Source organism: Pantherophis guttatus, chromosome 5 (genome assembly GCF_059756535.1).
Source record: "Pantherophis guttatus breed Tessera chromosome 5, ASM5975653v1, whole genome shotgun sequence".
Classification (NCBI taxonomy): Eukaryota; Metazoa; Chordata; class Lepidosauria; order Squamata; family Colubridae; genus Pantherophis; species Pantherophis guttatus.
In genome coordinates, this window is record NC_142067.1 from 4,602,411 (window position 1) to 4,708,013 (window position 105,603).

At 43.8% G+C, this 105,603-nt stretch overlaps 1 protein-coding gene across 2 annotated transcripts; it reads right to left on the reverse strand.

Annotated features, from left to right (window-relative positions):
• Positions 1-2,886: 2,886 nt before the first annotated feature.
• On the reverse strand, positions 2,887-98,135 carry UVRAG (UV radiation resistance associated). 2 transcript variants are annotated; one of them, XM_034442098.3, is made up of 15 exons: positions 97,652-98,135; positions 86,366-86,483; positions 82,162-82,196; positions 78,358-78,519; positions 76,460-76,534; positions 75,599-75,678; positions 57,626-57,731; positions 47,991-48,117; positions 44,241-44,325; positions 42,407-42,494; positions 39,809-39,869; positions 37,538-37,703; positions 26,045-26,123; positions 12,660-12,751; positions 2,887-5,597 (listed from the first exon to the last, which is right to left on the reverse strand). In XM_034442098.3, the coding sequence occupies exons 1-15, from the start codon at positions 97,727-97,729 to the stop codon at positions 4,904-4,906; spliced, it is 2,046 nt and encodes a 681-aa protein (XP_034297989.2). In that variant the 5' UTR covers positions 97,730-98,135; the 3' UTR covers positions 2,887-4,903. The 2 variants fall into 2 exon arrangements, with proteins under 2 accessions (XP_034297989.2, XP_087751882.1); XM_087895756.1 differs by lacking the exon at positions 82,162-82,196 and having other exon boundaries at positions 97,652-98,025.
• Between the last annotated feature and the right edge of the window lie 7,468 nt (positions 98,136-105,603).

The following is a 105,603-nucleotide window of genomic DNA, read 5'->3' on the forward strand; positions in this document are numbered from 1 at the left end:
ACTGTTGCCCCAGTTCAGCTCTGCCATGCATGCACATGCGCCTCCTGCCAGTCACCTGGTCTTCGGGTCTCTGCCGTGCATGCGTAGGGGGTGTGGGGCACATGTGGGAGGGCCGTGTGTGCATGCGTGGGGGCAGGGTGTGTGCAGGGGTGGGGCACATGCAGGGGCATGCATGCATGCACAGGGCAGGGCACATGCGCGGTGACCACACGCGCATTGTATTTTGGGGGTTCGGGTGTGCATGCACGCTTTGGGCACTCGGTCCGGAAAAGGTTAGCCATCACTGCCCTATACCAATTCAGACAAGCGACTGTCCAATCTCTTCTTAAAAACTTCCAGTGTTGGAGCATTCACAACTTCTGGTGGCAAGCAGTTCCACTGATTAATTGTTCTCACTGTCAGGAAGTTTCTCCTTAATTCCAGGTGGCTTCTCTCCTTGGTTAGTTTCCATCCATTGTTTCTTGTCCTGCCTTCTGGGGCTTTGGAGAAGAGCTTGACTCCCTCTCCTTTGGGGCAGCCCCTCAAATACTGGAATACCGCTATCATATCCCCCCTACTCATTTTTCTCTACACTAGCCAAACCCATATCCTTCAACTGTTCTTCATATGTTCTAGTCTCCAGGCCTTTAATCATCTTCGTTGCTCTTCTTTGCGCTTTTTCGAAAACGTCTTTTTTGTAACGTGGTGACCAAAATTCGATGCCGTATTCCAGATGTGGCCTTATTAAGGCTTTATAAAGCGGTACGAAGACTTCACGTGATTTTGATTCTATGCCTGTTTCAGTGGTGGGTTATTCCCGGTTCAGTCCGGTTCTCACGAATCAGTAGTAACGGCAGTGGGAAGCTTTGCCCACCTGCCCGGACATTATCTTTAAAGATCTGCGCATGCGGCTAAGGATCGTATTAGCTATTTTGGCTGCTGCTGCACACGGCTGGCTGATGTTTAAATCATCGTCCACTAGGACTCCAAGGTCCCTCTCACAGTTAGTTTTTGGCCCAGATTTTGCCTAATCTGCACCTTGGTATTTGATGACTTTGAAACTTGTCGAACCTGGTATTTGACACGAAAAATTGTATCCCGGTACTTGCCATTTGTTTGGTGTTCCAAACAACGCAAGCTACAACTTGTTGGTTGCCTTGTGACTTGCTACATTTTCCAGCCAAAAACAACAAAAACAAAGGCTTGCCCTTATGGGAAAAATCTGTTTGGTACTCGTTGTTTTTGATCCTTGTCGCACCTCTCGGAACCAATGAACAAGTACTGAGATCAGCAAATTAAAAATTGAGTGAGTAAGGCAGAGAAGAAAGAAAGAAAGAAAGAAAGAAAGAAAGAAAGAAAGAAAGAAAGAAAGAAAGAAAGAAAGAAAGAAAGAAAGAAAGAAAGAAAGAAAGAAAGAAAGAAAGAAAGAAAGAAAGAAAGAAAGAAAGAAAGAAAGAAAGAAAGAAAGAAAGAAAGAAAGAAAGAAAGAGGAAGGAAGGGAGATAAAAAAAGAAAGCAAGGAAGGAGAAGGGGAAAGGAAGGAAGGAGAAAAAGAAAGGAAAGAGAAGGGAGGGAGAAAGAAAGGGAAAGGAAGGAAGAGAAAGAAAGAAAGAAAGAAAGAAAGAAAGAAAGAAAGAAAGAAAGAAAGAAAGAAAGAAAGGAGGAAGGAAGGAAGGAAGGGAGATAAAAAAAGAAAGCAAGGAAGGAGAAGGGGAAGGAAAGGAAGGAGAAAAAGAAAGGAAGGAGAATTGAGGGAGAAAGAAAGGGAAAGGAAGGAAGAGAAAGAAAGAAAGAAAGAGAAAGGAAAGACCACAGCAAACACCCTACTGCTAATCCTCCCCCTGCCCCAATTCCCACAAAAGAAAAATTATACAAGTTGTTTTTGGCAAGAAGTACAAAACTGAACGCATATGAACATGAAAATATGATTCTTCTTTCCAGCCTCCAGCTCCGTCTCATTCATCTGAGATAATAATCAGAGGAATATATAGATAATGATGTTGAAAAAAAAAAGAAAAGAAAAGCGGGAAGTTGATGGAAGGGGAATGAGGGCATTCCTCAGCCAAGGCCCCCATCAATCTCAGGGCCCGCCTGGGCTGAGGGTAAAATAACAAAGCCCGTATTTATCTCAAAAAGAAGACAACTCTGAACTTCAGACAACCCCAAAGACCAGCCAGGCCCAGCCAGCTTCCTCCTCCTGTCAACTTAAGTTGTCTGAAAGCAATTTTGGGGACTGTTCTCTTCCTCCTCAAATGCGGACAAGTGTCACCCATGTGCAACATTTACAAAATGGTGGTTGTCCTCGATTCGCGACTACCCCATAGCCCCAAATTGAAGGTTCCTCTTCAGGGGTGGGCTGCTGGGGGTCCATCGCAGGGTTTCGGGAGAACCCCCAAATCCCACTCCTGGCTGGCCCCGCCCACGCAGCCCCTCCCCTCCCAGGAGTCCCCACGCGGCCTGTTTTGGATGCAGGTAAGTGCAGGGCACACACGGAGGCTCGGGGAAGGCGAAAAATGGGCCTACCGGAAGTTCGGGAAGAGGGCCTCCGGAGCCTGGGGAGACTGTTTTCGCCCTCCCGGAGGCTCAAAGAAAGACTCCAGAGCCCAGGGAGGGCAAAAATGCCCCCCGCCGTGCAGGAGGCAGACCAGGCCACGCCCACAATGGCCACGCCCACCCAGCAACTGGGCAGAGTATCCCTTGCTAAAATTTTTGAAGCCCACCCCGGCCCTCTCAGAATGGGGTGGGATACGACATCGTCTACCTCCAGTCTACCACACGGTCCTCAGCCATCTGCACCACTGAGGTGACCCTGAGGAGTAAATTTAGTAAATTTCCGTTTTATCGCTCGATGTTGTAGGGAACTGAGGTAAAACTGGCGGGGGAAAGAAGCACCCGTTCAGCCACGAAGTAAATTAAACTTTTATTCTGCCGTACATATTTATATTGATGGGCTCTCGGCCGAGCCCAGACTTTGATATACAATGTAGAAAGCAAAAGCTAGGCTTATTGGACACCCCCCCACCCCCCTAAAAGGCAGATCTTCAGGCCAGGAAAATCCACTTATGTGTGCAGTCGGGTACTACCTCACCTGAAGTTACATTTGCCCTGTTGGTCAACCGTTGAAGACAATTCCAATTTAAAAAATAGGGGGTTGGTTTCCTGTGTTTTATTTATTTATTTATTTTAAAAAAAGGATTGAAATGATTCGAAAAAGTCTTCCCGGAAGGACAATTCCATTCAATTCAGGTAACCCCGAATCTATCGCACTGGGGGTATTTTGTCTACGTGCACACAGGGTATATGTGTACGTGTGCGGAGCCTGGCCTGCGCGCTTGTAAACTGCTTCACTGCTGGGCTGAGGTTGAAATAATGGATAATAATCTTCATGGTAATAACAATAAGAATAAGAACAATCATGCGCCCACAGGCTCTTTCGTTAACGGTTTATGGTCCCGTGAGGCACTCCTGTAGCAGAGACAGACCCGTCCTCCGAGAAGGCCGGGGTTCCTCAGAAGGGGGCATCTTCGGTAGACAAGCCGGGTTTGGGGGGCGGGGCGGGGGAGGTCTGTGCATAGTCGCCTATTTCTTCAAAGCGAGACATGATTTTATTCCTGAAACGGAGGAGGCTCCTTAATCGCAGGGGAGTTGAACTGGGGAAAGCATAGTTAAGTTTATTCCTGGCAACAAAAGGAACCATCCACTCATTGACCTATCTCTCTGGCGTATGACCCTCGGAAGCACGTGGGACGTCCACAGGGGTATCGTGACAAGTCCCGTTCTTTACCCTGGGGCAGGTGTGGGATTGTTAGACTGGAGGGAGGGAGGGAGAAGGGGAAGGAACGAAGGAAGGTGGAAAAGGGGGGACGGGGAAGGGAGGAATGAGGAAAAGAACAAAGATGAAGGAAGGGAGGGAGGGAGGGAGGAAGAAAAGGGGGATGGGGAAGGGAGGAGAAGGGAAGGAGGAAAAGGGAAAGGAATGAGGAGAAGGACAAAGGAGAAGGGAGGGAGGGGAGGAGGAAAAGAGGAAGGAAGGAAGGAAGGAAAGGGGGATGGAGAAGGGAAGGAGAAAAAGGGAGAAGGAAGGAATGAGGAGGACAAAGGAGAAGAAATGGAAGGAAGGAGGGAGGAAAAGGGAGAGGGAGAAGGAAGGAAACAAGAGAAGGGAGGAGGAAAAGAGGAAGGAAGGAAGGAAGGAAGGAAGGAAGGAAGGAAGGAAGGAAGGAAGGAAGGAAGGAAGGAAGGAAGGAAGGAAAGAAAAAAAATAAGAAGGAAAGAGGCCCAGGACTGGGGTTTTACCCAGGCTTCCTGAGTGACAGGTCTTCCTACCGTTGAAATCAGCTGCTTCCCAAGAAAAACGACGACACGAACACTCTTGTATGCCTGTCAACCAGAAAGCTACGAGGAATCTGGCTGAAAGCAACAAGCTGTGGAGAACACAAAAGAAAAAACACGCAAAGCCTTGCTGGTAAGCCAGCAAAAGTTTGACCTAATTTCTCCTGAAAGGATGGAAATAATAAAACTTGGGGGGGGGGGGGGACAGGGAGAGGACAAAACCCAGTAACGCAAAAGACCAAGAATTGCCAAAGAAATTTGTGAGGATTAAAAATTCGGGGGAAGAAGGGGTGATCATGGGGGGGGGGGGGAGAAGCAGATTCTGACCCACGTGGTCATCGAGGGAGATCTTCTGTACTTCCTTCCAAAACCGTAGCAACTTTCTTCCCTACCGTCCTCCTACCCTGTAACTCAGGGCTCTCCAAACTTAGCAACTTGGAAGACTTGCGGACTTCAACTCCCAGAATTCCCCAAGTCTTCCAAGTTGCTAAGTTTGGAGACCCTCCCTCCCACAACAGATCAGGACGACGCGTGCAAGATTTATCTCCACTCCAGATACACAACTTTCTCTTGGTGACATGAGGCTCTCCCGCTACTTATCGGAGCCTTTCCGCGGCCGGCGGAACGTGGGGGTGTCCTTGTTCAGGGCGTAGATCCTTCGGGAGAACTCCTCGAATTCACCCAGGACTTGATCGTCGCATTCCACGGCTACCGCGTGATCCACCGGGATGTAGTTGAAGGCCGCCAGTTGGTCTCCCGAACCAAACCCCATGGCCTCCAGACCCATGATCTCTTCTGCCTGCTCCACAGTACAAAGGAGGTTGGTGCCCAGCGCGCCGCAGAAGATGCTGGGCCGCTCGCGAGTGGCCGTCCCGGGCTGCTCGCTGGAGAACGGGGTGCCGTTAATGGCACGCGAAGGTCCCCGGAGTGATTCTGGAGGATTCCGGGAGCTGCTCGAGCCCCTGTTCTCGCCGTTGACGCCAAGCTGCGAATCCTCGCCCGTTTTGCTCCTGTCTTTCGAGAAGTCAATGGAGGTATCTAAAGAGGAGGATAAGGAGACCACCGTTTTCTCCGCCTCTCCCGCGATGGCGATGGGTTGGGTGAAAGCCGAGTTTTGACTCGGAAGTTGGGACTTGTGCAGCAGTCTCTCGTTCTCCGAGTTAGCCCGTTTGCGAAGCCCTTTGTCTGGAGACGGGTGGTTGCCGGAAAAGCAGACATCCAAACCCCCAAACGCAGAACCTTGTCTCTTTGGAACGGGGATGGCGCTGGAAACGTGATGGCGATCGCTGTTGAGGAACGGGAGAAAGAGGGTTAAAATCAGCGGGCCTTTGAAGAAATGTTCTGCAACTTTACAGGGGCTACTGAGAACCCCGGAGAAACACAAGACCTTCCCCTCCCAGATCCGCTATTCGTATTTATTCTCTGTAAATCAGGGGTGTCAAACACGATTTCATTGAGGCCAAATCAGGGCTGTATTTGACCTTGGGAGGGGCTGGTGTGTCTGGCCAGCTTGTCACTCACGTCGGAGGTGCCTGAGCTCTCTGCCAGTGAAAATAGTACTCCGTTTTTGCTGCGACGACCTCCTGCAACCCTCTGCCAGCGAAACGGAGCTCGGTGTTGTGGTCCACCAGCAGCCCACGGAGCTGGCAGCAGAATTGGAAAGTGAGGAAGACCATGGGCCAGTTCTGGAGTCAGGGGAAGGCCCGGACGAGGGCTCTGCGTTGGAGGCAGAGGTGGGGCCAGGGCCATCTGGGAGTGATGTGCGGACTTCGGAGCCCCCAGAGTCGGACAGCAGAAAGGCAGAGGAACTGGAGGACCCTGTTCCTAGTGCACGCAGGCACAGAGCTGCCAGAAGGCAAGAGCAGCTAAAGCAAAAAGGAAGACTCGGGAGTAAGGCCTGGAGATGACTGGCCCCTCCCATAAGGCTTAAAAGAGCAGCAAAGGCTCTTGGGCTCTTTGTAGGAAAGCAGCGTTGCTAAATGTGTTTCCAGTTGGCGTCTCGTTTCTGAACTTCATGGGGCTTTGCCAAGAAAGACCTTTGGCAGTGTGTCAAAGAAGATAAAGGTTTATGATAAACCCGAATTACTTTTTCTGAAAGATTTGTTTTGCAATTAATTTGGGCTAAGCTGGGAATGAAGTAATTCTCAGCTGTTATAATAAAACAGTTTTGTTGGGGACTAATTGTGTCCTATAATGACTAAGTGAGCCTAGGTCACAACACTCGGGAGGGCCAGGCACAGCCCTCCCGATATCCATTTTCTCTGGCAGGGGCATTGCAGGCCAGTCCTTCGCTGTTTCCAGGGTGGCCCCGCCGGCCAGATCTAAGCACCCCAAGGGCTGGATCCAGCCCACGGCCTTGAGTTTGACACCCCTGCTGTAAATAGTTTGGGAGGTTTGCAGATAATCCTACGGCTGAGGATTATCTGCATGGGGTGTAGAGAGCTGATTTGAGGCCATGCTGACACTCAGATATTCTCCAAAGCACCCGAAGGCAGGACAAGAAACAACAAATGGAAACTAATCAAGGAGAGAAGCAACCTAGAACTAAGGAGAAAATTTCCTGACAGTTGGAACAATTAGTCAGTGGAACAACTTGCCTGCAGAAGTTGTGGATGCTCCAACACTGGAAGTTTTTAAGAAGAGATTGGATAACCATTTGCCTGAAGTGGTGTAGGGTTTCCTGCCTAAGCAGGGGGTTGGACTAGAAGACCTCCAAGGTCCCTTCTAACTCTTTGTTATTCTGTTACACAACCAATTGTTTAGTGACCGTTCGAAGTTAGAATGAAACAAGTGACTTACGACCAAAACAGACATGAGGATGTTTCCTCCTTGTATGTTCCTCAACATACTTCTTTACTGGAGCTCCAGATAATTTTAAAGTTTTCAAATCCCTGGGGCATCATATATACTGCAAGTCTACACTTCAGCTATTATACTTGACGTCAGAGGCCTCTGCCTTTCCCATTTCTGACCAGAGTCAGAACTAAAATTCTAATAGAAGAGAATATTTGTAGCTCAGAGTTGACCCAAAGCTGACATTGGTGGTCTCTGACCTTGATTGTTTTCTTGTAGACCCAACTAGGTAACATCATCAGTACTAGAAAGGGTTTGAGGAGAAGAAGAAAGAGGGGAGGAGGAGGAGGAGGAGGAGGAGAGTCCCTTGGGAGTTGGGTGGCATAGAAATTTGATAAATTAAATTAAATTAAATGACGACTGTGGGGTTCTTGGTGCTCTCTGATCTTGGTTGTTTTCTTGTAGACATTTTATTACCCAACTAGGTAACATCATCAGTGCTAGAAGGGAGTAGGGTTTGCTCTCTGTTTACATACAACGGCTTGCACCGTCACGTGTTGGTGGGAGTGTTTTTGATGGTTCCTTGATTAGGCTGTTGTTAGGCTCCCTTCTAACACTGATGACGTTACCTAGCTGGGTAATAAAACGTCTGCAAGAAAAGCACCAAGCTCAGGGAACACCAAGGACCCCACAACTCAAGTTCTGTTTAGATATAATTTATCCCCTTCCATCACAAAGCAGGTGTCTTGATTTGCTTTGACTTAAATCCCAAAGCTCGAACATTTGGCTCTTTTCTAACCCCAGAAAATGAAAATCCTCTTGAAGGTAGGGTTTCGCCGTCCAACAAAAACGGGATTTTCCTGCTCATTCTCCCACGCTTCAAGTCTTCAGGAAGACAGTTCTTGAGAATCCCGGGACTGCAAGAGACGACCTAGGAATACGGGAGCTGCTGAGTTTGCATAAGGGCTCTTAGCTCCCTTTAATCCTAATAAGGATTAAACTGCTAATTGGAACACCCACCTCGGAAAAAAACCCCGTATCTGTATGTTTTTAATTTATTGCTCACATATCCTGCCACAACCGTAAAAAGATTCTTGGCAGCGGGACAGAAACTTGATTCATGTTTGAAGTTAAAATGCCACCGAAGCCCAGCCCGACTTTTAAGAATCTACACATAATTAGTCATAGGAGAGTCAAGGCTTGGTTTGTTCGGCAGTAAAATCATGCTCCTTAACTAAAACTGAACCACCTTTGTCTTCGCTTGCGAGCGATCTGTCGGTCGGTGGAGTGAAGAAGGTCAGCTTATTATTTCTGATTTGACACCGGCTAAAGATTTGAGTTGGCCAGATATGGACACGTTCTGCCTTTGAATAAGAGCAGAGGTGTCAAACTCAAGGGCCGGGGGCCGGATCTGGCGCGGAAACAATGAAGGACCGGCCTGCGGTGCCTCTGCCAGAAAAAACGGAGCTCCGTTTTCACTGGCAGAGGGATGCAGGAGGCTGTCGCAGCTGAAAACAGAGCTTGGGAGCTGTTCTGGTCCGCCAGCAGCCTGCAGAGCTAGCAACAGAGTCAGACAGTAAGGAGTCTGGGGAGGAACATGGGCCAGTCCTGGAGTCTGGGGAAGGCTCGGATGAGGGCTCTGCGTCGGAGGCAGAGATGGGGCCAGGGCCATCTGGGAGTGATGCGCAGACTCCGAAGCCTCCAGAGTCCGACATCAGAGAGGCAGAGGAACAGGAGAAGCCTGTTCCTAGTGTTTGTGTGCGCAGAGCTGCCAGAAGGCAAGAACAGTTAAAACAAAAGGGACGACTCGGGAGTAAGGCTTGGAGATGATTGGCCTCTCCCATAAGACATAAAGGAAGAACAAAGTCACGTGGGCCTTTGCAGGAAGCAACGTTGTGGATGGTGTCGGTTTGAAGCTCTGTTTTTGACTCTGTGTTTCCGTGGGGCCTTGCCAATTGGGCCTTTGGCAGCGTATCAAAGAAGATAAAGGTGGGTGTTTACCAGCCTTATCCGAAGGAGTGTGGCAGACTTCTGTTGGACTATTTATAAACTCTTGGTGAATCAGCACGTGCTGCGAATGAAAGGAATTCACAGCCGTTAAAATAAGAAAAAGTGTTTTGGGGACTAATTGTGTGCTTTTTACTATATCAGGAAGCCTAGGTCAGAACAGGAGCTCGTTTTTGCTGGCAGAGCGCTCGGGCCTCCACAGGAGCACCCGACGCCGGTAATAGCAGTTACAGTATAAAGAAGAAAAGTGAAACACGGAGAAAAAACGAGATATACAACAATTATCACCAAAGAAAAAACGAGGTATACAACGTCTTCCCACAGAGTGAATCAAGTCTTTTAGTTCTGCAGATGTTATCATGTGAAACCAAGATTGAATGATGGCTTCTATTAACTGAGTTTTATTGCTGGGTCGCTGCTGACTAAAAAATTTGTTTAGTCGGCTCCATAGATTTTCCATTGAGTTAAGGTCTGGGCTATTCCCAGGCCATTCCAGCAGTGGAATAGGATTATCTTGAAACTCCAAAAATTAGAATAGAATAGAATAGAATAGAATAGAATAGAATAGAATAGAATAGAATAGAATAGAATAGAATAGAATAGAATAGAATAGAATAGAATAGAATAGAATATAGATAGAGAATGGAATGGAATGGAATGGAATGGAATGGAATGGAATGGAATAGAATAGAATAGAATAGAATAGAATAGAATAGAATAGAATAGAATAGAATAGAATAGAATAGAATAGAATAGAATAGAATAGAATAGAATAGAATAGGAATGGAATGGAATGGAATGGAATAGAATAGAATATAGATAGAGAATGGAATGCAATAGAATAAATAGAATAGAATAGAATAGAATAGAATGAAAGAAATAATAGGAATAGAATAGAATAGAATAGAATAGAATAGAATAGAATAGAATAGAATATAGATAGAGAATGGAATAGAATAGAATAGAATATAGATAGAGAATGGAATGCAATAGAATAAATAGAATAGAATAGAATAGAATAGAATGAAAGAAATAATAGGAATAGAATAGAATAGAATAGAATAGAATAGAATAGAATAGAATATAGATAGAAAATGGAATGCAATAGAATAGAATAGAATAGAATAGAATAGAATAGAATAGAATAGAATGAAAGAAATAATAGGAATAGAATAGAATAGAATAGAATAGAATAGAATATAGATAGAGAATGGAATGCAATAGAATAGAATAGAATAGAATAGAATAGAATAGAATAGAATAGAACAGAACAGAACAGAACAGAACAGAACAGAACAGAACAGAACAAACAGAACAGAATAGAATTCTGGTGTTATTAGCCATCAAACCTCAAAAATGCACTTTCCCCAAAAGGTTTCCACAATTTGGGCCACTAGTGTATTTGTACCCAGATGAAACATTTGGTCTGCATAGGGAATAAAACACGGTCCTTTGAAGCAGAGAATAAGAAAAGGCCAAGCATATTGGCAACAGCCATGGGGAGGCTGCGGAATTGAGGGAGGGAGAGACCGAGGGGGGGGGAGAGAGAGATGGGGAGCGGGCAGATCAGTGGGTGCCGAAGGAGAAGCGGAGAGAGGGGAGTAAACACGTCTCAACCTTGTTCTACTTACGGAGTAAAATCACTCCAGGATCCCAATGGGTTTTCTATTGGCCCAAATCCAGAATAGCGAGCATACCTACAGTTTTCCTAATCCGTGGCTGATCTGGAATGTGATTGTTTTGGGGGGTTTCAAAGAAAAACACATTTTCTGTTTTTCGCTGGCCTTCATTAATAATGTAGCCATATATTTGCCTCCAAGTGAAAGTTTCACATATTTTTTTTTTTAAAAAGGGCCTCTTTTTCTCTGGGTTACAGTGAATTTAAAGCTAGTCGGGAGTATTTTTACTTGGTTAAAAAACTGTCTCAACGAAAGCCATTCCTGGACCACAGCAAAATCAGCTTTAATAATCCTAGTGAGCTGGGCAACAAGAGCATCTTCGGTAAGAGAGACAGCAGACGGAATTGCAGGTTTCCCCATATCCTGTGTTTTCTGGGAAAAAAGTTTAATCTTTGGGCTACTTTATCTATTACAGGAAGTCCTCGACTTACGACCACAATGGAGCCCAAGATTTATATTGTAAAAGTGAAACATTTGTTTAACTGAATTTCCCCCGTTTTACGACCTTCCTTGCCACAGTCGTTAAGTGAATCACTGCAATGGATAAGTCAGTAACCCGGTTGTTAAGTGAATCACTGCTATGGATAGGTCAGTAACTCGGTTGTTAAGTGAATCACAGCAATGGATAAGCCAGTAACCCGGTTGTTAAGTGAATCACAGCAATGGATAAGCCAGTAACCCGGTTGTTAAGTGAATCACAGCAATGGATAAGCCAGTAACCTGGTTATTAAGTGAATCACTGCAATGGATAAGTCAGTAACCCGGTTGTTAAGTGAATCACTGCAATGGATAAATCAGTAACCCGGTTGTTAAGTGGATCACAGCAATGGATAAGCCAGTAACCCGGTTGTTAAGTGAATCACTGCAATGGATAAGTCAGTAACCAGGTTGTTAAGTGAATCACTGCAATGGATAAGTCAGTAACCCGGTTGTTAAGTGAATCACTGCAATGGATAAGTCAGTAATCCGGTTGTTAAGTGAATCACAGCAATGGATAAGCCAGTAACCCGGTTGTTAAGTGAATCACTGCAATGGATAAGCCAGTAACCCGGTTGTTAAGTGAATCACAGCAATGGATAAGCCAGTAACCCGGTTGTTAAGTGAATCACTGCAATGGATAAGCCAGTAACCCGGTTGTTAAGTGAATCACTGCAATGGATAAGCCAGTAACCCGGTTGTTAAGTGAATCACTGCAATGGATAAGTCAGTAACCTGGTTGTTAAGTGAATCTGGCTTCCCCATTGACTTCGCTTGTCCGAAGGTTCCAAAGGGGGGGGGGGTCACGTGACCTAGGGACACAGCCAATGGTCCTAAGTATGAACCGATTGCCAAGCGTCTTAATTTTGATCACATGACCATGGGGGGGGGGGTGCTACAAAGATGGTAACTGTGAGAAAAGGTCCTAAGTCACTTTTTTTTCAGTGCCGCGGTAACTTGGAATGGTCACTAAATGAACTGTCGTTAAGTCGAGGACTATCTGTGCAAGTAGTCCTCGACTTACGACCACAAAGCAAGACAGTTGTTAAGTAAGTGGTGCTTCATTTGACAACTTTAAAAGTTAAAGTAAACCCCTGCGGTTGTCAACGCGAGTCATGCGGTCGTTAAACGAATCTGACTTCCTGCCACTGACTTTGCTGGTCAGAAGCTGGCTAGGAAGGTCTCAAATGGTTGATCACATGACCCTCGGATGTCGTGACCATCATAGATACCTGAGGGTCCGAATTTTGATCGTGTAAGTGCCGGGGGGGCTGCTGCTACAACAGGGTTTAAGCCCAAGGGCCAGTTGTAAGTCACTTTTGCTCCAGATGGATGGTCGTAAGTCAAAAGATTGCCCGCGGCGTCGTGCAAAGCGAAGCAAGAACTACTCACCATCTAACCATGAGGCCGTGCTCCAGGAAGTTTTTCAGGTTGGGAAGGGTCTGCCTTAAATCTGGAGTCCCCAGCCCATGCTGGTATCTAAGCTATGGAAAGAGAACAGAGAGGTTTAGAAGGCGGCAGCTAAGAGGGGCTTCCGGAGGAGCTCAGGGGGAAGCGAGTTGCGCTACAAACTGGAGGATTTTTAAGAAGCTCGGAGGAAATTCCAGGAAAGAATTTTTGTGGACATTTTAGAAGGAAGGGAAAGAGTGGTGGGATTCAATTGTTTTTTTTTTTACTACCGGTTCTGTGGGCGTGGCATGGCTTGGTGGGTGTGGCAGGGGAAGGATACTGTGAAGTCTCCATTCCCACTCGACTCCAGGGGGAAGGATACTGCAAAATCCCCATTTCTTCCCGATCAGCTGGGACTCGGGAGGCAGAGAATAGGTGGGGGTGGGGCCAGTCAGAGGTGGTATTTACCGTTTCTCCGGACTACTCAAAATTTCCGCTACCGGTTCTCCAGAACTGGTCAGAACCTGCTGAATAACCACCTCTGAGGGGAAACCCCACTGATTCGCCTATGTGAGCGCACGTGGGGGGGGGACACTCAGTGGAAGAGACTAGACTGCCATCTCTCAGAAATGGTGTAGGGCAGCGGTGTTAAACTCACGGCCCCGGGGGCCAGATCCGGGCCGCGGGATGCTTAGATCTGACCCGCTCCATTTTCGCTGGCAGAGGGTTGCAGGAGGCTGTTGCAGCCGAAAACGGAGCTCGGGAGCCCGTTTTCACTAGCAGAGTGCTCGGGCCGCCATAGGCGCCCCGACACAAGTGACTTCAAGCTGGCCACGCCCACCCTGGCCACGCCCCCCAAGGTCAAACACAACCTTGATGCGGCCCTCAATAAAATCGAGTTTGACACCTCTGGTGTAGGGTCTCCTGCTTGGGGGAGGGGTTGGATTGATGATCTACAACACTGATGGCTAACCTTTTTGCCGTCGTTTTTTTTGCCCCCCGCTTTTGGCAGGCGATGGCACGGTGGGCCCAGTAGGCCTGGTTTTTTTGCCCTCCCCAGGCTCCAGAGGCTTTCTTGGAGCCTGGGAAGGGCACAAAAAACCAGCCTTCCAGTCCCAAAGGAAGTTGGCAAACAGGCCGTTTCTGGCCTCCAGAGGGCCTCCGGAGGGGGGGAAGGCTGTTTTAGCCCTCCCCAGGCTCCTAGAAAGCCTCTGGAGCCTGGGGAGAGCAAAAAATGGCCCTTCACCACCCCCTCAGAATTCAGAAACAGCATGTTTCCTGACTTCCAGTGGGCCCGGAAGGCCCAAAAATGAGTTGGCTGGTGCACGCATGCGCACTGGAGCTGAGGTAGGGCAACACTCGCGTGCCCACCGATATGGCTCCGCGTGCCACCTGTGGCACGCATACCACAGGTTCGCCATCACGAATCTACAAGGTCCCTTCCAATTCTGTAATTCTGTAAGTGGAAACTACTGTAGAAGCAAAATGAAAGCCGTTTAATCTGTTTTGGAGACGTTTTGTAATATCCAGAGATACTCGGGAGGTTCTTAATATAAGAAAGACGTTCAAAAGAGAAACGGATGGAACGAACAGAGGTGGCCAAATTGTTTTAATTGAAGAGAGAAGAATACACATCCAACTTCGTATCCATCTGGAAACTGCTTCTAGATTTTGTGCTTGAGGTAGGGAAAAAAATGACACTCTGATTTTAGGATTTACTAATCAGAGGGATTTTTTTTTTAGAAATGACTACTACCGTGTTTCCCCGAAAATAAGACCCTGTCTTATATTTTTTTGAACCCTGAAATAAGCACTTGGCCTTTATTGCCATGCATTCAAAAGCCCGATTGGGTTTCTTATCAGGGGACAGGGTGGATAAAACTCAATGATTTTTTTAAAAAAATCAAAAAAATCAGATTTTTTTCATTTAAATTGGATTTTTTTTTTATTTTTATCGAATTTATTCTAATAAAAACCTTTGGGGGTAAAAATCTATCGCAAGATAGTTTTCTATTTAAGATACAGAAATAATTGAGTTTATTCAGCATGAAACGGAGCTTAGTTATGTAGCAGGAGGCTGTATATTCTGCAACACTGGGACTATCGGTGAGTCAACAGCGGGTCAAAGGAGGAGCAGAGATGACAGTTGCTCTTTAAAAATTATGATTTAAATCAAGTCTTTTTACTAGTGATTTAAATCGACTCGATTTAAATCAAATCCACCCTGTCAGGGGATGTCTTATTTTGGGGGAAACAGGGTATATACACTGAGGGTGTAGAGTAAAAAGCTGAGGCTGCTAGCTTACTATGTTCGTTCTACTGCACTGAAGAGTTGGAAATTAATGCTATTCCCCCCCCCACCCTTTATCCTACAGTTCTCTCGTTCCCCTTTTCCTGCTATTTTCAGTGTCACTTATATGCTCCGAGAAGTTCGAAACAATTATAGTTAATTCCAAAGTTTGACTCCTGCAGATAAACCAGGCGTACCACATAAAGGAGCAGGAGTGTTCACACTTAGAGCTGAATTCACGCTCAATTTCCCTTCTACATCAACTCTGCCCTTCAGATCTGCAGGCTAAAGGAGCAGTTACACTAGATCAGGGGTGTCAAACTCGATTTGAGGGGCACATGAGGTTGTGTTTAACCTCGGGGTGTGGGGGGACAGCTCTACGTCAGTCGTGTTGGACGTGGCTGGAGGGGGGGGTCCTTCCCTCCTTCCTACCTTCCTTCCCATTTTCCTTCATTCTCCTTTCTTCCTCCTTCCCCTCTTTTCCTTCTTTTTCTTTTTCTTTTTCTTTCCTCTTTCCCTTTCTCCTTTCCTGTCCCTTCTTGGATGCTCAAATGCAAAAGGGGGAAACATTTCTCTTTTTGTTTTGCTTTTAGTTTAGCAAAAATGGAGCCCGGCGTGGCTGCACGTAATCCTCCCGGGCTCCATTTTCACTGGCAGATGCATTGGTGGCTGGTCCTTCGCTGTTTTCAGGGTGGCCCCACGGGCCAGATATGGCCCGCAGGCCTTGAGTTTGACACCCCTGTGCTAGATTGTCAAGAACAGGGGGTTCCCAACCCCTGATCCGGGACCAACACTTCACCACGGCATGCCAGAAACCGGGTAACGCAAACAAGCGAAGCCCCATCCACGGGATGTAGGCAGTACGGGAAACCATGGCCCCCTCTGATCCGTGGAAAAATCTCTCTCCACGGGATTAGACCCTGGTGCCCAAAAGGTTGGGGGCCACTGATCTAGAACCCCCCAGTACACTGTATATTGACGACACACTGATCAAAAATGAAAGATCACCCACCTTCACAAGCAGCGAGCCATAAACTTATGCCTATCCATCTGTACACTATGGCAATTTTACAACCTCTGGCCTTCATGCTGGCTCAGGAATTCTGGGAGTTGAAGTCCACAGGTCCTCAAGTTGCCATGGTTACCCACCCCTGCTATACAGGTAGTCCTCGACTTACAACCACAAATAGGGCCCACAATTTTCCGAGCCGGGGTGGCGCAGTGGTTAGAGTGCAGTAGTGCAGGCTACTTCTGCTGACTGCCTGCAATTTGGCAGTTCGAATCTCACCAGGCTCAAGGTTGACTCGGCCTTCTGTCCTTCCGAGATCGGTAAAATGAGGACCCAGATTGTTGGGGACAAGAGGCTGACTCTGTAAACCTCTTAGGGAGGACTGTAAAGCATTGTGGAGGGATATACTGTGGAGGCTTTATTATTTACTACTAATTAATTATTTGGATTAAATTATGATTTTATTGTACTTGTTTCTTAACTTGTGTTCGCTGCCCTGAGTCCTTCGGGAGAATGGCGGCATATAAATACATGTAATAAATAAATAAATAAATATATGTCTAAGTGCTATTGGGGAGGGAGGGAGGGAGGGAGGGAGGGAGGGAGGGAGGGAGGAAGGAAGGAAGGAAGGAAGGAAGGAAGGACCCGTGGTGGTACAGTGGTTAGAATGCAATACTGCAGGCTAACTCTGCCCACTGCCAGGAGTTCGATCCTGACCGGCTCAATTCAGCCTTCCATCCTTCTGAGGTGGGTAAAATGAGGACCCAGATTTGGGGGGGGGGGCAAGAGGCTGACTCTGTAAACCGCTTAGAGAGGGCTAGAAAGCACTGTGAAGCGGTATATAAGTCTAAATGCTATTGCTATTGCTAAGCAAGACCGTTGTTGTGTGAGTTTTGCTCCATTTTACAACTTTTCTTGCCACCGTTGTTAAGTGAGCCACTGCAGTTGTTAAGTCAGCCCACAGGGTTGTTAAGTGAATCTGGCTTCCCCGTTGACTTTGCTTGCCAGAAGGTTGCAAAACGGATCACGTGACGTGGGGACGCTACAACTGTCATAACCATGAACCCCCGTTGCCCAAGTATCTGAATTTTGATCGCAGGGCTGCTGCAACTGTCCTGTGAAAACGGTCGTAAAACGGTCACTTTTTTTCAGTGCTGCTGTTAAGTTTGGTCACTAAATGAGTGGTTGTTAAGTCGAGGACTAGTACTCTTTCAAAGGCTCAGCAAAATTAGACCGAGAGCAAGGCACAAGAATCCAACAGCGCAATAACTCCATCTCTCCATGCTGTGGGCAAACCACCAAAAAAACTAAATTTATCTCCAGCAGGAAAAATTCTCTCAAATTTCTTAACAGCCGCTCATTCAAACAGCTAAAGGAAATTCTATTTCAAGAACTCATTTGCTAAACATTAAGTAATGATGTCCCTTCAAGCTTGGCTGATCTCAAAACAGCCAAGCAGTATCAGGTCTGTTAAGATTTTAAACTGCAGGCTAGACCAGGAAGTGAAAACCGAAGAAGGGAAAGTAAATCATTTCTGAGAATGTGTCTGTTGAGCAAGCTAAGATAAATCCAAACAAAACACAATTCGCATTATACCTTAATGCCTTTTCAAATTTTACTTTAAAAAAACAACAACACCCATCACATATGGGCATTGCCCATGCAATACATTTCTTCGTGAAAGTTCAGCTTTTCAGATTTTAATTCGGTCAAAAAAATTGAATGAAGAGAGTTCAAGCATCAATTCAAAAGTTAGTAGCATTTTATAAGACCTCGGTAAAACCACACATGGAATATTGTACCCAGTTTTGGTCCATTACATTATATAAAAAACGTTGGGACTCTGGAAAGGGTCCAGAGAAGAGCAACAAAGATGATTAGGGTTGTAAGAATTGAGTCTAGTCTAGTGAAAAGAAGGACTAGGGTTGACATGATAGCACTCTTCCAATATCTGAGGGGCTGCCACGAAGAGGAGGAGGTCAACTTATTCTCCAAAGCACCTGAGGGTAGGACAAGAAGCAGTGTGTGGAAACTCATCAAGAAGAGAAGCAACCTAGAACTAAGGAGAGATTTCCTGACATTGAGGACAATTAATCAGCAATATTCTGAATAATGGGAAGCAAGCTTCCTATAATCTCCACTGTCCTCACCACTCTCTGTAGGGACTTTCTATCTGAGGCACTGCTAGCACCAAACCAAATGGATACAGTTTGTTGAAACGCTCTCTGTAAAAAGTGGCCAGGACAGAAGGAGGAAGACGTGCTCTCCTCATCCGACTAAGAACTTTGAGCTAAGGAGAAATTTCCTGACAATGGGAACAATTAATCAGTGGAACTGCTTGCCTCCAGAAGTTGTGGGTGCTCCATCACTGGAAGTCTTTAGGAAGAGACTGGACAGACATTCGTCCAGAATGATATAGGGCCGTGATGGCGAACCAACGGCATGCATGCCAGAGGTGGCATGCAAAGCCCTCTCTGTGGGCACACCCGTCAGCTGCTCTTCTGGTTTCCGGCACCAGAAAATGGCCTGAAAAGGCCCAAAAAACGGCCAAAATCTAGGCATGTGCATGCAAACCGACCAGCTGATTTTCGTGTTTCCGGCGCTCCAGTGCACACATGCATGTCCATGCACACACATGCCAGTTTGGGCACTCGGTACCGAAAAAGTTCGCCATCACTGATATAGGGTCTCCTCTTGAGCAGGGGGTTGGACTACGTGACCTCCGAGGTCCCTTCCAACTCTGTTATTCTATTCTGTTCTCTCGTATGCAATATTCTGATCTTCTAATAATAGAGAGAAAAATGATGAGGGAACTAAGATAAACTTTTAACTGTAGACTCATTATAGCTCTCTAATTCACAACCAATTATTGGATATGACTTGTGTTAAAAGGGCAACTTAGAAGGCTGTGAGGCCTTTAAATGTTTCAAAACTCAAAACACACTAACCTGTGTTTTAACTCTTTACAGCTAGACCAGTCTTATATTACAACCGGAAACTTCCTCAAACTTTATGCTTTTATATTTACATAAACTTTTCAATACCGTTAAGCAATGTTTATCAGATTTCAGCGCAAGAGCGCGTTGTCTTTATATGATCTCACTTGAAGGGAACTCGCTCATTAATCTAAAAACTACATCAAGGATCCCCCCCACCCCCGAAAACAGTTAAAAGTTCACAAGGCCAAGAAAATCTGGAATTAAAACAAGTTATGTTTCCATGAACGGTAAAAGGTTTAATCTTACACTGAAAACAAAAACGGTTTCCCCTCCGCCCCAAAGATCTTGCAGTCCAAACTTCAGATCTGGTATTAAAATATAGATGTCAACAAATTGCAAACTGGAACGAAGCTGGTTTAAGTACTAATCTGATATACAGTCAATTCCTGAACTGAAATTGAGTGGATGAACAAGTAATCCGATATAAGGCAAGAGAATTCTCCCTTCGATAGAACAAATACCCTCCATGCATTTTACTAGAATTCAACAGAAAGCAAAACTGGGACAAGAGAATAAACCAGGATTAATTTCCCACCCCCCCACCCCTCGATTATAAAATTCCCTATTGCTCTTCGCTGTCCATCTTTTAATCTCATAGGATTATCCAGTGTTTCCTAATTGGCATTTTACAGAGAGTGCTCGACTTACAACATTCATTTAGTGACCGTCCGAAGTTACAGCGGCATTGAAAAAAGTGACTTATGACCGTTTTTTGGACTTATGACTGTTGCAGCATCCCCCATGGTCATGTGATCAAAATTCAGCCACTTGGCAACTGATTCACATTTATGACAGTCGCAGTGTCCCCGGAGTTACGTGGTCTCCTTTTGTAACCTTCTGACAAGTGAAGTCAATAGGGAAGCCGGATTCACTTAACAACTGTGTTAAGTGATTCGCTGAACAACTGTGGCAAGAACTGTGGCTAGTGGACAACCATTTAGATAGGAGCCAGCCGTGTGCAGCAGCTGCAAAAAAGCCAACACAGTTCTAGGCTGCATAAACAGAGGGACAGAATCAAGATCACGTGAAGTGTTTAATACCACTTTATAAGGCCTTGATAAGGCCACACTTGGAATCCTGCATTCAGTTTTGGTCGCTACGATGTCAAAAAGATGTGGAGACTCTGGAAAGAGTGCAGAGAAGAGCAACAAAGAGGATGAGGGATCTGGAGGCTAAAACGTATGAAGAACGGTTGCAGGAACTGGGTATGTCTCGTTTAATGAAAAGAAGGACTAGAGGAGACATGATAGCAGTCTTCCAATATCTCAGGGGTTGCCCCAAAGAAGAGGGAGTCAAGCTCTTCTCCAAAGCACCTGAGGGCAGGACAAGAAGCAACGAGTAGAAACTAATCAAGGAGAGAAGCAACTTAGAACTAAGGAGAAATTTCCTGACAGTTAGAACAATTAATCCGTGGAACAATTTGCCTGCAGAAGTTGTGAATGCTCCAACACTGGAAGTTTTTAAGATATCTGATAACCATTTGTCTGAAGTGGTGTAAGGTTTCCTGCCTCCTAAGCAGGGGGTTGGACTAGAAGACCTCTAAGGTCCCTTCCAAATCTGTTTTTCTATTCTATTCTATTCTATTCTATTCTATTCTATTCTATTCTATTCTATTCGTCGTAAAACTGGGTGCCTTACTGGTGACTTACGGCTTAACAATGTTAAATCGGGGCTCAATTACAGCCGTAAGTCGAGGACTGCCTGCGCTGACAAAATGCCCACGGGATGTGTGTGACTGTCTTGCCTTTCGTAGTTCAATGCCTTCTCCATCTGTCTTTAGTTTCCCTGATTTTTTCCACGAGAAGACATAAGGACAGCTCTTCTTTCCTTGGGTTCCTTGGCAGAGATGCTACTTTTACCGTCAAACCGGGTCTGTTGGAGAATTTTCCCCTATCCTGGAGAAAACTATCCACCCAACTTTCCTGCCCACACACTTAATGGAGATAAACAGCTGTTACTTATTCTTTAAGCGGTGTTGACTGCAGGCACTCCTATTTCCAATGCTGGAAACACAGCTGAGATCTTCCTTGGCTCACCAAATCAAATCGCAGATGGAACGAAAGACAGTGGCCAACTGCTCCATCCGACTGTAACGCTCCTCCCTCCTAATTTCCCACCATTTGACAGTCAGCTTACTTAGACAGTTCTCTTATCCATGTTTAAAGTAGGGAGGGGAAAAAAACCACATTATTGAATTCTTTGTCTTCTACTTCTGGCTTGCTATCTTGCAAACTTTTTTTTTCTTTTTGCTATGATGTCCTGTTTGTTTTGCTTCTTAGTTAATAGTGTTTTTTTTAAAAAATCCAGGCTACGTCCTAACAATATTTCTTATTTCTGGTTTTGCAAGATTTGGGGGACAAAAGAAATGAAACAAAAGGGAAGGTCCTGTCAGTCTAGGCAAGCAACAGGAGACCAGTTCAATATATTTTTTTTTAAAAAAAGATCTGTACTAGGATGAGAAAAAAAATAAAGATACTGTCCTATCAAAATCAACTTTGCTTAGCTATTATGATCGGGCACAAGATGTGATTGCAGAATTAATTGTAATGGGTCCTTAAGAGCACTGAATGCTGCTCTTAAAAACACCCTGGTGAAGATTTCTTCCACTTCAATACATCCAATGAAAGCAGAAGCAGTCCTCAACTTATGTCTGCAAGTCATGAAATGGGCCGGTTTTGCTGAAAACCAAAGCAAATGTCAGTTTTCAGGAAAAGAAACATAATAAAACACGGACACGGGTTTGTGGGATGCTGCAAATGGCTGTAAATGCGTCGATGAGTTAGTAACACGGTTGTTAAGCGAATCTGGCTTATCTGAAGGTCGCAAAACATGATCGCATGAACTCAGGACACTGCGACCGTCATAAATACGAAGCCGCACTTCTGAATTTTGATCGCGTTGACACGGGGATGATGCAAACAGTCATACGTCGCTTTCTTCAGCGCCCGTGTAACTTCAAACAGTCACTAAATGGAACTGTACTATCTGTACTATCAGCCGTGCATTTTTATTTTTATTTTGGTCTTTTGCAAATTCCCATTATAGGCCGTTTGGTTTTATTGCGACCAGTTTCCAGTTTTTAGCAGTTTTTTTTTTTCTTGCACTGTGGTAGAAGTTAGCCTTAAAAAAACGTGTTGCAACTCTTTGTTTCCAAGTAATAACAGGAATTGCTGTATGTGATTAGTTATGACTTCTCGGGGGGGAAAAAAAAAGAGAGAAAGGGGTCCTTTAAAACTAAACAGATGGAAGCCATTATCAACTAGCCGAAACGGAGCACGCTGATAGACCGTTACCCCCGTTCAAAACAACGCCCATCGTGATCTGCAGGGACTGTTATTGACCGGCCTAGAATTCCACCTTACGTTCTCCAAGGAAATCAAGTTGCGGTTTTGTGTCGTTCCTTGGCTGCAAATCTCACAGAGATTCGGTCTCCTCCCCTCCAAGGAAATGTTTGGATTTCCCAACCATTCTGCTCGGTGTATCTCGGTCCACACAGCCTCCCCCCCCCACTCCACCCCCCGAGGAATCTGGGAGTTAAAAAGATGCAGGCCACTGAAAATCCAGCCAGTAAAAAAGGATTGCCAGTAACTTTCATAAGCCTCCAAGGGAAATTATACGTGTCCCGGGATAATGTTGCAGGATCCGATCTTCCCAGCTTTTTGGGCTCGTGCTGGAACCCATCCTCAGGGATCTTCTTCCCTGCCTCCAGAATATGTGCGCTGGGCTGTTCTACGTGTTGGATTTATATGGTTTCTGGCTGTGAATAGCTTTAAGTTGTTAACTAGGGTGTGTTGATGGCTGGATATTAAGTCAATAGTTGTTGGTTTCTTGTGCTGCCAAACTCTCCAGCTCCTGGGTACGGAGCAGCGGTGGGTTTCGCTTATTTTTACCACCGGTTTGCCACGCGTATGCACGCTCGCTTTGTGCGTGCATTTTTTGTGTATGTGCCCGGCCTTCCGCGAATGCGCCTGGCCTCAAAAACGTGGCTAAATAGGATGGCATAGCGCTGGAGTAGGTGGACGGACCCACCCGCGATCTCTGCGTCTGAACCGGCTGAATGCCACCTCTGGTACAAAGCATTCAGAAAGTATTCAGACCCCCACTTCACTTTTTGTCAATTTTGTTATGCTGCAGCCTGATTCTACAATTTCATTTTTCTACACTTTTTAATCTACACTCAGTACCCCCATAATAGGGATGAAATGCTCCCGGTTCAGACCGGATCGCCCGATCCGGTAGCAATGGAGGCGGGTGGTTCGGAGAACCGGTAGCAAAAATCCCTGCCCCCCCACCAATGCCCAGCTGAGCCGTGTGATCATCAGAGGTTTTTTTAAAAAAAATTTAAAAGCATTTTTTCTACAACCTCTTCGGCTGAAAAAATGCTTTTAAAAGTAAAAAATAAAAGCCTCTGATGATCGTGCGGTTCAGCTGGGATCGTCAGAGGCTTTTAAAAGCATTTTTTCTCTTCAGAGGTTGTAGAAAAAAACATGCTTTCAAAAGTTTTTTTTAAAAAAAGTTGGCCATGCCCACCCAGTCGCATTATCCCCCACCAAGCCACGCCCACAGAACGGGTAGTTACAAATTTTACATTTCACCACTGCCCCATAATGACAGTGTGAAAACACGAATGTTAGAAATGTCTGTAAATTTATTAAAAAGAAAACACTTTCTGAATGCCCGGTACCTGGTAGGCCGGCGGTAAATCAGCACTCGTACTGACTGACAAGGGGCCAGCCGGTTTCCCAGGCTTCAATCATTTCTGTAGCTATTTTTGTCCCTGCTCAGCCAACCATCATAGTAGCTGTAAAATTGAACTCGTGTCTTTGTTCATTGCAATATGAAGCCTCCTCACCTTATTCGCTCATGTTCTCGCAATCTGGTGATTTACCTTTCTCCCTGTCTGTCCCACATAGTCGCAGGGGCAATCCGTATAGGGCAGTGATGGCTAACCTTTTTGCCATCGTGTGCCAGGAGGGGGGGCGGGGGAGGGTCGCGCACGCACGTGCCCACGCATATGCGTGCGCAAGCCCCTCCCCCCCCGCTCCTGGCACATGATGGCCTGGTAGGCCCGTTTTTCTTTCTTACCTGGTTCCAGATCCTCTCTGTGTATCTGGGAAGGGAGAAAACAGCCTTTCCCAGTCCCTTGGAGGCCCTACGAGGCTGAAAAGGCCCATTTCCCAACTCTCACTGGGACAGGAAGTGACATTTTTTGCTGTCCCCAGCCTCCAGAACCTCTCTAGGAGTCTGTAGGAGCCTCTCTAGGACTCTCTGGAGGCTGGGGACAGGAAAAAATGTCACTTCCTGTCCCACCGGGAGTGGGGAAATGGGCCCTTTCAGCCTCCGTAGGGCCTCCAAGGGACTGGGAAAGGCTGTTTTCGCCCTTCCCAGATACACAGAGAGGATCTGGAGCCAGGTAAGAAAGAAAAACGGGCCTTCCCCACCACCCCCAGGCCCTCCAGAGGCAGGAAACAGCCTGTTTCCCTACTTCTGGTGGGCCCAGAAGGCCTGAAAATCAGCTGGCCGGCACGCGAATGCGCCCCAGAGCTGAGCTGGCGTGCCCACTAATATGGCTCCACGTGCCACCTGTGGCACGCGTGCCATAGGTTCGCCATCACGGATATAGGGAATCTGCTAAATTACATTTAAAAATAACTCATGGTGCCAGTAGAACTATCTAATGATAGTCCATATTTTTTTACGTTTCTGATCCAGGCAGTGGTGGGTTTCAAATTTTTTTACTACTGGTTCTGTGGGGAGTGGCTTGGTGGGCGTGGCAGGGGAAGGATACTGCAAAATCCTCATTCCCACCCCACTCCAGGGGAAGGTTACTGGAAAATCCCCATTTCTTCCCGAACAGCTGGGACTCAGGAGGCAGAGAATAGATGGGGGCAGGGCCAGTCAGGGGTGGTATTTACCGGTTCACCGAACTACTCAAAATTTCTGCTACCGGTTCCCCAGAACTGGTCAGAACCTGCTCTAACCCACCTCTGGATCCAGGGCAACTTAGCTGAAACCAATAATTGGTTCAAATAAAGATCAAGTTTAAAGTGAGCCTCCAGCTTCTTACTTTTGTACGGCCTTTAGCTGCCCAAGTTGGCACCAAATGTGGCCACAATAGGCAAAGAAATGACCAAACATGTGAATGGAGAACGCTTCTGGTTTGGAAATCCCACAGCTACGTGATGATAGAAAAGTACAGGTGGTCCTCATTTAACAACCACTTGTTTAGTGACCGTTCAAACTTGAGATTCCAAAGTGCCCCTGCAGTCAGATAATTGTGATCTGGCTGCTCGACAACCAAACTGGATTTCTACTCATGATCGCGATTTGCAATCTTTCCTGCTGGCTCCCCACAAAATCACTGGGGAAGCAGGCAGGAAGTCAGTTCTGGTCAGGTGAGATCTTTAATGACCCGTAATGATCACCTTGTTGACAAAATCAGAAAGGAGGAGGTGATAAGCCACCTGGGAAAGCCAAGGGAAATCATCAAAACCATCAAAAAAGCGCAAGTTAGAATATTTCGGACATGTGATGCGACACCCGGAAAAATACGGCATACTTCACTTCATCCTCCTCCAGGGAAAAAAGAGGAGGAGGAGGAGGAGGAAGAGGAGGAGGGGGACTGTAGGGTCCTTAGTGCCCTCTCTGAGCATGGTGCTTTTCTTGCAGGCATTGCATTACCCAACTAGGTAACATTATCAGTGCTAGAAGGGAGTGGGATTTGCAGAGAGGAGGAGGAGGAGGAAGAGGACTGTAGGGTTCTTGGTGCTCTCTCTGAGCATGGTGGTTTTCTTGCAGACGTTTCGTTGCCCATCTAGGTAACATCATCAGTGCTTGGGAGGAGGAGGAGGAGGACAATGACTCATTACCCAACTAGGTAACATCATCAATCCTCTGATAATGATGATGGCTTGGGTAATGAAACGTCTGCTAGAAAACCACCAGGCTCAGAGAGAGCACCAAGGGCCTCTGAATGGAAATTCCAATCTCAATTACCGTCATTAAGCGAGGACTTCTTGTAACAGCCTCTTCCCTCTCTCAACCTCCACTCTTCCAATTCATAAGGGTCACTTGCTTAGAACGAACATACCTGTGCAATATTTTTGTTCAGAAGGAAGACACCATAATCAAACTGTAGTTTCTCTCCTCCTTTTAGATAGAGCGGAAATCTGAAACAGAAAGAAAGGACAGTGTGAATAAATGATAAGATATTTTTGCTGTCACCCCTTCCAATAAAGAAACACGCAGGTGCAGAGTTTCCAGAAACCTGAAAAAATAAATGACTTTATATACGTATGTATTTATGCCTGCTGGTATTTGTAGGCTTCCTCCTGCAGAGTTTCCAGGTAGCAATTAAGAGTAGTCTGGCCAGGTAAACGGTGTCTACTACAACTGGTAGAATCTCTGTGGGATGCAATAGTGTCATTAAACAATGTACAATGGTACTTTGAAACGCCTCAAATTTGGTACCCAACGCATTTTGATGCAAACATTTTGTCCCGGTACTCATTATTTGTTTGGTACCCAACAAACAAGCTAGAACTTGTCAGTGTCGGTTGCTTGTGGCTCACTAAAGGTAAAAGGTTCCCCTCCCACATATATACTAGTCGTTCCTGACTCTAGGGGGTGGTGCTCATCTCAGTTTCAAAGCCGAAGAGCCAGCGCTGTCCGAAGACGTCTCCGTGGTCATGTGGCCGGCATGACTCAACGCCAAAGGCGCACGGAACGCTGTTCCCTTCCCACCAAAGGTGGTCCCTGTTTTTCTACTTGCATTTTTTATGTGCTTTCCAACGGCTAGGTTGGCAGAAGCTGGGACAAGGAACGGGAGCTCACCCCGTTACGTGGCAGTAGGGACTCGAACCGCTGAACTGCCGAGCTTTTGATTGACAAGTTCAGCGTCTTAGCCACTGAGCCATCGCATCCCTCTGTGACTCACTACAGTATTCCTTACGGGAAAAAATTGTTTGGTACTCATTGTTTTTTGGTATTCATCATGCCTCTCGGAACCAATTAGCAATAAGTACCGAGGTACCACTGTATTTATGGCTAAGCCAACACCTATTTCAAATAAAAGCCGTTAACACCATATGCTTTATACATACATAAATTGTAGGCTGTGTTGTTTCTCTGTGTCATACAATATATGTGGGTATATGAATAATTTTGTATTTATTGATTTAGTCGTGTTTATGTAGTGTATATTGGAGGTGGTGGCCCTTTGAGAGCTGTATGCAACAAAATTTCACTTGAATATATACTGATTAGTGAACACAAGAACAGTTTTTTCCTGAATGGCATCACTCTGCTTAACAAATAATTCCCTCAACACTGTCAAACTATTTACTAAATCTGCACTACTATTAATCTTCTCATCATTCCCACCACCCATCTCTTTCTACTTATGACTAACTTTGTTGCTTGTATCCTTATGATTTATATCGATATTCTTTCCTGATTGCTTATTTCTACCTCATGACTATCATTAAGTGTTGTACCTTATGATTCTTGATGAATGTATCTTTTCTTTTATGTACACTGAGAGCGTATGCACCAAAGACAAATTCCTTGTGTGTCCCATAACACTTGGCCAATAAAGAATTCTATTCTATTCTATTCTATTCTATTCTATTCTATTCTATTCTATTCTATTCTATTCTATTCGACAATATTCTAAGTCTAGAATGGATAAACTTATCTAACTGCCCAGAGACTGCCTTGAGGTAAGATGGGTAGCTAATAAATTTTACAAATAAATAAATAAAAGTACAGTAACCAAGTCAGCATTTCAATTCTACAATACTTCAAACTCTTGATGGGTTGCCTCAAACTGAGGAACATAAAGTCATTCGGCTACATATCCAAGCCAGCCTTAACTAGCAAATCTGTAACTACGAGCCGTCCCAGACCAGAAAGGTAAAACACATTTTAAATAGACATAACTGTAGGAAAATTCCATCAATTTAGGGATATAGAACAGTGTCCCCAACCTTTGTGGCTTGGTGACACGGTGAGGGGGGCTGAGAGGGGAGCTGTGTGTGTGTGTGTGTGTGTGTGTGTGTGTGTGTAAGTACGCTGGCCCACCACTCTTGCAAATAGAGCTGCTCTGTCTCATATCATCTTCTTTTAATGACCCCATAATACCTTACGGGGTTGGGAAACTGAATGGAGCTGAGTGTTTCCTGACCGGATGCCCTTGCTGTCGCCAATGCGGAGTTTTGTTCAGCAGATATATTCTCATTGTGCCCAGAGAGAGAAATATCTGCCTCTACCTAGGATCGAACTCACAGCCTCCTGATGGTGAGGCGAGAGCTCCACCTCCAGGCCACTGCGCCACTCTGCCTGCGTGTCATATAACGGAGCAAAATGCACTGAACAACTGTCTCACTTAGCAACAGAAATTTTGGGCTCAATTGTGGTCGTACGCTGAGGACTACCTGAACAATAAAATGCAGCATCAAGTTCTTGGACGATTATCAACATCTCAGCTAAACTATCCAGAAAAGAAGCTGAAATATTGGACCGACTTCCTAACATCTTGTCTCCTCTTAAAAATGATGCATTTTTGTCCAAAGTGGTTCTCAGGCTGAAATATTAGAAACAGAACACGTGAAAGCTTAGATCACTACAGAACTATGTAGTGAAGTCACTAGGACTAAGCTGCCTCAGTTTGATGCATATGAGAATATTCTCATTTTGTGGATAACAACACCCTGTTGGCAAAAGCGATGATTTATTACACCTCAGTAGACCTCAGCTTAAAAATACAAGAAATTCTGCCCAATTTTTTTTTTTTTTTTTGGCTTTTCTATTAAGCAATCAGCTAAGGATTCTTCCACAATCATTCTTGAGAGACCTCCTAGTCATAACTGCGGGGAAAAAATAATAACATTTGGAACCAAACAGTTTCTTTTCACCTATTCATCTTTTGGATTTTGTAACCCCTCTCCTTAAACGAACACTTCCAAAATGCATTCTCCCTTCACTTAACAGCTTACGCTGTTACTCAGCGCATCTCAGTGGCGGCGCAATGGTTAGAATGCAGCCTTGTAGGCAAACTCTGCCCCCTGCCAGGAGTTCGACCCTGACCAGCTCGAGGTTCATTCAGCTTTCTGTCCTTCCAAGGTTAGTAAAATGAGGACCCAGGTTTTTTTTAAATTTTATTTTGATTTATATGCCGCCCTTCTCCGGAGACTCAAGGCGGCTTACAATGCGTTAAGCAATAGCCTTCATACTTTTGTATATTTATACAAAGTCAGCTTATTGCCCCCACAATCTGGGTCCTCATTTTACCTACCTTTGAAAGGATGGAAGGCTGAGTCAACCTTGAGCCTGGTGAGATTCGAACTTGCAGTAATTGCAAGCAGCAGATGTTAATTACAGTGCTTTAGTCCATTGTACTACAGGCTCTTCGGTTGTTGGGGGCAATAGGCTGACTCTGTGAACTGCTTAGAGGGGGGCTGGAAAGCACTGTGAAGCGGTATATAAGTGTGATAGCTATGTCATATATTCTCTCAATACTGTCAAACTAGTTACTAAGTCTGCATTACTATTAATCTTCTCATCGTTCCCACCACCCATCTCCTCCCACTTATGACCATATGACACTAACCTTGTGGCTGGTATCCTTAAGATTTATATTGACTGTTTCCCTATGACTATCATTAAGTGTTGAACCTTATGATTCTTGACGAATGTATCTTTTCTTTTATGTACACTGAGAGCATATGCACCAAAGACAAATTCCTTGTGTCTCCAATCACACTTGGCCAATAAAGAATTCTATTCTATTCTATTCTACTTCTGTAACCTCAGAAGAACACAAAAACAAAAGTAGCAATCCATATAATTTATAAAATCACATATATAGGACTAAGAACACACGACAATCCAACCAACCAGCATGCAACTTTCATAGCTAAGAGAAGCCAGACTATTCCAGCTCCTAAGATCTTTTGGCTCAACCAGCTCTGACTTTCCAAGAGAGACAGGAAGATGTCCAAGAAAATGCTACGTCAAAGGACTGAAGAAGCTACTTGGATAAGGAGCAAAACATTTGAAACCAAAAAAGTCCAGTAGTTATGAGTCAATTTCCAGACTAGGAGGAAGCTGTGATTGAAAAGGCATTGACTGTCAGCAGTTCGATCCTGACCGGCTCAAGGTGGACTCAGCCTTCCATCCTTCCGAGGTCGGTAAAATGAGGACCCATATTGTTGGGGGTAAGAGGCTGACTCTGTAAACCACTTAGAGAGGGCTGTAAAAGCACTGTGAAGCGGTATATAAGTGCTATTGCTATTCCTTCCTTCCTCCTTCCTTCCTTCCCTTCCTTCTTTCCTTGCTTCTTCTCTTATTCCCTTTCTCATTCTCCTTTCTGGTGGCACAGTGGTTAGAATGCAGTATTGCAGGCTGACTCTGCCCGCTGCCAGGAGTTCGATCCTGACCGGCTCAAGGTGGACTCAGCCTTCCATCCTTCCGAGGTCGGTAAAATGAGGACCCAGATTGTTGAGGGCAAGATGATGACTCTGTAAAACGAGGGGGCTGTAGAGGACTGTGAAGCGGTATATAGAAATCTAAGGGCCATAGCTATTGCAATCTTGACTTGTCCGCGGTATACTTTGACTTGCTCGCTGTATAATTTGAAAAAAAACCATAATGTGTATTTTGTCAGGCCAGTTAAAGGTTAACTGTTAAAACAAAGCTAAAACAATCTATTCTTCTTTTTTAAAGAAAATCCTCTTCAGCTTAAAAACAGAAATGCCAACCCAGGTTCTCAAATGTAAACATATTTATAGGTAGCCCTCGACTTACAACAGTTCATTTAGTGACCGTTTGAAGTTACAACAGCACTGAAAAAAGTGACTTATGACCAGTTTTTCACCCTTACGGCTATTGCAGCATTCCCATGGTCAGGGTGATCAAAATTTGGACACTTGGCACACTGACTCATATTTATGACGGCTGCAGTGTCCCTGAGTCATGTGATCGCTTTTTGCAATCTTCAGGCAAGCAAAGTCAATGGGGAGCCAGGCTAATTAACAACTCTGTTACTAACTTAACAACTGCAGAGCTTCACTTAACAAGCGTGGCAAGGAAGGTCGTAAAATGAGGCAAAACTCACTGAACAACCATCTCGCTTAACAGAAATGTTGGGCTCAATTGTGGTCGTAAGTTGAGGACTACCAGTATTGTTAAATTCTGTGGTTTATAAACTTTATATTCTAAGGCATCAATTTCATATGTGCCAAAAGGCCAGTGACTATGTTCATAGCAGCGTTTCTTAACCTTAGCAACTTTAAGTAGTCTTGACTTCAACTCCCAGAATTCCCCAGCTAGCTAGGCTGGTGGGGAATTCTGGGAGTTGAAGTCCAGAAGTCAAGGTTAAGAACCCCTGGTGACATCTGCCTTTAATCCAAACTACTGTACTTTTTAAAGTGTAAAACGCTGAATTGTTTTCTAACACCTCCCACCTGTTTCTAATCTCACATTAAAAAAAACCATGTGGTTTAGACTAGAGAGGCTGATTTTCTTCTAATCAAACGTTTTGCTTGCGTTTCAAATTGAACCTGGAAAGCCCAAAGGAGACACAAGTCCACAAACACAAAAAAGAAAAAGAAAAAGAGGCTTGGACGAAGAAGTCTTGAGTAAAAAAATGTTTCGCCGGCTCATGTTCTCTCAACACAGAATGGGCTTAAACTTTGATTCACGGAGAAATCAAAATGTGAAAACGATCCTTTTTCTGACAGCGTTTCTTCCACCTAAATCGTTTGATTAAGCGTAATGGGTGTGCAATTTTGTGCATTGCACATTAAACAAGGGGAGGGGGGGGAAATGTTGCAGACCTTGGATTCTGGCACTCTTTCCTCAACCCCTTACAACTCTGGTTAAGATCACGGGAAAGGAAAAGGATTGATGATTACAATGGAGCAATCAGCCACATCTCAAGCCGTTGCCCTACTGCCCTTCTTCCCATGAGGATCTAATGGAAGGAAAATGAATCAGGATTCCACACACACATACCCGCTTCTCCTAGCTTGTTTTTTCAACTTGATTCTTTCATCAGCCTCTTCCCTCACACCAGATTTAATCCTATTCTAGTCTTGGAGTCATTGTGCTGGCAGAAAGATGTACGGACAGTGTCCTGTTGCTGTTAGTCGCGAAGTTGTGTCCGACACATCGCAACTCCATGGACAATGTTTCTCCAGGCCTTCCTGTCCTCCACCATCCTCTGGAGTCCATTTAAGCTCACGCCGACTGCTTCAGTGACTCCATCCAGCCACCTCGTTCTCTGCCGTCCCTTCTTCTTCTTTTGCCCTCCATCATTCCCAGCATTAGGCTCTTCTCCAGGGAGTCCTTCCTTCTCCTTAGGTGGCCAAAGTATCTGAGTTTCCTCTTCAGGACCTGGCCTTCTAAAGAGCAGTCAGGGTTGATCTCCTCTAGAACTGACCAGTTGGATCGCCTTGCAGTCCAAGGGACTCGCAGGAGTCTTCTCCAGCACCAGAGGTTCAAAGGCCTCCATTCTTTGCCTTCAGTCTTTCCCAGCATTAGGCTCTTCTCCAGGGAGTCCTTCCTTCTCATTAGGTGGCCAAAGGATTTGAGTTTCCTCTTCAGGATCTGGCCCTCTAAAAAGCAGTCAGGGTTGATCTCCTCCAGGACTGACTGGTTTGATCGCCTGGCAGTCCAAGGGACTCGCAGGAGTCTTCTCCAGCACCAGAGTTCAAAGACCTCCATTCTTTGGCGCTCAGCCTTCCTTATGGTCCAACTTTCACAACCATACATTGCAACTGGGAAAACCATCGCCTTGACTGTAGTGTCCTGAGCCCCTTATATAATTTCTTTTCAAATATCTGGAAAAAATAACAATGGTGCAAGTCCGCAGCAAATTTCCTCTCCCAAGTCCTGAGTTTCATAGCTTCCTTTCTTCTAACATGCGTACGAATGGATTTCCAGAGAAAAATTGCAGACTACAGGAACCAGGAGAATTACACAGGGGGACTTTGAGGACACAGATAAACCTCCAAGTGGCCTCAACAACCCTCTAAAAGGATGCAAGTGTCCAGCTGTCTACAAGGTATAGAAATCCTTCCATTCCCCACCATCCAGTCAGAGCTGAAGAAGCTTCTCGGATGAGAAGCAAAAGGTCTTCAAAAGAAAAAACAAGGAAGTCCAGTTGCCTCCTGAAAAAAAGCACCTTTGGGACAACCATGACCTGGATGACGGAGAATCTCTACAGATTTTTTAACACAAGAGCCTTGGTGGCACAGCAGACTAAAGCACTGTTAAGTAATACCAGCTGCCTGCAATTACTGCAAGTTCAAATTTCACCAGGCTCAAGGTTGACTCAGCCTTCCATCCTTTTGAGGTAGGTGAAATGAGGACCCGGATTGTGGGGGCAATAAGATGACTTTGTATAAAAAAGAACACCGCTTGGGGGGGGGCGAAAGCCCTACTAAGCAGGTATATACAAAAGTATGAAGGCTATTGCTTAACGCATTGTAAGCCGCCCTGACTCTCCGGAAAAGGGCAGCATATAAATCGAACCAATAAATAAATAAAATAAATAAATAAACACTACATCTAGTGAATATTCCTGCTGAAAACATTTTGGGACACTTGTACAAAGCAGCTTATAGATGGGGGCAAATCAGAAGCAGCTGTTTTACCATCCTATATGAGAACGAGACGGTAAACTTCGTTTCACCCAAGGAGGTCTTGGCAATCACTTGCCGAACGTGCTACTTTCAGAAACCTGAAGGGGTTTTAATTCTCCTCTTTAAAAAAAAACCAACAACCAAGAATAAAGCATGTTTTCCTGACTACTGTTTATAGACTTCTGTACCTGCTCCCAAAGGGCTTGTATTTCCTGTGGCTTCGACACTGTTGGAAGTTTCACAAGGCCTCGGAGCTTTGCTTCTGGCCTGTAAGCCAACATGGTTAAGTTGCCGTTGCCTTCAATGGAGGGGGTGGGGTGGGGGGTGGGGAATGCAACTGAGCTGCAAGCGCTTTAGCTCAAGGGGTCTTCTTGGTGAATTAAGTACCACTAACAAAACAAGCTACCAAAACTATCAACAAGCTGTTAAGTGGCCTGGAATCACGTCTGGCCAGATAGGTGGCATAAAAGTTTGATAAATCGATCAAGCGAAAGGGAGAAGGTACTCCTGGATAAGTTAAAATGGTTTTGCCATGGGATTTTCTTAGACCAGGGGGTATAAGGCCCGTGGGAAAGATCCGGCCTGTGGGGTGCTTAAATCTGTCCCGCGGGACCAGCCTGGAAATATCAAAGGCCCCCGTTGCCTCTGGCGGCTAAAACAGGCCGCGTGCAGCCCCCCACGCCTCGGTTTTTTACCCTTTATGGCCTTCTGCAGCACTCTGCTGGCCGAAAACAGACCCCAAAACGGGCCCGAAAATGGACCGCACGCAGCCCGTTTTTGGCTGCCAGAGTGCTGCAGGAAGCCATGGAGGGAGAAAAGGAGGCACGGGGGCAGGGGTGGGCTGTTGGGGATTTGGGAGAACCTCTGGCTAAGATTCTGTGCAGTTCAGAGAACCCCCAAATCCCACTCCTGTCTGGTCCTGCCCACCCCTCCCCTCCCCTCCCCTCCCAGGAGTCCCCACGCGGCCCGTTTTGGATGCAGGTAAGCGCAGGGTGTGCGCAGAGGCTCGGGGAGGGCAAAAAACAGGACTACCGGAAGTTTGGGAAGGCTGGAAACTCCAGAGGTGCTCTGGAGCCTGGGGAGGCCGTTTTTGCCCTCCCAGAGGCTTGAGGAAAGCCTCCAGAGCCCAGGGAGGGCAAAAAAAAAAAATGCAGGAGACCGACTAGGCCACACCCACCATGGCAACACCCACCCAGCAACCAAGCAGAGAACCCCTTGCTAAAATTTTTGAGGCCCTTCCCTGCAAGGGGGGTTGTGCACGGACCCCCTCGCCCTTTTTTTTTTTTTTTTAATTTGATTTATATGCCGCCCTTCTCCGGAGACTCAGGGCGGCTTACAATGCGCTAAGCAATAGCCTTCATCCTTTTTGTATATTTATACAGCTTATTGCCTCCACAAACTGGGTCCTCAATTTACCTACCTTAGAAAGGATGGAAGGCTGAGTCAACCTTGAGCCTGGCGAGATTTGAACCTGCAGTAATTGCAGGCAGCTGGTCTTAATAACAGGGTGCTTTAGACCACTGTACTACCAAGGCTCTTGGTTTTGGCTGGCAGGGTGCTGCAGGAGGCAGCTGTCCCATCTCCCCCCCCCGCCCCCTCCCAGCCCACGGAGAACTACAATGCTGATCCGGCCCTTGAAGAAATCCAGTTTGACACCCCTGTCTTAGACCAACACTAGGTTAAGACCCCTGCCACAAAAATGAAGCCTTTAGCTCTAAAGGAAGGCTAACTACTTACAGACACTCAAATCAGATCAATGACAATTCTTGAATTTGGGTCAACTGGCCTAATTATGAAGACCGAGAAAGAATGGGTTTAATTTCAAGTTTACGAGAGAGTGGAGTTAGCTGACATGCGTCATACTCAGGAGGTCGCTAAGGTTAGAATGACCTAAACACCAAATCTGGATTCGCTTGCAAACCACTCTAATTCCTGATCAGTTACGTGAGTCACTGTTTAGATTAGTGAACGGTTTTACATGCTGGGGTTAAGTGGGCCACGGAGATGTTAGTTTTGCTGTGATATATAATATCTGAGCAGCTCCGTTGCAGCTTACAATTCTCCTCCCAAGAAAAATTCGGAACTACTGTGGGAATGCCGCTACCGCGGCCAAACACACAAGAGATTTCATAGTCCTAATTAAGGGAAGACTTGGATTCCCACTGAATTTTTTTTTTCACTGAACTTAACCCGAAGCAATTTAGACCAAGGAAGAAACTCTGTGCAAAGCACATGAAGGCCCGTTGGAGCTTGTTCCTTGCAATCTGAGTGTCTTTTAGGTGGTGTTATGTGTTTTTGGTTTTTTTTTTGCAAACTCCCAAGTGGGCTTTCGTGTGTCTTGAACCCTGAGGAGAGGCTTCCATTTAGTCATTCAGCTATAAAGCCCAGATTGGTGGAAGGCTGCAGTGATGGTTGTCCTTCTCGAACTCTGTCCCATCTCCAACCATTTTTGTCTGAAATGGTCTAGGGCAGTGATGGCTAAGCTTTTTGCCATCGCGTGCCAAGAGAGGGGGGGCGGGAGAGGGTCGCGCACGCACGTGCCCACGCACATGCGTGCGCAACCTCCTTCCGCCTCCGCTCCTGGCACATGATGGCCTGGTAGGCCCGTTTTTCTTTCTTACCTGGTTCCAGATCCTCTCTGTGTATCTGGGAAGGGCGAAAACAGCCTTTCCCACTCCCTTGGAGGCCCTACGGAGGCTGAAAGGGCCCATTTCCCAACTCTCGGTGGGACAGGAAGTGACATTTTTTGCTGTCCCCAGCCTCCAGAACCTCTCTAGGAGTCTCTAGGAGCCTCTCTAGGAGTCTCTAGGAGCCTCTCTAGGAGTCTCTAGGAGCCTCTCTAGGAGTCTCTGGAGGCTGGGGACAGGAAAAAACGCCTTCCTGTCCCACCGGGAGTCGGGAAATGGGCCTTTTCAGCCTCCGTAGGGCCTCCAAGGGAGTGGGAAAGGCTGTTTTCGCCCTTCCCAGATACACAGAGAGGATCTGGAGCCAGGTAAGAAAAAAAAACGGGCCTTCCCCACCCCGCCCCCAGGCCCTCCAGAGGCAGGAAACAGCCTGTTTCCCTACTTCTGGTGGGCCCAGAAGGCCCGAAAATCAGCTGGCTGGCGCACGCATACACCCCAGAGCTGAGCTGGTGTGCCCACTAATATGGCTCCGCGTGCCACCTGTGGCACACGTGCCATAGGTTCACCATCAGGGGTCTAGGGTTTCATGCCTGAGCAGAGGGTTGGACTAGAAGACCTCAAAGCAGGAATGAAATCCAACTGGTTCGGACCGGTTCGGGCAAACTGCTAGGGATTATTGGCATTGGTTCATCGAACCGGTAGTAATCACCCCTCGTTGGCCCCACCCATGCCCACCCGGTCGCCGCTGACCTCTTCCGGCCGCTCGATATTCCACAGAATTCAATGTTAAATGCAGCAGAGAGAATGCTAACTTTTCTCCCTCCATTCACAAAGGAGCTGCTGCAGCCTGTCCCTTTAAGGTAGTCCCTTTAAGGGGAAGCAGTTGGAATGGAGCCGTTTTCGTGAAAGGCAGGAAAATGGGGAAGGGGATTTTCCTGCCTGTCATCCATTCCTCAATCTCGGCACAGACTGAGGGAAGGATGGTAGGCAGGAATATTCCCCTCCCCATTTTCCTGCCATTTGCGATAAGGAGTGGCTGGGAGGGGAGGGGCCAGTGAGGGGAGGGGCCTCAATGTAAGTGATGACGAGTTGGCCATGCCCACCCAGTCACATGACCTCCCCCCCAACAAGCCACAGAACCAGTAGGGGAAATTTTTTAATTTCACCACTGCCTTCAAGGTCTGTTCTATTCTATATTCTATTCTATATAGGTCAAGGGACTACCTTTATGCAAAAAAAATAAGAATTACCCTTTGATTAAGTATGTACTGTCCCCACCTGACCCTTCAAAAGAGTTTTTAAAAAAATACTTACTCTCTTTCTTTCTCGGTCAGTTTGTCATTAATGTTATCTTTGATTGCCGACCGGGAGCCCTTGTGAATGATTGGATACCTGAGTGGTACTTGCAAGAAGTAGGAAATCATGGAGACCAGGTGAGCCGTATAGCCCAGAGCGACGGCAATGCTCCCATCATCCTTTGCTGCGAAGAAGAGCAAACAAGAGCACGCTGTTGAGTCCAGCTGACCAATTCAAGCTTTAAGAGCAATCCCACCGTTGTGCTGCCCAGATTTTTGGACTCGTTTTTAATTGAGGGATTTAGATTGTATTTGTGGGCCTTCGAGTCCAAGCTGAGTCCAGTCAGACTGCCTGGACAAATCCTTGCAGTTTTCCAGGCAAGATTTTGGAAGCTGTTTGCCATTGCTTGCTTCCTAGGGCTGAGAGGAAGCGACTGGCCCAAAGTCAGCCAACTGTCTTTCATGCCCTGGGCGGGACTAGAACTCACAGTCTCCTAGTGATCAGCTTAAAGTCACCCAGCCAGCTTACATGCCTAAATCAGGACTAGAACTCCCAGTCTCCTGGTTTCTAGTCGGATGCATTCATCACTACACCAAACTGGCTTAACTGAGATACATATACCCAAACAGAGTGCTTCAATAACAAAGAATCTGAGCTGAATAAAAGGATTGCAAATGGCAATTTTCATGCCCTGCACTGCTTTTAATTTCACTCAAAGTAAGCTGTTTTGTATAGCACCTTTCCCAAAATATCTCTTGTCCAGGGAAGCCATCATTCATGGCCAAAACAGCAATCCCTACCAGGCCACAGTCCCCACAAGCTCACAACAACCTCCTTCATCTTTACGTCCTGTTCATTCTCTTCCTTCTTCCACCTTTTCTTTTTTCTTTTTTCTTATACAGAAAACTCAGATTTAAATGAAAGGCAGAAGGATGTTAGTGGAGGAACTAACTTATCGTCTATGTGTCTAAGTTTTCTGTATAGAAAAAAAAATACATTTTCTGAGGCAAACCTTAAAAGACATCACAATTTTTTATTTGTATAAATTTGTGCCAAGGTTTTGGCAACAAGAGACAACACAGGAAACCTTATGAAAAGAGATATTCGATAAAAAAAAAAAAAAGATTTGGGGAAAGAGGGGAGGGTAGGAAAAAAAATATATTTCATTAGTTCAAAGATCTTTGATTTTATGGGTGAACTCTGTGGTTCAAATCTGTGTTTTCCATAGCCCCCTGCCTTTAATCCTTCCCCTCCCCAAAATAAAAAGATGAAAGCAACTCTCTGTCAATGCAATCTTATTTCATTTTCCTCCCCAAAATTTTTAACCATACTGTGGGACAACTGATGAGTTTGTAAAAATGTTAACAGCCTCACAGGCACTATCAAATAGCGGCCTTAAAAAAAACATCCAGCTGTTGAGGGATATCGAGATGGCTTCCTTTCCCTCAGCTTTATCATCTCGTTTTGCTCAAGTCCAATTCATAAAACATTCTATATAAAGCTAGGATCATGCAGTTGTTTTGCAGGTTTCTTCTATGTTTGGGCAATATGGCTTAAAAATAGGAGTAAAATGCCTCAAGGATACTGTTCAAGGACTGAGTCTACTCCAAGCTTCGCAATTTTCTCGCGCGGTCTGTAAAAGAATTTGCAGAGTAACCCTTGAGTAGCAAGGGTGTGCACATGAAAGCGACTGAGAGTAGTTACGAATAAACACAGTCAACACACAGATGCACTGAGTTGTGTTTACTTTCAGGAAATAGTAAGGCACAGTCCAATAAACAGTCCAGGTCATACACATATAAAGCAGGAGATAGCAAAATGACAGTCCAGGGATAATCCAATAACAAAGTCTTCTTACCAGTTGTCGTAGTCATTCACAATAAACAGTTCTTCTGAATTTGCAAACAGTAGCATACAGAGATATCAGAGAGCAAGAACAGCAAAGAGAAACAAACCATGTTTCTAGCTCCCTCTTAAGGAGATTGGCTACAGAGCTAACCAATCAGGACACAGTATGATGCAGTCTTAAAGCTATATTGAGGATTTATATATTGCCAACCCAACAAGGTAGGTAATAATCATTTCCTAACATGGTGTTTCTCAACATGAAGAGGTGTGGATTTTCAACTCCCAGAATTCCCCAGCCAGCAGAATTTTTTTTGTCTCAACAACAACAACAAAAACCACATTTTTAACACAACTGATGGGGGGCTGGGGGAAGGGTTTCAGTTCCATTGGCATGTTGCACAAAATGAGATAATAAAATGAGCAGGTAAAATGCCCAGTTACCTTGAAAGTTTTCAGAATTGGGCAACTTCACTCCACAAATAAGATAATCCTCTTGATCATTCTGTGGATTGAACAGCAGAAAGCGAGGTTGTATCAGGGCCACGTTTATTTTATTAATTTAATTTGTATACCGCCCTTCTCCCAGAAGGGACTCAGGGCGGTGAACAGCCAAAATTAAAAAACATACAAATGCAAAAGTTAAGATAATTAAAAGAATTAAATCATTGGCTACCCAAATTTAAAACCCCAAATCCATAAAATTTAAAATCCCAATTATTTGGGATTTTTGTTGATAAACTCCTGATTCTGACAGCAAGCTAACATACATACTGGACATACAAATATATATACATGTATGTATGTATGTATGTAAAGGTTTCCCCTGTCCAGTCGTGTCTGACCCTAGGGGGCGATGTTCATCTCTGTCTAACCAAGGGAGCCAGCGTTGTCCAAAGATAATTTCCATGGCCATGTGACCAGTGCGGCTATACGCCGAAGCACATGGAATGCTGTGACCTTCCCACCAAAGTGGTACCTATTTATCTACTCGCCTTTGCATGCTTTTGAAGTCTAGATGGGCAGGAGCTGGAGCAAGGGACGGGAATTCACTCGTTGCATGGAGTTTGGGCAGTGGTGGGCTGCTCTGGTTCGGACCAGTTCGGGAAAACCGGTAGTTGCAACCTGGGTGTGGGCCGGCCTACCTGCCCTGGTGCACGCTCATATTTTCAGTGCTGGGCGAACCGGTTGTTAATTCATGTGCCGCCCACCTCTGAGTTCGGGTCTCAAATCTGGCCTGTGAGCTTTCCAACTGAAAAGCTCAGCATCTTTAATCACTGACCCATCCCACCCATCTCTCTCTCCCTCCCTCTCTCCCTCCCCACCTCTCTCCACACACTCACCCATTCATCCATCTATCATCCATCCACTCATCCATCCATCTAAAACTTATTACATTTATATGCTGCCCCTTCTACTTTAAATAGTATTGACTGTCAAGTGCTAGCTGATCCCTTCCCCCAACCTCAATTATTTCAATAAATACAATGGGAGAAACTGCAGACAATCCTCGACTTACAACTATTCATTTAGTGACCATTCAATGGCAATGAAAAAAGGGACCTATGACCGTTTTTCACACTTACAAGCGCTGCAGCATCCCCATGGTGATTAAAATCCGGACGCTCGACAGCTGACTCCTATTTATGACGGTCGCAGTGTCCCAGGGTCACATTATCCCCTTGTGCGACCTTCTGACAAGCAAAGTCAATGGGGAAGCCAGATTCGCTTCACAACCGTGTTATTAACCTAACCACTGGAATAATGCACTTAACAACGGTGGCGAGAAAGGTCGTAAAATGGGGTGAAACACATTTTAACAACAGTCTCGCTTAGCAATGGAAATTGCGGCCTCAAGCGTGATTGTAAATTGAGGACTACCTGTACTGGCCTCTCCCAGCCCTATCACCCCTCTGAATTTAAGACCCCATGAACTGACTCTGGAAATACCGTGTTTCCCTGAAAATAAGACCTCCTTGGATAATAAGCCCAATCGGGCTTTTGAGAACGCATGTGCTAAAATAACCCGCCCCCCAAAAAATAAGCTCTCCCCGAAAATATTTAGCTGCAGGTGCAGCTGATCTCTGCCATTTCCTCTGGTTAGGGTTAGGGAGACAGAGCTGGAAATCAGATAAGATGGCAAGAGGAGCCCCAACTTGCTCCACGTGCCCCAAAATAATAAGACCTCCCTGAAAATAAGGCCAAGCACTTATTTCGGGGTTCAAAAAAATATAAGACAGGGTCTTATTTTTGGGAAAACATAGTATAGGGATGCAAAACCTTATATTCCAACTCAAGAACTCTAGGCTGCTTGAGCTAAGGTCATTTTTGTTCATCATTTCATTTCATTTTCATTTCATTTTATTTGATTTCTATACCGCCCTACTCCCGAAGGACTCAGGGCGGTGCACAGCCAAACAGTAAAACACATACATACAAAATTTAAAAGTAGAATTAAAATCAAATTAAATAATTTTGGCCCAGACAAATTAAAACCCCAAACTATTTCAAACCAATTTTAAAATTGAATATATAAAATACTAAAAGATATTTAAAAAATTAAAAATCTTTTATAAAAGAGGGAGAAGATTTAGGCCAGGCCCGCCTGGTGAAATAAAATAAGGTCTTTAAAGCGCGGCGGAAGGTGTGCAGATCCGGGATCCTCCGTATCTCCGGGGGGAGCTTGTTCCAGATAGTAGTGCCCCCACAGAGAAGGCTCTCCCCCTAGGGGCCGCCAGTCGGCACTGTTTGGCCGACGGCACCCGGAGGAGTCCCTCTCTATGGGAGCGTACCGGCCAGTGGGAGGCTATTGGTGGTAGCAGGCGGTCCCGTAAATAACCAGGTCCTAAGCCATGGAGCGCTTTAAAGGTGGTAACCAAAACCTTGAAGCGCACCCAGAAGACCACCAGGAGCCAGTGCAGCTCGCACATCATGGATAGTTAATGCTTAGGATAACTGACGTTCAGACTTTCCTCCAACATAAAAGCCGGACACTTAACTAACCTCCCGAAAATGCCCTTCTTAGAAAAATCCGTCACTCACCGTATCAATAGGATAAATACAGGAAAGCTCAGAGAGCAATTGCCTACGTCTGATGGTCAGCTGAGCGTTGGTCTTCAAGAACTGCTCTCTAGGGAAGGAGACAAAAACCGGCCAATTAGGCAATGATGACTTCCTGAAGGAGCTGTCAACACAGCTATTATTCTGAGACATTATTATTTCTGCCCCATTGAGAGAGAAGCAGTACTGTTAACTTTCAATATCCGGTGTAGCTGGCTAAAAGAGCTAACTTTAAGAAGGGTACATTTCCTGTGTAATGCGCTGACATGGCTATTAGAGGGAAAAAATGATGGCTTGGGAAGTTTTGACTTAGGATCTCGTTGTCACAAGAAACTCCACAGATGAATTTATCTGGGCGGAAGAGATGCCTAATGAGGAATGTCCAACTAAGGGTAGCAAAGAGTGTTAATTTCTGGAAATTGTGAGGAGCTCTTGAAAAAAAAAGTATTGTGCAGCACAGAAGAAAACTTCACGGGAAAATGAGAAACGCAACAATCGGTCACTATTTCTGTCTAAATGCCTTCCTTCGCCATTAATGAGGGATTCCAATATTTTTATTTGTAATTCAGGGTGTTCAATTTACAATTTTTAGTACTAAATGGGTATTTCTTAAGATCCTGGGCCACACTTCCCCTTCAGATCAGCTCAGTAGGTGTTGCAGGCCTTATCTAAGAGAATGACCCGCTAACTGTATATGTTGTTATTGCTGGCAATTGTCTTCAGTCGAAAAGTCGTGCCCAACTTCCCATGACCCCCCAAAGACCACAGCACACCAGCACCCCCCCGTCCTCCACTATCTCCCTGAGTCCACCCAAACCCACGTCCACCGAATCAATAACACTATCTATTTACTTCGTTTATTTGGCCAAGTGTGATTAGACACAAAAGAAGTTTGTCTCTGGTCCAGAAGCATTCAGTGTGTTTGCAAAACAACAGAATATAATAATAACATGTATAATAATATATACAACAGATAGATAGATAGATAGATAGATAGATAGATAGATAGATAGATAGATAGATAGATAGAGATATATAGATCGCAATTTGCAAATTGAAACTGAGCGATGGTGGAAGAAGAAATCACTGATTGTACCAATAGTCATAGGAACCCTTGGAGCAAAACCCAAAGAGCTGCCTAGATACATGGAAATCCTGAACTTACTACTCCTGAATATCCTGACTTTGCAAAAAAAATAAAAATAAAAAATCCGACTCAGAACTGCCTATATACTTAGACGCTACTTAATAGCTCTTAGGTCCTTGGTTAAGACTTGAACTATTTTTACCAATCTCAGACTATGAATCGAATTGAAGATTAAATCTTAAATAATAATACTAAAGTGTACAGCCAATAAAAAGGGGAAGTAAAAGTAGAAAATAAAAAGTAAAAAACAGCAAAGAAAAAAAATTAAAAGGGATAAACAATAATACAGCAGCCAAACCCTGTGGGTTAATATAGAAGAAAAAAACCTTGGTAGTCATTGAATTTTGTCAGCTGCGGAAATTAGGTTTTCAGCAAAATGATGGACACCTAATTCTCATAGCAACTAATAAGTTTATCTAACTAACTTTATCTTTCTAACCATCCCGTCCTCTGCCTTCCCCTTCTCCTTTTCCCTTCCCCCTCTTTCCCAACAGCAGAACCCATTTAGCGGCCAAAGTATTTGAGTTTTCAGCTTCAGTATCTGTCCTTCCAAAGGACAGTCGTGTTTGGTTTTCCTTTAGGATATATGTTTGTTGTTAATATATGAAGAAGCGAAATATATGCAAATCTCCCTGCCCCGTTCCAATCCGTTTCAAGGGGGCTTTTTACCTCTTGGCAGTGCATTCCTTCCTTAATTCTTGCAGAGGTTCCTTATCTGAGAGGAGCTTTGAATGTTCTTCTTCAAACTCTTTTCCTACCAAAATCATTTTAGGGAGAAGAAAATAGCTAAGGTTAGTCTTCGGTTGTGAAGACTGGCAATTAAGCAACAAGTTTTAATTAGTTAATTAGTTTAATTAGTTAAACCGCTGGCTCAGGAATTCTGGGAGTTGAAGTCCACAAGTCATAAATGGGCCATGGTTCCTCATCTCTGTTCTAGAATATTCTCCCTCCAGATAATCAAGATGACCCCCAACCCTGTTGGTCTTTTGCAAGGCTGTGAAAGATCGCTTGTACAATCAGGTCTGGGACCCCGAGTGATCAACATTTGGCAGCAGAAGCAGGGAGGTTGAGGATGGTTTCCCCCGTTCAACCTAATCTCGCAAATGCACAAATGTTTTGTCACTTTTTTTTTTTGCACACTTTCCCGCCTCTTGCACGGTCCTGTTCCCAGTGGGTCACCGGTACTGGTCTACTGACTGAGGATTAGGGACCCCAGTGTTAAGGCCTGTTTCCTGGCTGTATTAACATCCACAGTAAAATATTTATTTTGTACTGTCTTAATTGCTTCGTTTCTGACGGGTCCCTCTGAGCTTGGTTGATTTCTTGCAGACGTTTCATTAGTCTACCCCTAACACTGATGAAGAGGGACGCGGTGGCTCAGCGGCTAAGACGCTGAGCTTGTCGATCGAAAGGTCGGCAGTTCAGCGGTTCGAATCCCTAGTGCTGCGTAATGGGGTGAGCTCCCGTTGCTTGTTCCAGCTTCTGCCAACCTAGCAGTTCGAAAGCAGGTAAAAAATGCAAGTAGAAAAAACAGGGACCACCTTTGGTGGGAAGGGAACAGCGTTCCGTGCGCCTTTGGCGTTGAGTCATGCCAGCCACATGACCACGGAGATGTCTTCAGACAGCGCTGGCTCTTCGGCTTTGAAACGGAGATGAGCACCGCCCCCTAGAGTCAGGAACGACTAGCACATATGTGCAAGAGGAACCTTTACCTAACACTGATGATGTTCCCTAATTGGGTAATGAAACGTCGGCAAGGAAAACAACCAAGTTCAGAGAACACCAAGGACCCCTTCATTTCAACCCTGAGCTACAAATATTCTCCGTTATTGGTGCTTGGTTGTTGGGTGGCATATGACGTACGCTACCCAGAGTCGCTTGTTGAGGTGCAGGGCCTATAGAAATCAAATCCATAAAACAACTTGAGAAGTTAAGAGACAATATAGCAATGTTGTTGAGCAAGGATTTGAACCTCAGGATCTAGCACAAACGCTGCAGAGTGAACCAATTACAGGTAGTTCTCGAGTTACGACCACAACCAAGGCCAACATTGCTAAGTGAAACATTTGTGGAGTGAGTTTTGCCCCATCGTAGGACTTTTTTTTGCCCCAGTTGTTTAAGTGAATCATTGCATTTGTTAAGTTAGCAACACGGTTGTTAAGTGAATTTGGATTGCCCGCTGATGTTGCTCGTCAGAAGGTCGCAAAACGGGGTCATATGACCCCGGGACCCTGCAACGGTCATAAATATGAACCAACCGCCCAGCGTTGATCATATGACCATGAGGATGTTACAATGTGTGAAAAACAATCACTTTTTTCAGTGCCTTGTACTGGTAACTAAATGTGGATCAATTCAACTGGATCAATTCAGTTGGAAGTGAAGTTTTAACTATTCCTTGGTAGTTTATTCAATTTAAGCATTTGTTCTTGGGACCACGTAGTCCAATTTCTATTGCTGCTTCTTCAGCCCCACGTCTGCTTAGAGCAGTGTTTCTCAACCTTGGAAGCTTGAAGATGGGTGGACTTCAACTCCCAGAATCTCCCAGCCAGCGCTGCTGGCTGGGGGATTCTGGGAGTTGAAGTCCACCCATCTTCAAGCTACCAAGGTTGAGAAACACTGGTTTAGAGCTTTTGAAGAAATCAACAAGAGGTTGTGAAAGCAGTTAAGTCATTTCATTGAAGAAGCAAGCTGATTAAAAAAGAACGTTTATTATTTATTAACCTTTGGAATATGACTCTCGGGTCCTATTCCGGTAAGCCAGAGCGGAGTTCATTTAAAGAATATTAAATTAGTCTCTTTCGATCACAAAGTAAGATATGGAGAGGTTTTTTTTCTTGTTTCAACTAAACTGGACATTTTAGGGAATTTTTAACAAGAGCTACTTGCGGTATTTTCTGCTCTTGAAAATATCATTCACGTGCTCTGGGATTCCCTGTTCACATTCTGGCGTGAAATCTCAAAAAGTTGTTAACATGATTTGGGGCTGATATTAAGGGCGTATATATGTTCTTCTTGGCTTTATTCTCAGGACTTGGAATATTTCAAAAAACGGTGAACTTTTCACACATAAGAGATGGCCAAGAGCCTTCAAAGAATAACTCTACGTTTGATACGCAGCGACCGATGGCTGTGTCATCTGTCAACCTCTGAGGCAGCTTTGTTTGGCAAAGGAATGGGTTTTAAGAGCTATTTTTATATCTTTTTTTTTTCAGATTTTGTCCCATGCTGTTCTCTGCTCTGTTTAAAATTGAGGACAAGCATGTCATTTCTAGGGTTAATTTTAAAGAAGGGTCTAGCCGTGAACGCAGGATTTTGCTATTTGCTGGTGTTTCACTCATTACAGCTAGTCCTCAATTTATGGCCACAATTGGAACCAGGATTTATGTTACTAAGCAAGGCGGTTGTTAAGTGGGGCGTGCCCAATTTTGCCATTGTTTTTTTCCCAATATTTGAATCATGTGGTTAAGACAATCCGGCTCTCCTTATTTATTTTGCTGGGAAAAATCACAAATTTTATTTATTCCTTTTATATCCCGCTTCTTTTATTTTTACCAATAACTTAAGGCACCAAACATATCTAACACACCTTCTACCTCCTATTTTCCCCACAACAACCACAACATTGTGAGGTGTGCTGGACTGGCCCAAAGTCACCCAGCTGGCTTTCATAGTTAAGGCAGCACTAGAACTCAGTTTCCTAGTTTCCAGCTTGGTGCCTTAACCTGTAGTTTTGTCTGTCTTTTTCAGACTTCATAAAGCAACGGGAGATATTAAGAGAAGATCTGGGATTAAGGCGTTGGGAACTCTGAACCACCATGGTGGTTTGAGGGAGGAAACTTCTAATCTGATCTCTCATGACCTACAGCAGGGGTATCCAATCTTGGCAACATTAAGACTTTTGGACTTCAACTCCCAGAATTCCCCAACCAGCCATATGGACTTCAATTCCCAGAATTTCCAGCCAGCCATGTGGACTTCAACTCCCAGAATTCCACAGCCAGCCATGTGGACTTCAACTCCCAGAATTCCACAACCAGCCTTGTGGACTTCAACTCCCAGAATTCCCCAGCCAGCCTTGTGGACTTCAATTCCCAGAATTCCCCAGCCAGCCATGTGGACTTCAACTCCCAGAATTCCACAGCCAGCCTTGCAGACTTCAGCTCCCAGAATTCTGGGAGTTGAAATCCACAAGTCTTAAAGTTGCCAAGGTTGGACACTCCTGACCTACAGTATCACCATGAAAGATGTCTGGCTACCATCTGAGCAAGACACCGAAAACATAAGGATGCCAGTAACAAGCAACCAGAGATTGCCAAATAATTTTTTTTTTAGGAGCAACCTGCTCTGAAATAACTCTTCATTCTTGGTCATTAGGCTGCGGGGGGACATAATAAGACTGGTATCATTCGCACTCACCTCTTTCAAGTAGTGCGGTTTGTTCCTTATGCAGTAAGGCTACTTCCCGTCCTAGGGCTCTTTTCTGCCTCTCTAGCTCATTCTGAAGCACCAGAATCTTCAACTGTAAACACTCACTCTCCTTTTTCTATAAAAACAAAAGCAAAGGATTGCTCAGAATATATGTAGACGCTTCTGGGAGAAACAACCTGTGAATATTATATATTTCAGTGGAAAATAAAGATTATAGCCATCTCGGAAGAGGTACCAATTGAAGAGAATATTTGTAACTCGGAGTTGAACTGTGGGGTCCTTGGTTATTTTCTTGCAGACGTTTCATTACCCAACTAGGTAATATCATCAGTGCTAGAAGTTACAGGAGTTACAGAATAACAGAAGGGACCTCGTAGGTCATCTAATCTAGGGGCCTCCAACCTTGGCAACTTTAAGGCTTGTGAACTTTAACTCCCTCAATTCTGGGAGTTGAAGTCCACAAGTCTTAAAGTTGCCAGGATTGGAGACTCCTAATCCAATCCCATGCTCAAGCAGGAGACCCTATACCATTTCTGACAGATGTCAGTCCAATCTCTTCTTAAAAGCCTCCAGTAATGAAGCTCCCACAATTCCTGAAGGCAACTTCTGTTCCGTTGGTTGATGGAGCTGTGATGGCGCAGTGCTTCGAAGGCAGTATTGCAGGCTACTTCTGCTGACTCCCGGTTGCCAGCAATCTGGCAGTTCAAATCTCACCAGGCTCAAGGTTGACTCAGCCTCCCATCCTTCCGAGGTGAGGACCCAGATTGTTGGGGGGGGGGGGGGAAGAGGCTGACTCTGTAACCCGCTTAGAGAGGGCTGTAAAGCACTGTGATGCGCTCCATGGCTTAGGGCCAGGGTATTTACGGGACTGTCTTCTGCCACCCATTGCCTCCCATCGGCCAGTTTGCTCCCACAGAGAGGGCCTCCTCAGGGTACCGTCGCCCAGACAATGTCGGCTGGCGACCCCCAGGGGGAAAGCCTTCTCTGTGGTGGCACCTACCCTCTGGAACAATCTACCCCCAGAGATACAACTGATCCCAGACCTCTGGACTTTTCGTTGGGCCCTTAAAACCTACCTCTTTCAGTTAGCCGGGCTATCCTGATTTTATGGTGGGTTTTTAAAATTGAAACTGGTTTTGAATTGAAATGTTTTAAATTATGGGTCAAACTTTATTTAATTATTTTAAATCTATTTTAACTTTTGTGTATAAATGTTTTACTTTGGCTGTTCACCGTCCTGAGTCGGAAAGGAGAGGGGCGGTATAGAAATCTGAAACATACATACATACATACATACATACATACATACATACATACATAAATAAATAAAGGTCTTATGGCTATTGCCAGTGTTCTAAATATCAGAAAACTCCTCCTCATTTTGAGGTTGAATCTCTCCTTGATCAGTTTCCATCCATTGTTCCTTGCCTGGCCTTCGGGTGCTTTGGAAAATAGCTTTGACCCCCCCACTCCTCTCTGTAAGGATGGGGATGGATTTGCGAGGAGGAGGAGGAGGAGGAAGACCGTGGGATCCTTGATGCTCTCTGAGCTTGGTTGCTTTCTTGCAGGCATTTCATTACCCTACCTGGCAACATTTTCAGTGCTAGAAGGAAGTAGGGTTCACTCTCTTGTTTATATTCAAGCCATTGTCTATGCACTGCAGGATGAAGGCCTCTGCCACCTGTTTCCAACCACTAAAGTCCTGAGCTTTCTTTTGCCAACTGGGACTGCCATACTTGCTGATGTTGTCACTTCATCTTGTTTTAGGTCTCTTTCATGGATGCTTTTTATCAAGGAATTACTTGGAACACTGCATTCAGTTTTGGTCACCAGGGTGTAAAAGAAGATGTTGAGACTCTTTCCAGAGTGCAGAGAAGAGCAACAAAGATGATGAGGGGACTGGAGGCTTAAACATATGAAGAACGGTTGCAGGAACTGGGTATGTCTAATGAAAAGGACTGGGGGTGACATGATAGAAGTCTTCTTATATTTGAGGGGCTGCCACAAAGAAGAGGGGGGTCAAGCTATTCTCCAAAGCAGGACAAGAAGCAATGGATGGAAACTAATGAAGGAGAGGAGCAATCTGGAACTAAGGAGAAATTTCCTGACAATAGAACAATCAATCAATGGAACAACTTGCCTCCAGAAGTTGTGAATGCTCCAACACTGGAAGTTTTTAAGAAGAGATTGGACAACCATTTGTCCGAAGTGGTGTAGGGTTTCCTGCCTAAATAGGGGGTTGGACTAGAAGACCTCCAAGGTCCCTGCCAACTTTGTTATTCTATTAAGGGATCCATTCTACGACTGCCTTGGTCCACCTGCCCACAGTTCTTCTTGCTATGCGACCAGCCTGTTTCAATTTCATTTTTTTTTTTTTACTCTTTGGATGACATTGTTTATTTTTGTTTGTTTGTTCTCTAATCCACGTGCAGGACTTTCTATCTTGTCTTGTGATGCCCAGCATGTATCTTTCCGTGGCTCTTTGCGCCACTTGTAGCTTTTGTAACGATTGTGAGGTTAGTGTCCATGTTTCGCTGTCATAGGTTAGTGCAGGTAGCACACACTGATTGAAGTTTTCTCTTCAGGCCTAGGGGGAGGTTGTTCTTGAAAATTACGCTTAACTTGTCAAATGCCTGCCAACCATTCAAGATATATAAATATTTGTATGTAAACAGAGAGCAAACCCCACTCCTTTCTAGCACTGATGATGTCACCTAGATGGGTAACGAAATGTCTGCAATAACATAACCGAAGATTTACCATGTGACACACAACCAGAGGTGAAATCCAGCAGGTTCTGACAGGTTCTGGAGAACTGGTAGCGGAAATTTTGAGCAGTTTGGAGAACTGGCAAATACCACCTCTGGCTGGCCCCCGAGTGGGGTGGGAAGGGAGATTTTGCAATATCCTTCCCCCAGGAGTGGGGAGGGAATGGGGATTTTGCAGTATCCTTCCCCTGGAGTGGGCAGGGAATGGAGATTTTGCAGTATCCTTCTTCTGTCAATCCCACCAAGCCATGCCCACAGAACCCGTAGTAAAAAAAATAGGATTTCACCACTGCACACAACCCTGACATCTAAAAATATTGCGCTATATACATTTGCAGTCTGGAAACTCACGGCATCACACCGGCAATCTTTAATGCAAAATCACTCACAATGGACACCCATGCTACTATTTTCATTTTAGAAGGGGGAAAAAAGCAAGTTTTGCAAAGCACGCTTCCCCCCACCCCACCCGAAATAAACTACTGCTCTGTCTTTTTAATTACTTTGTAGAAAGACAAATGCCGAGCACATTTCCATGACAAGCAGCTCTCAAATTATTATTATTATTGGTGGTTGTTTTTTTTACTTATTTGTTGAATTTATAGCTCTCCTGACTTCCATTGACTCTGGGTGGCTTGCAATCGGGAAAGAAATAAAAACAAGAAAACCGAAAAAGAAATTGTAAGTGGCTTGAAAGCAAACATAGAAAACCCCCTCAAAAAACCCACCATCCAAGGGTGTGTGTGTGTGTGGGGGGGGGGGTTTTCCAACCATCATCCTTGCCCCAAAACCTGGGAGAATAGCCAGGACTTTTAACAGCTTCCAGAACTTCCATCAAGGGTGCGAGCCATGCGGATCCAATTAGGCGAAGATGCTCAACTCTGCACGTTGCAAAGTGTTCCTGAAAGCGGTAACTAAACGCAACGTTTTCGGTTGGGTTGTTTGCGTGTTTCGTTTTATTACGGTCTTTCAAGGGAAGAATAGCAGTGGCGGTCCCGTTTCTAGGCCGACGGCCAACCTGACAAGGAGGTTTGGATGCTGTCTCTTGAACGAGACACCGATGATGTCCTAGAAAGATTAGCGAATGCTGGGAAAGGCTTGCAAACAATAGTGTAATCCTCTGGCTAGCTAGGGGAGAGCGAGTGGAGCGACGCCAAAAACTCTTCATCATTGTCAACCTGCATCACGGAGGAGTCCAAGTTTTCCTTTCTTCTCAGGGCTGACAAAAGCTGCAGAAAATCCAAGTCAAATCTTGGTAGTACAGTGGTCTAAGGCACCCTGTTATTAAGAACAGCTGCCTGCAATTACTGCAGGTTCGAATCTCGCCAGGCTCAAGGTTGACTCAGCCTTCCATCCTTTCAAAGGTAGGTGAAATGAGGACCCAGATTGTGGGGGCAATAAGCTGACTTTGTATAAATATACAAAAGAATGAAGGCTATTGCTGAGCACATTGTAAGCCGCCCTGAGTCTCCGGAGAAGGGCGGCATATAAATCAAATTTAAAAAAAAAATAAAAAAAATAAAAAAATCTTGACTCCTTGGGTCAAAGGGCCCGGCAGGTGGCCACCAGTCCTCTCTATCTCGTCTGTCTTTTGTGAACCATGGCTTTATAAACTTGAGACAGGTAGTCCTTGACTTACAACTGTTCGTTTTAAGGACCGTTTGAAGTTGCAACAGCGCCCGAGAAAGCGACTTATGGGTATTTTTAACACACTTATGACCCGTTGCGGCATCGCCCGCGGTCATGGGATCAAAATTCTTGGTGCTTGGCTAAACTAAAATAATAAATTAGTACGTGTTTCTGACAGATGTGCTGTCCCAGGGGTCAGGTAAATCACCATGTGCAACCTTCCAACAAGCAAAGTTGATTGGGGGGGGAGGCCAGATTCACTTAACAACTGCGGTGATTCGTTTAACAACCGTGATTAAAAAAAGATCGTAAAATGGGGCACAACTCCCTTAACGGCCTTGCTTCACAACCGAAAAGTTGGATTCAACTGCGGTCGTAAGTTGAGGACTACTTATACAGATAACTAGTTGCAAGCCAGGGTTTAGCTATCCAAATTTTTAAATGCAATCGTTAGCTACAATGGAACTAGAAAAAGCTAGAATGAAACTAGTTTTGGTCGCCACGATATAAAAAAAGATGTGGAGACTCTAGAAAGAATGCGGAGGAGAGCAACAAAGATGATGAGGGGACTGGAGGCGAAATATATATAAAGAACGGTTGCAGGAACTGGGTATGTCTAGTTTAATGAAAAGAAGGACTAGGAGTGACATGATAGCAGAGTTCCAACATCTCAGGGGCTGCCCCAAACAAGAGGGAGTCAAGCTATTCTCCAAAGCACCACAAGGCAGGACAAGAAGCAACGGATGGAAACCAATCAAGGAGAGAAGCAACTTAGAACTAAGGAGAAATTTCTTGACAGTGAGAACAAGTAATCAGTGGAACGACTTGCCACCAGAAGTTGTGAATGCTTTAACACTGGAGGTTTTCAAGAAGAGATTTGACAACATTTGCCTGAAATGGTATAGTGTTTCCTTCCTGAGTAGGGGAAGATCTCCAAGATCCCTTCCAATTTTGTTATTCTGTTCGAATGGTTCCTGTTTCAACCCAGCTGGTTCCACGGGACGCCTTCTTCCAAAGCCATCATGCATCGGTCCTAAGATGGCCAGTAAAATGCACGTCCCAGCACTCCAAATGTCGGTGGTTCTTCCCGTTACTCGTCCTTAAAATCTTGGAGCATCACCCAACTGACGTGGTTACAAAATCCACCACTCTTTCAACTGGCAGCTCACGCATCCCGATTTGCGAGAGTTTGCTTTCCCTGGCAACCCTCTCCTTCCACCACCGAGTCAACCCAGATGCTTTGTAACTGGAGAGCATTAGGAGGCCTATTAATTCGTTTTCCCCCTAGGTTTAATCCAACATATTAAGCTGTTGGACTTTCCAGATAAATATTTTCATTTAATGATAATAATAATAAAAAAAAAGAGAGCTTGTGTTACGGGCACGAGGGAGAACGCTTGAGAAAAGGCTCGTAATTTCGATCACTACATACGGACACCAAAAGAGTCCTCTTACACGCGAAGCTGGTCATTACGGGAGTTGAGAAAAATGGAATAAATTCTATACTTGCAGTTCATTCTTCCAAAAATTCTCTCCCGTCAGTTGAAAAAAAAAGGGGGGGGAAAGATCTGAAATGGTATAGGGCCATGATGGCAAACTTATGGCACGCGTGCCAGAGATGGCACGCAGCACCCTCTCTGTGGGCACATGAGCTGTCGCTCCAGTTCAGCTCCGCCGCACATGTGGGCATGCCTCCCGCCAGCGAGCTGGTCTTTGGGTCTGTGCTGCACATGTGCTGGAGGTGGGGCTTGTGCAGGGGGCCATGTGTGCATGCACGGGGAGCAGGGGGCATGCAGGGGCCTCACACGCATTGCATTTTGGGGGTTCAGGCACACACACACGGATTCACACCCACGCATACACACTTTGGGCGCTCGATCTGGAAAAGGTTAGCCATCACTGGTATGGGGTTTCCTGCCTAAGAAGCGGGTTGGACTAGAAGACCTCTAATGTTCCTTCCAATTCTATTCTACTCTTCTGTTCTATATATATTCTATATCTATATCTATTCCATTCCATTCTATTCTATTCCATTCCTGTCCTATTCTAGTTAGGAGCCTTGGTAGTACAGTGGTTTAATGCACCTTGTTATTAACACAGCTGCCTGCAATTTCTGCAGGTTCGAATCTTACCAGGCTCAAGGTTGACTCAGCCTTCCATCCTTTCAAAGGTAGGTGAAATGAGGACCCAGATTGTGGGGGCAAAAAGCTGATTTTGTATAAATATACAAAAGTATGAAGGCTATTGCTTAACGCATTGTAAGCCGCCCTGAGTCTCCGGAGAAGGGCGGCATATAAATCAAATAAAAATAAAATAAAAATAAAAATAAATACTTCTAGTTCTTGTTCTTGTTCTGTTCTATTCTATTCTATTCTATTTTTTTTTTTTATTTGATTTATATACCACCCTACTCCCGAAGGACTCAGGGCGGTGAACAGCCACAAGATAAAAACACATAAATACAAAATTTAAAAACATAATAAAACCAAATTAAACAATTTGGCCAAAGACAGATTTAAAACACCCCAATAAATTAAAAACAAATTAAAATTTGTGTTTTAAAAAGGGAAAAAAGGGAAAAATTAGGCCAGGCCAGCCTGATGAAATAAAAAAATCTTGAGCGTGCGACGGAAGGTGCACAGATCCGGGATCCTCCGTATCTCCGGGGGGAGCTCATTCCAGATAGTAGGTGCCCCCACAGAGAAGGCTCTCCCCCTGGGGGCCGCCAGTCGACACTGTTTGGCCGACGGCACCCGGAGGAGCCCCTCTCTCTATGGGAGCGTACTGGCCGGTGGGAGGCTACTGGTGGCAGAAGGCGGTCTCGTAAGTACCCAGGTCCTAAGCCATGGAGCGCTCTAAAGGTGGTAACCAAGACCTTGAATCGCATCTGGAAGACCACCGGGAGCCAGTGCAGCTCAGTGCAGGAGGTGTTATATGGGAACGCCATGTCACTCTTAACCACCCGCGTGGCCGCACTCTGCGCCAGTTGGAGCCTCCCGGTGCTCCTCAAGGGGAGCCCCATGTAGAGAGAGCGTTGCAGTAGTCCAGGTGGGAAGTGACGAGGGCATGACCGTGCGTAAAGTCCCGATCCAGAAAGGGACGCAACTGGCAAATCAATAGTGGAATATTCATTCCACTATTATTCTATTCTATTCTATTCTATTCTATTCTATTCTATTCTATTCTATTCTATTCTATTCTATTCTACTCTACTCTACTCTACTCTACTCTACTCTACTCTACTCTACTCTACTCTACTCTACTCTTACATCAGAGGCTTCAACATTCTCCATCATCCAGGTCATGGTTGTCCCAAAGGTGCTTTTTCAAGAGGCAACTGGACTTTCTTTGTTTTTCCTTGAAGACGGTTCGCTCCCCATCCAAGAAGCTTCTCCAGTTCTGACTGAATGGTGCAGAATGGAAGGATTTATATTCCTTGCAGTCATCTGGTCCTTAGCCCTCCTTGTAAGAGTCACAGACTCAACATGGATGGAGTCTCAGAGAGAGTACTAACGACCAGATGACTGCAAGGAATATAAAGCCTTAAGTGAAAGATCTTCAAGGAAAAAGAAAGTCCAGTTGCCTTTTGAAAAAGCACCTTTGGGAGAGTCTGTCTGTTTGTATATTTGCAGTGTTCAAATCATAAAACTTACGTTACCGCTTACAGGTAGTCCTTGACTTACGACCATAATCGTTAAGTCCCAAATTTCTGTTTGCTGGCAAGACAGTTGTTAAGTGAGTCTTGCCCCATTGTACAAGCTTTCTTGTCACAGTTGTTTAGCAAATCACTCTGACTGTTAAGTGAATCATGTGGTCGTTAAGCGAGTCTGCCCCCCCCCTTGACTTTGCTTGTCGGAAGCCATCTGGGAAGGTTATGAATGGAGATCTCTCATGATCCCCGGGACACAGCAACTTCATAACTACAGGTAGTCCTCTACGTGCGACCACAACTGAACCCCAAATTTATGTTGTTAAGTGAAACATTTGCTAATTCTGCTCCATTTTATGACTTTTCCTGCCACCGTTGTTAAGTGAATCACTGCAGCTCTTAAGTCAACAACACGGTTGTTAAGGGAATCTGGCTTCCCCATTAACTTTGCTTGTCGGAAGGTCGCAGAAGGGGATCACGTGACCCTGGGACACTGCGACCGTCATAAATGTGAGTCAGCTGTCAAGCGTCTGGATTTTGATCACATGACCCTGAGCCTGCTGTAATGTTTGTAAAGTGTGAAAAACGGTCGTAAGTCCCTTTTTTTCACTGCCGTTGTAACTTCGAACGGTCACTAAATGAACTGTTGTAAGCCGAGGACTACCCATCTCTGTTGTTTGCCAAGCGCCCAAATTTAGATCACGTGACCATGGGGATGCTGCAACAGTCACAAGACTGAAAAACGATCGTCACTTTTCTCAGTGTTGTCGTTAATTTCACATGGTCACTAAACGAATGGCCGTTAAGTAGAGGACTACCTGTACCATACTCCTTAAAAACTATTCTGGTGGCCTGTGATTCCAGAGCCAACTCTCCTGGTCTCTACCCAACTTGTAAAGAATCTAAGATTCAATGATAGGAAGGGCAAGATTCCACTCTTGGAATCCTGCATCCAGTTTTGGTCCCCATGATGTAAAAAAAGATGTGGAGACTCTAGAAAGAGTGCAGAGAAGAGCAACAAAGAGGATTCGGGGAGTGGAGGCTAAAACATACGAAGAACGGTTGCAGGAACTGGGTATGTCTAATGAAAAGGAGGACTGGGGGGTGACATGATAGAAGTCTTCTTATATTTGAGGGGCTTCCACAAAGAAGAGGGGGGTCAAGCTATTCTCCAAAGCAGGACAAGAAGCAATGGGTGGAAACTAATCAAGGAGAGAAGCAACTTAGAACTAAGGAGAAATTTCCTGACAGTGAGAACAATTAATCAGTGGAACGACTTGCCTCCAGAAGTTGTGAATGCTCCAACACTGGAAGCTTTTAAGAAGATGTTAGATTACCATTCGTCTGAAGTGGTGTAGGGTTTCCTGCCTGAGCAGGGGGTTGGACTAGAAGACCTCCAAGGTCCTTTTCAACTCTGCTATTCTGTTTGCATTGAAGCTTCAATCCCCTTCGTCCCCTTAGGACCTATCCATTTTTCTCTAATAAAATACCCCTCCTGCGCTCAGGAACTTAATTTACACAAGATTGCATTCCTCCTGTGGCATTTTAAACTCCCAGTTTAAAAAAAAAAAGCATACCAGCTCGTTGCTTGTAGACGTAAGCCTCAGCTTCTCTTCAATCTCCCTTCCTATTTTCTGAACGGTTACCTGAGTCTGCTTAATGGCACATTGCGCCCGGTGGAGCCTGCAGAGAAACACACAGGTACAATTCAACGTTACTCAGGTGGCCAAACAGGAGGGGCGAAGCGCGATTCGAAGCCAGCCTCTATTGAGGATTGCTGAAGCTGGGCAGCTAAAGCACTGAGCTACGAGTCATAAATGGTCTCTGAGGGCTCTGAAACATCAAAAGTGCCAATAAATGCTACTGGCCTTCCCGTCAGGGAGGGGAAAATGAGAGATTAAGCATTTCCAGCCCCTAATAGAAATTATCCCAGTGAAGAGATCTCATCATCTGTTTAAAGATGCATACTGATTATTATTAGATTTTGGTCTAATGATTAAGGCACCAGGCTAGAAGCCAGGAGACTGGTGAGTTCTAGACCTGCCTTAGGCAGGAAAAATGCTGGGTGACTTGAAGCCAGTGACTCTCTCTCAACTCAGCCCGCTTCATAGGGTTGTTGTTATGGGGAAAGTAGGAGGAAGGAGTCCCGGGTATGTTTTCACCAGGTTTTTCTTATTAAAATAATAAAGGCAAGATAGAAATCAATATCTGTCTGTGTTTATCTGTCTGTCTGTCCTTCTGTTCTTCTGTCTGTCTGTCTGTCTGTCTGTCTATCTATCTATCTATATCTATCTATCTATCTATCTATCTATCAGCAAATCATTCTGTCTGTCTATCAGCAAATCTATCTATCCATCCATCCATCCATCCATCCATCCATCCATCCATCCATCTATCTATCTATCTATCTATCTATCTATCTATCTATCTATCAGCAAATCATTCTGTCTGTCTGTCTATAAGCAAATCTATCCATCCATCCATCCATCCATCCATCTATCTCTCTATCACCAAATCATTGTCTGTCTATCTGTCTATCAGCAAATCTATCCATCCATCCATCCATCCATCCATCCATCCATCCATCCATCTATCTGCAAATCATTCTATCAGCAAATCTATCTATCCATCCATCCATCCATCCAAATCATTCCACAGTATAAATTATTGTTTTTAAAACTTCCTTTGGTTCGCCTGCAGCCTCCTGCCAATAATATAAATTACCTGAACCAAGCCCTCGTGTTTCAGATTTAAAAACATCTTACTACTATAGGTAGTCCTCAGCTTACAACCACAATTGAGCCCAAAATTTATGTTGCTAAGTGAGAAATTTCTTAAGTGAATTTTGCCCCATTTTATGACTTTTCTCGCCACGTTTTGCTAAGCGAATCAAAGCAGTTCTTAAATTAGGAGCACGGTTATTAAGTGAATCTGGTTGTCGTCCCCCCAATTGACTTTGCTTGTCAGAAGTTCGCAAGAGCTTCTGACAAGCTCATGACTCCAGGATACTGCAACCGTTATAAAGGTGAGTTAGTTGTCAAGCATCCGAACGTCAATCACATGACCATGGGGACGCTGCAACGGTCCTAAATATGAAAAATGGACATTAATCACTTTTTTCAGTGTTGTTGTAACTTTGAATGGTCACTAAACGAGCTGTTGTAAGTCGAGGACTACCTGTACTGTTCTGTCTCAGAATCAATGAATTCAAATATTACAAGGTTAAGCCTGTCTCCATTGCATCAGGATTAAAGCCAGATCATATTATCCACTGCATAAGCATCTTCTCTAGCATGTTGTGACCGAGGACTCAAGAAAGCAAAAACAAATGTTGGTTTGTCACAACTTTTGAATGTACAGAACTGTAAAAAATGCAGGTCTAACTTAGAGACAGTCCACTTTGCTGAAAAAACAACCATCTCAGAGACATAAATTAGTCAGTCTGATCGATCATAAATCAAGTCTGTTTATTGCTGAGACAATTCCGCTGAATGTCAGGTTAAAGGGTGGCCATCTGCAAGCAATGAAGTCTAAATAAGTGAAATATATTGTTTCAGACAACTTATTTCTAGCTGGGCTTCATAGTTCCTCTCATTTGCTCCAAACGATCCACACTCTTGTTTACCTCGACATTATTCTACACACCCACATAAAAATGCTTGTTACTTCTAAATCTCTTCATGAAACAAGACCAGCAAAAATAATCCTCTATAATCAGTTCTGGGATGCAAATAAAGCCATCCTCAACTGGGGGATCCTGGGTTCGTTTCATGTAAATAAAATAAATAGGTGGAACACTTAAAATAGAAAAAGGAAATTATCCTTCGATGATCATGTGTCTAAAATAAATCGTTCCCAGGTGAGAAGTCACATGGGGTTTTTGTTAGTACTGCTTTATTTGGTCTTTGGTAAGACCACACTTGGAATAATGCATCCAGTTTTGGTCGCCAGGACGGAAAAAAAAATGTTGAGACTTTAGAAAAAGTGCAGAGAACAAAAAAAAAAAGAAGATTATTAAAGGGGCTGAAGGCTAAAACATATGAAGAGCGGTTGCTGGAATTGGGTATGTCACTCTAGCAACCTTAAACACTCAAAGAGCCACAAAGATCCTAACCGGAAGCCGTCCCCCTCCCCCCCCTTCAATTCTGGAGCCGACCAGAAGTCCAGTTCCCCCACCATAGATGTTCTGTCCCCATACCACACACGCACCCCCACAGACAGCCCGGAGTTAATAAGCCACACGACAAAATCTTTGAAGATAAAGCTGGCAGCAGCCCAGTGGCTAGCTGCCAATTCAGACTTTACTCACACAAAACAAAGATTAGACTGCAAGCATTCCGATAAAGCAGGCAAAGTTTCAACAATACAAGGATTAGTCCAAATGCAGTCCGACAAGGCAGGCAGAAGTCCAGTAACGCAGAGATCATGGATTATTTCTAGTTTTTGCTCGTCACAAACTGAACCGGCCACCACACCCACATTTATACCCTGTGGGGTGTGGTCCAGTGACTCAGCTAATCTCTGGCACGCCTTCCCCTCTGCTGCGCACGCTTCTCCCTGCGCCGCTGCCGAGGATCCAGCCAACACTTATCTACTTCGTCACTGTCCACCTGTGGCTGCAGCGACGTGCTTGGCTCTGGGCCTATCTCTTGGCCTTCGGTGTCCTCTGGAGGAATTGCCAGAGAGGAGGGTCCTGGAGAGGGAGGCCTTGCCAACTCCTCTCCCTCACTCTCAGAGTCTGCATCTGTCGATAGCCCAGGCTCAGGCAACGGAGCCACAACAATAGAGTCTCCTCCTAGCATGGCATCCTTTTCCCTCTACCTGTCCTAACCGAAAGCCCTATCAAATTGTGGAGCCAACCGGCAACAGGGAACCACAGCAGAGGGATGAAAGAGCCACATGTGGCTCCAGAGCCGCAGGTTGCTGACCCCTGCTCTAGCCTAACGAAGAGAAGGACTATGGGTGACATGATAACCATTTTTCAAGTATTTGAGGGGCTGCCACAAAGAAGAGGGGGCCAGCCTATTCTCCAAAGCACCAGAAGGCAGGACAAGAAGCAACGGATGGAAACTAATCAAGGAGAGATTCAGCCTAGAACTAAGGAGAAATTTCCCAACAGTGAGAACAATTAATCCGTGGAACAACTTGCTTCCAGAAGTTGTAGGTGCTCCATCACTGGAGGCTTTTAAGAAGAGACTTGTTTGGAATGGTACAGGGTTCTCCTGCTTGAACAGGGGGTTGGGCTAGAAGATCTCCAAGTTCCCTTCCAACCCTGTTATTCTGATTCAATTTATGTTGTAAGATGGCTCTCCAAATTTAACAAAAAAAAAACCCCTTTGGTTTCTCTCTAAAAGATGCATATAGAACAAGATTTAGCCACACTGCACTGTGGATAGTGGATTTAGAGACATGTCTTCTGGACCATGTAAAGGAACAAGGATGGAGAGATGAGAAGAGATGAGTGCTTTCTAGTCAATGATTGTGGTACAGAGTACCCATCTCCTCAGCCTTGAATACATTCAACCAGGGCTTACAAATTTATTTATTTATTTATTTATTTTTGAATTTGTATACTGCCCTTCTCCCTAAGGACTCAGGGCGGTGTACAGCCACGTAAAAACATAGACTACAAATATTAAAATACCATTAAAAAGATATATATAAATTTGGCCCCATAATTAAAAGCAGTAACAAACCAATTAAAACATTGGTTTGGCAACAAATGTTGGCTTGTGGATGAGATCTGTAGGCCAGGTTTCTCCACCCCGGATGCTGATGTGTAAGCAATCCCGTCAAGAAAAAGAGCACCAATATACAAAATTATTTGTGGCCATAATTAAATAATGCTGTTAATTTACAGACATCTGGAACCCACCAATTCTAAGGGCTTTAATTCAAGGAAAAGACACCCAAAAAGCAATGTACATCAATATTTTAGTTTCCCTCAGGCCAATTTCAAATACTTCAGGAAAATAAAGTTTAGAAAATGCAATCAGTTTGTAACTGCCTAGACCTCAGAAGTTGGCCCAGGGGTGAAATCCAGCAGGTTCTGACAGGTTCTGGAAAACCGGTAGCGGAAATTTTGAGCAGTTCGGAGAACCGGCAAATGCTACCTCTGGCTGGCCCAAGAGTGGGGAGGGAATGGAGATTTTGCAATATCCTTTCCCCAGGAGTTGGGAGGGAATGGGGATTTTGCAGTATCCTTCCCCTGCCACACCCACCAAGCCACGCCCACAGAACCGGTAGTAAAAAAATTTGGATTTCACCACTGGGTTGGCCCACCTCTCTAGAATAGAATAGAATAGAATAGAATAGAATAGAATAGAATAGAATAGAATAGAATAGAATAGAATAGAATAGAATAGAATAGAATAGAATAGAATAGAATTCTTTATTGGCCAAGTGTGACTGGACACACAAGGAATTTGTCTTTGGTGCATAATGCACTACCTTCAACAGGCCACACTGATTGTAGGCCCAGTTCAAACTCATTTAATTTTCAAAACCACACCCAATCTAATGAGAAGGTTCCACCCCATTTATGTATTTTAATATATTTCTATTCCAGTTGTTCCTCCTTCTCCCACATAAAGCTACCCAGATGCCTTAGCCCATTTCAGAACTGAAATCTGTTACCAATCTAAATCAGATCCATTTTATTTTCTCCTTGGACGGCACTAAAAATTTCACATGTGAAGCAGGGAATGGAAATTATTATTTTTTGAAACAAACGCCTACAGGCTCAAAACAGGTACACACTTTTACTCAAAGGGCAATTTTCTTTCCTAGCATTTTCTGGCATGATCATGTGAAGCTGGGGGGGTGACCCAATCATTCCGGATAATGACCGTACTGCCAAAATTCGAGCCCTACCTGCTGAGAACTTAACAAATTTTTCTTTTTCTTTGTCAGAAGAAAGAAAAGCTAAGAGCCTCGTGCGTTTTCAGGAGTGAGATTTTTTTTCCCCCTCTCCTCCTGGGAAGAACGAACTTGCAGATTCCACTTGTGTTAAAATGATTCCTCCTTTGGATCTGCTGGAAAGTTAGCCGAAGAGAAGACGAAACAACACGAAATACCCAAAGGTGCTTTTTTTTTCAAGAGGCAACTGGACCTTCTGGAAGGTCCAGAAGCCTCTTGAAAAAAGCTCCGTTGGGACAACGGTGACTCTGAATGACTGAGAATCTCTAGAGACGACACAAAAATAACACGTTCGCTCCCAGTGGTGTACTATTCCAGAAGTCAGGCGCTGTGTCTCTTAACCTCCTAAGTGGGGTAAGGAAGGACAAAGGAGATTACAGCACTGAGAATACGGAACTTTTCAGTAAAGGAAGTCCTCGATTTACAACAGTTTGTTTAGTGGCCGTTCGAAGTTACGTCGTCACTGGAAAAAACTGACTTATGACCTTTGTTCACACTTTACCAACCATCTCAGCATCCCCATACTCGTGATCAAAATTCAGATGCTTGGCAACTGACTTGTATTTATGACGGTTGCAATGTCTTGGAGTCGCGTGATCCCCTTGTGTGAGTTTCTGACAAGCAAAGTCCGTGGGGGAGCCAGATTCATTTAACAACCGGGTTACTAACTGAACCAGTGCAGTGATTCACTTAATAATAATAGTAATAATAACTCTATTGTCATTGGACGTTTATACAGAGAATACCCATACAACGAAATTCACTTAACACCCAAAGACCAGGTCCAACACACATAATGCTTCCGAAACACCCCCACCCACCACAAATTCCCCACCCCTAAACCACCCAAACATCCACACAATAAATGGCAAGGAAGTGGGGCAAAACTCACTTAACTGTCTCACTTAGCAATAGAAATTTGGGTCACAAGTCAAGGACTAGCTGTATTTGAAACTGGTAAGCACTTTCGCTTTATTCACAGAAGTAGCCACTTATTTATGATACATACTATTTTAAGCTCTGAAATTTGCTTCTGATTAGAATAGAATAGAATAGAAATAGATTAGGAATAGGAATAGGAATAGGAATAGGAATAGGAATAGGAATAGGAATAGAATAGAATAGAATAGAATAGAATAGAATAGAATAGAATAGAATAGAATAGAATAGAATAGAATAGAATAGAATAGAATAGAATAGAATAGAAAATATGGAATGGAATAGAGTGGAATGGAATGGAGTGGAGTGGAGTGGAGTGGAATGGAATGGAATGGAATGGAATGGAATGGAATGGAATGGAATAGAATAGAATAGAATAGAATAGAATAGAATAGAATAGAATAGAATAGAATAGAATAGAATAGAATAGAATAGAATAGAATAGAATTCTTTATTGGCCAAGTGTGATTGGGCACACAAGGAATTTGTCTCCGGTGCATAAGCTCTCAGCATACATACAAGCAACAAGCGATAAATCATGATCATAATCATATGTGAGCTAACCTCTGAATGTGTAAGAAATATAACAGCCGCTATGTAGGACAGACACACAGAAAACGAGCACGGCGCAGCCAGATACGCCAACTAGAAGTCGGAAGACACAATGAAAACTGCTTATTTTACAACTCATGGGCAGACTTAACCATAGTTTCGACTGGGAAACTTGTGAGCGTCCTAGATTAAAGCAAATCCAAAACTGCTAGAAGAATTCCTGGAAGCCTGGCACTCAGCCAAATCGTGCCATCAACAGACACACAGACACGGACGACATCTACATACCATTCAAAAGAAGCAAAAGCCAAAAAGAAGGAAACGGAGAAACCAAAACACCTCCTCACTGGCAATCAACACTCAGGTGAGTAGAGTAGTGAGTAGAGTGAGTGAGTAGAGATTAACACCAAGATTAATACTTGGTGTTAATTAATACAACAATCACAGAGCCTTGGTAGTACAATGGTCTAAAGCACCCTGTTATTAGACCAGCTGCCTGCAATTACTGCAGGTTTGAATCTCGCCAGGCTCAAGGTTGACTCAGCCTTCCATCCTTTCTAAGGTAGGTAAATTGAGGACCCAGTTGTGGGGGCAATAAGCTGACCTGTATACAAATATACAAAAGTATGAAGGCTATTGCTTAGCGCATTGTAAGCCGCCCTGAGTCTCCGGAGAAGGGCAGCATATAAATCAAATAAAAAAAAAAAAAAAGCAAATACCATAGTCAAGGAATTAGCTCAAACAATCAAGCAGTAAACATCAGACTAAAGAAACTACCAAAAACACTCCCACCAACACCTGTACATAAATAGAGAGCAAATCTCATTCCTTTTTAGCACTGATGATGTTACCTAGTTGGGTCATGAAACATCTGCAAGAAAACAACCAAGCTCAGAGGGCACCAAAGTCCCCTCCCCGTGGAATTTTCCATGCTAAAATCTATCCCATTTCCTCACATGCATTTGTTTTGCGTTTGGCTGGAGTAATTTCTTTTTTTTTTCAGAAGTTTACTTTCAGCATGATTTAAAACACCTTTGTTTAATTAAAACAGAAAAAGCAAACCAGAAGCCAGGAATCATTTCACTCCGTTCAAGTTTTTAATTTGTGACATCCTTTTTTTTTACGAAACTGTGCCTCGTCTCGGGGCTTTGCGACCCCCCCCCCAAAAAAAAGAAATCTTGCAAAAGTCTCCGAAAGCAACAGGCTGTTTACGTGGAAAGTCTGTTGCTCCCTCTGTGGATGAAAATTCTATTTTCAAAGGGAGGGAATACATTGAACCACTTCGGTGGTCCTTAAGAGGCACTGAATAGATGTGGACGCGGCATCAGGAGAACACAAAATGAAAAAAAGATGTCCTGTTGGCTGGCTTTTCAATTGCTTGTTTAGTTTGAAGACAGATTCACACAGATACGCAGGATACTGACTCCCCCATCTCCTAACAGAGGGATAAATGTAGGTCAAACCTTGCCTATCAATATAGCTCTAGTGCCGTGATGGCGAATCTATAGCTGTGCCACAGCTGGCATGCGGAGGCTTTTCTGCAGGTACGCGAGCCATCGCCCAGCTCAGCTTCATTGTGCATGCGCGCACGCCTCCCACCAGCCAGCTGATTTTCGGGATGCATGGGGGGGCCCACATGCGGGAGACACGTGTGCATGTGTGTGGGGGTCATGCGTGCATTTAAGGAGGGGTGGGGGGAGGACGGAGGGTGTAGCATGCTCCCCCCAGCACATTTTTGGGCCCAGGAGGCTGAAGGGAGGCCTACTAGGCCCAAAATGGGGCATGGGGGAGGCGCGTGCACATGCGTGGAAGGTTGTGGTGCCGCATAATGGGGTGAGCTCCAGTTACTTCCCCAAGCTTCTGCCAACCTAGCAGTTCGAAACCTCGTAAAAAAAAAAATGCAAGTAGAAAAATAGGGACCACCTTTGGTGGGAAGGGAACAGCGTTCCGTGCGCCTTTGGCGTTTAGTCATGCCAGCCACATGACCACAGAGGCGTCTTCAGACAGCGCTGGCTCTTCGGCTTTGAAACGGAGATGAGCACCGCCCCCTAAAGTCGGGAATGACTAATACATATGTGCGAGGGAACCTTTACCTTTTTAAGTTGAGGACTACCTTTAATATCACCAGTAAGATACCACATCAAGCTACATTCAACACATATCTACCTCAAAATTTCAACTGCCCAGGTTCCTTTTTTCCTGGTGAGTATTTGAATTTCTCCCATGCTCTGATCTTGTTCTGCCCCGGCTACTGATCCCAAAGAACACAGCACACACACAGTTTGTACAAAACTTAATTTACTAAAATAACTCAGTCTTTTTCAAAACAAAGGCTGTTAATAAACTTTCTTAACAGCCTACAAGAAACCAAAGATAAAGTAATCACAATCTTACTAAGGTTGGCAGAAAGCCCAGAAGCAATTTGCAGGGAATCTAGACGCGAATTAGAGTGAACTAAAGTTGTTCCCTACAAATTGCTTCAGTCGGCGTTCCTCCTTAAATAGGCTAAGGGAGTGGCCAATTAGCCCCAAGCCTTACTCTCGAGGAGACCTCCTCCTGAGGAGCCACTCCTGCCTTTTGGCAGCTCTGCGCACCAGTGCATCGAGAAGAGGCTCCTCCTCTTCTTCCTCTTCACCCATGGAAGCTTCTGGAGGTTCTGAAGGCCCTGGCTGAATCCCCGCCTCTGGCACCACATCTTCTCCAGCCTCCTCATTGTCTGACTCGAGTGCCAGCTGCACAGGCTGCTGGCGCAACACCACACCAGCCTCCTTGCTGTCAGAATCAGCTACAATCCGCACAGGCCGCTGACGGGCCACAACAGATCTCTCTCTAAATCAGGGGTTTCCAACCTTGGCAACTTTAAGTCTGGCGGACTTCAACTCCCAGAATTCCCAAGGTTGGAGAGCCCTGCTCCAAATGACAACCATGAGGTTTTGCCTTACTTATGCCATCTTCAAATGTAAACCCAGAGACACTAATGCATTCCCAAGTTAAAAAAAAACAAAAAACACAAGCCATAGAGGGATGAATAATAGATGCCACGTATTTTGCACAAGACGCTTCCGCTAAAAGATGATTGCAGTCTAAATAAGCAACCATTCAAAGCCATCCCAGATACGCCACATGCAATAATTGCACCCAATTGCGCCCCGCAATCAATTCTGCTTAGGCTGAAATGGTTCTACGATTAACCATACATCAGAAATCACCATCAGGGCTCTTCCATTTCCTGACACAACATAATTCTCCTGATAAACAATAATGCCTTGGAACGGGGCCCGGTGGTGACCCAACTCAACTTTAGGAAAAGTTATCGTTGCAAGATTTAATACTAATTGCGTGGATTAGGGCATGATGGGTTGTCATGAAAGTGCTTTAATTTCGCACACAGGGGTCCAGGAAGTTCACACAAATTGGCCCAGGGCCGAGAGATTTCCAAAAATTAAGCTTTCAAAAAATCTAAAGAGGTTTGATAGGAACTGCATGGGAACAAGCCGGGCACATCAATTCAAGTCTTGCAGAGGATAAATATTTTCGTTCAGAATTGGAATGTATTATCAGAGATAGCCCCCCCCAGACATACATCTCGGAGAGGAACATTAATTAAAATGGACTGACTTATTACCTGTAACTACACTGAATTCAAGATCGATTTCTTGGATTTAAATGCCGAGATTTATCCAGGAAAGAATGCGCTTTTGGCTAAGTACTACAGAAAGAAAGAAAGAAAGAAAGAAAGAAAGAAAGAAAGAAAGAAAGAAAGAAAGAAAGAAAGAAAGAAAGAAAGAAAGAAAGAAAGAAAGAAAGAAAGAAAGAAAGAAAGAAAGAAAGAAAGAAAGAAAGAAAGAAAGAAAGAAAGAAAGAAAGAAAGAAAGAAAGAAAGAAAGAAAGAAAGAAAGAAAGAAAGAAAGAAAGAAAGAAAGAAAGAAAGAAAGAAAGAAAGAAAGAAAGAAAGAAAGAAAGAAAGAAAGAAAGAAAGAAAGAAAGAAAGAAAGAAAGAAAGAAAGAAAGAAAGAAAGAAAGAAAGAAAGGGGGAGGGGGGAGAAGGAGAGAAAGAGAGAGAGAGAGAGAAAGAGGGGGAGAGAGAGAAAGAGAAAGAGAGAGGGAAAAAGAAAGAAAAAAGAGAAAGAGAGAAAGAAAGAGAGGGAGGGAGGGAGGAAGAAAGAGGGAGGGAGGGAGAGAAAGAGAGAGAGGGAGGGAGAGAGAGGGAGAAAGAAAGAGAGAAAGAAAGAGAGGGAGGGAGGGAGAGAAAGAAACAGAAAGAGAGGGAGAAAGAAAGAAAGAAAGAAAGAAAGAAAGAGGGAGAGAAAGAGAGAGAGAAGGAGGGAGAGTGAGAGAAAGAAAGAAAGAGAGAAAAAGAGGGAGGGAGGGAGAGAAAGAAAGGAAGGAAGAAAGAGGGAGAGAGGGAGGAAAAGGAAACAGGACAATTCAGTATTTCAGGTATGACCTGAAAATATTGTTCTTGTTAAGGCCCAGTAGAGAACCGACCCATCCTTCCCTCTTTTTCGTGCACATTCTCCCCAGATCAACCTACGGTTCACCAAGGTCTCTATCTCCAGGCTAAAACTTCTACAGCCACTTGCCAGCTGTTAACATTCCTCACCTAATCCTTTTTTTGCGAGCTGTCCAGAGGTGATTGCCCTTCCCTCAACTTCACAGAAAACTGCACTGTCAGGTCTTATTAAGGAGAAAAGGAAGGAAAGAGCTTGGGTGTTTTGCTCTCTCTTCTCTCTTCTCCCCCCCCCCCAGTGAGTAAAATACAAAGCAGAGTTGCTAAATTCAGGCGGGGCTGCTCTTATCCTTGAGGTCCTTGAAGAATTTAGGATTCCTAACCAAACCATCTGTCATGGTTAGGGTGGATTTTGAGAAATGCTGGCATGTATTGATGTATTTTCTTTGGAGGCTGGGCTGCAAGTTGGCTAGGAACGAGACGGCGGAGAAGAGAGAGAAAGTAATGCTTGGAAAAAAGAGAGGCGCATTTTCGAATTATTACTAAACTTCAAGCTTTTTTAAAATTCTCACTTAAGTCCAACCTCTACACCAGATGTAATTTACCTACCGGTTCGCCCAGCACCGAAAATGTGAGTGCGCGCGCATCCACCTCCACACATGCGCACGGCTTGAAAATGTGGCTAAACAGGACGGCATAGCTGTGGGGCGGGTGAACCAGCCCACCCACAGGTCGCTACTAACTACCGGTTTGCCCGAACCGGTTGAATACCACCTCTGCTCTACACCCTGGCCGAATAAAAATTCCCACCACTACAGTCAACTGTCCGTTCCGATTACTAGAATATAAATGATTTCACCTTTATATTTTTCCTCCGTAAGAAACCGGTATTATATTTTTCTTGCCGCTTTATGACTTTTATCATAAAACACCGAAATTACCGCAGACTGGGTTTGCCCTATCCCATTAAACCGTGGTTTGTTTATCTGCAAATAATGAACCAACTATAGCTATCTGGTTTCATATACTGCTCTAAACCAGGGGTCGGCACCCTTAAACACTCAAAGAGCCATTTGGATTCGTTTCCCACAGAAAAGAAAACTCCGGGAGCCACAAAAACCCTTCCCGTACCTGACTATTTCTTGAGCGCCCACAAAACTAGCATCTGTCGTTGCATTAAATGTTCTGTTTTCTTCTGAAACTTTTCTTTTCTTGGATTTATCCACGGTTGGCCTACCGGGGGTTGAAAAGCTCAATAAATTGTGTGCCGATGGGTGTCGCACATTGGCGGTTGTGATGCATACTTTGAGTGACAGGGAGCCAGAGCAGAGGGATGAAAGAGCCACATGCGGCTCCAGAGCCACAGGTTGCTGACTCCTGCTCTAAACCATAATGTAGCTTGATTTTTGGTAGCTCAGAGGGAGAGAATGAAGCTGTCAGCCCTGGAGGCCATCTTTTCTTTGGAGCTTCAGGGCTGCCATATTTAGTGCCTGGGAAAAGGGGAGGGGGGATTTATTTATTTTATTTTATTTTATTAAATTTCTATACCGCCCTTCTCCCGAAGGACTCAGGGCTGTGAACAGCCAGAAGATAAAACACAGGAAATACAAAATTTAAAATAAATTAAAACAAATTAAATAATTTAGGCTGAATTTTAAAATACCCCATAATTAAACAGATTAAAATTTATGTTTAAAATTTAAATTTAAAAGAGGAGATGATTTGCAAAGAGTTGGTGAAGATATATAGCCACAACAACATTCTTTTCTCCGAGAGTCAAGGACGTTCAGCCTTCACCTGGATGGGAGTGACTGGGGGTTGTCTCCAGTTCGGACGATGGGTTGGTTGATTGGATCTTGTGATGGACATGTGGGTGCAAGAGATGGGTCTTTGACTTTCTTTTGGGTGGGGACAACCCGGGAACTTTCAGATTTGGGTTTTCCTAGATATGCCAATATGGCATCTCTAATAAAATGGATCTTTGAGGAATTGCTAGCCTCGGAGTTTTCTTTAGTTGGGGGTGTTACTTGGAACTCTGACATAAGCTTCACGGTTAAAGCTGTGGTGGTGTCATCAAAGCTACGGTTAACATGGACCCACATTTTAACAGATATGAAAAGGATTGATTAATGGCCATCAGGAAGGAAAATAGAATCTCCACATTGGTTGAGTAAGTAAAAATCGCCTTGGTTAGGAAATCATCGTCTTCAGTCTTCCTGGAGGAATCTAACAGGCAAGCCACGTTAAGTAAAACTTTGCACTGGTTCAAACAAATCTATTATTTTAGGGGTTAACATTTTTGATTAGCTTTATTAAGAAATAAGCAGCCTTCTAAAATGAATGAAGGCAAACATACAGGTCTCAGGATAATGTTGCAGGATCCCATCTGGGTCGGTCACTGGGACCGACCTCTGGATGACCCAGATGGAATCCTGCAGCCTTCTAAACAAGCACAAATTACCGGTATATGCAAAATGTTCTACCTGCTTTTGATTATAATGACGGAACTTTGGGTATTTTGAGAATTTAAGAATTTAACTTCCAATGGTTTTTATGAGTTTGTGATTCGGATGCCTGAGTGATTTGATTCAGTTCGGCTCTACCCTAACATCTTGCAAGGCAATAGTGACATCTGCTGGTTTGTCTCCCACAAAGGAATTTGATTTACCAAAATTCCAAGCAAACTCAAGTTTTGGAAAGTTTTATTACTACAGTGTTTCCCCGAAAATAAGACCTCCCCGGATAATAAGCCTAATTGGGCTTTTGAGCACATGCACTAAAATAAGACACACACACCCCCAAAGTAAGCCCTCCCCAAAAATATTTAGCCGCATGTGCAGGCAGTCCCCACTATTTCCTCTGGTTAGGATTAGAGAGACAGAGATGGAAATCAGGTAAGACAGCAAGAGGAGCCCCATCTCGCTCCCCGCGCCCCAAAATAATAAGACCTCCCTGAAAATAAGGCCAAGCGCTTATTTTGGGGTTAAAAAAAATATAAGACAGGTTCTTATTTTCATGGAAACTCGGGTATTATTTATTTATTAAACTATATGCAGCCCATCTTACTGTCAAACAACTCTGGGTTATAAACAGCATAAAAAGAAAGGTACAAAACGTTAAAATTATTATTTTTAGGATCTTTGCGAGGTTGGGAAGTAGATCTGCACAAACCTTGAAATCCTAAGCATTTTCAATACCTCAACTGGAGACACAGCAGAAACTTTTTACAGTAAGTAGTTCAGTAAGTACACTCATGCGTACAGGAAATGCAGTCCTCGATTTGCAACCATGACTGAGGCCAAAATTTAGCTTGCTAAACAAGATAGTTGTTAAGTGAGTTTTGCCCCATTTTGCAACCTTTCTGGCCACAGCTGTTCAGTGAAGCAGTGCAGTTGTTAGTGACACGGTGGTTAAGTGAATCTGGCTTCCCCATTGACTTTACTCGTCAGAAGGTCGCAAAAGGAAATCACGCGACCTCGGAGGCCCTGCAACCGTCATAAATATGAACTGTTTTGCCAAGCATCTGAATTTTGATTGCATGACCACGGAGTTGCAGCAATGGTCGTAAGGGTGAAAAAAAACAGTCATCACTTTTTTTCAACGTCGTAACGTTCAATGGTCGCTAAACAAACGGTTATAAGTCAAGGACTACATGTAGACTTTCCCCTGAAGATTATCCAGAAACATTGGCTGATCTAGAACAGTGGCCCCCAACCTTTTGGGCACCAGGGACCGGTTCCATGGAGAGAGGTTTTTCCGCGGACCAGAAGGGGCCTGGTTTTGCCTGCTGCCTACATCCCGCGGATGGGGTTTCACTTGTTTGTGCGGCCTAGTTGCTGGAATGCCGTGGACCGGTGTCGGTCCATGGACCAGGGGTTGGGAAGTCCCCTGACCTAGAACATAATGGTTCAAGCAGCTATGGGCACCAGTTGATTTTTGTTGCGGCCCGCCAGTGGCCAGCGGACCTGGCAGCAGATTTGGACAGTGAGGAGGTTGAGGAGGAACCTGGGTCAGTCCTGGAGTCTGGGGAAGGCTCTGATGAGGGCTCTGCTTCAGAGGCAGAGAGGGGGCCAGGGCCGTATGCCAGTTATCACCTGTCTTTGGAGTCGGACATCAGTGAGGCAGACGAACAGCTGGGGCCTGTTCCCAGTGTGCACATGCGCAGCATTGCCACACGAAGGGAACAGCTAAAGAACAAGGGTCGACTTGGGAGTAAGGCCACAGGTGGATGATGAAGGGCCCCTCCCAGAGGGAATAAAAGAGGAGCGAAAGGGGAGGGGAGTTTGCAGGAGGCAATTAGTTCATTCCTGCATTCTTGCCAAGTACTGCAGCGTCTGAAAGGTATCGGCCTGGCCACTCTCCAAGCCTGATAAAGGTCGGTAATTGTGAACCATCTTGAAAGACTGTGGGAAAGGAAAGACTTTGCTGGAGAGGAATTCACTATAAATTAAATAAAAGGGGTTTATCGGGACGAGGACTCAGCTTCGTGCTGCTGGGGAAGCCTAGGTCAGAACAATTTTCCCATACAGTATCTCTGCTTGAAACACTGACTGCCAGTCCAACTCCAAGCACTATTTAAATTTTCACTATGACAAAAGTCAGTAAAGTAATGCTAATACAATATGATCACAACACCAACTCTAATAGGCCAGCTGCCATATTTTGTGCTATCTGAAGTTTCTGAACATTCAGAAGACATTCCTCAATACATACCCTACACAGTAATAATATGTATATGTGGCCCAAGTCTTAGTTAATATATGATCTCTTTAATAATGTTGAACAAGAGATCATCTAAATCAAGATAAAATCTAGCAAATGAGAAGCTCTGTTAAAATTAAGAAAATGTCTCCAACCAGATTGGCAAAAATACAACCTAAAAATAGCCCGATTTGTTGGAAGTGCAAAAAGGCACAAGGGATTTTCTATCATTTATGGTGGACGTGCCCGGCAGCAAAGAAATTTTGGTCTAATATCAAAAAATGGTTGGAACAAATAACAAAAACACAGATTGAAAAAGAACCAGAAACATTTCTATTAGGAATCTTTAACAAATCATACCCTAAGGATATCAAATATCTCACAATTCACATATTAACTGCTGCAAGAATAACCTACGCAAAAAATTGGAAGCAAGAAAAAATACCAAGTGAAACAAAAGTAATAGGGAAAATTTTAGAATGCGCTGAAATGGATAGGTTAACCAAGGAATTACAAGAAAGAGAAGAATCAGACTATTATAAAACATGGAATAATTGGTATAATTGGTTAAAAATCAGAAATATACAAAAAATATAGGGGAAATATTACTGATTTAAATATATATATATAATAAAAAATGTTATTAGATTAAGGAGAGGTGAAGGAATATATCATAAGTAGAATTGTAGAATGTCACTCTGAAAAAATGCTTAAGAAGAAATTACACTATATGTTGTATAAATGTTTGTTGTGTATATGTTACGTATGTCTTTTTTAATATTTATATTCAATAAAAATACTTTTAAAAAAATAAAATAAAATTAAGAAAATAAAATGAAAGTAGGTTTATTCTTTTTTTTTTTTTTTCTTTCAGGGTTGCTGCTGGAAGATAGTCCATCAATCCGTGCCATCACTTTAGGACATGGACATATACTGGTGGGAACAAAAAATGGAGAGATTCTTGAAATTGATTAAACTGGCCCCATGACGCTACTTGTGCATCATGTGTAATTGCTTACTTTATGTACCAAAAGCTGTATCAAAGAGCATAACCAGCATTTTTACATTTGCTCATTTGATTCATTTCCTATTTAATGTCACTCTTAGCCCTCAGTACTTTTTTGCAATTTACTGTATGACCGTAACTTTGTAGCTTATATCCTTACGAATTATATTGACTGTTTTCTAATATGATTTGATTGCTTATTTGTAACCTATGACCATCATTAAGTGTTGTACCTTATGATTCTTGACGAACGTATTTTTTCTTTTTATGTACACTGAGAGCGTATGCACTAAAGACAAATTCCTTGTGTGTCCAATCACACTTGGCCAATAAAGAATTCTATTCTATTCTACTCTATTTAGTTAATTTAATGAAGAAGCTATTCAGGATGTTATTGGATTGGATATTGTTTACAAATAGATTTCCAAACTTTTAAGTTACGAAGTCCATCAAGTTTATGCTTCTCAAGGAATACTCACTACAAGATGCAATTAGTTTAATAAGGGTGCTTATCTGGGCTAATTAATTGCTGGACTAATTAATTGCTGGCCAGAGCTTTGAAAGGCAACATGACACGATCACCACTATGCTTGCTTCTCATGGTGAAAAGACACAATGACAATGCTTTGCTGCCATGCTTACGCAACAATCAGAAGCTGTTTCTGCACATCTGGGAGGAGATTTTAGAACTATTTCTTTTCATTTTCTCCCTTTTATCTTTTTAAGTGTAATGCATAATAAAAGTATTATAAAAGAAGAACCGCCACAAGAACATTGCTCTCACGACGAATGACATTTCGACTCCTTCCACTGAGGGCAAAAGAAACAAACTTTCAGCAAGCCAACATTAAGGTGACCTTGAGGTTAAATAAGGTTATTATGCAAGGAGCTTAGGACTATCACTAATGCACAGTGTTGGAAAACATTCTTGGAGATTATGTTATTTTCAGTTCAGCTGCTTCTGAACTGGAAGCCGGGAGTTACCTTAGCAAAGAGAAGACATCATATGAGTTACGCACACAATTTGGATCCACTTGCAGATTCTTTTGGATTTCTGAGACACCCTTAAAGACAAACAAGACGGTACATTAACATTTTTTGTTTTGGTAACACTGAAATCAAAGTCTATCTTCCTAATTAAACAATCTCTACTCGCATGTTTTGCCCATACACAGCGTTTACAGCCTATCCTTTACGTGGGATATTCGTGTTTATCAATCTTTATCCCCAAGTTACTCTTCATCATCGTCTTTTAATGACCCCATAATCCCTTGCAGGGTGGAGTCCGAGCAACTGAATGGAGCTAGTGCAGTGTTTACTGGCCAGATGCCTTTCTTGTCGCCAATGCAGAGCTATATATTCAGCAGATATATTCTCATCGTGCCCAAAGGGAGAAATAGCTGCCTCTACATAGCCTCCTGATTGTGAGGCGAGAGCTCCACCTCTAGGCCACTGCACCACTCCCCAAGCTACTCTTATTCTTATTTATTAATTAGATTTTTGTCCCACCTTATTTTTTTTACAAATACCTCAAGGCAATGAACATGCCAAACATACTGAAGACTCCTTCTTCCTCCACAACAACCCTGCAAGGTGGGTTGGGCTGAGAGAGTGTGGCTGACCCAAAGTCACCCACCTGGCTTTCATGCCTGAAGTGGGACTAGAACTCACTGTCTCCGGTTCTCTAAGCCAACACCTTTAACCACTAGGGCCAAACTGGCTCTCTAGGTTTCACCAGACAGTTAATTCATTTTTAATAAAACAGAAAAAAATATTCTGGAAAGCTAATGTGCTATGCAGGTTGATGATTTTAAGAAGTTATGGACGCAGTGGGTGTAAGCTTACCTTTCGTTCATACAAGGCTCCATAATAGCCATCATTCAGCCCAAAAATGATTTCATTCGGGCTACGAGCATGTATCTGTTAAGTAAAACCAGTGTCACAGATTCAGTCAGCTTACTTTAAAGCCATTGTTTTAGTTCTTTTAGCACCCAGAGTGGCATTCTTTGTAGGGATCATTTGTTTTGTGGCATCCTTCTGTTATTCAGGTTCACCACTGACCCTATAGAGGGGAAAGGAAGAAGCTGAAACTCGATCCCATGAGTAAGATTCATTTTCTGGGCCACAACGAACATTATAAGAGAGCTTAAAAACTAATACATAATCACACATAACCTGAGCTTTCAGGGGCCTAGGCCACCCCACAAAATCACAATAAAATCTTCAGTATTTATAGTCTACTGAAGAACGCCTAAAGCTAAACATCTGGAATTCACTGAAGAAACTTCTTCGATGAGAAGTGAAATATTTTCAAGGAAAAACAGAAAACAAGAAAGTCTAGTGCCCTTTGGAAAAGCACCTCTGGGGCAACCATGACCTGGAAGATTGAGAACCTCCATAAACATTTAACCATCTGGAACTTTTAACTAATTTGGATAGATAACGAACAAGCAAATTGAATATACTTCTATGCAGATTGTCAACTTTCAAAATGAGTGATTAATGTGACAACCCTGTAGTCCATTGGCTCATTCTTTTGAAAGTGTGGCCTGATATGATGAGAATCATCATCCTCTTTTAACAATCCCATAATTCCTTGCAGGGTGGAGTCTGGGCAACTGAATGGAGCTGAGTGTTTCCTGGCCGGATGCCCTTCCTGTTGCCAATGCGGAGTTTTGTTGAGCAGATATATTCTCAACGTGCCCAGAGAGAGAAATATCTGCCTCTACCTAGGATCGAACTCACAGCCTCCTGTTTGTGAGGCGAGACCTCTACCTCTAGGCCACGGTACCACTCTGATATGACGAGAATGACCATTGCATATTAAACTGATCGTATTTCTTTTACCCTAATGCTGGACAGTCTCATGATCATCTAAGAAAAGTGTGTATCATAAATTGAAAATTAATTGTAGTGGCAATTGAAGTTCAGTAACAAGTCAATATGCACTTACTTAAACAAATAAACAGGAAGATCATAGGCAGGCAAAGCAGTGGGAGTGGGAATGACATTTGACTTCCTTCTGGCTTCCCCACTGACTATGCTTGTGGGAAACTGGAAGTGTTGAAATCATGATCACGTGACTGCAAAATCATGATCACATGATACTGCAATAGCCACAATTTTGCACGTAGAACTGACCTGAACATCATGGAAATTTCAATTCCACAGGACTAATGAGTCCTGGATTCTTTTATGCATTTTTAAAATTGTTTGAATTAATGAATTTTAGGTACCTTGATTTTTAAATTAATGAATTTTAGGTTATCTTGATTCAAATATTGTTGTGGTATAATGCAAGGTTTGGGTTACCTTGATGGTACAAGCAGATAAACACAATAAGTGTTTCAGTAATATATAGAAAATTCCTATTAAGCTGCCAATATTTTGTCTAGCATCTGCTAACTTTATATCTTGCACCAAAAGTCCTTTTCAAAAAGCAACTGGACTTTCCTAGATTTTTTTTTCCCTTGAAAACATTTCGCTTCTCATCCAAGAAGCTTCTTCAATTCTTCCGAAGATTCTTGGATGAGAAAGGAAACATTTTTCATTGGGGGGGGGGAACCCAAGAAAGTCCAGTTCCCTTTTCTAAAGGATCTTTGGGACAACCATAACCTGGAACATTGAGCATCTCCACAGAGACTTATATCTTGCAACAATTCTTTGCTAGTCCATCAACAGACATTTGCTGTAAATATCCTTAAATAGCCAATCCAAGTTGAAACAGTATACTTTTCTTTTACCTGCTGGCCCAAATATTTGAGTCCATCTAGATTGACTTTCCACTCAATCAGTAGCCGATAGGTATCATTCTTGCCACCCCATATCCTCACCACAAAACAGGATACAGACGTATCAAGGCGGTCAGGCATTAGACCAAAATCAAGGCTTCGCCATGTCGGGTTCTGTTAGTGTGGAAAGAAGGGAGAATGAATTGTAAATATTCCAGATTGTTTTCCCGCACAGAGATTAGTCCTACTGCAAGGGTCGGCAACCCATACGAGGCTCTGGAGCCGCATGTGGCTCTTTCATCCCTCAGCTGCGGCTCCCTGTCGCCAGTCGGCTCCACAATTGATAGGGCTTTCAGTTAGGACAGATAGAGGAAAAAGGATGCTGCGCTAGGAGGAGATTCTATGGTGGGGGAATCGGACTTCCAGTCAGCTCCAGAATTGAATGGGGGGGTTCCGGTTAGGACTTTTGTGGCTCTTTAGTGTTTAAGGTTGCCAACCCCTGCTCTAAGTCCTTGTCCAGCTGTTAGGATCCAGAGTCCATTGATTAAGTCCAAAATGTAGATGTCTCTTTATCTGAATCCAAAGTGCTGCACAGCCCTAATATGGATACAGGTAATTCTCAACTTACGACTGCAATTGGGCCAAATGTTCATGTTGCTAAGCAAGAAATTTATTAAACGGGTTTTGCCCCATTTTACGACTTTTCTTGCCACATTTGTTAAGTGAATCACTGCAGTTGCTAAATTAGTAACACGGTTGTTAAATGAATCGGGCTTCCTCAGTGACTTTGCTTGTCGAAAGGTCGCAAAACGGGATCACGTGACCCTGGGGCACTGCAACTGTCATAAATGTGAGTCGGCTTTCAAGCATCTGAATCTAAATCGTAAGTGTGAAAAATGGTCGTAACTCATTTTTTTCAGTGCCATTGTAACTTCGAACGGTCACTAAGTGAACTGTTGTAAGTCGAGGACTACCTGAATATGTATCAGACCTGGGAATTAGGAAGATCACCTGTATTGGAAAGACTTTTTCCAAAGGGACAGATGTATACCTTTTGGGAGCTGTGCTTTATTACAAATCGTCATTAAAAGCTTCACTAACAATTGATGGATCAGCTATGACCTTACCTGAACCAAAATAGACTAGCTTCTGTGATCCATTTCCTAATTAACCTCACAAATTGCACTCGGTAGGGAGCTATCCTTCAAAGATGGTCAGGAAATTGATTCAGACCACCACTGCGCAACTATTACGTGACATTACTTGAAAAAGCAGTACTGGCTACCTGTGAACTCTCAAGATCAATGTAAAATACTTGTTTTCTATTCGTTCGATAGACCCCTTGCCCTTCAGCTCAAACAAGCATTCAAGGTGGCTAAGGAAAATGTTAAAGCCATCATTCAAAAGACAGGGGGAGTGGAATCATTACTAACAGGTTCCATATGCTGGTAAGAATATCAATAAAGGAGAATATTTGTAGTGCAGGGTTGAAATGGGGGATCCTTGGTGCTCTCTGAGCGAGAAGAGAAGAGAAGAGAAGAGAAGAGAAGAGAAGAGAAGAGAAGAGAAGAGAAGAGAAGAGAAGAGAAGAGAAGAGAAGAGAAGAGAAGAGAAGAGAAGAGAAGAGTTGGGAGGGACCTTGGAAGTCTTCTAGTCCAACCCCTGCTTAGGCATTTCAGACTCTTTTTAAAAACTTCCAGTGTTGCAGCATTTACAACTTCTGGAGGCAAGTTATTTCATTAATTGTTCTCATGGTCAGGAAATTTCTCCTTAGTTCTAAGTTGCTTCTCTCCTTGATTAGTTCCCATCCGTTGCTTCTTCTCCTGCCCTCAGGTGCTTTGGAGAAGAGCTTGACTCCCTCTTCTTTGGGGCAGCCCCTGGGATATTGGAAGGCTGCTATCATGCCTCCCCCTAGTCCTTCTTTTCATTAAACTAGCCAGGCCCAGTTCCTGCAACCGTTTTTCATATGTTTTAGCCTCCAGTCCCCTAATCATCTTGGTTGCTCTTCTCTGCGCTCTTTCTAGAGTCTCCATATCTTTTTTTATATCATGGCGACCAAAACTGCATGCAGTATTCCAAGTGTGGCCTTACCAAGGCATTATAAAGTGCTATTAACACTTCACGTGATCTTGATGCAATGTTTTCTTGCAAACGTTTCATTACCCTAACTAGGTACCATCATCAGTGCTAGTGAGTATGAGTCTAGGAGCTCATACTCCCACCCCCATTTGCTCTGTCCCCTCGGATGTAGCATCAAGGAGGCTGCCTTCTCAGTAACATCCCAATTACAGCCATGGAAATCCTACAAGGATTCTTGGTTCCCCCTCTATTCATTGCCTTCATGCAAATCACTCTTCTCAGACCCATAACAGCTACTTTAATCTTGTGGAATACAGGTAGTCCTTGACTTACGACCACAATGGAGCCCAAAATTTAGGTTGCTAAGTGAGACATTTGGGAAGAGAGTTTCGCCCCATTTTGCGATTTTTCTGGCCACATTTGTGAATCATTGCAGTTTGTTAAGTTAGCAATACAGTTGTTAAGCAAATCTGACTTGTCAGAAGGTCACAAAAGGGGATCACATGACCCCGGGACACTGCGACTGTCATAAGTATGAACAAGTTGCCGAGTGTCCGAATTCTGATCACGTGACCATGGGGATGCTGCAATGGTCATATGTGTGAAAACAGAAAAAACAGGCATTAAGTAGCTCTGGAGAGGTCTGTCATAACTTCAAATAGTGAGTAAGGGACCAGTCATAAGTCATTTTTTTCAGTTCTGCTGTAACTTTTGAGCCATCACTAAACAAACTGTTGTAAGTCGAAGACTACCTGTACTTATCACTCACACCTGGCTACACCAGGTAGTTACACCAGTTGAAACACGAGCATCTACAGTGACAGTCACTGGCTTCAAAATGGCAGGCACAACTAGCCAACTAAAGCAGCTTCTATTATTTTATTTCTTGAAGACATTTATACAGTATAACCACCCATCTTGTAACCAACATGAGGGCGCTCCCAATCCAGTTAAAACAATATACAAAAACCGTATCAAAACTCCCAAAATTAGCTTTTTAGCTCTTTTTAGCTTTTTAGCTTTTTAAGTGTAAATTGGGTTTTAATTGGATTGTTTTAAATTGTGGGCCAAAGCTGTATAATTCTTTTAATTGATTTTAAATTTTGTATTGGTATGTTTTTTATCCTTGGCTGTGCACCGCCCTGAGTCCAATAGGAGAAGGGCGGTATATAAATTGAATAAATAAATAAATAAATAAATAAAATTAACACATTACATTTAAAAAAAGACAAAAACAACTCTTATTTCATGCAATGAATGCAATAAACATTAAAAAATGGGCGGGGATCACCTTGTCACATCCACCATTTTGAAGCCAATTATGTAAATGTAGGCTGCAACCACTTAAAGCAGCTCCAATCTTCCCCTTGGATTATTGTGGCTGCCTTCTATAGACATAGCATTCCATACTATGATCCACAAAAATCTCGTCAAAAGCTCGTTAGCAGTCTCTGGTTTAAAGCAGTAATAGATATAACTCAGGGAGTTTGCACAGGGAGTGACACGAGGGGAAAAACTGTCCCATTTCGTGGTTAATAAACATTACAGAGCAAGGGTGGGCAACTATGGTGATTTTACCACCCGTGGACTCCAATTCCCAGAATTCCAGCATGGCTGGCTCAGGAATTCTAGGAGTTGAAGTCCACGGGTCGTAGGGTCCCCAGAATTGCCCACACCTGGTTTAAAGGAAAAGATTAAAAGAAAAACCTTAGTAAAGGTAATAACAAGCTCACTTACCAGTGAATTCTTTATGACCTCACTCTTATAAAATTCTATTAAGAAAAAAAGAAAAGAAAAGAAATTAAAAGGAAGTTAGGGATCAGATTGCACAGATTCCTAAGGATATTGAGCCGGGAGAGCAAAACAGCGATTGATAATTAACTCAAGTGGAAGTGCAAGAGATGTCAAGGTATGCAAACAATGGTTATTGTAAAATATTATCCTGCGATTACATGGAAAACAACCCATAGCTACTGAACACTTGTTATCGGGAAAGCCTTCTTTCTTTGATCACGCATAAAAATCAAGCAAGCTCTGTATTTCTCTGAAAAGAGTTTTGATCAAAGAAATCACAAAGGTTCTTCAGTATCTAATCAGCATAAAGATTGTGGCCAAAAACCCAATATTTGATTGTGGGAGGGGCAGCAAAAAGAACAGGCATTACCGTGTTTTTCGGAGTATAAGACGCTCCGGACTATAAGACGCACCTACCTTTTTTGGTGAGGAAAACAAGAAAAAGAAATCTCCCTCTGCCTCTGAGCAATTTTGCCTCTTTGCAACAAACAGCCTGCTTTACTTTCAGTTTCGTTTTCAGCATAGCTTGATTAGCACAAGGAAAAATTAAATCTGCTCCAGCAATTTACCTCTTTGCAGCAAGCAGCAGAGGCCTGCGCAAAACAGCCGAGAGTAAAACAGCTGAGAGTCAGGAGGCCGATCCAATCAACTTGTGCTAATTAGGCTGTGCTGAAGCTGAAATGGGCTGTTTCTTCTTGCTGCTTGCTACAAGGAGGTAAATTGCTGGAAGGCAGAGGACAAAGGGTGGGGGCCAGTGGGTGGGCGGGGTTACATTCGGTGTATAAGATGCACCTAAATTTTCACCCCCTTTTAGTACAGGAAAAGGTGCATCTTATACTCCGAAAAATATGGTAAATAGCTCTGGAGAGGTCTGTCATAACTTCAGATAGATACTAAGGGACTGGTCATTAAGCGAGAAGTACTTGTGTCTTTCAGCTACTCAGGCCAATGGCTGATGCCACCCTTAGTCTGAGGGATCGCAGAGAGATATAAATTATTATTCAAAGCTTAGTTATTGAGATATAAGCATTTGTTGTGGTTTCAGCAAATTCCTAGAACGGTGTGATATAATTTCATCCAATTATCAGTAAACAAAGGCACATTAATCAGATCGCATAAACAAAAAGTGTAAATAGTCAAATCGTTCATGATTAAATATTATATACAGGTAGACCTCGATTTACAACCACAACTGAGCCCAAAGTTTCTGTTGGTACTTGAGACATTTGTGCTGAAGTTTGTTTCGATCCTGAATGGCTCAAGGTTGACACAGCCTTCCATCCTTCCGAGGTCGGTAAAATGAGGACCCAGATTGTTAGGGGCAACAGGCTGACTCTTAAGAGAGGGATGTAAAGCACCGTGAAGCGGTATGTAAGTCCAAGTGCTGTAGCTATTGTCCCATTTCACGTCCTTTCTTGCCACAGTTGTTAAGTGAATCACCAGAGCTTTTAGGTTAGTGACAGGGTTGTTAAGTGAATCTGGCTTCCCCATTTACTTTGCTTCTCAGAAGGTCGCAAAAGGGGGTCACGTGACCCCGGGATACTGCAATCGTCATAAATATGAGTCGGTTGCCAAACACCCAAGTTTTGATCACGTGACCACAGGAGTGCTGCAACGGTCATAGAGTGTGAAAAACTGTCACAAGGCAACGGACACCTGTCAGAGGTGAGCGGGAAACTGTGGCTGACTTGATTGGCCCATGTGACCTAAAAGACACAGGGGGTGGGGAAATCCTATTCTTTTAACTATCCCTAAGTGCGGGATATGTGCAAGGGGAACCTTTACCTTTAAGAGGGACGCAGTGGCTCAGTGGCTAAGACGCTGAGCTTGTCAATCGAAAGGTTGGCAGTTCAGCAGTTCGAATCCCTAGTGCCGCGTAATGGGGGTGAGCTCCCGTTCCTTGTCCCAGCTTTTGCCAACCTAGCAGTTCGAAAGCAGGTTAAAAATGCAAGTAGAAAAATAGGAACCACCTTTGATGGGAAGGTAACAGCGTTCCGTGTGCCTTTGGCGTTGAGTCATGCCGGCCACATGACCATGGAGACGTCTTCGGTCAGCGCTGGATCTTCGACTTTGAAACAGAGATGAGCACCGCCCCCTAGAGTTGGGAACGACTAGCACATATGTGCGAGGGGAACCTTTTTACCTTAAGTGTGGGAACTACTTAAGAGCTAGTTTCATCTTTCTACGTGCCGATATGATGTACTCAATAAAGGGTTTCTTGAACCTGAACAAAGTGTCAGAGTCCTGACTTCCTTGAGTTCATTACTCGGAACGATGACAGTAGGTATAAGTAAATATTAATTAAATATTCAGATTAGTGTTTTTACACTCTTATGATGACTACAGTAAGAGAGCTCCGAGATCAGCACAAATTTGGCATTTGGCACCAACTTGATCAATTAATATTAATTTAAATACCTCATCAGGTAGCTTATGGAATAAAATAGCAGCATGCCAACAGATGATACAGTTACAAGGATATTCAGTGATTGGCTTAACACCACTAGATTAAGCAAAGCCATACGACAGAACTGTTATATTTTACCCAGCACACATTAGGCAAAACTACAGGTAATCCTTACAACAGCTCATTCAGTGACCGCTCAAGGTTACAACGGCACTGAAAAAAAATGACTTATTATGACCATTTTCACATTACGACCGTTGCAGCATGATCCCCATGGTTATGGGATCAAAATCTGGATGCTTGGTAATTTGTTCCTATTTATTACGGCTGCAGGATCCCAAGGTCATGTGATTCCCCTTTTGCGACCTTCTGACAAGCAAAGTCAAATGGGGAAGCCAGCCCGTTTATGAGAACCCTCGTAACATGCTCTAGAATTTCTACTTATGCCCAGAAGTCTTTTTTTTTTTTTTTGCTTTGCTGGAAAAATATATATATATATATATATGGCTTACAAGGCGTTAAGCAATAGCCTTCATACTTTTGTATATACCTGCTTAGTAGGGCTTTCGCTCCCCCCCCACAGCGGTGTTCTTTTTTTATACAAAGTCATCTTATTGCCCCCACAATCCGGGTCCTCATTTTACCTACCTCGAAAGGATGGAAGGCTGAGTCAACCTTGAGCCTGTTGAGATTTGAACTCGCAGTAATTGCAGGCAGCTGGCAGCTAAGTGCTACTTAACAGCACTTTAGTCTGCTGCACCACCAAGGCTCCTTACAAGATGATGCAGAGGAAAGCAAAGTGATTGTTTTCTTGAGCGATGAAATCTTCTTCCATAGTATCTATTATGTATGAATGAAGCCGAATGTACGTGTCCTGAGGATAATGTTGCAGGATCCACTCTGGGTCGGTCACCGGGACCAGAGGTTTTGTCTTCCGAGCTTTCGGACTCGTGCTGGAGTCTGTCCTTAGGGAACCCCCTGAGAATGGGCTCCAGCACGAGTCCAAAAGCTCCGAAGTCAAACCCTCTGGTCCTGGCGACAGACCCAGATTGGATCCTGTATTATGCATGTATTTGATTTCAGTTAACTGCCCATCTCAGTATCTAATCCTAGCCTATTTTTCAATCATCAACTATATAAAATATTATCATGTCATTTGTGAAGGAATATAAAAAGCTCTAAAGAGAGACTTCCTAGACCAGGGGTGTCAAACTCAACACCCGGGGGCTGGATCCGGTCCACGGGGTGCTTAGATACGACCAGTAGGGCTGTCCTGGAAACAGCAAAGGACTGGCCTGAGACGCCTCTGCTAGTGAAAACAGAGCTCGGGAGGGCCACGGGCATCCCACCCGAGCTCCGTTTTCGCTATCAGAGGGTTGCGGAAAGCCATCGCAGCCGAAAACGGAGCTCAGAAGCCCGTTTTCGCTGGCAGAGTGCTCGGGCTGCCACAGGCGCCTCTGTCACGAATGATGTTGAGCTGGCGACACCCACCCCAGCCCCCAGCCCCGAGGTCAAACACAACCCTGATGTGACCCTCAATGAAATCGAGTTTGACTCCCCTGCCCTAGACAAACTGAGTTGATGGAGATGGAAATCAATAAGCTGACTTTGTATAAAATATACAAAAGTATGAAGGCTATTGCTTAACGCATTGTAAGCCGCCCTGAGTCTCCGGAGAAGGGCGGCATATAAAAATAAATTAAAAAAAAAAAAAAATGACAGAAACAGACATCTCTTTACCTTTACATATATTTATGTTGTCGCACAAGTGAAGAGTGAAATAGGTATCCAGGAGGCGATAACCGTTCCTATTGACAATATTCCGGGCTGCGATGTTACGCAAATGACGGAGACGACGCTGGAAAAGAAAACGTTACAAATATTAAGCAATGTTCGCGTTAAAGCTATTTAACAAATGCTATATTGTTTAACATGTAACACTGGGTAAGAACCGCTCATGTTTGTTTCAAGGTATTTTTATTCTTTATAAAGCTTTGTTCTCATGGACCCAGCCTGCTAATTGTCCCTCTGCCACAGCCTTTCAAATAAAAATCCTACGTGTGTTCCTTAAGCACCCAGATGTAGAAAGCACAATAAATTCTCTCGTTATATGTAGCTTCAGTTAAAAATGCAGAGTCCTCTTACACTCTTTACAGACAGCTGGTCATTTGCATCCTTTTAGAGAGTCGCTGAGACCACTTGAAGATTTGTCTGTGTCCTCAAGGTCACCTGAGTAGTGCAAATGGGTGTGGAGCCTTCTTGGAAATGCTGAAACATCCTGCAGAAAGCACAGCTCCACAACACAATCCTTTCGGCAGTTCCAAGAAGGCTCCACACCCATTTGCACCACTCAGGTGACCCCAGGGACACAAATGTCCAAGTGGCCTCAACGACCCTCAAAAAGAATGCAAATGATCAGCTGTCTGCAAGGAATATCAATCCTTCCATTCCCCACCATCCAGTCTGAGCTGAAGAAGCTTCTTGGATGAGAAGCAAAACATCTTCAAAGGAAAAAAACAAGAAAGTCCAGTTGCCTCCTGAAAAAAAAAGCCTCTTTGGGACATTGAAAAACAGAAATATTTCAGCAGAAAGCAGCAGTACATAGGGAGTATTTCACCAATTCCAGCAGCCTCTGTAAAACACACTTACAAACCACAGTACACCAGTGCCAATTAAAATTATCTCTTCATATCCACTTCATTCTGATCAAGAAAATCACATTACAATCTCAATGGCTATTAACTGTTAATATGGTTTTAGTCCATTAACTGTTACAAAACAGTTTTCCAGGAAGAAATAAAACCATAGCTAAAAACCATCTGGAGAATGACATTTCCTAAACTATTCAAAGACTGTTTTTTTAAAAAAAACATTTGTTGAACAGTAAGCTAAAAACTACGGCTTATAAAGTAGAATGCTTGGCTTCTCACTTCTCACTGAACAGCAATAACTCTTTCAGCAACTTAGTGTTAGATGAAATTTTAATTCCCCCTGACTACTTCTACATTTTCCACATAATTTGTTTTATTCAATTTGCAACACAAGCTGCAAGTAGCGGATCACAGGTTTTTTTTAAAAAAAAATGTGTTACATTATGTAAAAAAAATATGATGGATTGGTAGATAAATAAATAAACATAAGGATTTACAACTTTCCATTCATTCCTTTATTAAAAGTATTAAATGAGACTATACAAAAAAGCAGGACTTTTCCAAATACACATCATTCTCTACATGAAAACTTGAATGTGTCACTATCCAAAAGGAAAACATGAATAGGTAATGATTCTATCTTGTTTTAATGAATCTTATTAATTTCTGAGCTGTAGTGGCGCCATGGTTATAGAATGCAGTATTGCAGGTTTAGCTCTGCCCACTGCCTGGAGTTCAATCCTGACCGGATCAAGGTTGTCGTCCATCCTTCCGAGGTCAGTAAAATGAGGACCCAGATGGTTGGGGGCAAGATGCTGACTCTGTAAACTGCTTAGAGAGAACCGTAAAGCACTATGGAGCAGTATATAAGTTTAAGTGCTATTGCTATGGCTAATTTCCTTTCATTAGAAACTTGAGTCAATAGAGAATCATATTTTTTTCTAGGAAACTCTTCTGCTCTTGGAGGAAAGAAAATAAAAGAGGTTGTTACGAAACTCTTCCCTTACCATTTCCTACTGTTGTTTCTTTTTTGCATATCAAACTTCCTCTTTTCCTATATCAGTTTACTGGGCCAGGGCAGGGCACCAACAGGCTCACGTAAGAGTGCTGCAAACATTGCAGCAAGAATTATATTGTACACATCTTCCTGAACATTTACAAAAATCACTTGGACCACTGTGGCAAGATCTACGTGGGGCTGCCCTTGAAGAGCATTTTCAGCTGCTCCAGAACACAAGTGGCTCCAGTAGGTATGAGCATTTCATGATGCACTTGAGAATTGCACTAGCTACCATTGATTAGTTCTGCTAGGCATTGATAAGTTCTGCTTATCAAGTGAAAGCCCTTCATGGAATACAGGGCCTGGATATCTGCAGGACCCCTGCCTTCCAGATAACATCAAATAAGGTGGGTTCCATCTGTGCCCCCTAATTCAGGGACTGCATCTTTAGGGGCCATGGACAGATAGCAATAGCACTTTAGACTTGTATATCACTTCACAGTGCTTTCCATCCCTTCCTAAATGGTTTACGGAGTCAGCCTCTTGCCCCCAACAATCTGGGCCCTCATTTTAACCACCTCGGAAAGATGGAAGGCTGAGTCAACCTTAGCTGGTCAGGATCGAACTGCTGACAGTCGATGCCTTTTCAATCACTGCTTCCTCCTTTGGCCTAGTCTGGAAGTTGAATCATGACAACTGGACTTCTTTTATTTTTTTGGTTTCAAATGTTTCGCTCCTTATCCAAGTAGCTTCTTCAGTCCTTTGACGTAGCATTTTCTTGGACATCTTCCTGTCTCTCTTGGAAAGTCAGAGCTGGTTGAGCCAAAAGATCTTAGGAGCTGGAATAGTCTGGCTTCTCTTAGCTACGAAAGTTGCATGATGGTTGGCTGGATTGTCGTGTGTTCCTAGTCCTATATATGTGATTTTATAAATTATATGGATTGCTACTTTTTTGTGTTTGTGTTCTTCTGATGATACAAAATAGGGATATATGACATTCAGAGCTGATTTTGATTTAAGTGGCTTATAAGCCCTGTAAATTCTTGAATAAATACATTTATATTCTGGATCTTAAATAAGACACCTCAAAATGCCAAAAGTACCTAAAAACCCTTCCCTAGGCTTCATTCATTACCAGATTTTGTTAAGGTTCTTTTAATTTTTTATATGACATTTTTAAAGTATGTTTTAATAGTTTTGTAATGCTTTTCATTTGTGTAAGCCATTCAGAGTCATGCATTTGAAATAAATAGCCACCTATCTCAAATGTATGAACCTGGGTAGCTTTATAAATCAAAATAAGCAATTTTTTTTTAAAAAATAAGAGATTAAATTGGAAGCTAACATATTACAAAGTTAATATTGCCCTCACACATACTATTTAGTTACATAATAAATAATAATAGTAAGTAATAGTAGTAGTAGTAGTAGTAGTAATAGTAATAATAATAATAATAATAATAATAATAATAATAATAATAATAATAATAATAATAATATTTTTTAAAAACATAGTATTTGGTTTCAAGCGTGTTTTCGGGTCCTTACAGTGCTTCAAGAATCTCTGGGGCACTGTAAAAATGAAGCCTTCAAATTTAGGGGGAAATCTGACTGCCTGTTTCAAAAAATAAGCTGCAGTAATAGAGAATTTCTGAGAGGCTACGGCAGCCACAGGTAGTTGTATGAATAAAATCTAGAGAAATCTCTACTGTACCTAAAACACAGCGGATGGCAGTAGAATTGAAATAGCATCCCCATGAAAGAGGTTTTCTTTATTTCTACATAAAAATGCATCTGCTGACTGGATACCAACAAATCAGCAAAGCCACTTCAAAGAGATCAACTGATGGCAGCGTGACTACTCTCAACGTTAAGCTTATGCTATTACTCAAATACTATTCAACAGAATGTACTAAGAATATAGGTTGGCTTTGTTCTACTCAATAGCCTATTCACAGCCAAACAGGAAAATAACTCCCATGGAGTATTAAGCTCAGTGAGTTGAAAAAGCTGCTAGGCATAAATTTTTAAGAGACAGACTGGCACAGAACAAGGTGTTAACTTTCACATTCACTTCCAACACTTCACTGCTTTAAATTATTTTAACAGTTTGTTTGGGCAATTGTTCTATACAGGGAAGGAAAGATGAAAAACCAAAAATAAAACACAGTATAGCCACAGGAAAAACCCATCTTCCAGCATGCAAATTAAATTTCCCCCGTTAGTAGAAACTTCTTCTGAAACAATACTGCAATTTAATATAGTTCAATCACACTCACATGCTCAACTATTTTTAACACAGAGGAGATTAGTGGAAATTAGCTTCATATCAAATGCCACTGGACTCCTCCTACCTTAAGGACCATTCTCACGGCATTAGAAAAACTACATCACATAGAATCAAGGTCACTTGAAGTGTTAATATCACTTTATAAGGCCTTGGTAAGGCCACACTTGGAATACAACATCCAGTTTTCGTCGCCACGTTCTAAAAAAGATGTGGAGATTCTAGAAAGAGTGCAGAGAAGAGCAACCAAGAGGATTAGGGGACTGGAGGCTAAAACATATGAAGAACGGTTGCAGGAACTGGATATGTCTAGTTTAATGAAAAGAAGGACTAGGGGAGACATGATAGCAGTCTTCCAATATCTCAGGGGCTGCCACAAGGAAGAGGAAGTCAAGCTATTCTCCAAAACACCTGAGGGCAGGACAACAAGCAACTAATAAAGGAGAGAAGCAATTAGAACTAAGGAGAAATTTCCTGATAGGGAGAACAATTAATGAAATAACTTGCCTCCAGAAGTTGTAAATGCTGCAACACTGGAAGTTTTTAAAAAGAGATTGCATAACCATTTGTCTGAAATGCCTAAGCAGGGATTGAACTAGAAGACCTCCAAGGTCCCTCCCAACTCTGTTTATTCTATTCTATTCTATTCTATTCTATTCTATTCTATTCTATTCTATTCTATTCTATTCTATTCTATTCTATTCTATTCTATTCTACATTAATGCCAACAAAGTATAGTGAACGACAACTCCAATAATTATCAGTCGGCATGAAGATGAAATCCATTATATCCAGAGGACACCAAACTGGGATAAGTTCTACTAAGGAACACCCAAAGAATTTGCCTTTTTTTTTTAATCCAAGTTCTTATGATTGTTAGGGCAGCTATTCAGGAACAGAAACACAGGTCACACCTGACAAACAACTGTTTGTAGGCTACTAAAGTTGTTGCACACTTTCATCTCAAAGAATTACCGAGGACAAAAACTAGAAATTACAGCATCCCTCAAAGAGAGATAAATTAAAAGGAGAGAGAAGTAACCTACATTTCCAACTTGTGACTCAGTAGAAATATAGTCATTTGTGCTGTCTGAGCTTGGGGATTTGCTTGCAGGCATTTTATCACCTGAGTAGGTAACATCATCAGTGATGGTGAGTGGTGTATTTGCTCTCAGATTGTATAAAGTAGCTTGCCAGGGTTCTCCCCGGTAGTTCCTTGTTTATCAAAACCATACCCCACCCCGCCAACCCTGGCAAGGCAAGCTACTGTATATGAACAGGCAGCAAACACCACACTCACCAACACTGATGATGTTACCTAGTCAGGTGATGAAATGCTTGCAAGGACATCCCCAAGCTTAGAGACTCAACAATTCAACCCTGAGCTACGAAGGTTCTCTTCTATTGGTGTCGGTACAAATAAATGTATAATTTACCCTGCTATGTTATGTGAGACTTCTCCACTTCACTAAACATTACACACTTTACACAGAAAATATAATTTAGGCCTACTCCACAATGGGGGGCCTCTTCATAGAAGGTACAATTCAAGTATCTTGCCTCTGCAAGCCTAATGCCAAATTAATAACTTATGGGCCAAAGTAGAAGCCTATCTAAGCAACTTGACCCTTTCTTATCCTCTTGCTTATGTAGCTGTATCTGGTAACCTCAACGAAAGGGGTTAAAGCAAATTTATTCAGCTACTTCAACCAGTGCTATCTGCCCTGGGATTAGCTAAGAGAGTAAAATCTAAGAACAAGCTTACCCTTCCCAGCCCTGTTTTGATTCAGAGTGCCAAGAAGTTAGGAAATAATTGGCTGGGCACTTCAAATGTAATGACGAATCAGCTTCACATTCCACCCGATAACTTTTATTCTGAAAAATCTGCTAGAAATTAAGAAAATAGACTTTTCCAGGACTTCTTGAAATACTTTAAAAAGAGCATGATCACAAGCTAAGAATGTTTGGGTGCTTGATAGCTTCTTATCCAATCACTAGGTCCTTTTCGCTCACTTTTCTTTTGCTAGAAAAAGTGTAAGAGGATCACTTTAGAATACTGCTAGCACTAAGAGGAACTAAATTGGATCTAGAGCTCAAAACAAATTGCTCCCAATTTCAACCTCTGAGAGAACAGGAATTGTCTAACAACTTAAGTTTGCGAAAGCCCAACTTTAGTTATAAACACTGTTCTGTATTAATTCCTTTCTCTGGAATTTCTTGTATGTTTTACTTCTCTGCTAACGGCCGGCGTGTAAAATAACTGCACCTTCCCATGTTGTGCTTCGCGTTGTTGTGCCTCTTTTTTTTCCGCCCCTCTGGATCATCCACTCCATTTAAAGGAAGAAACACCGTTTTTTATTTGGCTGCTTTACTTTGTTTTCTGGTGGATGTGGGGTTCGCAAAACACAGGTCTCTCCTTCGTTTTCCACCCATACCTGTTGCAAAGTTGCAGCTTTACCAGCAACTCCACTGGGCTGATGATGGGTAGAAAGCTCAAAGGGAGGAGAGGAAGACAGCACAGAGGCCTGCAATTTTTCTAAGCAGCCTGCTCAGTGGCTAAGACACTAAGTTTGTCGATCAGAAAGGTCGGCAGTTTGGCAGTTCGAATCCCTAGTACAGGTCTCCTGCATGAGCAGGGGGTTGGACTAGATGACCTCCAAGGTCCCTTCCAACTCTGTTACTGTTACAGTTCTTCAATGCATTTATACTGCCCGTCTAGAAAAACGCACAATCTAAATTTTTGCACAATCTAAATTTTTCTATTAACCGACTAATCACCTATTTTAGTGCAGGTAGTCTTCAATTTACAACCACAACTGAGCCCCAAAATTTCTGTTACTAAAATGAGATGGTTGTTAAGTGAATTTTGTCCCATGTTACAACCTTCCTTGCCCGAGTCGTTAAGTGACTCACCAAAGTTGTCAAGTCAGTAACACAGTTCTTAAGGGAATCTGGCTTCCCCCATTGACTTTGCTGAGCAGGTGGTTGCAAAAGGTGATCACATGACCCCAGGACACTGCAACCGTCATAAATGAGAATCGGTTGCCAAGTGCCTGAATTTGGATCACTTGATCACAGGGATGTTGCAATGGTCGTAAGTTGTAAATCGAGGATTACCTGTAAAACTAAGCAACTCTGTGATCTGTTGGGTCATCCTTTGGGAGAAAGACAGTGTAGTCTGACGTTACCAGAATGAACATTAAATATTAGGCTGACTATGTATATTTTACACCAATGCTGGATGGTCGTGTGATCGTCTCAGAAGAGTAGATATCATAAATAGAAAAATAATGATTGGCAAACAAGCATCAGTAAGTTAATATTTATGTAAGCAGATAAACAGAATGACCACAGGTGGGCAAAAAAGCAGTGAGAGAGGGTGAAACTTCCAACTTCCTGCTGGCTTCCCCAGTGACTCTGCTTGCAGGAAGGTGGCGTGGAACGTTGGAAATCACGATCATGTGACTGCAGGGATTATTGCAGTGGCCACTACTATCAATTTCAATTCCGCAGGAGTACAGGTAGTCCTCAACTTACAACAATTTGTTTAGTTGACTGTTCGAAGTTACAAAGGCACTGAAAAAAGTCACATGATTTTTCATACTTTACAATCATTGCAGCATCCCCAGTCACATGATCAACATTCGTTTTGATATTTCGATATTTTACACATTCTTTAAGTTAGCATATTTTAGGGATCTTTATTCAAAAATTGTTACGGCATAATGCGCTGTCTGAGCTATCTTGAGGATATAAACAGCCAAGCCAATGACATTTTTAATAGTTATAGATAAGCAAGCATTGTACTAACTAAGCACTTATTTAACTGTCTGACTGAGCCAACTCATAACACATTCTGGCAGATGAATAGGCAGGTTTTCAGTGTTGGACACTCTGTTTTTTGACCATACTCTTATATTGCGATTTCTGGCAGGAAAAAAAATTGTGCAAGCCAGGTCTTGCATTCTAAACTGCCTCTACTGATTTCCCATCTGCATTCAAGCTCATCTCCAGAACAAAGCTTTAAGGAAAATTCAAAAATACTGCTGCCATAAGCAGATGTAAGGCAAATACCAAAAGGATTAAAATGAGCTCTCTTAGCCTCTTGTTCTGAGGAGACACTTGAAAGTAACTGCACTAAAATCAAGATCTTAATTTTTACTTATCTCAGCTTAATAAATGTCTGGTGATTAAATAGTCAGGCATTGGGCAAGTTAAAATGTTTGAATACTTGGAATATTTTTTCATAGCTCTACCAAATGTAGGCCACATAAAAATTACATAGGTTACATGCACAAAATTAGCAGCAGCAATGTAATCCCACTTGACCCAAAGGCATAGCATACACAAACAATAGTTATAGTTGGCTAAGGAAGATATTAAAAGTAGGGGTGGTGTAAGCAGAAGCAGCATATACTTTAAAGGAGTCTATAAAAACTTTTGTCTGGGGCTCATATCAGTCCTTGCTCTTCTGCAAAGAGTTCAGTTCTTAAGGACTATGGTATAGCCCAAAGGATCCCTCGTGTACCTAAAATGGTACTAAGGAGGCAGGTTGGCCTAAATCAGAGGTGGGGAAATACGGTTTTTATGATTTGTGGACTTCCAACTCCACAACTGTGGGTTTTAACTCACAGCCGACTTGTGAGTTGAAACCCACAAAGTCATAAAAGGGCCATAGTTCCCCACCCCTGGTCTAAATAAAAGTGTACACTTATGTGTTCTTAGTGTTCTCTGGGCTTCGATGTTTTCCTGCATATTTTGTTGCCAGGCTATGGAACATTATCCGTTCATGAAAGATAATGAAAACTTCGGTAGGAAAACAACCAAGCTCAGAGAACACAAAGAATCCAAAACTCTAAATAGGCACATTCAGTTGTAATCCCCACTGGCTAAAGTTACTATTGTTTTTTGTTTTTTTTAATTTGATTTATATGCTGCCCTTCTCCGGAGACTCAGGGCGGCTTACAATGCGTTACGCAACAGCCTTCATACTTTTGTATATTTTATACAAAGTCAGTTTATTGCTCCCACAATCTGGGTCCTCATTTTACCTACCTTAGAAAGGATGGAAGGCTGAGTCAACCTTGAGCCTTGGAGAGATTTGAACTTGCAGTAACTGCAGGCAGCTGATATTAATAACAGTGCTTTAGTCTGCCGTGCCACCAGGGATGATCACAGATGATCTAGGTCAGGGGTGCCAAACTCAAGACCCATGGGCTGGATACGGCCCATGGGGTGCTTAAATCTGGCCCACGGAGCCAGCCTGGCAATATCAAAGGACTAGCCCACAAGGCCCCTGCGAGGTCCATTTTCGGCCTCCCCGATCTCCTGCAGCACTCTGCTGGCCAAAAACGGGCAGAGTGCTGCTGGAGGCCAGGGACGCTGAAAATGGGCTGCACGGGCACCTCGCAGAGCCTCTGCACGGCTTGTTTTTGGCCAGCAGAATGATGCAGGAGACCGGCAAGGCCGAAAATGAGATGTCTGTCCCATTTCTCCCCCCTCCTGCCGGCCCACGGAGAACTACAACGCTGATCTGAGACCCTTGAAGAAATCCTGTTTGACACCTCTGATTTAGGTTCTGTGTGTCAGATAATTACAGATCAATATGGAAAAGATCGTCTTTAAAAAACCTGCAACACCATGTTTCTTCAAAGAGATAATTTTGACAATGGGCTATGATCATGTGATTACTGCGCTCAAACAATGCACAAGAAGCTTAGAAAGACATTTGAACCAGTCTGGCCTACGTAGGATGCTTCTGAGTTTTCAAGCTCCTTTTACAGGCCAGTAAAATATAGAGATCAATTAAGAGCACTGACATCAGCATGTTTTAATAGCTATTAATAACCATCCCAAAAGCTATTCTTTAGAGCAGCATTATAAAAAAAAAATCGTCTAACGTAAGACTGTGCACTTTAAGAGAAAGCTGACTGAATCAATCACCCATGTTCTGCTCCATGGCACCTTTTATAAGAATGGAATTCCTATAAGAAAGTCATTTATTTCATAAAGACATAATTAGGGAAAGGACCGTCCCAAAGGTGCTTTTTTTCAGGACTTTCTTGTTTTTTCTTTTGAAGATGTTTCGCTTCTCATCCAAGAAGCTTCTTCAGCTCTGGCAGGATAGTAGGGAATGGAAGGATTTATATTCCTTGCAGACAGCTGGTCATTTGCATCCTTTTAGAGGGTAATGAATTAAGGGAAGGAATTTCACACAGTCAGCGGTCCTGTGTTATAGGGCAGCGTACTGTCCAAAAAGTAATATCAGAGCCACTTTGATATACATCAGTATAGTAGTTAAGGTGCTGGCCTAAAGAACCAGGAGATGGTGAGTTCTAGTCCTACCGGAAGCCCACTGGGCGACTTTGGTCTAATCACCAGGAGCCTGTGAGTTCTAGTCCCACTTTAGACATAAAACTGGCTGGATGCCTTTGGGCCAATCGCCAGGAGACAGTGAGTTCTAGTCCCGCCTTAGGCATGAAAGTTGGCTGGGTGATTTTGGACCAATCACCAGGAGACAGTAAGTTCTAGTCCCGCTTTAGGAATGAAAGCCAGCTGGGTGACTTTGCTCCAATCACCAGGAGACTGTGAGTTCTAGTCCCGCTTTAGAAATGAAAGCCAGCTGGGTGACTTTGCTCCAATCACCAGGAGACTGTGAGTTCTAGTCCCGCCTTAGGCATGAAAGTTGGCTGGGTGACTTTGGACCAATCACCAGGAGACTGTGAGTTCTAGTCCCGCTTTAGGAATGAAAGCCAGCTGGGTGACTTTGCTCCAATCACCAGGAGACTGTGAGTTCTAGTCTTGCCTTAGGCATGAAAGCCAGCTGGGGGACTTTGGGCCACTCCCTCCCTCCCTCTCATCCTAACCCACCTCACAGGGTTGTGAGGGGGATTCCAGACACCCGGAAGCGGGGCGGCAGCTGCAAGGGAAGCGGCGCGGCGCGTGCACGCATGCGCGTGGAATCCAGAGAGCGAGCCCCCCCCCTCCCCTCCCCAGGCCCCGCCCCATCTCACGTGCTCGCTCCCGCGGCCCATTAACCCTTTCCCCTCCCGCTTTTCCTTCCGGGGGCCCGCAAGCGAAACACCGACCTGCTGAGACGGCAACTCCACATGCATGGAGCGGGAGGTCGGACCCGGCGGTGGCAGGACGGCAGAGGTTTGACTCATGCTGACGGCGACCCGGCGGCGGCCCGGAGGGCTCGGGAGCAGGAGAGGCCTTGGCGCATGCGCATTGAGCCCGCCGCCGCCGCCGCCGGATTCGGAAGAGTTAAGGGTGACGACGAGGCCTCCCAAAGGTCCCGCCGGCCTCCTCCGGGGCTTCTTTGAAAGCCTCCAGCTCGCTTTTTCCGGGACCGGGGAAACGACTCCAGGGCCTCCCGCGCTTCTTGCCGAAGCCCTGTTATTTCCAATACGACTGAGGCGACTAAGAAGACGGAGCGACGGAGACACGCCGCCCGCTGATTGGCTCGTCGGGGAGGAAGGCGGGCTTCGTCCTTGCGGTAGCGCGGACGCATTGGTCCCTAAGCACGTCGGTCTAAACCCAACGTCCCGTCTTTCTGAGGTGCTTCATTACGTGTGCGCGTGTGTTTGGAAACACCGCCTCTATGGATAGCAAACTTGTATCTCGTTTCTCATTGGTGGGCGTGCTCCTTACAAGAGGCGGGTCTAAAGTGATATCTATAAGACGCCCTTCGCGATTGGACGGGAACTTTATAGTGATGGACAGGCGGATGAAACTAGGTGAAGGGTGGGAAGCCGAGGACAGAGGGTCACGTGGTCGTGTTTTGTCAAGTGACGGAGAGAGCCACTCGGAGGGAGGGGAGCGCATCTCCATAGCAACAGATGAAGGAGGCCGGGCCTAGGCCTGACTGGAAGGATGCTATATCACCCATCATGCATTGCGTTGCCTGTTTGCAAAAACGGGAATTAAAAAATGTTTGTGGCTTTTCTGCAGCCACCACAAAGAACTTTTGTTAATGGCATAAATGCACAATGAATAAAGATGGACTTCTGTTGGCGGTGGCTTCTGTTTATTTTTTATAACTGCCTCATCTCATAACCTTTGGTGGTTTGCTGCAAGAACAAAATGTTCAAAATACCATGATTTAAAAAAAGAAAAAACAGCTTAAATCAGGGATAATGATATCACAATTGATCCTCACAGCCCTCCAAAATAATTCAAATAATAACTACGTAACCCATGCCCCTTTTGGGTTATCATTTCAGAGATATTCCCTTATCAGATTCTTTAACGCCTTCAACATTGGCCCCCACGGAGAGGGCTTGCAACTTGGGTGTCCTCCTGGACTCACGACTGTCTTTGGAAGAGCACATGACGGCCGTGGCCAGGGGGACTTTTTATCAGGTTCGCCTGATTCACCAGTTGCGTCCCTTTCTGGATCGGGACTCGTTAAATACGGTCACTCATGCTCTCGTTACTTCCCGCCTGGACTACTGCAATGCTCTCTACATGGGGCTCCCCTTGAGGAACACCCGGAGGCTCCAGCTGGTCCAGAACGCAGCCGCGCGGGTGGTTATGGGAGCGACGTGGCGCTCCCATGTGATCCCCCTCCTGCGCAAGCTGCACTGGCTCCCGGTGGGCTTCCGGGTGCGCTTCAAGGTTTTGGTTACCACCTTTAGAGCGCTCCATGGCATCGGACCAGGGTATTTACGAGAGCGCCTTCTGCTACCAATAGCCTCTACCGACCAGTACGCTCCCATAGAGAGGGGCTTCTCAGGGTGCCGTCGGCCAAACAGTGTCGACTGGCGGCCCCCAGGGGGAGAGCCTTCTCTGTGGGGGCACCTACCATCTGGAACGAGCTCCCCCCGGAGATACGGAGGATCCCGGATCTGTGCATGTTTCGTCATGCTCTCAAAACTTTTTTGTTTCAGCAGGCTGGCCTGGCCTAACTCTCCTTTTTTAAATTTTTTAATTCGTTTGATTTTATAAATTGGGTGTTTTAATCTGTGTTTCGGCCAAAATATTTAATAATTTTAAGGGACTTTTAATATTTGTATTATCTGTATTTTATCTTGGCTGTTCACCGCCCTGAGTCCTCCGGGAGTAGGGCGGTATAGAAATTTGATTAATAATAATAATAATAACAATGACAGAGCATCTAATGTACTGCCTTCCCTGGAAAAGTTACACCTTCAGAGGTATACAGGTAGTCCTCAACTTACAACAGTTCACTTAGTGACCATTCAACTTTACAACGGCACTGAAAAAAAACAACTTATGACCGTCTTTCAGAGTTATGATCTTTGCAGCGTGCATCCCCATAATCATGTGATCCAAATTCAGGCGCTTGGCAACTGGTTCGTATGTATGACCGCTGCTGTGTCCAAAGGTCAGGTGATCCACTTTTGTGACCTCCTGATGAGCAAAGTCAATGAAGAAACCAGATTCACTTAGCATCTGGGTTACTAACTTATCAACTGTGGGGATTCACTTCACAACAGTGGCAAGAAAGGTCGTAAAATGGGGCAAAGCTTGCTTAACAAATGTCTCATTTAACAACAAAAATCTTGGGCTGCATTCTGCTCCGTAAGTCGAGGACTACCTGTATCTGCCTTAAAAATAGCCCATGTTGAATTGTACCGGCAAGTCTCGACTTACAATCATTTGTTTAATGAGCTTCAGTTATGGCACTGAAAAAAGTGACTTATGACTGTTTTTCACATTTATGACCATTGCAGCATCCCCATGGTCACAAGAAATTTAGATTCTTGCCAAATGACTCATATTTATAATGGTTGCAGTGTCCTAGAGTCCCATGATCCCCTTTTGTGAGTTTCTGACCAGCAAAGTCAATTGGTAGGCCAAATTCGCTTAACTGTGTTACTAACTTAAGTGCAGTGGTTCACTTAACAACTGTCTTGCTTAGCAACAGAAATTTGGGGCTCAATTGTGGTCATTAAGTCGATGACTAACTGTATACATAGCCTAATCAATAAAACTAAATATTAGATATGGTCTTATTATGGCATTGGCTTGACCAAACCACCTGAAGGCAGCATTGGCTTATATATTACTAGCTGAATACCCGTGCTCCGCTACGAAACTATGGGATCAGGCTTGATAAATCGACACAGCTTGAAAATTAATGAGTAGTTACGATCGGCCTCTCCTCTCCTTCTGTCCCTCAGCCTTGCCCCACAGAAGCCTCCTCTATCCTATCCCCCTTCTCTCCCTCAGCCTTGTCCTATAGAAGCCTCCCCTATCCTATCCGCTTCTCTCCCTCAGGATTGCCTCATAGAAGCCTTCTCTATCCTATCCCCTGCTTGCTGCTGTGAAAGTAAAACTGAAAACTCCTCTCCTCTGCTTGTGTTTTGCATTTGGAACAGATTTCTTTTCAGGTGGGGAGGGGGAGTAAAACTCCTTAGCATCAAAGCATGTTAATAATAATATAGGAAATACTAATGCTCTGATGGTCATTTCAAAAAATCCTTTCTTAGTGAGCACCTAGAAGCCAAGAACATACACAGCAAATTTCAAGTTTGCAGGCTTTACAGTTCTGGAGATTTTGTGATGATGCCTGAGTAGTATTTCGCTTTTAGATAGATAGATAGATAGATAGATAGATAGATAGATAGATAGATAGATAGATAGATAGATAGATAGACAGATAGATTAGAGCAGTTTTCCATCAGCACTAATCTTATTTCAGTCCTTGTTTATTCAGTCTTCTGTATACACATTTTTAGCTCCATCTTCTCAATTTTTAAAGAACAATTCTTTCTTGCTTGATTGGATAAAATTAATGAAGAATGAATTGCAAAAACTTGTGGTTAAAAAAATGAAAAACCTGGCTTAAGGGGAAGACAAGGAGGTTGTCACTGGATATAATTGATGACAGCCTCAACAAAAATTAGAATGCTTAAAGAATAATGTATAAAGAGATATATCAACATAGTTAAAGCAGAGATGGCTGGAAAACTGGTGAGATATAATAAATTACGTTGGCGTAAACTCAATTTAGGCATCTTTATTTTTTATTATCTTTGCTTTATTTATTTTTTTCACTTTTGTGCACTCAGCAGAATGTTGCTTACAGGCCAAACTTCTCGAGAACAAATCCAGGAAAAGAACAATCAGTAAACCAGTGTATTTTTGTTTAATGTTTATTTCTATAAATTTATACAAAATCTTCCCGCCAAAACCCTATGTTCAGTCTACTCCATGAAATGTCTACAGACTGCAGCAGTCTAATTTTTCTAAATGAATATATGTGTAGGATCAGAGAACCTTAGAAATGAATTAAGCCCGTGGGTTTTTTGCATTACACCAGTGTTTTTCAAACCTGACTTTTAAGATGTCCAGACTTAAATGCTGGCTGGGGAATTCTAGGGGTTAAAGTTCAGACACCTTAAAGTGGCCAAGTTTGGGGAAAAAACTGCATTACACAAAGGCACATCTATAGCTTCAGTCATTATTGGCAATTAAAATACTTGAAGGCTAAGGGTTAAAACATACAATAGTGCAAAACATTTAAACACATGTTAACATGTCAGCATGATTGGCTCTGAATATATTCATCTACAAAGCTTCAGTCAACATGGAAATATATAGAAATAGGAAATACATTAGACCGGATAACTAGCATATATACATCAATCTAAAATGGAATGGAGGCTGGGATGGTATAGAATAAAACCAGCGAAGAATGGAATGGAATAAGAATAAGAATAAAGAATAAGAAGAATAGAATAGAAATAGAGTAAGAATAGAATAGAATAAGAAATAAATAGAGTAACAGAAGAGAGTAGAGTAGGATAGGATAGGATAGGATAGGATGAATAGAATAGAATAGAATAGAATAGAATAGAATAGAATAGAACAGAACAGAACAGAACAGAACAGAACAGAATAGAATCTGGAAGGGAATTTGGAGGTCTTCCCCTGCCACGCCCACCAAGCCATACCACGCCCACCAAGCCACAGAACCGGTAGTAAAAAAAAATGGATTTCACCACTGAGCTGGACTGATTTTTTTTTGAGGAACAAGAAGACATTTCGCTTCCTATCCTGGAAGCTTCATCAGTTCTATTGGATGGTGTGGGAGATGGAAGGAGAGTTACGGAAAGTTGAGGTCAGTTGGTAGGAGGGGGAATGAAGGGTTTGGACAGGATGGGGGACAGATGGAAACATTGAGTTTCCATGCAGTCAACTGGTCTTCACGCTCTCCGAGAGCCGTTGTGGTTACTTGGGGTTTTATCTGTGACCTCGGGGTCACCTGAATCAGAGGTGTGGGATCTTCTTGGAACAGCCAAAAGTTATAAATTGGGGATAGGTGAGGTGCGTCCCTGCAGCCTCCTGGGTGCGCAAACGGGGCACGTGGGGATTCCTGGAAGGGGCGGTGAGGGGAGGAACCAGCCAACAATTTAACTACCAATTCGCCCGAACCTGCTGAATCCCACCACTGTTCTAATCCAACCTCCTGCTCAACCCCCTTATACCATCCTGGTCAAATATTTGTCCAGTCTGTTTTTGGAAACCTCCAGTGATGGATCACCCACAACTTCCGGAGGGAATCTATTCCACCAATAAGATTGTTGTGTCAGGAAATTTCTCCTTATTTCTAAATTGGATCTCTCCTTAACAAGCTCCCACCCCATTGCTTTCTTGTCCTGCCTTTGAAGAACAAGTCCATTCTCCAATGTAGGAGAACATTTAGGGCTCAGTAAGGACCCCTGATCAATCAAGCCATTATTAGGGATTAGGCTGTAGATGAGGTGGAAAAGGGGGTAACCAAACTGAGGAAAATAAGAGAGAGAGGCGGATGGAATTGCCCAGAAGGAATTCTAGGCCCCAGAAGGTCTAAGCACAAAGCTGCAAAAAAAAGCAGGCAAAAAGAAAAATATTTTTGATGGTTGAGATTTCTACAGTAGGATGGGCAAAACTTGGCAGGATGTCCCCCCCCCTCCAAAAAAACCAGTGACGCTTTAAAGGCAAGGACAAACGTTAAGAGATTTCAGGGGGGAAAAAACCTATCAAAGCTCTCCCACATGTGTCTATCGAAAACAGAAGTGTTTCACCCACAAAAAAAATATTTGTCAGTCGTTTCCCCCCCCCACACACCTTTCACTACAAAATATTTCTCCCTGACTTTTATATACAGTAAAATGGACCCTAAAATTAGGGTCCAATACCCTAAACCAGTGATGGCTAACCAGCGACGGCAAAAAGGTTACTGGTGGGCCTGATAGGCCCGTTTTTCGCCCTCCCCAATCTCCAGAGGCTTTCTTGGAGCCTGGGGAGGGTGAAAATGGCCTCCCCCACCCCCTCCGGAGGCCCTCTGGAGGCTGGAAACGGCTCGTTTCCTGACTTCCAGTGGGCTTGGAAGGACCATTTTTTGCTCTCCTCAGGCTCCAGAGTCTTTCTTGGAGCCTGGGGAGGGCGAAAATGGCCTCCCCTCCCCCCGGAGGCTGGAAACGGCTAGTTTCCCAACATCCGGTGGGCCCGGAAGGCCTGAAAATCAGCTGGCCGGTGCGTATATGCACGCTGGAGCTCACCTAGGGCAACGCTCATGTGTCCACAGATATGGCTCCACGTGCCACCTGTGGCACGCATGCCATAGGTTCGCCATCACGGCCCTAAACCATCCGTTAACAAGCTGGGTTCGTACAACCCAAAAAAAAACCACACGAAAAAACCTGAAAGCTTAGCATTTTGTGTGAAGGCAACCAGGTGGTTAGAGCTGATCTGGTCCAGGAGGACCAGAACCAGGTGCAATCAAGAGAAAGGGTTGAGCTACTGCACTAACTCAGCTGGGTTGTCCCTTGCACTCTACTCTGAACCCTTGAAATACCAGATTCACAGAGATCCCTATGGTTAAAAAAAAAAAAAAAAAAGACAGGCCGCCTTCGACTTACAACAGTTCATTTAGTGACAGTTTGAAATTACAACGGCACTGAAAAATGGTGACTTATGGCTATTTTTCACACTTACGACCATTGCAGCATCCCCGGGATCAAAATTCGGACACTTGAAAAACTGGCTCATATTTATGACGGTCGCTTGTCCTGGGGGTCATGCGATCCCCTTTTGCGACCTTCTGACAAAACAAAATCCATGGGGGGGGGACTCAGATTCCCTTCACGGCCGTGTGACTAAGTTGAACAATGGCTGCGATTTCACTTCACACCTGTGGCGAGGGAGGCCGTAAAATGGGGCAAAACTCGCTTTGCCGCCATCTCGCCCCAGCCACAGAAATCTGGGGCTCCATGTTGGGTCGTAAGGCGAGGACTACCTGTATGAGAAGGGTCGACACGAGAGAGAGCGTGCAATTCTAAATGCAGAAAGACCCGGTTTGTGAAGAGGGCTTCTTTTAAAAGCAAGGAATGATGGATAGCGTATTGAGATCTGTGAGGAGCAGTGATGGGTTTCTACCGGTTCTCCCTGTTCGAATAAACCGGTAGCGGCGGCAGCAGGAGGCTCCGCCCACCTGCCCAGACGTCATTACTCTTGTGGTCCACCAGCAGCCTGCGGAGCTGGCAGAGGAGTCGGACAGCGATGAGGCTGAGGAAGAACATGGGCCAGTCCTGGAAGCTGGGGAAGGCCCAGATGAGGGCTCTGCATCGGAGGCAGAGATGGGGCCAGGGCCATCAGGGAGTGATGTGCGGACTCCGGAGCCTCCAGAGGCTGACAGCAGAGAGGCAGAGGAACAGGAGGAGCCTGTTCTTAGTGCACATATGAGAAGAGCTGCCAGAAGACAGGAGCAGATAAAGCAAAGAGGACAACTCAGGAGTAAGGCCAAGAGATGATTGGCCCCTCCCATAAGGCTTAAAAGACCAGCAATGGTTCTTGGGGTTTTTGTCGGAAAACAACGTTGATAAACTTGGTTCTTATTTTCCGCGGCGTCCTCTGCTTCTGAACTTTTGCCAAGAGAAGCCTTTGGCAGTTTGCCTAATTATACCAAGGTTGGTGATAAGACTTCACGAAGACTTTGTTTGATTTAGTTTGGACTACGCTGAGAATGAGTTAAATCTCAGCTGTTCTAATAAAGCCTGTTTGTTTTCAAACTGTTTGCATTGATTAG

Coding starts and splice junctions, on each gene's coding strand:
- UVRAG (XM_034442098.3), bottom strand. CDS start 97,729: ATGAGTCAAACCTCTGCCGTCCTGCCACCGCCGGGTCCGACCTCCCGC. Junction 75,679..76,459: donor GAGCCTTGTATGAACGAAAG/GTAAGCTTACAC, acceptor TTTGTCTTTAAG/GGTGTCTCAGAAATCCAAAA. Junction 5,598..12,659: donor CACGGCCTCATGGTTAGATG/GTGAGTAGTTCT, acceptor GTTCCTCAACAG/CGATCGCCATCACGTTTCCA.